The sequence below is a fragment of the Medicago sativa genome, chromosome 1, assembly GCF_051527215.1.
Source record: "Medicago sativa cultivar Bolivia chromosome 1, Bolivia_mono, whole genome shotgun sequence".
NCBI lineage: Eukaryota > Viridiplantae > Streptophyta > Magnoliopsida > Fabales > Fabaceae > Medicago > Medicago sativa.
Genome location: NC_140749.1, coordinates 38,155,048 through 38,298,339, shown reverse-complemented (window position 1 = coordinate 38,298,339; position 143,292 = coordinate 38,155,048). Strand labels below are relative to the sequence as shown.

Here is a 143,292-nt window from a genome sequence, read left to right as displayed (position 1 = left end):
TAATTTATCTTTATGTTCTAGTATAACTAATCAGGTACCTGATGTAACAGCCCGATTTTCGCTATATTTATTTTATTTGTTTATTATGTGTGTTCATATGTGCTTGTATGTGATTAATTGTCTCTGTGTGTATTTTGGTCGGGATTAGTGGATTTTGGTGTTAGAAGGGTATTTTAGTCATTTTATAAGCAAGGGTAAATTAGTAATTTCACGCTGAAGATTATTTTTGTGTTTTGGTGGCAATAATTATTTTTACCAAGTTACTAGTAAGACGGAGTAATTAATTAATTAAGGACCGGTAATTTTTTTTTTTTTATAGGCCAAGAGCAAAATGACATCAAAAAGAACAGTGTCCAACTAAGTTGGAACCCTACTCTTATCTATTGTCGATTACTCATATATATTATTAAAAAAAGGAAAAAATATAATAAAACTGCAGCGACATAAAACCTGACTCAGTCAACAACTCTAAAGGGCAAAACCAAAAAACAAATAAAAAGTAAAAAAATACACAAAGTGGATCCAACCCTAAACAGATATAACAATTAAGCACTTGTAACACCCAAATTGAAAGTGTCTAGAATATTCAATAAGTGCGTTCAAACTGATATTGGATACATTAATTATATAATGCAGAAATGACATCAGTCGAGAGTTCAGATACAAAAGACATTCAGAGTCTTATGTTACATTATTTTACACAAGATAGCCGAACGAAACTTGATTACAAAGTTCATTACAAAACATCCTATAATATAACATATGCATCAATTAGTCAAACACCAAATTGGTTCCACGAAAGCACGATCAATCCAAAGCTTTCTCCTTACCTTTGCCATGAGGAACCTGTGAACCTCAACAAAGAAGGAAAGGGATGAGACATAATGTCTCAGTGAGTTCTACCTAATCCTAGGCTATAGGTAACCTCAGGGAAGACCTACGGTTACCTCGTGTCTACAATACAACTTGACGGTTGATTATATGTGTGTGGACATATTTGCCTAGACGGTAGTGCATACTAGAACCGTCGTAGGACCATCATATTATCATAGGTTTAGCTTACATCTTACGTGTCATGGCGATCAAGGGAACCTAAGACCGCTATACCGAGATACGCCATTCGCATCTAGGCCTAAACTTAACATATTCATGAGACGATCCTAAACCGGACGAATAGGAAAACCTAAGTTCATCGTCGGTATAATTTCATAACATAATCATATTCATATCGCATCATACGGAGTCATATTCATTTATCATGTTAGAGGTTAGCGTTGAACAACAACATTATCTAAATTCATTTTACGGAAAGCCCCGGGTGGAGTATTCCCGAGCACAATCCCATACTTAACCTATAAAGACCTATCTAAGGTTCTATCGGACTCCCTCAACATCGTGCGGGCCCCCCTTTCGAAGCTTATCCCGTTTCCCCTAGCGGGAAAACCCCTCGAGATCCCAACCTAATGTGGATCACGAGAGACACGACACCTACGTTTTTCTTATACATTTTTAGTGAATAGATTAAATTAATCGCTTCACGTCTTATCATACATAAGTTCATACTTAACATTCTAGTTCTCGGCAAACTAGGCCGAGGCTCTATGTTCATTCCCTTGCTTAATTCATCTCTACCCCATCATTTTTCAAATAAATCTCTCATAAGCCATTCTTGCAAATTAAGCTAAGATTGCCATGATTTTCATTTCATGAATCATTTGATGTTATGTGGATTGTCTAGATGTTGTTTTGAGGTTACAAAGTTATAAAACAATGAAAGAAAGGCTTCGGACTGCACCACCGGCCCTAGAATGAGCCAACAAGCCAAAAGCTTGCTGGCTAAGTCAGACAGTTTCGCTATTGGTGAGATTTTCTGGGTAATGTTCTGTGAATTTTGCTATTAGCGAAATATTTCGCTAATAGCGAGTTTCTTCGGGTCTGTGGTGCAGAATTTGCAATTTTTGACCCAAAACTCGTCCAAATTGATCCTGCAATGTACCAAAACATCCAACAACATATAGAAACAATAATAAATATATTCCATGGCAAATTTAGCATTTAATCAACAAGAATTGACATTAGGGTACTAGGGACAAAACATTTAAACTTAACCTAAAATTCTTTACTTCCACACTAAGATAGCTCAAACCAAAGGAGGGTTAACTATCTAAGAACTCACCTTGCACAACTAAAGTGAAACTCAGGTATTCTAAGCCCTACACCAAAACTCTAGATAGTAGAATCAAGTTGGAGAAGTTTGCTTCAAGTATTCTATGTTGTTTCCATCAAAAGCTTATCATTCCTTACATAATTGCTTGCTTGAAGAAGAAAACACTAAGTGAAGATGAATTTGGGAGAGATGGGGATCGATTTTTCTAGAGAGGGAAGAGAGCAAAAGTTTTCCAAAAAAATCTAGAGAGAGAAAGCTTGAAAACAAATGAATATTTTGGGACTTAAAGTCCTTAAATACTCCTCATGCTCAATTTCCCTTAATCTTAAACGCACACATTTTATCGTTAACAGGTATTACGTCGCGACATGAAAAAGTGGGATATTACACTCTACCCCCCTTAAAAAAAATTCGTCCTCGAAATTTAGAATGTACCTGAAAACAAATGTGGGTACTGGTTCATCATTTCCGATTCAAGTTCCCACGTAGCTTCACCATCTTGCGAACCTTTCCATACTACCTTCACTATGGAAATTTCTTTGCTCCTGAGGGATTTGACATCACGGTCCACTATCCTCTCTGATTCCAGCTGAAATGTTAAATCTGATTTCAACTCTATAGAGTCTAGTTCAATTGGCTGGAAAGGATCCGGAATATACTTCTTCAATTGAGATACATGGAACATATCGTGTAAACCTAACATGGCTGGTGGTAAAGCTAACTGGTAAGCCACTGGACCGATACGCTTGAGTATTAAAAATGGTCCCACATACCCGGGACATAATTTCTTGGTTCGGAAGACACCTCGCAAACCCAATTTAGGAGTAACCTTTAGGAACACATGATCACCTTCGCTAAACTCCAAAGGTCTCCGTCTCTTGTCCGCATAACTCTTCTGACGACTCTGAGCTGTTCTTATCTTTTCCTAAATTGATTTAATTTTCAGAGTTGTTTCTTGAATGATTTCTGGCCCAATAATGCTCTTCTCTCCAATTTTGGCCCAACATAAGGGAGTTCTACACTTCCTACCATACAATGCTTCATAAGATGCCATACCTATACTCGAGTGATAACTATTGTTGTAGGAAAATTCTATCAAAGGCAAATGATTCTTCCAACTCCCACCATCTTCGAGAATACAAGCACGCAACATATCTAAGGTTTGAATAGTTCTTTCTGACTGACCATCAGTTTGTGGATGATGAGATGTGGTCAACTTCAAACGAGTCCCTAAAGCTCTTTGAAAAGCCTTCCAAAAGTGTGAAGTGAAAATTGGATCTCTATCCGACACTATACTCACTGGAACATCGTGTAGCTTAACTATCTCCGAGATGAACAATTCTGCATATTGCGATGTTTTGTGGGTATATTTAACCGGCAAGAAATGAGCTGACTTGGTTAATCTATCCACGATCACCCAAATTGAGTCATGTCCTTTCTGAGTACGGGGTAAACCTCCCACAAAGTCCATAGATATTTGCTCCCACTTCCACTTTTGAATCTCTAACGGTTGAAGCAAAGCTGATGGTCTCTGATGTTCAATCTTGATTTGTTGGCATACAATGCACCTCGCTACAAACTCTGCAATATCTGATTTCATACCAGGCCACCAATACTCTCTCTTTAATGGGATATTGTGAATTTAAATTGGTAAGATCGCAAATGAAACTGAATGCACATCACATCTTAAAATAAATGCTCTTTATGTGCTGCATCAGTATATATTATGAAATTGCATTAACTAAAAGGTGATGCTAACATTTATATATAAAAAAAAGTTGATGCTAACATGTGTCATTAGGGTACATGATAAGGTTTCCATATAAAATAAGTATGTATTGGGAAAAATTAAATTATACTCTTTTGTGAATTAATTTGGTACAATTTTCAATATACAATTTTTATCTTTGATACTCTAACATGTGTCCTGAAAACACGTTAGCATTTTCCTTAGTTAAAAAATATTTTTAATGAAGATATACTTGATCAAGCATGGTTTAGGTACAAGTTTTGATGGAATTTTTTTTTTTTCTGTCAAGTTTTGATGGATTTGTTAAGTCAAGAAAACTTTGTTAATTTCCTTGGTCATTCTTAAGCATCTATCAAGCAAGTTGGATTTAGATAATTTTTATTGACTACTTAACAATTTTTTTAAAGAGAATACTTATATTTCTAATTTCCTTGGTAAACTATTCCTCTAATATGATCCATTGAGCAATTTCAATTTAATTAATTTGTTTTGATGACTTAACAAATGTTTTAAAGAGAAGACTTTTTTTTGTTATTTTCCTTGGTCACATGCAAACGTATACACAATTAATCTCTCCAATTAATTGTTAGCTTTCCAATTAATTATTTTGGGTTCACATAACCGTTAGGCAAGACAGTACCACATAACATCTATATAAAGAGAGTCCTTCTCGACTCAAACACATAACAAAAAACATTTCAATATCCCTTACATTGAATAAAATAAAATAAAACCTATAACAAAAATGTCAAGCCAAGTCATTGATACTGCATTTCGTTCATCTAAGCTCTATGAATGTTACGTGTTCAAGAAGAAAAGGTTTGAGGTTGTGAATTATGCTCTGGGAGCCAAGAAGGATCATGTTGTTAAAAAGCCGATGGTGGTTTTCCATTTCTTGATGAAACACCATTTGAAAAGGTAGTAGATTGTGCCTTTGAGACAGAAGGCACCGAAGCGATCATTTTCTCTGGCAATAAATGTGCCAAAATAGATTTCGCTCCGGATTCTGATACCGCTTTACTCAATGGCCCTGTTCCAATCACTACCATGTTCCATTGTCTCAAGGGAACGTTTTTAGAAAATGGAATAGACGCTGCAATTAAGTGGACCAGACATAATGTTTTCTTATTCAAAGGAAATGAGTATGTTCGTATGGACTATCACAGTAAGACTGTTGTGACTCATTACACCATTCGTTCTGGTTTTAAAAGTTTGCTCGGTACGGTCTTTGAAAATGGAATTGATGCAGCAGCATTTGCTTCTCATGTTGCGAATCAAGCTTACGTTTTCAAAGGAGAATACTATGCACGTATTGATATTTCCAACGAAGGCGACTGTATTGTCAATGGTAGAGTAAAGCTGGTCCATGATGAATGGCCTGCTCTTCAGAGCCTATTAAACTTCTAGATCTAATCATATGTCACTTCTAGAAAATATAATTAATGAACAAGATTAATGATTGAAAAGAATGAAATTTCTCTCTAATTTATCTGTCATTAAATTTAGTGACAGAATTAGACGGAAATTTTGTATTTTCTTTCTAAATTTTACTTCATTAATTTAATTTTTATTCTAGAAGTGCTTACATTGGCTCTATATGTTCATGCTCATCACGCATACATGTGGAAACTCATGTATTGTTGTTTACTTTCTGCTCCTCAATGTAATAAGTGTGGTATGCTTCTAGCCTCACATCGTGTGATTTTTTTTTCCTTCTTGTATTGTTGAAGTTAATTACTTTCAACACGTCAATGTAAGATGTGTGTGTTTGTTTGCTTTCTTTTCTTATAATGTGATGTAATAAATATATGACTCTATCTGCTTTTTAATTTTTAATTTTTTTTTAAACATCAAAATATTATTAAAAAACCGAAAACACCTGAAACAAAACAAGCCACCCAACACACCCAAGGAAACAGAACTACAAACCAGCCCCAAACACAGTACAGAAAAATAAAAACAGGTTCAGCACTTGTCAAACACCCGCACATGACAGAAACAACAGAGGCAAATTGTAATACCCCGATCATTTATGTGGTGATATAATACATGTTAACGTTTAAATGCGCGCGTCGAAGATTAGGGGCAATTTTGTAATTCGAACGCGAGGAGTATTGAAGGGATTGTGACCCCAAAATACTCATTTCTCTTGCAACTTTCTCTCTCTAGGTTTTTGTTACAAACTTTGCTCTCTTCCCTCTCTAGAAAATCGATATTCATCCTCCCCTAACCATCATCAATAAGTGATTTCTTTTCAAGCAAGCAAGCAAACATGTAAGGAATGATGAGCTAGTGAAGGAAACAACTAGTATTCTTGGATGCAAGCTTTCTCCTTTTGATCTTTTCAGCTTTAGGGTTTTGGTTAGAGCTTAGGAATACTTGTGTAACACTTCTTTGGTACAAGGTGAGTTCCTAGTTAGTTAACCTTCCTATGATTTGAGTTTTCTTAGTGAGGAAGTTATGGTTTGTGCCAAATCATGTTAATTTTATTTTTGGTACCCAAAGATAATTCTTGATGATTACTTGTTAAGTTTGTCATGGAATATGTTTAGTATTGTTTTTATATGATGCTGGATGTTTTTGTGCATTGCAGGAACCATTAGAATGTGTTTTGGGTCAAAAATTGCAAAATTTGTACCACAGGCCCGAAGAAACTCGCTATTAGCTTCGCTAATAGCGAATTTCTTCAGGCAGCTGCCCAGAAATTTTCGCCATTAGCGCAGCTCTCTGGATGGGCCAGCATGCTTTTGGCATGTTGGTCCATTCTGAGGTCGGTGGTGCATTCCGAAGTCTTTCTTTCTTCGTTTTATAACTTTATAACCCTAAAACAACATCTAGGCAATGCACATAACATCAAACGATTCTCGAATTAAAAATCATGGCAAACTTAGTATAATTATCAAGAATGAAACATGTGAATTTTGCTCGAATCTTGATGGGTTAGAGATGAGATAGGCATGGGAGGAAACATAGAGCCTCCACATAGCTTGTCGAGAATAAAACATCACTTTAGAATATAGTTATGATGAATTGTGATGCGATTAGTTAAATCTTTTCACTATATGATAGTATAATAAAGATGTAGTTGTCGTGCTGCTTGTGTTTCACACTAGAGTGAACTCAAGGGGTTTTCATTAGGGAAACAAGATAGACTTCGCATGAGGGACCCGTACGACATAGAGGGAGTATCGTTGTTACCTTAGATAGGTTTTCATCGGTTAGATAGGGATTGTGCTCGGGTTTATTCCACCCTGGGGCTTTCCGTAAAAATTGATTTCAGATAATGCATTGTTCAACGCTAACCCTAATTTAATGAATATGTTTATGTATGTTAGGATGATAGACTTGAGAAACTATGTAGTTTACCGATGATGGGTTAGGTTTTTTCCTGTTCGATCGGTATAGAGACGTGTCATGATTGTTAGCTTTGCCCTCGATGCATTAGAGTATCTTGGTATAGCGATCTTAGTTTCCCCTTGATCTCCTTGACATGTAAGATAATAGTTAAGCCTTTTACGTACGATGATCCTATGATGGTTCTAGCATGCACTACCGTCTAGGTAAACTTATCCACATACGTATAATCAACCGTCAGGTTGTAAACTAGACACGTGATAACCGTAGGAGTCCCCAAGGTTCTCACTAGCATAGGGTTAGATAGAACTCCCTGAGACATTATGTCTCATCCCTCTCCTTATTTGTTCAGGTTCACAGGTCTCTCGTGTAAAAGGTAAAGAAAAAAACTTTGGATTGATCGCGTTGCTTGGATCCAACTTGGTGTTAGATTAGCTGATGCATATGTTATATTATGAGATGTCTTGTTATGTACTTGTGTAACTAGACTTGTATGGCAAACTTTGGTGTGTAATAATGTAACATATGACTTTGGAGGTCGTTGTATCTAAACTCTCGACTTGATGTCGTTTCTGTATTGTATAATTAATGTATCCAGTTATCAGTTTTAGCGCACATTTGAATATTCTAGACACTTTCAAATTGGGCGTTACAATTTGGTATCAGAGCAGGTCGTTTCAGATCGTGCCTTGGGTCATTAAGAATAAAATCCACGTAGTTGTTCTTTTTGAGTTTAGGATGTTATCCTCATTGTTATATTTGGTTGAAATTGATCACTTTGACTTAAATATGACAGTTAGAGCGAGAATGTCCGGAGCACGAAGCGGACGAGGCCGGTCAAGAGGTAATCAGAATGTTGAGGACAATGTTAACCCGGATGCTAATATGTGGGCGCAAATGATGCAACAGAATCAACAAATGATGCAATTGATGCAACAACAGATTCAGCAGAATGCTCAGTCCCAACAACAGTGGGCTGCAACTATGCAACAAGGAATTCATCAATAGCATCCACCACCTCCAGTTGTTGGAAATTTAGCTTACCGAGAGTATAATCAGAATCATCCTCCAGAATTTGATGGATATGGTGAACCACAAGATGCCAAGAGGTGGATTAAGCATATGGAAAAGATTTTTCATAAGGCTGATAGTTCTGAAGAAGAGAAGGTGATTTTTGCAACAAATCAATTTCGTGGTCCGGTAGAAGATTGGTGGGAGACTGCTCGACGCCGCATGGTAACTAGTGGCATGGAGATTAATTGGAATAATTTCAAACAAGTGATGTTAGAGAAGTATCTCTCAGTGACGTACAAAGTTCTTAAGGAGCAGGAATTCCTTCATTTGAAGCAGGGCAGTATGTCGGTGACAGGTTTCACCCGAAAGTTTGAAGAATTGTCTCATTACTCTACTCACAATGAGTATGCAGGTAATGAGATGTGGAAGATGAATCAGTATAAGCACGCTTTGAGGGGTGAACTTTATGTTGTGGTTAGTCAGCAAAGGTTGACCAACTTTGATGAGATGGTGCATAATAGTCTGGAAGCTAAAAGAGGTTTTGATAAAGCTGTTAAAAAAGGTACCACGACTTTTGATAGAAGGAGATGTAACTTTACTGATATATATCATGAAAAGTTGAAGTCGAAGGGGTCTCCCCAGAGAGGAAATCAATCAAGCTCATTCAAATCTTATTCGACTTGCAAGAAATGCGGAAAGGCTCATATGGGAGAATGCAAACTGGGTGACAACTCTTGTTATGGTTGTGGTCAAACAGGACATTATATGTCAAATTGTCCAAACCGAGGAGACAAAGGCAAAGGTGAAAGTACCACAATGCGCAAAGGCAGGGTCTACTCACTAGATGGAAAGAAGGCTCAGGCTGATGAGTACTTGATTGGCGGTATGTGCTATCTTGGTCAAAATCCTATTAGAGTTTTATTCGATTGTGGTGCATCATGTTCTTTCATTTCTTTTCAATGTGTTGAAGCTCTTCAACTAGCTGTCTCATTAATAAATCCTCCTATGTTAGTGACTACAGCCACCGAAGGAGGAATTGTGGCGAATTATGTTTGTGAGAACTGTCTTATCACCGTATCTAGTAAGACATATTATATAGATTTAGTAGGTCACCCCATGAAGCAACTTGATGTTATATTAGGCATGGATTGGCTTTCAGCGAATCATGTGTATATAGGTTGTGCAGAGAAGAGTATTTATATGCCTACCAGTAATACGGTTGAAGGAGTGGCCCTATCAGAACTACGTAAGCATAATTACCAGATGGTTCAATTTATTTGTGCTCAAGATAAGGGTTTTTATGTTATGCTCACTGTGACTCCAGAGTCAGATTTAAGCCCTAGTGATATTCCAATAGTCAGTGAGTATCTGGATGTCTTTCCGGCCGACATTACAAGTTTACCTCCGGAAAGAGAGATTGAGTTTTCAATTGATTTGATTCCTGGAGCGGAGCCAGTGTCTGTAGCACCTTACAGAATGTCACCATTAGAACTCAAAGAATTGAAATCTCAACTTGAAGAACTTATCCAGAAGCATTTTATTAGACCCAGTGTGTCTCCTTGGGGTGCACCGGTATTGTTAGTAAAGAAGAAAGATGGCAGCATGAGATTGTGTATTGATTATCGTCAACTTAATAAGGTGACTATTAAGAACAAGTATCCCTTTCCGAGAATTGATGACTTACTGGATCAACTTAAAGGAGCGTCAGTGTTCTCAAAAATTGATCTCAGGTCAGGTTATCATCAGATTCGGATCAAATCTTCAGATGTGTCTAAGACGGCGTTCAGAACGCGTTACAGACACTGTGAATTCTTGGTTATGCCATTCGGTGTGACTAATGCCCCAGCAGTTTTCATGGACTATATGAATCGGATTTTCCAGCCGTATCTGGATCAATTTGTCATTATCTTCATTGATGATATATTGGCTTATTCCAAGAACCTTCAGGAACATGCTCAACATTTGAGGATAGTGTTGGATATTCTTCGAGAGAAGCAATTGTATGCAAAGTTCAGTAAGTGTGAGTTTTGGTTGACAGAAGTCAAGTTTCTGGGTCATGTTATTTCTCAAGGAGGAGTGGCAGTCGACCAATCAAAAGTATAAGATGTTGAGAATTGGACTAGACCGAAGAATGTTTCAGAAGTTCGAAGCTTTTTGGGATTAGCTGGTTACTACCGCCGATTTATTATGAAGTTTTCCCAGATCGCTTTACCTTTAACTCGACTCACAAGAAAAGAGGTACCATTTGTGTGGGATGAAGAATGTGAGAAGAGTTTCAGGACTTTGAAGAAGAAGTTAACTCAAGCACCAGTCTTAACTATTCCAGATCCGGAGAAGAAATATATTGTGTTTTGTGATGCATCATCTAAAGGACTCGGTGGAGTACTTATATAAGAAAACAATGTGATAGCTTACCCATCTAGACATCTCAAGACGCATGAAGAAAACTACCCCACTCATGACTTAGAGTTGGCAGTCATAGTGTTTGTTTTGAAGATATGGAGGCATCACTTGTATGGAGCTCAGTTTGAATTATTCAGTGATCACAAAAGTCTGAAATATTTGTTTGATCAAAGGGATTTAAATAAGAAGCAGAGGCGTTGGATGGAGTATCTAAAGGATTTTGACTTTGATTTGAAATATCATCCAGGAAAGGCCAATGTTGTAGCAGATGCTTTGAGTCGCAAGGCTTTAGCTCAAGCTGAAGTTATGATGCATACTTGTAAGTTGTATGAGAAGGTTCGAGACCTTAACCTTAAAGCATCAGAAAATGACGATGGTATTTGGCTACACAAATTAGAAGTCTCTTGTGATTTACGGTCAAGAATTGTCCAAGCACAGGAGTTAGATGATGAATTACGGAAGAGAATTGGTCATCCAGAATTTTCTATGGCTACGGATGGAGCTATTTTGTTTGAAGGGAGAATATGTGTACCAAATGATCAAGAGCTTAGAAGATTGATTTTAGAAGAAGCACACAAGAGTAGTTTCTCAATTCATCCTGGTGCCACCAAGATGTATCAAGATTTGAAGAAAGATTATTGGTGGCCTGGCATGAAAAAAGAGATTGCAGAGTTTGTGGCAAGGTGCATAGTATGCCAACAAATCAAGATTGAACACCAGAGACCAGCGGGTTTGCTACAACCGTTGGAGATTCCACAATGGAAGTGGGAGCAAATATCTATGGATTTTGTGGGAGGCTTGCCCCGTACTCAGAAAGGACATGATTCAATTTGGGTGATCGTGGATAGATTAACCAAGTCAGCTCATTTCCTACCGGTTAGGTCTACCTACAAAGCATCAAAATATGCAGAATTGTTTATCTCAGAGATTGTTAAGCTACATGGCGTTCCGGTAAGCATCGTGTCGGATAGAGATCCAATTTTCACTTCACATTATTGGAAGGATTTTCAAAGAGCTTTAGAGACTCGTTTAAAACTGAGTACGTCTCATCATCCACAAACGGATGGTCAGTTAGAGAGGACTATTCAGACTTTAGAAGATATGTTACGTGCTTGTATTTTGGAAGACGGTGGAAGTTGGAATCATCATTTGCCATTGATAGAATTTTCCTACAACAATAGCTATCACTCGAGCATAGGTATGGCGCCTTATGAAGCATTGTATGGTAGGAAGTGTAGAACTCCTTTGTGTTGGGCCGAGGTTGGAGATAAGAGCATCCTTGGACCAGAAATCATACAAGAAACAACTCTGAAAATTAAGTCAATTCAGGAAAATATGAGAACAGCTAAGAGTCGTCAAAAGAGTTATGCAGACAAGCGGCGGAGACCTTTGGAATTTAGGGAACGTGATCATGTGTTCCTAAAGGTTACCCCTAAACTGGGTTTGCAAGGTGTCTTCAGAACTAAGAAGTTGTGTCCAAGGTATGTGGGAGCATTTTTGATACTTAAATGTAGTGGCTTATCAGTTAGCTTTGCCTCCAGCTATGTCGGGTTTACACGATTTGTTTCATGTGTCCCAATTGAAGAAGTATATTCCGGATCCTTTCCAACCAGTTGAACTAGATTCTCTCAGAAGCAAGGAAATTCCCATAGTGAAGGTAGTATGGAAAGGTTCGCCGGATGGTGATGCTACGTGGGAACTTGAATCGGAGATGTTGAACTAGTATCCGCATTTGTTTTCAGGTAAATTCTAAATTTCGTCGACGAATTTTTTTTAAGGGGGTAGAGTGTAATACCCCGATGATTTATGTGGTGATATAATACATGTTAAGGTTTAAATGCGAGCGTCGAAGATTATGGGCAATTTTGTAATTCGAACGCGAGGAGTATTTAAGGGATTGTGACCCCAAAATACTCATTTCTCTTGCAACTTTCTCTCTCTAGGTTTTTGTTACAAACTTTTCTCTCTTCACTCTCTAGAAAATCGATATTCATCCTCCCCTAACCATCATCAATAAGTGATTTCTTTTCAAGCAAGCAAGCAAACATGTAAGGAATGATGAGCTAGTGAAGGAAACAACTTAGTATTCTTGGATGCAAGATTTCTCCTTTTGATCTTTTCATCTTTAGGGTTTTGGTTAGAGCTTAGGAATACTTGTGTAACACTTCTTTGGTACAAGGTGAGTTCCTAGTTAGTTAACCTTCCTATGATTTGAGTTTTCTTAGTGAAGAAGTTATGGTTTGTGCCAAATCTTGTTAATTTTATTTTTCGTACCCTAAGCTAATTCTTGATGATTACTTGTTAAGTTTGTCATGGAATATGTTTTGTATTGTTTTTATATGATGCTGGATGTTTTTGTGCATTGCAGGAACCATTAGAATGTGTTTTGGGTCAAAAATTTGCAAAATTTGTACCACAGGCCTGAAGAAACTCGCTATTAGCTCAATTTTCGCTAATAGCGAATTTCTTCGGGCAGCTGCCCATAAATTTTCGCCATTAGCACATATCTCTCGATGGGCCAGCATGCTTTTGGCCTGTTGGTCCATTCTGAGGTCGGTGGTGCATTCCAAAGTCTTTCTTTCTTCGTTTTATGACTTTATATCCCTAAAACAACATCTAGGCAATGCACATAACATCAAACGATTCTCGAATTAAAAATCATGGCAAACATAGTATAATTATCAAGAATGAAACATGTGAATTTTGCTCGAATCTTGATGGGTTAGAGATGAGATAGGTGTTTTATCTTGGTTTTTCGGGTGTCAAACATTGATTATGTTTGGACCTTTTAAACCGGTGATATCTTATTTTTTCTTGGGAAGGGAAAAAAGTAAGCAAAACCCTTGAGAATCGAGGTCCGGGAGTTGTTTTCGCTACGGGAAGGTGTTAGGCACCCATAACGACTATAGTATCCTATAGGAACCGTCTTTAATTTCTACGCGCGCACTTTATTTTTAAATGCTATTTTGAAAGAAAATATTAAGCCTAAGACTTACTAAATGAAGAATTTGGAGGGAGAAGAATGTTTTTGGATTTTTATTTTAGTTGAATTGAAGGAATTTTGTTCCTTGCCTACGTACCCGTTTAAGGGATCAAATCCACCGTAGTTCTCTTCCAAAAATGTTTTTGTTTTTGTTGGTTGATTTTAAGTTTGAAAATGAATTTTGAAGAATGGAGATTGAGAGGCCTCAAGGGCATTGAGATTTGAGAAAGAGTGGGGTTTGATTAGTCCTTTTGCAAAAGAAGTCAAGTATGATTATTTTTTCATTGAGATTTGATTAAGAAAATAAAAAAGGAAAATTACAATGGGATTTTGATCCCAAGGTTTATTTAGAAAATGGTTTGAGTGATGTTGTCCACATTTTTTGGAAAATTGATTTTTTTTCTAAGTATAAAGCCTAAACATTCATCTAAACATACAATCCTAAACATACATCTAAACATGCATATTCTAACTATATATCTAAAGTGGTGTGTGTGCATGTGTCGGTGCTTGTGTCGGTGTACATTATTAGAGTCCATTGTCCTTATTACATCATTGGCCTAGATACATTCTATGGTCTTGCAAGAATTTAAATTGCATGAAAGTAAAGTACAACAACTCCTAAGCTTTACATACTAATTTTTGCATGAAATTGAAACTTAAAGTGCAAGAAATAAGATGGAGAAGAAGATGAAGTGTGGAATGCTTATGAATGAATGAAACATGAAACGAAAGTGGTTAGTAGCACAAGATATAAAGCAAGTCAAAGCTATCATAACAAAAGTAAGAAAATTTACATAAAAAAAACAAGCAAAAACAATGTGAAATAGGCCTAAAAAATTCATCACCAATGCAAGGCTTGAATATGACCTATAATCCTCATGTTTCAAAGGGTTCCCAAAGAATTTCAATTCAGTTTTCACAAAGAGGATTAAAGGAATATACACTACCAAGCATTTACGACAAAAATTAGGCCAATTTCACATTATTTATTCACAAACAACACTTGGAATACAAGGCATTAACGAAATATTCACAAACAGCACCAATTTCATGGATTCAAAGCCACAATCTTCATAAAATTCATATAGTAAGGTTCCATATCAAATACTCAAGATTAAGGGCCAAGATCGTGCAAGGTTCTTTCTAGTTCTTCACAAAGTATCACACATAAGCAAGAAAATTCCTACACTATTTTTTATCAATTTTAAAATTGTAAAAACACTGCAAAAATACCACAAATGTACTTAGAAACGTATAGAAAAAAAATTAGGACATTATCATGAAATTTGAGCAACATAGGGGTATACCTGGCAAGAAGCAAGGTGCAAATAGCGAAAACACATCAAGAATGCAGCAAGGGGCAAGAACCAGGCCCAGGCCCAAACTTAGAAAACATGAAGCCCTGCAATACTCTTCTTCCTCATCATACCAGGAGCACGCTTCCTAGCTTCAGCAAGGGTAATCACAAACTCAATAGCCAAATGCCTAGTCCCTTCCTCTAAAGATTCGGCCTCCGTAATCTGAAGCATTGCACCAACAACATCAACAATCTGCCTCCTCAAAAACCTAGGCTCAGTCCCCGCAAGCTCAATAAGCAACTCAAGCGCCTCTTGAGCAGTCGCCTCTTGACCAATATACGTTATCTGGTAAAATACTGGAAGCGAGTTCAGAGATTGTATCACAAAGCTTCTTCGAAATCGATTTAGCATTTTCGGATTGAATCGACGAAAGCAGAAGCGATTTGAGAGAAGCTTGAGTGTTGGACGAAAGACGAGGCCAGAGGAATGAATCATCACGCGTAAATTGCTTCCGAAGAAGAATAGCGGACATAGCACGAGCTTCTTGATGAGGTGAAGAATGAAGAAGATGACCTAGCTTCAAAACGAGTGCGTCTGGATCGGTTTGTTTGCAGAGGTTGAAGAGAGCTTCGGCTTGAGAACGTTCTTCGTCGGTGGAAGACATCAAGTGTGAGATCAGAGTCTCAAACGGTGGTGGATCGGCGCCGAGAATCGCCGCGAGTTGGGATCGTTGTAACTGAGTTGACTCGGGATCCATGATGATGATGGTGATTGTGGTTTGCGGTTGAGCTTGTGCTGTTTCTGTTGCCGGCGATTTACAGCTCCGATTCCGTTTACTTCTCTTCAATGAGTCTTGCAATTCGTATTGGCTTGAACCAGTCCTCTCTTTCAGCGACACAATTGAACCAGAGTCTCGTGGTTTGGAAACTTTCTCAGGTGTGGATTCCTTTGCTTCGTCTTCTTCTCTTCTTCAGCAGCCTTTGGTTTGGAGTGATCTTTCTCCGAAGCTTGGAGATTCGGCAGCGATGATTTTGGCTCGATAATTGGTTCCACTGCAACGATTGGTTCTTTAACAGACTTGAATAATGGATGAAAACTGAAAAGTAATTGATGTTTGAGAAAGAGTTTGTTAGAAGAGTAGGAATTGGAATTTTCGTGCTATTCGGCGAAAATTGGTGGAATTGGTGAATTTTTTATGGTGGAAAAAGGTGGTTAAGGTGGTTTTGGGTGGTTAGAGGTGGCGGTTGAAGGTGGTTATGGAGGTTGTTGAAGCTTTTGGCTATGGTGGAAGTTAGTTAGAGGAGAGAGAAAGTTGTTAGAAGAGAGGGAAAATTGAGAGAGAATAAATATGAATTTTGATGATTTTTGTGGAGTTTTTTGTGAAAAATGGTTAATTGTTTAACCTTGACCATGGCTTTGACCTATTTATAGATGATGTGGTAAGCCTTGGACCAATTGGAGTGGGACATGTGGCACTAGATTTGTAACAAACTCTTAAGGACCAATAGCATTTAGACACATGGCACTTGGACTCTAACAAACTTAAAAAGGGATTAAAATGCAAATAACAAAAGTACAAGGACCAAAATCAAAATTAAAACTAAAATTGAATTGAAAAAGTAAATTGAAAATTAACGTAAAGCGAGACGATTAAAACAACAAAGCAGATTAAAATGAATCAGCAATTTTATGTGAAATGACCAAAATGCCCCTAGGGACTAAAATGACTCGAAACGACTCAAATGCAATTTTTAAAACGATTTCTTAACAAGGGATTAAAGCAAGAGTTCATACAAGTGAATTAAAAGACTCAGAGACAATTTTTAGAATTTAAACAGGGTTTTGACACATGAAAAGACTAAAATGCCCCTAGGGGCAAAACTGACTCAAAATGACTTTAAATGCAATTTTTGAAATGGATTCTGACATAGAATTGAAATGAAGACTTATTCAAACTATTTGAAAGGACTCAAACAAATTTTTAAAGATTGAAAGAGATTTCATCATGGGAAATGACTAAAATGCCCCTAGGGGCTAAACTGACTAAAAAATGACTCAACTGATATTTTTGAAATGAATTTTGACATGAGATTGAAACAAGGACCTATACAAACCAATTTAAAAGACTCAAACAATTTTCAAGGATTAAAATGAGTTGAATGCAGGAAATGACCAAAATACCCTTCTATGTGAATTTTGCAAATAACATTGAAATAAAATGCAGAGAAAGATGCAATTGATCAGAGACAGTTCAAATGACGTATAATGCAAGAAAAGAAGAATTGAATAAGTATTTTTAGGTCCAAAATTAGGGTATGACAGCTGCCCCTATTTAAGTTTCTTTGTCCGGAGAGTCAAGAGATGAAGTCTTTGAATTGACGGGACGAAGATACTTAAATATTAACATTTGCACTGCTTTTGGACATAAAAATACGTTTTCAGATTTTCAAAAACATGAATGCCATGCAATACTTTGATTATGAATGCAAGACAAACAACTGGAGTCCATGGAACATGTCATGTCACTGGGGATTCGGGTGGACATTGACAGGGTGGACAGACCAGGGGATAGAAAATAAGGTACAAGTTGTTCTTTGGATCGAACTAGCCACTTGACCAAGGAATGCAAAACAAGAGATAGGTACAAGCTGTTCTTGGGATCGAACTTGGCACTTGACCCAGGAATACAAAACGAGAGATAGGTGCAAGCTGTTCTTGGGATCGAACTTGGCACTTGACCGGAAACATAGACATACAGGCAGATACAAGCTGTTCTTTGGATCGAACTTGACACTTAATTGAAGATACAAACAGATAGGCAGACACAAACTGTTCTTTGGATCGAACTGGCTGTTTGGCTGGAGATATAGACAAAAGGGTTGATACAAACTGTTCTTTGGATCGAACTTGCCGTTGGATTATCACCACATCATGTCGGTAGGTGCAAACTGTTCTTTTAGATCAAACTTGCCGTTTGACTGATAACAAAGCATAAGCTGGGTACAAACTGTTCTTTGGATTGAACTTGTCGTTTGTCCGGAAGCATAGGTATATAAGCAGGTACAAGCTGTTCTTTTTGATCGAACTAGCCACTTGACCAGTAACAAGATATGTTGGAAGTCTGGTTTAACAAGATACCAATTGAGAGTAAATTGTCATTGACTTGGTTTGAAGATAAACATGACCATTTTTGTTGGCCCAAAAGCAAATTGAGAGTGAATTGACATTGATTTGAATTGAATTGACAGTTGACATTGAAAGAGACATTGAGATTGATTAGAAACATAGACATAGACATTGGATTGGGTATTTGAAATTGACATTGAGATTGAATTGGAATTGAATTGAAAATTGAAATTGACATTGACATTGAATTGAAATTGAGATTGGATTGAAAATTGGAGATTGAGATTGAAATTGAAATTGAGATTGCTTCGAATTTGAAAATTGAAATTGAAATTGGAAATTGCTTCGAATTGACACTTGAAATTGAGATTGCTTCGAATTTGACACTTGAAATTGAGATTGCTTCGAATTTGACAATTGAAATTGAAATTGAGATTGCTTCGAATTGAGATTGAATTGAATTGAAATTGAGATTGCTTCGAATTGAGATTGGATTGATTTAAAATTGAGATTGCTTCGAATTGAGATTGGATTGAATTGAAATTGAGATTGATTTGAAATTGAAATTGGAGAGTTGAGATTGCATCGAACTTGACAGTTGAAATTGAGTTGATTTTGACATTTGAGATTGAAATTGTGATTGAAATTGAGTTTGACAGTTGAAATTGAAATGGAGATTGGAGATTGAAATTGGAAGTGGGTTGAATTTTGACACTTTGAAATTGAATTGAACTGACCTTAAGATGGAAGATTTGAGTTGAGTTGAAAGTGGAGATTGAAAGTTGAAACTAGAAATGCAACATGTATGTATGATTATTGAATGTATGAGCACATAAAATGCATGATTATGCATGTATGAATGTTTGAAGTGCATGATTGGTTTATAACTTGACAAGAATGTTTCACAAAGATAGACAAAACATTGGAAGATTGGGCGCGTAGTGGCTCGTGCTGCAACATATTCACAGGAGAAAACCTCTTTGGAGAGACCGTCGTTGAGAGACGTATCGAAACCATGGCTGAGGGCAATAAAACTTGTAAAGAAGGGACCCTTGGAAGGTTCTTGGATACAGGTCGCCGTTGCTAGGCGTGTCAGTGCTGGGTAAACATTGGATGTTCGCATATGTGGTCAATGCTTTTCAATATTTTATTTTTTCATTCTTTCATTTTCAGACCCCATTTTTGCCTGAACCGCCCTTTCGGGTTTTCGATTCACCGGGGAATAAATTCTTTTCATTGCCCCATTTTTGCCTGAATTGCCTTCATAGGTTGTCAATCAGCGGGGTGCTCATTTTTGCCTAAGTCGCCCTTTCGGGTTTTCAACTTAGCGAGCTTTTCACTTTCATTTTTTTTCAATTTTTCTTTTTCATTCTGTTTTTTCATTCTTGCCATTGACCACAGATCATCCTAGGGAGTAACCTGCTTGTAACATGTATTGAAATAGACATTGACACTCATTTATTCATGCATGTTTCATTGAAATGTACCCTATTGCTCAGGTTTGCTTTCAAAATAGACAGGAGAAGATGTTTTAATTTTCAAAAATGTTTGTTTCAGATATTGACATTATCAAATAGAAAGAAAATGTTTTGTATATGGCTTTTGAAAGTAGAAATAAAAATAGAGTTTCAACCAATAGCACAGGCTCAAATTGATGTAGAAGAGTGAGAGTCAGCCAAAGGCATGACTTCACGGATTTACAAAGCTTGGAAAATGGTAATTTTATTGGTTGGTGATACATTGAACACGATGACCGCTACATTTCATAGAAATTTTGAATTCACAAATACAGAAGCCTCTGATGAAGATGATCATTGACAGTTGCAGGTGCCCCAAGGGGTGATGGTGATTTTCCAGATATAGTTACTTGTCTTTTATTGTCAACCTCATTTTTGCATGAACCGCCCTTTCGGGTTTTCGGCCCATCGAGGCGCTCATTCTTGCCTGAGTTGCGTACGATCTCAGCGAGCTCTTTCATATTCATTTTTTTTTTGTGTCCCTAACTTTTGCCTGGATCGCCCTTTCGGGTTTTCGATCCACCGGGAAGCGCATTTTTGCCTAGGCCGCCCTTTCGGGTTTTCGACCTACCACGCTGTTCTTTTCTTTTTAGACAAAGTATTTCTTGACTATATCGGCATTGACAGGATTTGGGAGTTCAACACCATCCATGTGTGTAAGAATCAAAGCACCACCAGAGAAAGCCTTCTTGACAACATAAGGATCTTCATAGTTAGGTGTCCACTTGCCCCTTGGGTCGAGTTGCTGGCTTATCCTTCTTTTCAATACAAGTTCACCTTCCTTGAATTCTCGAGGTCGGACTTTCTTGTCAAAAGCATTCTTCATTCGCACTTGGTATAACTGTCCATGAGTCATGGCATCCATACGTTTCTCTTCAATCAAGTTCAATTGATCATACCGACTTTGACACCATTCAGCCTCAGTTAACTTTGCTTCCATGATTACTCGAAGAGATGGAATCTCCAGTTCCAGCGGGAGAACTGCTTCCATGCCATACACAAGAGAGAAAGGAGTTGCCCCGGTTGAACTGCGCATTGTAGTACGGTAACCATGCAAGGCAAAAGGTAGCATTTCATGCCAGTCTTTGTAAGTAGTGACCATCTTCTGAACAATCTTCTTGATGTTCTTGTTAGCGGCCTCAACTGCACCATTCATCTGAGGTCTATAAGGAGAAGAGTTGTGATGTTCGATTTTGAATTCTTCACATAAAGCTTGCATCATACTATTGTTCAGATTGGAACCATTGTCAGTGATGATCTTGTTGGGAACACCATATCAACAGATGATGTTATTCTTGATAAATTTGACAACCACTTGCTTGGTCACATTAGCATAGGAAGCAGCTTCAACCCACTTGGTGAAATAGTCAATTGCCACTAGGATGAAACGATGTCCATTGGAAGCTTTTGGTTCAATTCTTCCGATCATGTCAATGCCCCACATAGAGAAAGGCCATGGGGAAGATATAACATTGAGAGCGTGTGGAGGCACATGAATCTTGTCAGCATAAATTTGACATTTGTGGCATCTCTTAGCATGTTTGTGGCAATCACGTTCCATAGTTATCCAGTAATAGCCGGCTCTTAACAATTTTCTTGACATGGTGTGACCCGAAGCATGGGTCCCAAAAGTACCATCATGTACGTCATGCATCAATTTCTCGGCTTCTAGTTTATCAACACATCTTAACAAGACCATGTCATAGTTCCTCTTGTATAGGATTTCTCCGTCCAGAAGGAATTTGGTAGCCCATCGTCTCAAAGTCTTTTTATCCCTGTTGGAAGCACCAGGTGGATATTCATGATTCTGCAAGAATTGTTTGATGTTGTAATACCAAGGCTTTTTATCATTCACATCTTCATCAGCTTGATCTGGCATATTTTCAATGGTAAACACATGAGCGGGTCTATCAAGACGCTGCACTTTGATTACGGGCACATCATTCCAGTGATTGACACGAAACATAGAAGATAAAGTAGCGAGAGCATCAGCCATCTGATTTTCATCCCGGGGGATATGGTGCAGCTCAACCTTGGTAAAGTATGTCAACAGACGTCTTGCATAGTCACGGCACTACTAGAAAAATTGGGAATAGAGACGGGCAAAATCCGTCTCTAAAACGAGAGAAATCTGTCTCTAAACATGTCTGAGACGGAATCAGAGACGGAATCAGGTCTGTCGTTGTTTTTGCGGTCTCTAAAGCCTTTAGAGACGGAATTTAGAATTCCGTCTCTATCAGAGACGGAAACAATCCGTCTCCATTATATAAAATCCGTCGCTAACATCTGAATCAAAGAAGCTGAAAATCCGTCGCAGTTAGAGACGGAAACCACAGTCTTAATCTAATATAATTCCGTCTCTAAACTCTGTCAAAAAAATTTAACATTCCGTCTCTATTCATTAAATTTCCGTCTCTACGGAGACAGATTGCAATTCCGTCTCTAAAAACCTTTTTTTTTATATATAAAATCCACCTTGATATTCTAAATATTTAGTACTAAAATAATGTTTATAATATTCATTATGTTGATCTAACTCTCAAGAATGTCACAATTATATTTTGATAAACATCAAATTTGCAAAAAATGACATGAAAGTCTTGATCCTAAACACTCATACAACATAACATCACCACTTGATATCAAAATATAAAGTTGTCCAACAAACCATCACTATCTAACAAAAAATAAACATACAAAAGTAATCAAACTAATATTCATCCACCTCGTTGTTACCATAACAGCAACTTTAAACGCCAAAGGCTGTATAAAACTTATTCAACTCCAACTGTTTAATAGTTTTATTCTCTCCTACAAACTTTTGTGCAACCCTCGTCAATAGATCAGCACCATTCCATCTCAAACTGTTATCGTCATATGTCATATAGAACTCTTCCAAGCATTCCTTTATGAACAGACTGCATGGAACAAAGAATGAATTTCATATAATGTTCAATACTAACAAATCAAATTAATTGCATTTTCCCCATCACTCTTATCATTCAATATGGTTGCAAAAAGGCACTCTTATCTGTATATGCTTTCACTTTTCCAACTACTAAATCAACCAATTCAGTACCATTAACAATTAGCATGTAAAAGCTTTAATTACTAGATCAGGGTCGTGCTCCTTAGCTCAAAACTTTTCCAGATATTGTAAAGTCTTCATAATGAAAAAGAAAACATTATATCTCCCTACTCTACAATTGTTCATACAAGTTCATTAATTACATTTTTAAAGTTGCACACAAGATAAATTAAATTTTTAAAATTGCACACAAGATAAAAAGAACCTAGATTCAAAGTACAACTTATGCCTTCAAAATGTAAGGTACACATTTGCAGCAATTTTAGAGGTTGCTACAACGTATTTGCATGCCCTTTTCTGAACCTAAGTTTGAAGAGTCATATTAGTATGAAATAAGAAATAATTCTAGATGAAGCAGTCTTTGACAACTAATAGAGAACAAGGCTAATAGTGGATTATGAAAACTGCATCAGCTTTCACATTTACTGCATCAGCTTTCACATTTACAAATGTGATCAGATCTGATCTGCATATTACATATATGCAGCAAATATTAATCAACAGTTTCGGTTGAACAACCCTAGTCTCAAGGCTAGTCTCTAGGTTACTATTATTTAAGACATGAAAACACATTTTAATACAATCAGAACATACAAATGCTAACCGTAAAGTAGAGCAATAATAAGCAGAAACAAATAAAAAAATGAAAAGTTGAATATTATCGAGGTTCAAATGCTTCGGAGCGAACAAACTTATAATTGGGACAAATTTAAATTCTAATTCTAACTCTAATAAGAATTGACTGATATGGGATTTCACAATTGTTACCTAACTCCATAGTTGGCTGCACCTAGATATATGAGTTCCACATCATTCTCCATAATGTCAATAAGTTGAGAACTGAACACATCAACACGTAAAGCATACAAATGGTGTGCGATTGAAGTCCGGTACTCCATAAGTTTCTGATTGAGTGGATTTATTTGCTCGTAATCTGAAAAGGAAAACATGTATATAATCACGTCTTCATCCAAAGCTTTGCACAAATCAATTACTGGATCAATTACTCCCCAGGGCCCACTTTCAAAAATGTCAAACATTTTTGAAAAATCATACGAAGGAACTCCTTCAACATGCTTTTTGACTTCACAGCAATTGATATCACTATCATGTACCATGAGGCTAGAAATGAATAGAACATGACCAACAAAAATATATGGAGTTGTGCATGTGATATTGGTGTGATTGCCATACGTTGAATTTCAACATTATAGCACCTTTTACCAATGACAAAGCTCAATGTCATGGACAATAGTAAACCTTCCGTAACAGCAACAACACAAATTATATAAGAGAAAGAAATTAATCCCACAACTTCCATAGAAACATAATGAAAAAGATCATTCATGTAGCTCAAAAACTGAATCTGATATGGTCCATGTGCCAAAGGTATATATTTCATATACAAGAGAAGCTCAACAAGTGCAGCTAAGTGAACTCTATTGATTAACAAGCTTTCCAGCACCATCACGACATCGACTACAATCTCTAATTGAATCAGCCTCCGACAATTACCATAAACTAATCCAATGTACAAAACACAAGTAACCATATTAGTGTGATGCACTGCATATTCCGACCTTGTTAATGCCAATTCTGTGAGAGCTTCATGTACCATTTCCTTACTCAGACTCATATTCCGACCCTGATAATAAGGCTCATAATTCTCTTCGTCGGTTGCTTACCAATTAACACTTCTACCAAAACCACACCACAACAATCCAGAGAACTTATACAACCACATTGTGAACCAATATATCCAAAGGGATTAACAACTAAGAAGGAAAAGAGGCTGACATTACCATTCTCTAAGGAGAGCATAATTTGATTTGGAAAATAAATTTGAAGTCTGGCAGAAGTTATATTCATGTATTGAAGGTGAACAATGTTCCAAGTGAAGGTGATTTTTAGAGGCCTTTCTACAAACAGTTGGTAGGTGTGAGATGTACTTGTTCTAAAATGAAAGAATTCACCACCAATAATTAAGGGAATTACAATAGGACAAGCAGAGAATGAAAGAAGAAACTCATGTGGAATAACGTTTGCATCTATGGCTGAATTTGTCCCTGACATGCTAATACCTTGAAGTGCGTTTGGATTATCAAATTGAGATGGAGTTCTAGTTAATACCTCATGATCAAGTTGGAAAGAGTCCCAAGTGTTGCTTTCACTGATCAGTGGCGGTGAGTCCAGTGGTGCTGGATAAACCGAGTGGTGTAACCACGGTGGTGAGAGCGGCGGCGGCGGAACAAGAACTAAATCCGGTGGAATGGATAGATGAATCGGAGGCTTGAAAACCCTAACAAACATTGTCAGTAAGTTTCGATCAATAAAGCACAAACTATAATTAAAAAAAAAAACTGAAATTCTACCTTGGTAAAAATCTCCATTGAAATCGATAATGCTCTTCCACCTTTGCATCAAACAAAAAATAAAAATTGCATAATTAAGTAAAATTTATCGATTAAGTAACAACTAAACGAAATTAAGAACAAATAATCAAAATTAAAAATAAACAAATGGGAACCTAGATTTTCACGATGAGAAAAGGAGAAGAAGGAGTTTTGTTGACGGGAAGAAACGTCAGTAACGCGAAAACACTCTTGACTCATAGTAAGAAATAAACACATCAGCAGTTGATTCAAAGAGTGAATTCGGAGCAATATTGTGAGACGGCGATGTTGTCGACTCTGTTGGGAACGTCAAACTGACAGAATGTTGCTCGATTGGTTCCAAGTTCAGGAGAAATAAATTTGGGGATTTAGGTTTTCATAGATAGATAGATGAAAGAGAAAGTTGTTGAGTTGAATAGATAAACAACACGTTTTTACTAACATATATTATCACATCTGTTTTATTATCTAATAAACTTTTTTGTTTTTTTAGCAATAAACTTATTTTTTTTATCAAAAAATAAACAATAAACTTATTCTGTTTAAAAGGTTTTTTTCACTATTTTTTTTAAGTTTTATATATTATTTTCTTTTTTTTTTTTTCTGAAAGTACATAATTTTTTCTCCTTCAAAACAAGAAAGTACATAATTTTTTTTTTTTTTACAATATCTAATAAATACTTAAAATTTTTCTATATGCAAAAACTTAATTTATTTACTATAAAATTAAAACTACTATGAATTTTAATTTACTTTTTTTACCAAGAATTTTAATTTACTTAAAAATAATAATATTAATTCTTAAAATAATTTAATATCTTACAAAATAAATGACAAAATTCCCGCCCTCATTTTTCACAAAATTTTGAACTAAAATATAAATTTTGACCCAAATATGGGACGGAAATGACAATTTCGTCCCAATTTTGAGACAGAAACAACAATCAGTCTCAGATTTGAGATAGAATTTCAATTCCTTCCAAAACAATTCAGATATATTTAATAAAATATTTGTGTCATAATAGCGCCGCAAATTCCGTCCCAATTTATTATTTTGGGACGGAAAATAATTCCGTCACGAAATTCCGTCTCAGTTTGATGTTTTCTTGTAGTGAAAAGGGAGAAGAGAGAACATTAATGTAAAAGAGTGGTGGAAGTGAAGTGTTTTTTTGGTTACAGAAGTGAAGTGTGAATAGGAGATAATCTTTGTTACTATTATTTTTATTCTTATTATTATATTATAAATATATTATATTATTATTATTATTATTATTATTATTATTATTATTATTATTATTATTATTATTATATTACTAAAGAAAAAGAGCAAACCAAAATCGCGGGCTCCTTTAAAAGAAGTGGGCGGCAATGAAATAGTTGGGAAAAAACGAAAAGTTTTATTAGAGACGGAATATAGAGACGGAAATAGTCAGAGACGGATAATTTCCGTCTCTAAGAAAAGTTTGACTATTTTAGTTTTATTAGAGACGGAATACAGAGACGGAAATAGTCAGAGACGGATAATTTCCGTCTCTAAGAAAAGTTTGACTATCTTAATAACTACTTGACCATTTGGAGACGGACACAGAGACGGAATACAGTAGCCTCAGAGACGGAAAAATTTTGAGACTGAAATTTCCGTCTCTAAAACCGTCACAGATACATAAATTATAATTTCTGTCTCTGAATGTTTTTTTCCGTCTACAATTCCGTCTCTATTAGAGACAAACATAATTCCGTCTCTAAATTCCGTCGGTATTTCAACTTTTTTTAGTAGTGCGGTATGGGATCAGCTTCTCATGATGAGTCTCCCATTCACCCTTTATCTGGTTAATAACAAGTGCAGAATCTCCATAGATGTCAAGGTGCTTAATTCTCAGATCGAGGGCTTCTTCAATGCCCAAGATACATGCTTCATATTCAGATATATTGTTTGTGCATTCGAAAGTTATTCGAGCGGTGAAAGGAATGTGATGCCCCTGCGGAGTTACAATGATGGCCCCAATTCCTTTACCATAAGCATTAACAGCACCATCAAACACCAATCCCCATTTGCTATTGGGATCCGGCCCTTCATTGATCAGTGGTTCTTCACAGTCTTTTGCTTTCAAATACATAATCTCTTCATCAGGGAAATCAAACTTAATTGGCTGGTAATCATCAAGAGGTTGACAAGCAAGATGCTCAGCAAGGACACTTCCTTTGATTGCTTTCTGAGCTTTGTACACAATATCATATTCAGACAACAACATTTGCCAACGTGCGATCTTTCCAGTAACAACAGGCTTTTCAAAGATGTACTTGATTGGATCCATTCGGGATATCAACCAAGTTGTATGATTCACCATATAATGACGCAGACGTTTGGCAGCCCAGGCTAAAGCACAACAAGTCTTTTCAAGCATCGTATACCGAGTCTCACAGTCGGTGAACTTTTTGCTCAGATAGTAGATAGCATGCTCTTTTTTACCAGTTTCGTCTTGTTGACCGAGAACACAACCCACTGAATCATCTAACACTGACAGATACATAATCAAAGGCCTTCCTTCCACTGGCGGGACAAGGATAGGTGGTTCCAACAGGTATTCTTTAATGCTATCAAAAGCTTCCTGACATTCATCATTCCATACAACAGGCTGATTCTTTCTGAGCAATTTGAAAATTGGTCCACAAGTAGTAGTCATGTGAGATATGAATCTTGAAATATAATTCAGACGTCCGAGGAAACCTCTGACTTGCTTCTCAGTTTGGGGGGCCGGCATCTCTCTGATGGCTCGGACTTTGTCGGGATCAACTTCAATGCCTCTTTGACCAACAATGAAGCCTAGCAACTTTCCAGATCTTACACCAAATGTACACTTGTTAGGATTCAACCGCAGCTTGTACTTTCTCAGTCTTTCAAACATCTTTTTCAAATACACAACATGCTGCTCTTCATCACTTGACTTCACAATCATATCATCAACATATACTTCAATCTCTTTGTGAATCATATCATGAAACAGAGTTGTCATACCCCTTTGATAGGTAGCACCAGCGTTTATCAAGCCAAACGGCATCACTTTATAGCAGAACGTTCCCCACGGAGTGATGAAGGACGTCTTTTCTCTATCTTCAGGAGACATTCGTATCTGATTATAACCAGAGAAACCATCCATAAAGGAGAACACTTTGGATTGAGCAGTACTGTCAACAAGCACATCAATATGAGGCAATGGGAAATTATCTTTTGGACTGGCTTTGTTCAGATCTCTGTAATCAACACACATTCGAACTTTCCCATCTTTCTTTGGTACTGGTACGATGTTGGCAATCCACTCAGGGTATTCAGCTGTCATGAGGAAACCCGCATCAATTTGCTTCTGCACTTCAGCCTTGATCTTAAGAGCCATGTCTGGACGAGACCTTCTCAATTTCTGTTTGACAGGAGGACATTCAGGCCTTGTCGGTATCCGATGTTCCACAATCTTGGGATCTAGACCCGGCATATCTTCATAGGACCATGCAAAGACATCTGGATAATCATGGAGAAGCTGAGTGATCTTCTTTTTCACTTCTGGCTCAAGTGCTGCACCAATCTTGACCTCTCGCTTGTTCTCTTCAGTACCCAGGTTGATAAGCTCAATTTCTTCCTGGTGAGGCTGAATGGCTCTTCTTTCTTGTTCGAGCAGTCGAGTGATCTCATACGGTATCTCTTCATCATCTTCATCCTCATCTTCAGCTTCATATACAGGGAATTCAAAATTTGGAGGAACCATAGGGTCACTGTGTTCAACGGGTTTATTATGGTTCAATCTGCATAATATGATTGGGATGATTTTTAGAAAAATGTTTTTATGCAGATTTTTGAAATTAATAAGAAAATACAGATGTTTTGGTTTTTTCTGGCATTACCATTATTTCCAAGAAAAAGGCACTAAAAAGTAAAAAAAAACAAAGAGTCGCGAGAAAGACGACAACTTTTATTGATAACGGCAATGCCGAAACAACATGCCCTTACAATGATATCACTTTCGCCTTGGGCAGAGCGAAAGGATTGTTATTTTGAAAACAAAGAAAACATGAGCAACAAGACACATTACATGGAAGCATGCATGACTAAAGGAACATCAATGGCCTCCCAATTTCTCACAGTGCCTCCTGGTACAACAAATGTAGGCACGTGACTACTTCCAGCAGCATCTTCGGCAATAGCATTGATGAACCCAGCACTGTAGAAAGTTCCTGTTGAAACACCCGATGTTGGGGAGAATCCAAGGCCTCCTTTGCGCTTGTTTTCCAAAATCTGAATTACTTTGCCCCAGCCAGCAGCTTGCCCTGCTTGAACAGCCTTCTGGGCGTCTTTCAGGGAAGCCATGCTAGTACCAGCCCTCCGGGGTTCTGCACCCTCAACGGTCAATCCTTGAAACGACGTCCCTTCAGCGGACCCTGCTTCAACACAAGAGAAAGATGATACTTGGCTAACCAGAAATGCCTCTTCACCATGTACAATGACAATCTTACCGTTCCTCATGAACTTGAGCTTCTGATGCAAAGTAGAAGTGACTGCCCCAGCGTCATGAATCCACGGCCTTCCGAGGAGACAGCTGTACGAAGCATTGATGTCCATGACTTGGAAAGTGATTTGAAATGTTTCAGGACCAATGGTAATTGGCAAGTCTACTTCCCCAAGAACATCCTTGCGGGATCCATCAAAAGCTTTAACCAGATAGCTGCTACCCCTCAGAGAAATTCCATGATGACTCAATTGCCTTAGTGTGGACTCAGGCATTACATTCAACGATGATCCAGTGTCCACCAACACGTTGGATATCATATCAGACTTGTAGTGCACCGAGATATGCAGAGCCAAGTTGTGGTGTTTCCCTGCTTCGGGGAGTTCATCGTCATTAAACCCCAAGTTGTTGCAGGCAGTAATATTACTCACTATCCCATCAAACTGATCCACAGAGACTTCGTGATCAACATGAGCTTGCTCAAGTATCTTCATCAACACCTTCCTGTGAGCCTCTGAGCTCATGAGCAGAGACAGGATGGATATCTTTGACGGGGTTTGCAGCAGTTGGTCAACAATCTCATAATCACTCCTTTTGATAAGCCTCAGAATTTCGTCCAGATTAGACTCGTCAATGGGCTGGCCCGAGGGGCTGGCATTCTCTTCCTCAAAGTTAGCCATGTTTCTTCTCTTGTGAAATCTTGTTTGATGAACTCTATCTGGTTGGTAAACTTTGTGAGCACGAGCCACTTTTCAGACTGCGGCGGACAAAACCAGGAGACAATGAGCACGGGAAGCCATTTGTGACCGATGAATGATGCATATGATGCATGATATGCAAATGCGAAAAGACTCTTTTTTGTCAGAGGACTTTGTCAAAGTGGTTGTGAACATCACGGAGAAACACGGTTTTATTTGAAAATCTTGAGTAAAACTAAAAGTTTAGTTGAGATGGTATCACTTGGTGTTCATATCCGTGATGTTCAAAAGATGACTTGTCTAAGTCCTCCGATAAATGCATGGGAAAAAAAAGTTTATGCATGTATGCATGAATGCATGATTATGTTCAAGTTCGGAGAAAACATGGTGGGTTGAAGTTCAAAGTCGAGGAGTCATGGGTGGACACGGTGTCCGGTGAATCTAAGGCTTTAGGATATAGTAACCGGGTTCTAAAAAGGTTCCCAAGTTGCAACCTCTCCGACGTATATCATGGTGTCACGAGACAACACTCGCTCCATGATTATTCGTGGAAGGTCTAACTTGAGTGTAGTATCGCGTGACGACTAAAACTCGAGACAACACTCGGTTTAGCCTCCGCACTACGTCCAAGAAAATGGCCATGGATGGGTTTGGTTATCTACGGTTCATAGCGTCATAGAACAATTAGAAGTGAAGTGCCTAAACGCGACAACACGCGTCGACAACATCACCCCCAAAATGCCTTAGCTATGTGGGATTGATCGCATAATCCAAAACACGAGGCAACCCCCGGAATGAATTGTCGATTATATCCCTCCTAAATCCTAAGTTCACTCAGCCCGGGTGCAGGACTTTTGATATTCTCACCCCACACGTTTGCAAGAAATTAAACATTTATTCACATAGGAAAGCAAGTAAAAGAAACAAGTAAAAAGAGCGCAAGCGTGGAAATAAAGACTAGGCGTAACTCTCGAATCTCCCCAGTGAAGTCGCCAGCTGTTTTATCTTGGTTTTTCGGGTGTCAAACATTGATTACGTTTGGACCTTTTAAACCGGTGATATCTTATTTTTTCTTGGGAAGGGAAAAAAGTAAGCAAAACCCTTGAGAATCGAGGTCCGGGAGTTGTTTTCGCTACGGGAAGGTGTTAGGCACCCATAACGACTATAGTATCCTATAGGAACCGTCTTTAATTTCTACGCGCGCGCTTTATTTTTAAATGCTATTTTGAAAGAAAATATTAAGCCTAAGACTTACTAAATGAAGAATTTGGAGGGAGAAGAATGTTTTTGGATTTTTATTTTAGTTGAATTGAAGGAATTTTGTTCCTTGCCTACGTACCCGTTTAAGGGATCAAATCCACCGTAGTTCTCTTCCAAAAATGTTTTTGTTTTTGTTGGTTGATTTTAAGTTTGAAAATGAATTTTGAAGAATGGAGATTGAGAGGCCTCAAGGGCATTGAGATTTGAGAAAGAGTGGGGTTTGATTAGTCCTTTTGCAAAAGAAGTCAAGTATGATTATTTTTTTATTGAGATTTGATTAAGAAAATAAAAAAGGAAAATTACAATGGGATTTTGATCCCAAGGTTTATTTAGAAAATGGTTTGAGTGATGTTGTCCACATTTTTTGGAAAATTGATTTTTTTTCTAAGTATAAAGCCTAAACATTCATCTAAACATACAATCCTAAACATACATCTAAACATGCATATTCTAACTATATATCTAAAGTGGTGTGTGTGCATGTGTCGGTGCTTGTGTCGGTGTACATTATTAGAGTCCATTGTCCTTATTACATCATTGGCCTAGATACATTCTATGGTCTTGCAAGAATTTAAATTGCATGAAAGTAAAGTACAACAACTCCTAAGCTTTACATACTAATTTTTGCATGAAATTGAAACTTAAAGTGCAAGAAATAAGATGGAGAAGAAGATGAAGTGTGGAATGCTTATGAATGAATGAAACATGAAACGAAAGTGGTTAGTAGCACAAGATATAAAGCAAGTCAAAGCTATCATAACAAAAGTAAGAAAATTTACATAAAAAAAACAAGCAAAAACAATGTGAAATAGGCCTAAAAAATTCATCACCAATGCAAGGCTTGAATATGACCTATAATCCTCATGTTTCAAAGGGTTCCCAAAGAATTTCAATTCAGTTTTCACAAAGAGGATTAAAGGAATATACACTACCAAGCATTTACGACAAAAATTAGGCCAATTTCACATTATTTATTCACAAACAACACTTGGAATACAAGGCATTAACGAAATATTCACAAACAGCACCAATTTCATGGATTCAAAGCCAAAATCTTCATAAAATTCATATAGTAAGGTTCCATATCAAATACTCAAGATTAAGGGCCAAGATCGTGCAAGGTTCTTTCTAGTTCTTCACAAAGTATCACACATAAGCAAGAAAATTCCTACACTATTTTTTATCAATTTTAAAATTGTAAAAACACTGCAAAAATACCACAAATGTACTTAGAAACGTATAGAAAAAAATTAGGACATTATCATGAAATTTGAGCAACATAGGGGTATACCTGGCAAGAAGCAAGGTGCAAATAGCGAAAACACATCAAGAATGCAGCAAGGGGCAAGAACCAGGCCCAGGCCCAAACTTAGAAAACATGAAGCCCTGCAATACTCTTCTTCCTCATCATACCAGGAGCACGCTTCCTAGCTTCAGCAAGGGTAATCACAAACTCAATAGCCAAATGCCTAGTCCCTTCCTCTAAAGATTCGGCCTCCGCAATCTGAAGCATTGCACCAACAACATCAACAATCTGCCTCCTCAAAAACCTAGGCTCAGTCCCCGCAAGCTCAATAAGCAACTCAAGCGCCTCTTGAGCAGTCGCCTCTTGACCAATATACGTTATCTGGTAAAATACTGGAAGCGAGTTCAGAGATTGTATCACAAAGCTTCTTCGAAATCGATTTAGCATTTTCGGATTGAATCGACGAAAGCAGAAGCGATTTGAGAGAAGCTTGAGTGTTGGACGAAAGACGAGGCCAGAGGAATGAATCATCACGCGTAAATTGCTTCCGAAGAAGAATAGCGGACATAGCACGAGCTTCTTGATGAGGTGAAGAATGAAGAAGATGACCTAGCTTCAAAATGAGTGCGTCTGGATCGGTTTGTTTGCAGAGGTTGAAGAGAGCTTCGGCTTGAGAACGTTCTTCGTCGGTGGAAGACATCAAGTGTGAGATCAGAGTCTCAAACGGTGGTGGATCGGCGCCGAGAATCGCCGCGAGTTGGGATCGTTGTAACTGAGTTGACTCGGGATCCATGATGATGATGGTGATTGTGGTTTGCGGTTGAGCTTGTGCTGTTTCTGTTGCCGGCGATTTACAGCTCCGATTCCGTTTACTTCTCTTCAATGAGTCTTGCAATTCGTATTGGCTTGAACCAGTCCTCTCTTTCAGCGACACAATTGAACCAGAGTCTCGTGGTTTGGAAACTTTCTCAGGTGTGGATTCCTTTGCTTCGTCTTCTTCTCTTCTTCAGCAGCCTTTGGTTTGGAGTGATCTTTCTCCGAAGCTTGGAGATTCGGCAGCGATGATTTTGGCTCGATAACTGGTTCCACTGCAACGATTGGTTCTTTAACAGACTTGAATAATGGATGAAAACTGAAAAGTAATTGATGTTTGAGAAAGAGTTTGTTAGAAGAGTAGGAATTGGAATTTTCGTGCTATTCGGCGAAAATTGGTGGAATTGGTGAATTTTTTATGGTGGGAAAAGGTGGTTAAGGTGGTTTTGGGTGGTTAGAGGTGGCGGTTGAAGGTGGTTATGGTGGAGGTGTGGTGGTTATGGAGGTTGTTGAAGCTTTTGGCTATGGTGGAAGTTAGTTAGAGGAGAGAGAAAGTTGTTAGAAGAGAGGGAAAATTGAGAGAGAATAAATATGAATTTTGATGATTTTTGTGGAGTTTTTTGTGAAAAATGGTTAATTGTTTAACCTTGACCATGGCTTTGACCTATTTATAGATGATGTGGTAAGCCTTGGACCAATTGGAGTGGGACATGTGGCACTAGATTTGTAACAAACTCTTAAGGACCAATAGCATTTAGACACATGGCACTTGGACTCTAACAAACTTAAAAAGGGATTAAAATGCAAATAACAAAAGTACAAGGACCAAAATCAAAATTAAAACTAAAATTGAATTGAAACAGTAAATTGAAAATTAACGTAAAGCGAGACGATTAAAACAACAAAGCAGATTAAAATGAATCGGCAATTTTATGTGAAATGACCAAAATGCCCCTAGGGACTAAAATGACTCGAAACGACTCAAATGCAATTTTTAAAACGATTTCTTAACAAGGGATTAAAGCAAGAGTTCATACAAGTGAATTAAAAGACTCAGAGACAATTTTTAGAATTTAAACATGGTTTTGACACATGAAAAGACTAAAATGCCCCTAGGGGCAAAACTGACTCAAAATGACTTTAAATGCAATTTTTGAAATGGATTCTGACATAGAATTGAAATGAAGACTTATTCAAACTATTTGAAAGGACTCAAACAAATTTTTAAAGATTGAAAGAGATTTCATCATGGGAAATGACTAAAATGCCCCTAGGGGCTAAACTGACTAAAAAATGACTCAACTGATATTTTTGAAATGAATTTTGACATGAGATTGAAACAAGGACCTATACAAACCAATTTAAAAGACTCAAACAATTTTCAAGGATTAAAATGAGTTGAATGCAGGAAATGACTAAAATACCCTTCTATGTGAATTTTGCAAATAACATTGAAATAAAATGCAGAGAAAGATGCAATTGATCAGAGACAGTTCAAATGACTTATAATGCAAGAAAAGAAGAATTGAATACGTATTTTTAGGTCCAAAATTAGGGTATGACAATAGGCATGGGAGGAAACATAGAGCCTCGACATAGCTTGTCGAGAATAAAACATCACTTTAGAATATAGTTATGATGAATTGTGATGCGATTAGTTAAATCTTTTCACTATGACAGTATAATAAAGATGTAGTTGTCGTGCTGCTTGTGTTTCACACTAGAGTGAACTCAAGGGGTTTTCATTAGGGAAACGAGATAAACTTCGCATGAGGGACCCGTACGACATAGAGGGAGTATCGTTGTTACCTTAGATAGGTTTTCATCGGTTAGATAGGGATTGTGCTCGGGTTTACTCCACCCCGGGGCTTTCCGTAAAAATTGATTTCAGATAATGCATTGTTCAACGCTAACCCTAATTTAATGAATACGTTTATGTATGTTAGGATGATAGACTTGAGAAACTATGTAGTTTACCAACGATGGGTTAGGTTTTTTCCTGTTCGATCGGTATAGAGACGTGTCATGATTGTTAGCTTTGTCCTCGATGCATTAGAGTATCTTGGTATAGCGATCTTAGTTTCCCCTTGATTGCCTTGACACGTAAGATGATAGTGAAGCCTTTTACGTACGATGATCCTATGACGGTTCTAGCATGCACTACCATCTAGGTAAACTTATCCACACACGTATAATCAACTGTCAGGTTGTAAACTAGACACGTGATAACCATAGGAGTCCCCAAGGTTGTCACTAGTCTAGGGTTAGATAGAACTCACAGAGACATTATGTCTCATCCCTCTCCTTATTTGTTCAGGTTCACAGGTCTCTCGCGTAAAAGGTAAAGAAAAAACTTTGGATTGATCCTGTTGCTTGGATCCAACTTGGTGTTAGATTAGCTGATGCATATGTTATATTATGAGATGTCTTGTTATGTACTTGTGTAACTAGACTTGTATGGCAAACTTTGGTGTGTAATAATGTAACATATGACTTTGGAGGTCGTTGTATCTAAACTCTCGACTTGATGTCATTTCTGTATTGTATAATTAATGTATCCAGTTATCAGTTTTAGCGCACATTTGAATATTCTAGACACTTTCAAATTGGGCGTTACAATTTGGTATCAGAGCAGGTCGTTTCAGATCGTGCCTTGGGTCATTAAGAATAAAATCCACGTAGTTGTTCTTTTTGAGTTTAGGATGTTATCCTCATTGTTATATTTGGTTGAAATTGATCACTTTGACTTAAATATGACATTTATAGCGAGAATGTCCAGAGCACGAAGCGGACGAGGCCGGTCAAGAGGTAATCAGAATGTTGAGGACAATGTTAACCCGGATGCTAATATGTGGGCGCAAATGATGCAACAGAATCAATAGATGATGCAATTGATGCAACAGCAGATTCAGCAGAATGCTCAGTTCCAACAACAGTAGGCTGCAACTATGCAACAAGGAATTCAGCAATAGCATCCACCACCTCCAGTTGTTGGAAATTTAGGTTACCGAGAGTAGAATCAGAATCATCCTCCAGAATTTGATGGATATGGTGAACCACTAGATGCCAAGAGGTGGATTAAGCATATGGAAAAGATTTTTCGTATGGCTGATAGTTCTGAAGAAGAGAAGGTGATTTTTGCAACAAATCAATTTTGTGGTCCGGCAGAAGATTGGTGGGAGACTGTTCGACGCCGCATGGTAACTAGTGGCATGGAGATTAATTGGAATAATTTCAAACAAGTGATGTTAGAGAAGTATCTCTCAGTGACGTACAAAGTTCTTAAGGAGCAGGAATTCCTTCATTTGAAGCAAGGCAGTATGTCGGTGACAGATTTCACCCGAAAGTTTGAAGAATTGTCTCATTACTCTACTCACAATGAGTATGCAGGTAATGAGATATGGAAGACGAATCAGTATAAGCATGCTTTGAGGGGTGAACTTTATGTTGTGGTTAGTCAGCAAAGGTTGACCAACTTTGATGAGATGGTGCATAATAGTCTGGAAGCTAAAAGAGGTTTTGATAAAGCTGTTAAAGAAGGTACCACGACTTTTGATAGAAGGAGATGTAACTTTACTGATATATATCATGAAAAGTTGAAGTCGAAGGGGTCTCCCCAGAGAGGAAAGCAATCAAGCTCATTCAAATCTTATTCGACTTGCAAGAAATGCGGAAAGGCTCATATGGGAGAATGCAAACTGGGTGACAACTCTTGTTATGCTTGTGGTCAAACAGGACATTATATGTCAAATTGTCCAAACCGAGGAGACAAAGGCAAAGGTGCAAGTACCACAATGAGCAAAGGCAGGGTCTACTCACTAGATGGAAAGAAGGCTCAGGCTAATGAGTACTTGATTGGCGGTATGTGCTATCTTGGTCAAAATCCTATTAGAGTTTTATTCGATTGTGGTGCATCATGTTCTTTCATTTCTTTTCAATGTGTTGAAGCTCTTCAACTAGCTGTCTCATTACTAAATCCTCCTATGTTAGTGACTACGGCCACCGAAGGAGGAATTGTGGCGAATTATGTTTGTTATCACCGTATCTAGTAAGACATATTATATAGATTTAGTATGTCACCCCATGAAGCAACTTGATGTTATATTAGGCATGGATTGGCTTTCAGCGAATCATGTGTATATAGCTTGTGCAGAGAAGAGTATTTATATGCCTACCAGTAATACGGTTGAAGGAGTGGCCCTATCAGAACTACGTAAGCATAATTACCAGATGGTTCAATTTATTTGTGCTGAAGATAAGGGTTTTTATGTTATGCTCACTGTGACTCCAGAGTCAGATTTAAGCCCCAGTGATATTCCAATAGTCAGTGAGTACCTGGATGTCTTTCCGGCCGACATTACAAGTTTACCTCCGGAAAGAGAGATTGAGTTTTCAATTGATTTGATTCCTGGAGCGGAGCCAGTGTCTGTAACACCTTACAGAATGTCACCATTAGAACTCAAAGAATTGAAATCTCAACTTGAAGAACTTATCCAGAAGCATTTTATTAGACCCAGTGTTTCTCCTTGGGGTGCACCGGTATTGTTAGTAAAGAAGAACGATGGCAGCATGAGATTGTGTATTGATTATCTTCAACTTAATAAGGTGACTATTAAGAACAAGTATCCATTTTCGAGAATTGATGACTTACTGGATCAACTTAAAGGAGCGTCAGTGTTCTCAAAAATTGATCTCAGGTCAGGTTATCATCAGATTCGGATCAAATCTTCAGATGTGTCTAAGACGGCGTTCAGAACGCGTTACGGACACTATGAATTCTTGGTTATGCCATTCGGTGTGACTAATGCCCCAGCAGTTTTCATGGACTATATGAATCGGATTTTCCAGCCGTATCTGGATCAATTTGTCATTATCTTCATTGATGATATATTGGCTTATTCCAAGAACCTTCAGGAACATGCTCAACATTTGAGGATAGTGTTGGATATTCTTCGAGAGAAGCAATTGTATGCAAAGTTCAGTAAGTGTGAGTTTTGGTTGACAGAAGTCAAGTTTCTGGGTCATGTTATTTCTCAAGGAGGAGTGGCAGTCGACCAATCAAAAGTATAAGATGTTGAGAATTGGACTAGACCGAAGAATGTTTCAGAAGTTCGAAGCTTTTTGGGATTAGCTGGTTACTACCGCCGATTTATTATGAATTTTTCCCAGATCGTTTTACCATTAACTCGACTCACAAGAAAAGAGGTACCATTTGTGTGGGATGAAGAATGTGAGAAGAGTTTCAGGACTTTGAAGAAGAAGTTAACTCAAGCACTAGTCTTAACTATTCCAGATCCGGAGAAGAAATATATTGTGTTTTATGATGCATCATCTAAAGGACTCGGTGGAGTACTTATATAAGAAACAATGTGATAGCTTATGCATCTAGACATCTCAAGACGCATGAAGAAAACTACCCCACTCATGACTTAGAGTTGGCGGCCATAGTTTTTGTTTTGAAGATATGGAGGCATCACTTGTATGGAGCTCAGTTTGAATTATTCAGTGATCACAAAAGTCTGAAATATTTGTTTGATCAAAGGGATTTAAATAAGAGGCATAGGCGTTGGATGGAGTATCTAAAGGATTTTGACTTTGATTTGAAATATCATCCAGGAAAGGCCAATGTTGTTGCAGATACTTTGAGTCGCAAGGCTTTAGCTCAAGCTGAAGTTATGATGCATACTTGTAAGTTGTATGAGAAGGTTCGAGACCTTAACCTTAAAGCATCAGAAAATGACGATGGTATTTGGCTACACAAATTAGAAGTCTCTTGTGATTTATGGTCAAGAATTGTCCAAGCACAGGAGTTAGATGATGAATTACGGAAGAGAATTGGTCATCCAGAATTTTCTATGGCTACGGATGGAGCTATTTTGTTTGAAGGGAGAATATGTGTACCAAATGATCAAGAGCTTAGAAGATTGATTTTAGAAGAAGCACACAAGAGTAGTTTCTCAATTCATCCTGGTGCCACCAAGATGTATCAAGATTTGAAGAAAGATTATTGGTGGCCTGGCATGAAAAAAGAGATTGCAGAGTTTGTGGCAAGGTGCATAGTATGCCAACAAATCAAGATTGAACACCAGAGACCAGCGGGTTTGCTACAACCGTTGGAGATTCCACAATGGAAGTGGGAGCAAATATCTATGGATTTTGTGGGAGGCTTGCCCCATACTCAGAAAGGACATGATTCAATTTGGGTGATCGTGGATAGATTAACCAAGTCAGCTCATTTCCTACCGGTTAGGTCTACCTACAAAGCATCAAAATATGCAGAATTGTTTATCTCAGAGATTGTTAAGCTACATGGCGTTCCGGTAAGCATCGTGTCGGATAGAGATCCAATTTTCACTTCACATTATTGGAAGGATTTTCAAAGAGCTTTAGAGACTCGTTTAAAACTGAGTACGTCTCATCATCCACAAACGGATGGTCAGTTAGAGAGGACTATTCAGACTTTAGAAGATATGTTACGTGCTTGTATTTTGGAAGACGGTGGAAGTTGGAATCATCATTTGCCATTGATAGAATTTTCCTACAACAATAGCTATCACTCGAGCATAGGTATGGCACCTTATGAAGCATTGTATGGTAGGAAGAGTAGAACTCCTTTGTGTTGGGCCGAGGTTGGAGATAAGAGCATTCTTGGACCAGAAATCATACAAGAAACAACTCTGAAAATTAAGTCAATTCAGGAAAATATGAGAACAGCTAAGAGTCGTCAAAAGAGTTATGCAGACAAGCGGCGGAGACCTTTGGAATTTAGGGAAGGTGATCATGTGTTCCTAAAGGTTACCCCTAAACTGGGTTTGCGAGGTGTCTTCAGAACTAAGAAGTTGTGTCCAAGGTATGTGGGACCATTTTTGATACGTAAATGTATCGGACTAGTGGCTTATCAGTTAGCTTTGCCTCCAGCTATGTCGGGTTTACACGATGTGTTTCATGTGTCCCAATTGAAGAAGTATATTCCGGATCCTTTCCAACCAGTTGAACTAGATTCTCTCAGAAGCAAGGAAATTCCCATAGTGAAGGTAGTATGGAAAGGTTCGCCGGATGGTGATGCTACGTGGGAACTTGAATCGGAGATGTTGAACCAGTATCCGCATTTGTTTTCAGGTAAATTCTAAATTTCGTCGACGAATTTTTTTTAAGGGGGTAGAGTGTAATACCCCGATGATTTATGTGGTGATATAAGACATGTTAAGGTTTAAATGCGCGCGTCGAAGATTATGGGCAATTTTGTAATTCGAACGCGAGGAGTATTTAAGGGATTGTGACCCCAAAATACTCATTTCTCTTGCAACTTTCTCTCTCTAGGTTTTTGTTACAAACTTTGCTCTCTTCCCTCTCTTGAAAATCGATATTCATCCTCCCCTAACCATCATCAATAAGTGATTTCTTTTCAAGCAAGCAAGCAAGCATGTAAGGAATGATGAGCTAGTGAAGGAAACAACTTAGTATTCATGGATGCAAGATTTCTCCTTTTGATCTTTTCATCTTTAGGGTTTTGGTTAGAGCTTAGGAATACTTGTGTAACACTTCTTTGGTACAAGGTGAGTTCCTAGTTAGTTAACCTTCCTATGATTTGAGTTTTCTTAGTGAGGAAGTTATGGTTTGTGCCAAATCTTGTTAATTTTATTTTTCGTACCCTAAGCTAATTCTTGATGATTACTTGTTAAGTTTGTCATGGAATATGTTTAGTATTGTTTTTATATGATGCTGGATGTTTTGGTGCATTGCAGGAACCATTAGAATGTGTTTTGGGTCAAAAATTTGCAAAATTTGTACCACAGGCCTGAAGAAACTCGCTATTAGCTCAATTTTCGCTAATAGCGAATTTCTTCGGGCAGCTGCCCATAAATTTTCGCCATTAGCACATATCTCTCGATGGGCCAGCATGCTTTTGGCCTGTTGGTCCATTCTGAGGTCGGTGGTGCATTCCGAAGTCTTTCTTTCTTCGTTTTATAACTTTATATCCCTAAAACAACATCTAGGCAATGCACATAACATCAAACGATTCTCGAATTAAAAATCATGGCAAACATAGTATAATTATCAAGAATGAAACATGTGAATTTTGCTCGAATCTTGATGGGTTAGAGATGAGATAGGCATGGGAGGAAACATAGAGCCTCGACATAGCTTGTCGAGAATAAAACATCACTTTAGAATATAGTTATGATGAATTGTGATGCGATTAGTTAAATCTTTTCACTATGACAGTATAATAAAGATGTAGTTGTCGTGCTGCTTGTGTTTCACACTAGAGTGAACTCAAGGGGTTTTCATTAGGGAAACGAGATAAACTTCGCATGAGGGACCCGTATGACATAGAGGGAGTATCGTTGTTACCTTAGATAGGTTTTCATCGGTTAGATAGGGATTGTGCTCGGGTTTACTCCACCCCGGGGCTTTCCGTAAAAATTGATTTCAGATAATGCATTGTTCAACGCTAACCCTAATTTAATGAATACGCTAACCCAAATCTTTTCATGACCCATTTGATTACACATAGTGCACTTAGATTTGGTCTTCTCCAACGATGTTGGCAAAGTGGATAAGATATTCTTCGAATTTCATTCTTTTCTTTTGCATTCGTTGATGTTGAGCCTACTCCAATTTTACCAAAATCGTTTTTGAATTTTCCCACATTTTGCTGGTTGGCTGCTAAAGCTCCTTCGGTTCTTGCGTCCTCTATCATCAGTCTTCTATGTGCTTGCGCCTTCAATGCGTTAATCAATTCTGACAAAGATATTTTTGAGAAAACCTTGGTATTCTCCGAGGCAATTATGGTTGCTTCATTTCTTGAGTCACTGAATTCCGATCCCACAAGTCTTAGATCGTTTCAAATATTGAAAAGTTTGTCAGAGTAATCTCTAATCATCTCGGAATCCTTCACTCTTTGAAGTTCAAATTCCCAAATCGAGTGACATGCATGCCTTTAATTCTTTCATCTCCTTCATATTCTTTCTTAAGATAATCCCATATCTTCTTTGTTTGATTTCAAGGACACGATTCTTGTGAAAATTGTGGTTGAGACAATAACAAACAAGCAGGTCTTTGCCTTTGCTTTCTTTGTCTTTTTTTCCTTTTGCGCTTTTATTTGTGCCATTGTGAGATTGTTTGGAAGTACATGAATTTCATAATCTTCTTCCGTTACTTCCCACATATCCAAAGCTTTCAAATATGCCTCCATACGCTACGCACTGGCCAAAGTTCGTAGTTGCTTCCATTGAACACTGCCGTAGCGATTCCGGAGAAACTTGCTTCAGTTTCCATGACGTTAAAATTACACACAGGTCCGTCGTAGAATTATCATACAATGCATGAAATATAGGTCTGATCTGTTTCGTAAAACAATAACATATATACCCTTGGTTCACGAAGCAACACAACAAATTAAAAAACTAAACAACATTTGATAAAATAAAATAACCAACACCTAATATATAATGAGTCCACATCAACGGTCCTAAGCATGATAGTTAACAATTATAGCCAAGAAAAATCAGCATTGAAAATTTGTGGACCATGTGTTCCAAAAACGTTGATAGAATCCTAGATTAAATTCATCTGGTTCATGATATTTATCAGCTTTCATGTAGAAACCAACATCTTTGAATGCAAATGGCGCATCCAGAAATAAGTTGCGCCAATTATCATTTGTCATAGCTCGATCTAGTTTCCCTTCTACTATCAGATTCGTACCATGACTTTTTGAACCAAGTACATGTTGTTTCGGATGACCGGAAAATGATTAACCTGCAAAACAATAATATGTGAAGTAAAACCTAAGGCGTGACTATGTCACTGGACTAAGGAATTATCCACGAGATTGAGCAACTCCCCCAGAATACAACAAGTTCTTCTCGGCGATAATCATACTAGGCTATCAGGACACGAGAATTAAACAGACACTAGGTAACTCAGACACTTCGTAAACATTGAAAGAAAGTATGTAAACAAGATTTTCTTGTGAATATGAGTTGTTACTAACTTTGTAGAAGGTTTTGAAGGTAAAAATCTCAAAACTAAAACTGCTATAATATAAGCTGAGTAAGGTGTCGCATAACCATTTCCCAAAATTATGCAACGTATATTTTATATTAATACTAATATTAATGTGCGAGAATTATAAGGAATAAAGATGCTCATAAAAAGGAACACGTTCAAATAAGTATCTATATATATATATATATATATATATATATATATATATATATATATATATATATATATATATATATATATATATATATATATATATATTCTAAACTACACTTTATTTATGTGTCACCTCATCAAAACTTCTCTCTTTTCTAACCAATCTTTCATACTAATGCCATGTGGCTTTCTCTCTTTTCTTTTAACCACTCTTTCATAGAGAGCTTTTATAAAAAAAAAATCTCCTCATTATTGATGGAACCAAACCGCAAGTGCACGGTATATCGAAGTAATAGTAGTAAGAAGAGTATCGTTCCACTAGGGAGTTGTTCAACTTAATTAACTTAAAAAGAATGATTAGAGGAGAAGGAAGTTTGTAAAAAGGAGGTTTGATTGCTGAAGGTAAATAACAATAATAATAAAGAGCCTTGGGATTATTGGTTTGTCATAATAACAAATCTTCCACTAGACAAGACTTTAACTTCTAATTCTATGGTTTACACCATAATTTCCTAAGACCGGTTTCCCTTTAGCCCCTCACCTTTCCGATGAAAGTCCGGTGAGAGTTTACTTCTAGTAACCAAGCCTATTTAGCTGACTTGATTACTAGAAGATGCTTATAAGGATTGAAACTACTTGTGTCTCAATAATTACAAGGACTATTTCGCTGCCTTTGCAATTATTGTCTAGATTCACTTGTTCCAACATCAAAGCTCCGCTCTCGCTTTATGAATTGATGTTTGGGATGATGGATTAACAATTATCAAATCCTCCACTTTCGCTTCTACAGTTTGATAATTGTTAATTCATGTTAAAACGGTGAATCTAAATTAGAAATTACGGTTACATAGAATTAGGGTTTAAAGCTTGGTTCGTTAGGATTATGTCATTAGACTCTCCCAACAATCTCAAGACAAAGAAGTCTACTCACTCATGTTCATCGTAGACATGGTGGAAGAAGAAAGAAAACAATAAATTGCGAGAAAGAAATAAAAGAAAGGAACTTTATTGAAATAATAATGCTGAAAAATTCTAAGCAAAGGTGAATGTTTATGGTGGAGAGCTACTCTATTTATAGCTTTACAATTGACTTAAAAACTAAGCAACTATAAGGGTAAATCAGTAAAGCTGCAACAGGGTAACTTGGGGTTGAAGAAAAGCAGCAAAAGTGGCTCTGGAGGGTGGCACGGCCGTGCCACATGTTGGCACTGGCCGTGCCAAGCTTCTGACTTGGTAGAGACATATTTTTGTCTCGTATCTTCGTATTTTTGTACTGTATTTGCTCCAGTCCTCTTTCTTTTGCTCCAAGACACCTTCCACCATATATTCGTTCCTAAAATAAAATAAAAAGCAATTTAAAGTAAAATATTCAAAAAGGAAATAAATATGCAATAAAATAAAATCAAATCTTTATAAAACTAAACTAAATAAAGCAATAAAATAGACTAATTAATGACTCATCAAACTTCCCCACACTTGAATCTTTGCTTGTCGTCAAGTAAAAGGCAATGGACATAGCAGCAACTAAAAGATTAAATCATGGCATCACAATTAAAAACACATGTCTCAAAAGAAAGGTTTTGTTTCAAGTACACTAATCACAATTTCAAACATTCCCCGTGAACCTATTCAACCCAACATCAAGTCTCAAGTGAGTGTGTGTGTGCAGTCCAACCTTTTTCTTGCTCCTGTATAAGACAGATATTATGAGGAACAGGTTCTATCCTTAATGCTCAAGTAACCGAGAAAAGTCCTTTCTTCATTCCATATAAGAGTGATGAGAATTTAAGTTAAAATTAAATTAAATTAACAATTAAGCACAAAGGGGCTGCAGATGCTTAGGGGCTATCTATCCTCATAGGAAGTCTTTTTTGGATGTAATTGTCCTTTCCCCCTAGATTCAAAATCACCCTAAGCAGTGCTGCAAAATTTTATCATCTCCGCGTAGGAAGTCTTTTTGGATGTAATTGTCCTTTCCCCCTAGCATTGATGAATTTATTTTCCTCATTTGAGGGATTTGGAACTTAAGTTCAAATTAGGGAGTCACCACCACAATTAGGAAGTTAGCGATTGTCCTTTCCCCCACATGTTGGTGCCATTCTCCCGCCCCAATTAACTTTAACAAATTAAGAAGAATATAACATTGAAGCACAATTGATTAATTTCCCACACAAACATATACTACTTTTACTCTAAAGACTTTAAAGGGTCTAAGTTAACACTAAAGATAGAACGTGCTCCTTAAAATACATATTCATACACTTGCTCAAATATTGCAACCGGGTGCTTTTCTCATTGGAGAATTTTCACAATAAAACAAGATATGGGTATAGAAAGAACAAAACAAACACAAGAAACTAATTTCATGTACAAGAAACAACCTTTAAAGAAGAGACAAAACAAAAAATTGTATGCCATAATTTACATTGAAAACAAGCTACTAGTCATGCCTTTTACTTTAAAAACGAAACAAAAGAATAAAGTTCAAGGGAATTTGGAACACTACGACTCTAGACACTTTATTAGCCCCCCCCCCCCCCCCCACCCCCCACACTTAGGAGAAGCATTGTCCTCAATGATTCAAAGAAAAAGAAATTAAAAGAGAAGAAGAAGAAGGAGTAGAAGAAGAAGAGTAGGAGAAAGAGAGAAGAGAGAAGGGAAGAGAGAAGAGAGAAGGGAAGAGAGGAAGAGGAAAGCTCACAATGTCTATTGAGGTCCATAAGGAGGACCTTGGAGTTGTAGGTGTTGCATCATCCGGCGGAGCATCTCATTGTTTTCTTGTGTTAAGCGGTTGCCCCTTTGAACATCGTTCCTTGGTCCGGAGATTTCAACACCTTGCCTTTGTTGCTCGGTGCTCATCCTTTCAACTTCATTGTGAATCCATGCCCATCTTTGATCTTCATTTAGCTCTCCGGTTTCATGGTCATGGTGTTCCTCTTGGTGCAAGTTTGCGCCTTCTCCTTCATCATGGTGCTCATGTACCTGTTCATTATCAACATACAACAAATTTCCCTCCACCTCGGTATTAGTCCGAGATGGGTTAGGAAGCAAAAATAGAATGGGTACATTGAGTTTAAGGGCATATTGCATGGGTGGACGATGTGTCATGAATTTCATAGAGATTAGTGTCTCTATGTTAAGCCTATTGTTGCCCTCAATTTGATTTATCCCCTCCTCCTCACTTACTCCAAACTTCCTAGCAATGAATGTGATAACCCCCCCGACCACTATGTCAGCTACAAGATTAGGCTTAGTTCCTATTGAGGCAAGGTAGTCAAGCATGTAAAAGCAAGTATTCACGGGATTATTATGAAGCATAGCCCAAAGCATAAAGAGTCCATCTGTCCTACATGTTCCTACTTCCTTCCTACCCCAAATGGTACAAGCCATTACCCTTTGAAGGTACCTAAGGACCGGGTTGTGAATGTTACTAGCCTTGTTGGAACGTGAAACATATTGATTTAAACTGGTGATGCGTTTTCAAAAGCTAGCAGGGTCATAGTCTTCCGGCTTTAGAGCTTGATTCCAAGAGTCATGTATGAACCCCGCATTTGCGAAGCCTATTTCATTGAAAAAGTTTTCAAGGGACATCTCGTAATCAATATTCAAAAACTGGAAGGAGACTCTATGATCGGGGTCATCTAAATTCAACTTATCTTTCTTGAATTGAATAGAACTTAAAAACTCATAAGTAAAATTTTCATATCCCCTCATAGGTCTAAGCATCTCACCCCATCCTAATCTATTCAGCAATTCAAAAGCATTGTCCCTAATCTCTAAGACATTTATAGTATGAGAATCAGGGTACCTACAAGGATGCAAAGGTTTAGTGATAAGAACTTTATACCTTTCTTTTTGGTTGCTATCCTTGAAGGTGATGCCATGATTCTTAGCCGTTGCTCTTTTCTTTTGTGGAGGTCCTCCGGAAGAGCTTGCTGGCTCCTTGCCACTTCTCCTTGAAGCAATTGAACCTTGACCTTGGGTTGACCTTGAGTTTTGGGTGAAGGTTAGGGTTGGGAATAGTTTTAGTAGAAAGGGATGGTTTTGGGGTGGGGTTGATGTTTAAGTGAGGTTTATAGGTTTAGGTGTGGAGATTGGTTAAGAATTTGTGGTGTTTGGGTTAGGTTTTGAATGAATAGGATTTTGGTGAATGGTGGGTTTTGGTGGTTGAAAATTGTTTTTGATTGGTGGTTTGTGTTTGGAATGAAGTTTAGAATTGATTTGGTGAAGAATTGGATTGATTTGGTGGAGTTTTGATGAAGATATGAAGGTTGGAGGTTTGAAGGTTATGGAGGTTTTAGAGAGAAGTTTGAAGGTAGAGAGATGTTGGTGTGTGAGAATGAAGGAGGAGAAAGAAAAAAATTTGAGGTTATAGGCATGTAGGGATCGGGAACGGCCGTGCCACCTATTGGCACGGGCCGTGCCAACTTACTGGAGTTTTGGCGTGGTTTTGGTTGAATCATCTGGCACGGCCGTGCCAACCTTAGCACGGGCCGTGCCAACCTTCTGGACATAGGGGCTTCAAAATTTTCAACTTTTCTTGAATCACACTCGGACAATTACCTACAAAACACCTAAAACAACGGAAAACAAACAAAACGAAAGCAATTAAATGCGTGGGTTGCCTCCCACGAAGCGCTCTTTTAGTGTCATTAGCTTGACGGTTAGGAAGGGTCCTTAGAATGGATCAAAGATATCATATTGTGTAGATGACGTTATAAAACGTTCTTTCACAACATGATCTTTAAGCATGCAACAAGAGTAAAGAGCGGGACCTTTCATAACGTTTTCCAACTCAAAGCCGACCATTGTATCACTCACTTGAAAGACAATCCTACCAAGTTTAACATCTATAAGAGCTCCCGCAGTGGCGAGGAAAGGTCTACCTAGGATTATAGGGATGTCTTCGTCCTCTTCAATGTCAATGACTATAAAATCAGTTGGGATGTATATCCCTTCTATCTTAACAGGTATGTCCTCAACAAATCCTATTGGTTTCATGGTAGAACGATCAGATAACTTCAACTCTATCTCGGTAGGTTTCAACTCTCCTATTCCCATCCGCTTAAAGAGGGACAAAGGTAACAAACTAACGCTAGCTCCTAAGTCACACAAGGCATTGTCAACTGTCTCACTCCCAATCATACAAGGTATAACAAAACTACCTGGATCTCTAAGCTTAGGGGGTGTCTTTTGGATGATTGCACTAGTGTCCTTAGCCAAAACTATTGTCTCACTATGTTCTATAGCCCTTTTCTTTGAAAAAATTTCTTTTAAAAACTTGGCATATAGAGGCATCCTAGACAAAGCTTCCGCAAAGGGGATTTTAATGCAAATTCTTTTAAGAATGTTGACAAACTTATTGAATTGACCCTCTAATTTAAGCTTAGCAATATTTAACGGGGAAGGAGCTTGGGTCTTATCAAGCGGTTTCTCACTCTCTATCACAGTTTTCTCACCTAAAAGCTTGACATTTTCTTTCTCGATGTTGTGAACCTTAGTAATAGTATCTCCTAACTTACTACCCTCAAAAGATATGACATTAACATGAGCTTTAGGGTTGGCTTCGGTTTGACCAGGAAAGACTCCCGGTGCTTGAGAAAGAGTGGACACTTGTTGGGCTATTTGGGAGATTTGTGTTTCAAGCATTTTAGAATGAGTAGAGATAAAATCAACTTTGGTATTGAGCTTGGAAAGAGAATCATTCAGAAATCCGGTTTGGTTTTTAAGTTCTTGAAGTTGTTTATTTTGGTTGGCAATAGAATTTTCTAATAAAATTTCCAAATTGGATTTCTGACCGAATCTCTGGTTGTTTGGAAAACCAGGTGGTGCTACTTGTCCATAGGGATTTTGATTTTTGTAAAAATTTTGATTTTGACTCATCCCTTGGTTGTATTGAGCATAATTTATTTGCTCAACACCATTAATAGCACTACCTAGTTGGCAATCAACACCTACATGACCAGTTATACCACAGATTTCACAAGAAGAAGGAGTAGAAGCAGAATTGATGGCACTAACGTTGAATTTTTAAAATTTCTCTGTTAATGCATCAATTTTAGAAGCAAGGTGGTCATAGTTAGAGACTTCATACATACCTGCCTCCTTTTGGAGGTTGAAGAACTAGTGATGGCTCTCTCGTCGGTCCATTTGTAATGATTCTGAGCCATGTCTTCGATCAAGGTGTATGCCTCCGTGTAGTTCTTGTTCATTAGAGTTCCTCCTGCAGCTGCATCAACAGACATCTTAGTGGTATAAGATAAGCCATTATAAAAGGTGTGGACTATGAGCCAACTCTCTAGACCATGGTGGGGACAAAGTCTAAGCATTTCTTTGAAACGCTCCCACGCATCGTAGAGAGATTCCCCATCATTTTTATTGAACCGAGTAATTTGGTCCCTAAGTTTAGCAGTTTTGGATGGGGGAAAGAATCGGGCAAGGAATGCTTGCCTCATTTGATCCCATGAAGTAATGGAACCGACTTCGAGGGAATGGAACCAAGCGCTAGCTCTATCCCTTAAGGAAAAGGGAAAGAGATGAAGTCTTACGGCCTCTTGGTTCTCCTTCATGGTTCCACTAATTCGTAGGAAAACGGAGATGTGAAGATTGGGATCCTCGGTGGGGGATCCCGAAAATTGGTTTTGCTGCACCAAGTTAAGTAGGGCATGCTTAATTTCAAAATTGTCATCCTCAACCGTTGGGTACACAATAATAGCTTGTGGCTCAGCCGTAGACAGCGTTGCATACTCTTTGAGAGTGCGATTAGCCATGGCAGTATTATTTTGTGCCGCTCTCCTCCTTCTATGTAAGAATCTTTCGATCTCGGGTATGAATACCGCTTGATTTCTAGTTCTTCGCATAAAAGGTTGAGAACCCAAGAAGTTAACTATAACAGAAAAATAAAAAGTTAAAAATAAAATAAAAAGGAGAAGAGAGAAATCTAATCACTAAAGAAAAGTTAATTAAATTAATTAACTCCCCGGCAACGGCGCCAAAAACTTGATAGAACCAAACCGCAAGTGCACGGTCTATCGAAGTAATAGTAATAAGAAGAGTATCGTTCCGCTAGGGAGTTGTTCAACTTAATTAACTTAAAAAGAATGATTAGAGGAGAAGAAAGTTTGTAAAAAGGAGGTTTGATTGCTGAAGGTAAATAACAATAATAATAAAGAGCCTTGGGATTATTGGTTTGTCATAATAACAAATCTTCCACTAGACAAGACTTTAACTTCTAATTCTATGGTTTACACCGTAATTTCCTAAGACCGGTTTCCCTTTAGCCCCTCACCTTTCCGATGAAAGTCCGGTGAGAGTTTACTTCTAGTAACCAAGCCTATTTCGGTGACTTGATTACTAGAAGATGCTTATAAGGATTGAAACTACTTGTGTCTCAATAATTACAAGGACTATTTCGCTGCCTTTGCAATTATTGTCTAGATTCACTTGTTCCAACATCAAAGCTCCGCTCTCGCTTTATGAATTTATGTTTGGGATGATGGATTAACAATTATCAAACCCTCCACTTTCGCTTCTACAGTTTGATAATTGTTAATTCATGTTAAAATGGTGAATCTAAATTAGAAATTACGGTTACAGAGAATCAGGGTTTAAAGCTTGGTTCGTTAGGATTATGTCATTAGACTCTCCCAACAATCCCAAGACAAAGAAGTCTACTCACTCATGTTCATCGTAGACATGGGGGAAGAAGAGAGAAAACAATAAATTGCGAGAAAGAAATAAAAGAAAGGAACTTTATTGAAATAATAATGCTGAAAAATTCTAAGCAAAGGTGAATGTTTATGGTGGAGAGCTACTCTATTTATAGCTTTACAATTGACTTAAAAACTAAGCAACTATAAGGATAAATCAGTAAAGCTGCAACAGGGTAACTTTGGCTTGAAGAAAAGCAGCAAAAGTGGCTCTGGAGGGTGGCACGGCCATGCCACATGTTGGCACGGCCATTGCTATTTATCTAGAGAGTTTTTATCAAGAAATGATCATGAAAAGGTCTCAACCAATTAAATTTGTTATTTGTCGGAAATCAAGGGAGATAATGGTGTGTAACTAAGGAAAGATGTTAGTCAATACTCTGTCTTGAAATTTTCTTGTTTGTCACTATATCTATTATTTCCCAATTTTAAAACCGTCTCAATTTTATATTTACTCAGATCAAATGAGATTGACATTGATGCAACACTACCTAGGCCGGCCAATTTATTACATTATTAATGCAATATTTACTTTTTTTTGACAAGTAATGCAATATTTACCTATTATCGGTTACATTCTTTTTACTTTATTAGGCTATTAGTTCAATATTTTATTATAATTTATCAGTTACATTTTTGTGTATAAACACAGTTACATTTTTTATTGGTTGCTGTTCAGTTCACTTTTTTCATATAAAAAATTATATATTCACCATTTGTTACGGATGAACTCATTCACCAATTTTTCCGTATTTTCCCTCACCATATCCTACCATTGGGAGAAATATTTTTCAAACATCTTCCACATCTCCGTTTTTTTTGTGACATTTATAATCTCCAGCCTAAGTTTCTCGCTGCAAAAGTGGGGTAAATTTTTTTGTGAAATTTTACAAAATTTTAACTCCACTCAAGTTACTCTTAGATAGGTCAAATATTTGAACACTACTTTTTTTAATCGATATCAAATTTCTTAGTTTACTTCTCTAACTTTCTTTGTATTTTATTTTATTCCATAAAGAAGATTTACAAAAAAATTCATGTGAAGACCATTGTATGTGATTTTGCACATAAAGTGCTAAATGTTTGATGTACAAATTTTGGGTTTTTTTTCAACATTTTCTCAAAGCAGCTATCAATCGGTTTTAGTGTATTTAATGTGACATAAATATTTTTACACATGTAACTGCCAAAATCCATGAAAACAACAAATATGCAACTGCTAATTCTAATAGCAGATTGTGATTTGTGACTCCTTCCACTGTAATTCTTTCATTTCTTTCGACTACCTCTGTTTATTTTTTCTTCCTTCCATCTACTTGCAGCATTCTATCTTCTCTATCTCTATCTCTATATACATGTATTCTAAAGTGCACTTGGATGATATATGATCTCACCAAAACTCCCTCATTCTAACTAATCTTTTTTTTTAAGCAAAGATAGCTTAGCATTGAGCTAAAGCTATCGAAAATGTATTAGCAAAAGAAAAAGGAAATAAGAACACAAAAGGAAAAGAGGGGGGCCAGACCAAACCACTTTTAGAAGTTAACAAACCTAAAACATGGCAAACCTAGCCTGTTTTGATAATAAAAATTCCTAATACAAGGAGGGACCTCGAGCCAGATAGTAAGATTATGGAGGGTGAGGCCAAGATTAGCCAGGGCATCAGCACACCCATTCCCTTCCCTAAATACATGTGTAACCAAAAAGTTCATGTTTTTGATGATATGCATACAGTTATGCCAGCGGTTTCTAACCTTCCAAGGGATCAGGGAGTGATTTTTAAAGGCATTAACCACCAATGATGAGTCAGATTCAATCCAAAGAGAAGTCCATTGATGATGAGCAGCAATTTCTATTGCTCTCATGGCTCCAGAGAGCTCAGCTTCAAAAGCATTCACATTACCTGTGTTTTCTGCAAAGCAAAGAAGAAACTTTGAGTCTTTATCTCTGAAGATGTCGCCACAAGCAGAAGAGGTATTGGTTGAAGAGCCATCCGTATTGCATTTTATCCAAAAAAGAATGGGGTGATGCTAAAGAACTTCAATAACCTTAGGGGCCTTTGGAGGATGTATACACACATTAAACTTCTTGAGAATGATGAAATCAGATATTGAGGATGAAGCAACAGTGTTAGATAGGTTGCTAGAGAGAGACATTCGAAATAATGGTGGAGATGGTGGATCTCCAATGAATTTTTGTATCTCTGAATCTCTGCTGATTCCTAGAAAACCATATGACATTGAGGATGTTGATTAGCGCTGCAGTGATAGTGAGTTTGCATTGAGGATTCCAGTTTCTATGAGAAAGGTTCCAGATGTCTTCTTTGTTTTGAAAGTGCAGATTGAGATTCAAGACTGTTGCAAACCAGTTCCAGATATTAACAGCAAAAGGGCATTGAAAAAATAAATGAAAAGAGGTTTCAAAGGTTTCCATGCATAAGGAACACATAGAGGGAAGGGCGCAACCTCTTAGGGAGAGATTCTCGTCGGTTGGGAGTTTTCCATGCATTAGCCTCCATGCAAGCAGTGACTTAGAAGGTGGGATGTCTTTTGACCATATTGTTTTGGTCCAATTAAGCTTAGGCAGATGCCATCTCTTAAAATCATAGGCTTCTTTGAGGGTTAGGATTCCAGTAGAGTTATGCATCCAAACTAGACTATCAGATTTAGTTTGCACAGGGAGAGTAACTTGATGCACAAGATTACTCAAAGTTGGAAAGTGATGAGTCAGGTTTGCTGGAAAATTCCATTGAGCATTTAAGATGTCACCATTAAGAGTTTTAGGATAATTTGCAATCACATCTATAGTAGCATTCAGGGTATCAAAAAGAGGGTCATCACACCGCTTATCAAACCAAAAATCTATTTGTTGACCATCTCCAACAAGCCATGATGAATTTTCTTTGACAATAGGGTATTCCGCTTTGATACTGCTCCAAATGGAGGAATAAATGTGATGATTGATGCAATTTGTACCTCTTAAAACTCTACTCTTTAGAATGATTGCCCACTGCTCCTTTGAGTGAAGAAGATCCCAGCAGATTTTGAGATTGGTAGCCTCATTTAGACCAACAAGAGATCTAATGTTAAGACCTCCTTCTTCATAAGTAGCACAAATTTTCTTCCAAGCAACAGTTACTAATTTCCTTTTTGCGATATCACCACTCCAAATGAAGTTTTTAATCCATTTCTCAATTTCTCTAATCAAGCTGACTGGCCAAGAATAAATGGACATAGTATGAAGAAGCATTGATTGCACAACTGATTTAACCATTGAACTCTTCCAGCGATAGATAAAAGGGCAGCCTTCCAGGAAGCAAGTTTAAGTTTGATTTTATCAGGAATAGATTGAAAATGGATTTTTTTTGGCCTACCTTTAAAGATTGGGGCTCCCAGGTATGTAAATGGTAGAGAGCCTACAGAAAACCCTAGCAAATTAGCAATATTGTGCAGCCTTTGATTGTTGATACCACCAGAATGTATGGATGATTTCCTGAGATTCTTGGTTTGACCAGAATCCTTCTGTGCTTCAAGACCAGACATCTTTCCTTTACAATACACCATGATATCATCTGCGTGAAAACAGTGAGATGGCACCTTTACAGATCTGGATGTTGTGATCAATTCAAGCTTTCCATATGGAACTAGTTTAGAAATGCCCCTACTTAGAACTTCTTCTGCAATACAAAAGAGAAGAGGAGAAAGTGGGTCTCCCTGCCTTACTCCTCTTTTACATTTGAAGTAACCTTCTTGTTTACCATTAATGCAAACTGAGACACTAGCTGAATGAAGAATTGATTTTATCCAATTGCAAAAGGTATGATTAAAGCCAAAACAAGACAAAACTTTGAGCAGAAAATCCCAATTAATTGTGTCAAATGCTTTGGAGACATCAATTTTCAAAGCAAGATTCCCTCCAAAGCTTTTTTTGTCTAGAACATTTATGACTTCAGAAGCTAAAGCAATGCAGTCTTTGATGTTCCTACCTTTAATGAATCCCCTTTGTTCCTCAGAAATGATAGTAGGAAGAATATTTGCAAGCCTATCAGCAATAACTTTGGAAATTATTGTGAATTTAAAATTTGTTAGGGCTATTGGTCTAAACTGATCCACAATGTCAGCATTAGGGTTTTTTTGGAATAAGAATGAGGGAATTTGCATTATAGTTTGGAAGCAATCAACTAGTTTGAAAGAATTGAATGACAGCATCAATAACATCTTGTTTAACAATCTCCCAGTAGGTATGGAAAAAGCATGCTCCAAAACCATCAGGACCTGGTGAACCTTCACCATTTAGACTGAAAACTGCAGCCTTGATCTCTTCCCCAGATGGCATCATAGTTAAAAAATTGTTGGTTTGATCATCAATCAATGAGGGGATAACTTCTTCCACAAGCAAAGAGTCCTGCAAAACAAAGTTAGTAGAAAACAAATTTCTATAATAATCAACAACATGGTTAGCAATATTATGTGGTTCAGTGATGATCTCCTCTCCATTTCTGAGAGAAGAGATGACTTTTGTTTTGTTCTTTATTTTTGTGACTTTGTGGAAAAAACTAGTGTTTCTATCACCATTCACATGCCAGTTCAATTTAGCTTTCTCCTTCCAAAAGATTTCTTGTTGTTAAGGGCTATGTCAAGGTTAGTTTGTGCTTTCTTCTCTTCATTCATCAACTCATCAGAATGACCAAGAGTGTTGATTCTATTTTGAATATCATCCAGTTTTGATTCTGCAACTTCCACATAAGCATGGATGTTTCCAAACACTTCTTTGTTCCGCTGCTTGAGTTTTCCTTTTAATATCTTTAACTTAGAGCTGAGAATAAACATTGGGCAACCACCGATATTAGTATTCCAACTATCAGAAATGATTTGTTTACAATCTGTATGTAAGGTCCACATCTTGAGGAACTTGAAGGAAGAAGCAAAACTTGTAGAATCAGTTTTGAAATCCAGGAGCAAAGGATAATGGTCTGAACTTGTTTTGGTTAGGGTAGAGCAGGATATGGAAGAGCAGAGATCAATCATGTGTTGATTAACTATTGTTCTATCTAATCTCCTTTTAACATGCCTTCTACCTGACCTTTTGTTATCCCAGGTAAAGGAAACACCTCTAGTAGGCAGATGTATTAGGTCAAAAGCGTTAGTCCAATTGATGAAATCATGGGTAGGTGGTCTGGCTGGGTTCAGGGTACCATTATGTTCGTGAGCACCCATAATGGCGTTGAAATCACCAATGAAGGTCCAAGGGACATTGTGGGAAGCATGAAGCATATTTAACTTATTCCAGAGATCCTTCCTCTTTAGGTTCCTAATAGAAGCATAGATAGCAGAGAAGAATAAAAGCTTACTATTAACTGGGAGGCTAAAGGTTACTTGTTGGTCATCTCTATCAATAATACTGGGGTTAAGGTCAAAAGTGCAAAGGCACCAAAGATTGGGCTTAAGGTTTCCTCTATCATTGAAAGAGAATAACTTAAAGCCTAATCTTCGAAACCATGGTGGTGGAAAATCTCCAAAATCCATCCAGGGTTCAGCAATAAATAACAAATCAGGTTTGTGAAGTAAAAGAAGTCTTTGTAAGGCTAACCTTGTGGGGGTGTTAGCTATACCCCTTAAGTTCCAGTAAAGGAGCTTCATCTAAAAGGTGGGGGGTTGGTAGCCTTAGCTCCTGTACTGTAGGTGCTCTTGATAGGAAGTTTCGTCTTACCAATTTTATTTTTTGCCCTGACAACCAACTGGAAACCATCACTGTTAGCAGTAGCATCTTCTTGTGGAAACTCAGTTTCTAGATGTTGTAGAAGTCTGTGTTTAGCTGCCTCATCTTCTTGCATGTTTGCCCAAGACTGTCTGAGAAATTCTCTATTTTGACATTCTGCACCTTCAGGAGGGTTCTCCATGTTAATCTGTTCCACTTGTTCAACTTCCTCCTCTTCCATATTATCTTTATTAGTGATATCATTATCTTCATTCCTTAGTCTTTGTTGTGTTGCATCCACAAATTATGAACCTTGTGAACTGTCATCTCCATCCCTTTGCTCTCTCTGCCTTTGTAACTCCTGATTGACATCATTCTCCAGTTGAAAATCTTCATCTCTCATATTCTGAAGGATTTGATCTTGCTCAACATCTTTACCCGACAATACATCAAAAGGGTTTATCTGTTCCAGCTCCAAGTTTCTTTTAGCTCCACTGGTTCCTGCTTCTCTTGTTGTCAAATTGTTCCCAGTTTTCATTAAAGCTTCATTTCTAGGATCTTCAACAATAATAGGGTTCGTAACTTCAATCCCCTGTTTTGTAACATTTGTTTTCCTGTTCCATATCTCTTTTCTTGGCACAACATTATTTGTTTTTGGAGCTTCTTCTCCTTGTTTGGTTCCAGCAACTTTCAAAAACTTACAATTATCAACATGATGACTAACTTTCAAGCAGTGGTTACAAAAATCCGGGATATTCTCATAATCCAGTTCAACAAAAAAAGCATAATCTTTCCTCTCTACCATCACCTTGTACCTTAAAGTATGTGTAACACCCATATCGACTAAAACTCTTGCAAACTGGCCAAAGGTTCTCTCTATCACAGGTTTTGCGGATGCAGAGTCTGTGCATATTGGAGTGCCTGCACTGCTGGCTATGGCGAATAAGATCCAGGGCCTCCAATATTCTTGAGGGAGTCCATAGATCCTCACCCAGACTTGTGCAGAAGTATTATTTTGCAAACTAGGGCAAAAATCTTTTGTCCAAGTGAACAGTTTCATAATACCAGGATTTAAGTTCCAAGAGGGTAAAGATCTAACACGTTTAACGTCTTCAAGACAAGAAAAGGTGAGTTCATAAAAACCTTTACCTAATGAGGAAATACCCCGTCTGCTTAGATATTTCCACAGGGTTGACAATTTGGTTCGCAAGGCAACATCAGTGAGAGGAGTGGAACCCTTTGGCCAGATCACTCTTGCATGTAAATTATACTTGCATGCCTCCAATCCTACAACATATTCTTCCTCAGGAATGGAAATAGAGAAGTTATCTCCTTTAAGTATCGGTTGGGGTAGCTGGGAATTGGGAATATCACACAGGTTGGAAACTGCTTGGGCAAATGTTTTGACTTGTTTTTGGTGCATGTTAGGCAGTTTAGGGTTGTTGTTATCTAATGATTCATTGTTTTGGACAAGGGTCGTAGAAGCAACGGTGGGGGAAGTGGTGGTTTTGTTGGCGGTGCTTTTGTTAAGGTTAGGGTTAGAGTTTTTTGCGTTTGATTTTGGTTGATCTGGTATAGGTGTATCATCAATAAGACATTTCCAGTTTACTATGGTTGGTTTCATGTTGATTGGAGATGGAAACGGGGTGGCGGTGGGATTACCTTAGGTTGAAGAAAGCTTGATGAAGGTGGAAAGTGAACAGTGTTTCATCGCACTAGCTAATCTAAGGTGCATTATCCAACTTATAAATATATAATTCTTATTTTAATACTATATTAAACCATGTGCTAAATATTTTTAGTATATAGAAGATATTGTTTTGAGTTATCATCGCATTCTCCAAGCACCTATTGAATGATACTCTTCAATTTTTATTATATAAAATTTTTCACTTCTGACCCTACTTTTTTCATCTTTCATTATCATTTGATTTAATTATTTAGGTTTTAACTTATTTGGCGTGTCTTCTATATATTTCGTACTTATTTTTTTAAAATAATTACATTATTATTTGAATCAAATTAATAATCGTTTAAATTGTGGCTTCGAATAGTTGATGATGATAGAGATAAAATTTCTATTTTCCCCATTTTTTAACATAAAATTATACAACATTTATCGTCAAATGAATATGATATAAATTCGTTGCTATTTGCTATAATATATATATTGAACTACTCATCATTTTATTTTTTACTTTTTCTTGATGAAACACATCACTTTTTAATTACAAAAGTTTTATAATAAAAGTTAGCCTTAAAATTAAATGAAGTTTTCGTCCTTATTTCAAAAATCAATCTTTTTTCCCTTAAATAAAATTTTTCAGAATTTCAATCCCTCATCTTATTTTGTTTTTGGGTCCTACTAACCGGTGTCCCTGGGGCACTGGTTAAGCATACCATAAAAGAGAATTATTACCATAAAAGGAAATTGTTTTTGACTTTATTATTAATTAATTACACAATTTCAATGCATTAACTGCTATATAATTTCCTTTTTTATATCCTTAATCAGTGCCCCGGGGCACTGGTTAGCATTTCCCTTTGTTTTTTTATGATGCGGTTTATTCATTTATGACGTGACATCATTTATTAGACATATTTTTGCTATTATGAATATCAATGTAACCTACTAAAACCTTCATTTTTAACTTATTTCTTAAGCATTTTTTTTAACAAACCAAAATAGAATATGTTAACCAAACAAATAGTTAATTACAATGATAGAAATCAAGAATATAAACGGTTAATTACAAGACCAAAACAAACAACTGAAAAAACCAACATAGATTATAAGCTAAGGGACTAAGACGAGTACATAATCGAATTAAGCCAACAAAGATGAAGATCAAAGTTAAGTCTTGGAAACAATTTTAATTACAACTTATTAGTCTTAATAAATAGAAACATATCGTTTTATTATGGGAATGAATGTATTAGTCATAATTTATTTTTATTTATGTTAGCATTTTATTGCAATAAAAACAACTTACTACAAGAACATTTGAATTCTTTGCATTTCCTAGGATTGATTAATTAATCATGATGGTTGGTTTTGGGGAAGCTAGAACAATAAGTAGATGTCTATTTTGATCAACTTCATGTCTAATAAGATCTGAAGCAAATTTATGGCAATAGTTAAAAAAATCAATTTAATGAAGCAATATCCATTAAAAAATAGGCTTAAATGTTCAATTAGTCCCTTAACTTGATTTCAAGTATCGGTTTGGTCCCATAAGTAATAAAAGGTTTGTTTAAGTCCCTTAACTTTGTTTAAAGTAACGGTTTGGTCCCTTCTGTTAATTTAATTCGAAAAAACGTTAAATTTTGGTCCCTTAACTTATTTAATTAGTATTAGTTTGGTTCCTTAACTTATTTAATTAGTATTAGTTTGGTCCCTAAACTTAACGTTTTTTTGAATTGAATTAACAAAAGGGACCAAACCGATACTTTAAATAAAGTTAAGGTAACTAAACGGACCTTTTATTACTTATGAGACCAAACCGATACTTGAAATCAAGTTAAGGGACCAATTAGCATTTAAGCCTAAAAAATAATAGGAGCAATATGTAAATAGTTTTGGAAAAATATTGTTTAAGAACAATAAATCAAAAGTTATGTTTACCTTACGATCAAATAACTAATTACATCTATTTATCTTTTGTGTTTAAGCGTTCTTAGCAAAATAAATAAGATTTTTTAGGTTAAGAAACTTATATGGGGGGATTTAACACGTGGGAGAGATGAAGAACAAAGATTGTGCACACTTCTATGAGTTTGATACTGTATTTGGCGTTTGTCAAAATACAAGATAAATTGATGCAATTTTTAATAAATTAACGACCAAGAAAAAAATGACTTAATTTTTAAAACACATTCGATCACAAAACTATATATGATTATGCTTGAAAAAAAATATTATGTTTTCCATTTTTACAAAAATTATATGTACATACATATTTTAATTTTTTTTGAAAGAATGTATATATATTTTAACGAAACCCGTTCTATACCTAGTATAAGTATAAAACAATATTTGCTAGAATCAAGGGCACACTACTAAAAAACCAAAAATTAGTGAGGGAAATTTAGAGAGGGAAAACGTGAAATCCCTCTCTAATTCCATCACTAAATTTTGCGACTAAGGAATTTGTGAGGTATTTTATTTTTTCCGTCACTAATTTCCCTCCCTAATTTTGCTTTTTCTAGTAGTGGCATATGAAAAATGAGTTAGCAAAACCTGTATACAAGTCAAATTTCATTTAGCAACTTTTCATTAAGGCATTAAAATAAAATATTTTACCAAAATTAAATTAAATCTTCCAATTAAAAAGGCCAAAGAAAAGATACAACAGTACACGGGTATCCCTCCAGCTGAATAGCAATTAAGCCCTCGGCCATAGTTGCCTTAGGGAAACCATTGATCAACTAATTGAGGCGACCAACTCTTCCTTTCTTCTCGTAAAATGAGAGAATTTCGTTGAAATTCCCTATAATATAACAAGAAAATTGAGAAGTTTTTGAATGTTGTCTCAACAAATTCCATGGATTTCTTCTCTCGCTCCCGTCAAGAAAGTCATAACCCATCAACCGCTGAGTACCCCGACTAGTATCAACTACTTCAACATCTATATGATTCAGATAAAATAAAATTTATTGTGCAAGAAAAGGAGCTAAAAGTAAAGATGGTCCGAACGAGGATATAGAAACTTTAAAAGAGCCTTCTGACATAATCAATATTTCAGTTCCAGAAGAACCTAATCAGATATCTGAAATACATGAAAATCAAGATATCTCAATAAATTATGTCACCAATGGAATACAATGGAACCGACATGAAGTCAACGTTGACGATATTTTCGCATATAATATAGCGCTAAATGTAATAAATGATAACGAGGATCAAGAACCAAGGTCTATTAAAGAATGTAGACAAAGCGAAAATTGGCCAAAATGAAAAGATGCAATTGAAGCATAATTAAATTCTCTTAATAAGAGAAAAAGTATTTGGACCTGTTGTCCGAACACCTAAAGATGTGAAACCAGTTGGATATAAATGGGTGTTTGTCCGAAAACACAATGAGAATGGTGAAGTTGCAAGATACAAAGCAAGACTTGTTGCTCAAGGGTTTTCCCAAAGACCCGGAATTGATTTTGATGAGACATACTCACCTGTAGTTGATGCAACTACTTTTAGATACTTAATTAGCCTTATAGCTCATGAAGGGCTCAATTTGCACATGATGGATGTTGTTACAGCCTACTTGTATGGCTCACTTGATAGTGACATCTACATGAAGATCCCTGAAGGATTTAACTTGCCTGATGCTAATTATACGCATCCAGATATAGCCTTTTCTGTCAACCTATTATCAAGATACAGTTCTTCACCAACACAAAGATATTGGAAAGGGGTCAAGCAAGTATTTTGTTATCTTTGAGGTACAATGGATATGAGTTTGTTTTATCCTAAAGTACCCAAACTAGAATTAATTGGTTATGCCGATGCAGGTTATTTGTCAGATCCTCATCATGGTAGATCACAAACAGGTTATTTGTTTACAAGTGGAGATACAACAATTTCATGGAGATCTGTGAAACAGACAATAACAGCAACATCATCAAATCATGCGGAACTTTTAGCATTACATGAGGCAAGTAGAGAATGTGTTTGGTTAAGATCCATGATTAAGCACATCCAAAAGAATTGTGGTTTATCCTCCGGAAGAATGGATGCAACAATAATTTATGAAGATAATACAACATGCATCGCTCAGTTGAAAGAAGGATACATTAAAGGAGACCGAACAAAACATATTTCTCCAAAATTCTTTTTAACTCATGATCTTCAAAAGAATGGCGAGGTCAACATTCAACAAATTCGTTCGTGTGATAATCTTGCAGATGTTTTTACAAAGTCACTCCCAAGTAATGTATTTGAGAAACTTGTATCAAGAACTGGTCTTCGCCGTCTAAGAGATATTTGTCTTCATAAGGGGGAGAAATAAATGTATTCTGCACTCTTTTTCCCTTCACCATGGTTTTATCCCAATTGGGTTTTCCGGGTAAACGGGGCAGTTCACACTCAAAAGGATATTGTACTCTTTTTCTTTCACTAGAATTTTTTCCCACTGGGTTTTTATTTTAGTAAGATTTTAATGAGGCATATCTTCGGTGGACATCCAAGGGGGAGTGTTATAAATATACTAGACTCTAACCCGTACGATGTATGGGTTTTGTAGAGTTTCTTATATAAGCATCAAAGAGACTATATTATTAATTTTAGAGTTACATTCAAAGTAATAGAAACAATGAAATTAAGTGATGTTTGAGAGTGATCGACATGCAAAATCTCAAAAAAGAAAATTATAACATTAGTTTGCATCAACAAAAATGAACATGGAATAAAAGTCATAAATTAAATTATGTGAAATTAATCAAACATGAAAATATACACAATAAAAATGAGTGTTAGTGGCTTAAAAAAAGGCATTTAAGATTACATATCCATTTTAGAAGCAACTATATTTCAATAAAAATGTTGGTGGTCTAGTGGTAAAAGCTCTAAGGTGTTGTTATGGGTAGTTGGTTCAATTCCTTGCAAAACAATTTTTAAAAAATATATTTAGACCCGCCAAAAAGGGCGGGATTAGGGTTAATTAAGGTTGATTGGAGAATATCTAACATTTATATATATATATATATATATATATATATATATATATATATATTAAGATATTCGTTCCCTTATAAAAATGAAAAAGATTCGTTAGGATTTTTATAGAATTTTTCAAGCATGTGATAGTTTTTTTTTTTTTTTAAGGAATGTGATAGTTTTTTGTTTCTTTTGTTTTTAGGGAGGTATGTGATAGTTTTATTTTCACGGGATATACCACGTAATAATTTGATTTATTTTTAATTTAGAAAAATATTGATTTACATTATGTCAACGTGTGGAAAGACAGGCATTCACATAGCCGTCTTTTCGTTTTTTTATTACGCTAACACATATAGATTATGAACGATATTTTATATAAAAAAAGTTTATATAGATTAAAATTATAAGCATAAATATTTATGAATTTCAAATGTAACAAACAAAATTGTTTAAGGTATAGTTTGAATAACAAAAGTCAGCCTAAATGTGCAAGATCCAATGGCTCAGAAAAGTGGAGGGAAAAATGGGGGGAAAATATTAAGGCAACAATAGCTTGAAGGGTTAAGCTTTAGTAATTAAGATATTTGCTTCATAAAAAAAAAGGCAAGAGGATAGGAATAAAATTGGTGCGATGCTAGATGGAATTTGTTATGTTAAATAATTGCAAACCTAAATGTGTAGAAAATATTTGATTCAAAAAAAAAAAGGAGGATATGAATGAAATTTGTTAGGTTAAAAAATAAGGATTCGGCTGGCCAAAATTATAGCAAACTTGATAACAAAATTCGGCTGACATTAATTAAGTAAGATGATCAATGGCTAAAATTGAATGGCGCCTAAATGTGCAAGATCCAATGGCTCAGAAAAGTGGAGGGAAAAATGGGGGGAAAATATTAAGGCAACAATAGCTTGAAGGGTTAAGCTTTAGTAATTAAGATAGTTGCTTCATAAAAAAAAAAAGGCAAGAGGATAGGAATAAAATTGGTGCGATGCTAGATGGAATTTGTTATGTTAAATAATTGCAAACCTAAATGTGTAGAAAATATTTGATTCAAAAAAAAAAGGAGGATATGAATGAAATTTGTTAGGTTAAGAAATAAGGATTCGGCTGGCCAAAATTATAGCAAACTTGATAACAAAATCTGGCTGACATTAATTAAGTAAGATGATCAATGGCTAAAATTGAATGTCGCCTAAATGTGCAAGATCCTATGGCTCAGAAAAGTGGAGGGAAAAATGGGGGGAAAATATTAGGGTTAGAAATAGCTATAGGGGTTAAGCTTTATTATGTTAAATAATTGCAAACCTAAATGTGTAGAAAATATTTGATTAAAAAAAAAAGGAGGATATGAATGAAATTTGTTAGGTTAAAAAATAAGGATTCGGCTGGCCAAAATTATAGCAAACTTGATAACAAAATTCGGCTGACATTAATTAAGTAAGATGATCAATGACTAAAATTGAATGGCGCCTAAATGTGCAAGATCCAATGGCTCAGAAAAGTGGAGGGAAAAATGGGGGGAAAATATTAGGGTTAGAAATAGCTATAGGGGTTAAACTTTATTATATAAGATTATAGTGGATGTCCACCCACTATACTTACCATGCTCTTCTGTTTTCCCTATAAATAGGGTACTTTGTAATAGAAACATACACAAGAGAAAATACAACTTCTCTCACTTTTCTCTCTTTCTCTTCATTAATCTATATTTTTATAACAGACAAGTTATTTTTTTTAGAAAATCGATTTTAGAATTATTATGACTAATTTATATTTGGATGTTGATGTTGAATTGTTGGTATGTTTTGTAATTTAGTTGGGAGGTCCAAACTTTGAAATGAAGAGTGGACGAAAGGATAGCAAGGAAAGCTATGTAAAGGTGGTGGAAGAATTCATTCCAAATCATAATTTAACTATATGCCTGGGTTTGGTTTGGTGCCAATGTTTCGGTTTGGAGTGGCAGTTTTGGTCGGCTGTGTTAATTATTCAGCAGGAGTGGGCCTTTCTTTTGTTCTATTTAGGTGGTTTACCTTCTGTTAATTGTTGGAGCTGGCTTTGTGGTAGCAGATGGTCTGTTTGATTTTTGGCGTGGCACCTTCTAGTGCGCAGCAGTGTTGTCCTTTAGATTGCTGTTTTTTGAGGTCTTGGAAATTGGAGTGGTGAGGCAGGAGTATTCATTTGAAGTGGATAGCTGCAAGTATGTATATTACGGGAATGGATCTTCTCCCGTGGAAATCTCTTCTATTTTCTGTAGTGTACAATCTGCACCATTAAATATATTCTCCCTCTTATTTTCAACATTTATTAATATTTAATATTCTCACATGCATTCATTTTTAATGGACATGATTTCATTGGACTCTCATGTGACTGGAGAGAATCCAAACCCGTATATTATCGGCCTCATTATCTTTGGCCTTTTCGGTTGTGGGATTTTGTAGGCGTTCCGTCTATATGCGGCGCCGGTATTTGTAGTTCTTTGTTTTTCTCCGCGAATTTTTTGCTTCTTGCATTATCTCGACGTGAATAATATTTGCCGTTTCAAAAAAAAAAATTAATTCAGGAAAAATTAATGCTAATTTTTCTTTTAAACGAAAAGATAACTATCTCATTTCATTAATAAGAACATCTTGAATACAATCAGGTAATACAGTGAAATAGTGGATACTAGCATAAAATGTGGCCGCCCTAGCAAGTCTATGAGCAACCTCATTTACTTGTCTTCTAATAAACTCTACCCTGGAGTTTGTGAAAAAGGATGAGAAGGTAGTCCTGCATTCTCTGATGATAGCTCCTAAATCAGATACATCATTTCTAGTGCTAAGGAAACTATCTACTACCCTTTTAGAGTCGAGCTCGAAAATAACATTATTTAAATTCTGCTCTTTTGCCCATCTGATAGCATATAAAAGACCAATAGCTTCTCCCTCAGACACATCTAAGAGCGTCGTTGACCAACTGGTTCTGGCTTTCACCAACCTCCCGCGATCATCCCTGATACATATCCCTATACCAACCCGATTGCTTTCTTTGAAGAAAGCAGCATCTACATTGCATTTGAAATGACCTTCATCTGGCTTTCTCCAAACTGTGTCGTCAATACGCTGTTGCTGTACATCCGCTCTATTACGGCTAACTTGCGCGTTTTGCCAACCCGTTAGAAGATTAAGGCCTCTGTCACGAACTGCGGCAGTAGTCATGACTTCATTCCTCCAGATACAATCATTTCTCTGTTTCCAAATAGACCACATAACACAAGCCCAAATGACTCGTTGACTCGAATCTAGCTCCTGCAGGATTTGAAACATGGTGACCCCAAAGCTGAGATTTAATTGAGCCATTTGCTGAACTTTGCTCCACAATCCTAATTGCTGCCTACACTACATACTCTTTGTGCAATAAAAAAAATAGATGCATACTATCTTCATCCTCATTCTCGCATAAAGCACAAGTTTTTGTGCAATTTACCCCTCTGTCTTGAAGTCGGACTCTTGTTGGAAGAGCATTTCTGCACGATCTCCATAGAAAAGTTTTCACCTTAGGAGGCACCTTAAGGTTCCAAAGGAGTACCCAATTTCCATCACACCGATGAGTACTCAAATCCACATGTTGACTGAGACTGATGCGATATCCACTTCTAACGGAATAGATACCATTTGTCTCTGACTTCCAAACTCTTCTATCGTGCTAATTAGGTTCAAATATTGGAGTATTAAGGATGCTATTAGTATCTTCGTTGCTAACAAGGTTCCTCAATAAACCAACATTCCAAAACCGAGTCTGAGATATGAATAGATCTGAAACAGTAAGCTCTTTGAATTCTTCTGGCAGACTTTCTGGCTTCTGCAAAACACCACCATCCACTAGCCATCGTTGGTCCCATACATAAATATCAGGACCTGAACCAATGCTCCATTTTTATCCTTCGCTAACAACTCTTTTAGCCCCCCAAATGCTGCGCCAAACGTAGCTTGGATTGTGACCAATCTTTGAGTCGAAGAAATCACATTTGTTAAAATATTTTGCTTTGAACAATCTGGTGACAATGTTGTGTGGTTCTGTCATGAATTTCCAAGCTTGCTTTCCAAGCATAGCCTCATTAAAAGCGCAGAGATTTTTAAAACCAAGACCCCCTTCCTTTTTGTGAATGTTAAGTCTTTCCCATGACATCCAGTTGATTCATTTGGTGTTCCTTTTGTTGTGACCCCACCAGAATGAATTAAGCATTTTCTCTATATCAACAATAATGGATTTAGGGATAGCAAAGATACTCATAATGTACGAAGGTATTGACTGCAAGGCCGATTTGATTAGTGTTTCTCGACCAGTTTGTGACAAGCATTTGCTGCTCCAAGAGTTAATCTTCTTCCACACTCTTTCCTTCACAAATTTGAAAGTAGAAGTGTGACTTCTTCCGACCATAGAAGGGACACCAAGGTATTTTCCTGTTCCAATAACCTGTTGAACTCCTAAGATTTGAGAGATAGAGTCTTTGACTGCATCATCTACATTCCTGCTATAAAAAACTTCGGACTTCTGAAAATTTATAGACTGAACAGAAGCACTTTCATACATTTCTAATATATTTTTCATACCCTGAGCTTGACCACTTCTAGCTTTAAAGAAAAGGAAACAGTCATCCGCGAACAGGATGTGATATGATCGGTGCATTCTTACAAATCTTTGCTCCACTTATGGTACCGCTTCCTTCCGCTTGACGAATAAGTGATGACAGCCCTTCAGCACAAATGATGAACAGGTACGGTGATAACGGGTCTCCTTGCCTGTGTCCACGACCTGGAACAATTGGACCAATTTTCTCACCGTTTAATATAACAGAGCAGTCAACCGACTCTACGCATATCATAATCCACTCTGACCATTTCGAACAGAAACCCATCTTCCCCATTATGCTCCTCAGATAATCCCAATCGATTCTATCATAAGCCTTGCTGATATCTAGTTTCAAAGCCAGTCCCCTTCATTTCCTCTAGTCTTGCATTGCATATAGTGAACTATCTCAATAACAGCTAAAGCATTATCCAAAATCGACCTTCATGGCACAAATGCAGAGTGATTCTCAGATATACATTTTGAGAGCACTACCTTTAACCTGTTAGCAAGAACCTTTGCCACTATCTTGTAAAGCACATTACACAAAGCAATCGGTCTCCAATCTTTCATAGATGACTGGGTATCTCCTTTTGGAATAAGAGTGATGTTGGTAGAGTTTAAGCACGGAGGGAAAGAACCATTATCTAGCCAAAAACATGCAGCCTCAAAAATATCTGTACCACAACTGCTCCAAAAGCTTTTAAAGAAACCCGGATTGAAGGCATCCGGTCCTGGACACTTATCATTTCCCATAGAGAAAGAAACCTCTCTAAACTCATCAACAGAAAACGGTCGAGTGAGAAGATCATTATCTTGTGCCGAAATAGACTGTGGAACCGCATTAATAACTCTGACCCGATCTCCATCCTTGCGTTGAAACAACTCAAGAAAATAATCCTTAGCTATAGCTTTCATACCGTCTATAGAGGTGCACTTAACCCCATTTGCATCCTCGAGATGGGTAATTTTGTTAACTGCTCGCCGAGAGGTTGCTGAAGCATGGAAAAATTTGGTATTAAGATCTCCTTCTCGGTACCAGTGTGTCTTCGCCCGTTGTTTCCAGAACACATCATCTTTAACAAGCAAAGTGTCGAGTCTTCGTCTCAGAGTATTAAAATAATTGATGTTTGAGGAGCACACCTGAGTTCGAACTCTTTCAAGTTTCTTCCTGCACTTTTCAATTTCTTTCCTTATTGGTTGACAATTATCCTTACCCCTCCCATTTCTGTATCACATAAGGACCAAATTCAGGTTCAATTAACCAAGCATTTTCAAAACGGAACTGCCTGTTGCGATTGGTCATAGGCGCTTTAGGCATGGTTTCTAGCAGCAGCGGGTAGTGATCCGACGATATAGTAGTAAGACATTCTAACCTACCTGCTGGGAAGAAATCAAACCACTTATCAGTAGCGAGAGCCCTATCCAAATTTTCCTCCACTACCCTTACTGTGCCCAAACTTTTGAACCACGTGAACTCATAGCCTTCCATATGGATATCAATCAAACCTGCATCAGAAACAGCTTCACCAAAACCATTGATTAACCAAGTAGGTCTATCTGTTCTTCCTTTCTTTTCTGAAACATGGAGGATGTCGTTGAAATCTCCTATAACACACCACGGCAGCGATGATAAACTTGCTAAATTTCTTAGGAAATTCCAAGAAGCTTTGCGCCTACCTCCCTCTGGAAAGCCGTAGAAACCAGTTAATCTCCACATTCCTTTCTGATTATCTTTAACTTCTAACTCTATGAAATAATTTTAACTTCTAACGTTAAGTTGTTCACTTTATGCAATAATACAATTTTCAATGTAAAATAATTTTTAAGTTGCTAACTTCTAACGTTAACGTTAAGTTGGTAACTTTTAACTTCTTATGAAATAATTTTAACTATATGCAATAATACAATTTTCAATGTAAAATAATTGTTTGTTTATAATTTAACATTAAGTTGGTCACTTTGATTCAATCAGGAGCACACTCGGTTGGAAGAGTACATTGCATGAATTTGGTCCATATAGACTATACCCCACAGTCGATCCAACGTTAGACCCTACGCATGCTGCCTACCTAAAACGTAGATGCCCAACACCAAATCCAGATCCAAAAGCAGTCGAATACGTGAGGAATGATCTAAAAACACCAATGATAATTGACAACAACTACTACAAGAACATTTTGCAGCATAAGGGTCTTCTCAAAGTGGATGAAGAATTAGCCACTGACCCAAGAACATCACCTTACGTAAAAAAGATGGCAGCTGATAATGGATACTTGTTTACACTGATTTTTGGTAAACAATCGCTGGTTTAAAAATAGTTACTTGCAAGATCAAGCAGTAAATCTTAGGAGCATATTTGTGCTTTGTTATTTCCAGGAAATTATAATGTTCTTAAAGGATTAAGTAAACAAGAAAGATAAAAGCAATTGAACTCAACCCAGTTGAATCCAATCGAATTTTGTTAAGTAAAAAACAAGTAAATTGTTCAAAAAGAACAAGTAAAAGGTAAAGACATTTAAGAAAAAGAACTTAAATTGCATTGATTGAATGTAAATTGGTACACAGGTTCATACATTGCAACTTGTGACTCGTTTCTCGCTTCCATACGGATAATTTGAGTGTAAGTTTTGTATGATTGAATTGTGACCACTTTTCCTTAGGAAAAACTACTATTTATACAAATAGAAATAACTACCTAAATTCGAATTCAAACTTATAACTATAGAAAAACTAACAAGTCTTATCCATCCAGTTTGAATTTCGAACGCGCCTTTAGAAATGACCGTTGCATGTCCTTATCCGAAGCGATAACCGTTCCTCGATAGGTTTCGACCGTCGAACTGAAGCACATGCTCCCAGCAAGTCCAACTTCGATTAAGACCTGAGAACAATCTTTATTTCTTTGATGACAAGATCAACTCTCCTTGATTGCATTTAATGATAGCCTTCAAAAATATAGGCTAACAGTACTTCAATGAACAATTCTCAAGGGCCGTTCAATTGTTATCGGAGAATAATCCTCTTACCGGAGATCAAGGTGAAATTAGAAATGATTGTCGTTACGTTAATGCCAATTAGATAGCATATAATCAGCTAGTTTGTATTTTGTGTATTTCCTTCAAAAGAAAAATTAATTCCATGGGGATTAAATTTACTAGTACATTCGCAGTTACTTCATCATGACAAAACCTTCAAAAGATTTGTGAGTGTAGTGTGAAGTTGTAACTATCTTATGTCTTTTTTAGTAGTAAAAGTTGATCCGTTTGATAAGGATTCTAGTCATATTGTTCACTTGCATCATCCGTTTAAAGTTATATGTTGATATATTTAACGTGTAATATACTACAATTCGAGGAATAATTATATGTCAATAAAAATCGAATAATCGGATTAAATATGTATACCACACTCAATTATTTGGATTAGGTAGAATGCTTTTTAGAAAAGTAATCAACACACCCAATTAAAATGCATGATCAAGATATTGTGCAAGAAATACAAGCTTTCAATTCACTTATTTATATTTTTATACTTTTTTTAAACCGATATCTGGTCCAAGGACTAATTCAGGGGATCAATCTAATTGTCCACTAGTGAAAGGTGACAAAGTAAGGCTTTGCGTAGATTAGCCCACATAATCTAGTGTCAAGGGGATTCGAACCTGAGACTTTAATTTCTTATGTTAGAATTTCACAAAGACATGCCCCTTGCAAAACAATGATAATCCGACTAACATTCTATCAAATTAGTAAACAACTGCATCAATCAACTGAACCAATTCGATACGGTCTTTGATACGAGCAACCCCCTGCCAATCTGGCAGGAGTTAGCCCCTTGCAAATTTGATAGAGTTTTACCCCATCGCAAAGGATTTGTGAATACCTCCTTTGTGAGTCCATCCACTTTTGGAAAAACCCCTCGCAAAATTAAGTTTCATATGGTTTTGTTGCATTTCTCAGGGGGTTCAGCGGTCCTGTGAAATACCTATTTTTCTCTTGTAGTGCCAAAAAAAAAAAAACAAAGATGTGGAGCAAACATCACTAAGAAACGAATAGTCCAAGAAACAATATTCAACCTAGAACAAATATAGCAACATATGTGTATAACAAATCCACAATCATGACCAAAGAACAAAGATAAGAGAGCAGAGGAACAAACACACTAATATTGTTTACCAACTTTGACTCAATTTGACCTACGTTTTGAATAAGTTTTTACAACTTTCCAATCCAGTATGAATACGTCTTTAGAAGAAATTTAAATAACTTACAAGAAATTATCATCCAGGGTTTTCCAAGAGAAAACCCGAATTTCTACCATTTTTTCAAGTTTATCAATCTACAAGATGATTCTAAGAGAAAAAAAAGAGAGAAAATTTAAATTCTTCCTTTAATGAGATCTCATTATCCAATATATTTAGAAAACGTTTTTCAACCTAAGAATTTCAGTCAAAAGCACTCAACCCATAATCTTTAATCCTCAATATTCCTCTCAAATAGACAATAAAAGATTCATTTTATAAGTTATGAATCTGCAAAATCCACTCCATGATGAGCCTTGGCGTCTTGAACTCGGCCCTTAGCCTTGCGCGCTACCTTTAACGCCCCGCAAGCCAGATTGAAACAACCCAAACCTGGTTGAGATTCCTACAATCCTCATTTGGAAATTTTAAGGCACACATAACAAAAATAATAAAGGTAAAATTAAAAAGGAAATAAAAGGATAAGCTCAAAAGTTTACTTGAATTACAAACTCAAAAAATAAAACTTGTACAAAAAATGTTATAGCTTTTTTTAGGAGAAACATGTTTTCGTTTTTGGAAGAGGAGAAAAATGTTATATGCTTAAAAAACGCTATGATGTTCTAATTATGTCAGAAAAAATCTTTCAAAAATCTGAAAGTTCAAGTATAGCTAGACAAATTTAAATTTAACGAAGACAAAGTTGTGTGTTAAAAAATTTACATATGAAAACTTGTCATTTTTCTTTTGTGAGAAATTCAATTTTTATAGTTTAGAAATGTTGAATGCACAATTTTTTATTTTTTTGAATATCTACTTAACAGGTATTTTAAGAACACTTCCTAAAAAAGGACTTTAAGAATACTTGTTAAAATTCTCCTAAATATAATCACATGGTGTTAACACGAAAATTTCTAGTTACACCCCATATATTTTTGTTTACACTCAAATTTACTTAAAATTTGAAGTTAATACCAAAACTATCCTTTTCATATAAAATTTCTCATAATTCTTTTTACATTGTCGCACTCTAAACTTTAACCCTTCTCACCCATAAACAATCATGGATGTGCAATCCATCTCAATGAAAGATTAAAGATTCTATCATTACATCTTCCACTTGAAGGAACAAAATGTGTTTAACAATAAACCTTAGAGAGTTTTGATGATAACAAGGTATTAAAAAATTGTCAATTGGACTAGCTAATATTTGTTCAAGTGTAAAGGACCATAGTTAAAAATTTACATCATACAAAGGTTCTGAATGAGCAAATAAAGAGCAAAGGAATCAACAAGATTGAAGCTTAGAAGCTCATGAAGGCAAAGTGCTCCTGAAGACTAGAAGCTCCTGAAGACTAGTGCTCCTGAAGACTAGAGGTCCTGAAGTGCCACGTCATCAGAAGCTGCCTTATCAGAAGCAATTTTCACCAGAAGCTGAAGATCAACTGAATTTGCGGAATTCAAGGATTCAAGAGTTGTTTCATGGATTAAAACTCGTCTAAAGATGGCAGAAGACTAGTGGAACTTTGCAACAGTCATTTCAAAAGTATTTGAAGGCATTCACTTGCAAAAGGAACAAGAGCGTTGACATTGTACTATGTACGAACTGTACAACCACCTTCTCCACTACTCTGTTATGTGTCTTCACTACAAGACAAGATAACAGCTCTGAATATACAACCAAGCCTGCAGAAATGTTCCCTCTCAACTGGAATGGATTTGAAATTGATCCTTCATAGGACAATCACTTAATCAGGCAAAGAATCATTGGTGAAAGATCAAGCTTCAACAATGGCTCTTTTTGGATGTGCTGGCACTTACAACGTTCATTTCACACCTCTATAAATAGAAGTGAATACTTGAAGAATAAGCAAGACTCTACAATAATTTGAAAGCGTCAAAACTCTGTTGAAATCATTCTACATCCAAAAGTTCACTTAGAATTTCTGTTTCTCAAGTTCATATCTTAGAAATTCTAAAGTCTTAAGAGTCTGTATCTGATTTGTATTGTGAGCACCTCTGATTGTATATCAAGTGTTCAACCTCAAACATTTTTCTTTGTAATCTTGTTTGATTAGAAGTCTCTTGCAGTTGTGCTTGAGCATAGAAGTCTCTTGATTGTGTTCTTGAGCATAGGAAGACTCTTGCAAAGTGTGCTTGAGAAAAGAAAGTCTCTTGTTGTGTGCTTGAGCAATTGTAATCAGATATTACATTTTAGTGAACTCTCCTTGGAAGTGCAAGGGGGACTGGACTACTTCCGGATTGTGGAAGGAACCAGTATAATTGTTTTGTGTCTTTCTTCTTCTTCTCTCTCTCTCTCTCTCTCTGTTTTTATCCGCTGCATTTAGATCCTGAATATCACTTCAGAAGCTGTCTCACTTTGCTTCTGATCAATGTGCTTCAGTTTAGGAGAAACGAAGAAAAATCTAACACAATTTAACCCCCCCCCCCCCCCCCCCCCCTTCTTGTGTTTTTCTCACCTTCACCACTCATACTCTCCTGCATATAAGTATATGTATTTCTTCTATTTTTCAATGATTTTGGGTTTCTATTTTGTCTTTGTTCCATATCTTTTGTCTTTTATGGCGAAGTAGTTTTTCTATGGTGTGTGCGTTAATTAGCTTTGAATATTAATCCCAGGTAAACGCAATTTAAATTTATGTACTGTTAAAACTTAAAATAAGGTTAATGCAAATTAAGTTTAGGTATGACACCTAAAACTTAATTTAAGCATGTACAACCTGTTAACCTCTGGCTAACGAAAATTAAGTTTAATTATGTACACTTAAAACTTAGTTTAGGTATGTACAGATGTTAACTGAAGGTTAACGCAATTTGAATTTTAGAATGGCTACATCACTTAAAATAAGTTAACACAAACTAAATTTAAATATGTACATGTAAACTCAGTTTACTTATTTACAAACTACTACATTTACCATTTATTTTTATGTACGTGCCTTTTTACTCAAACTGAACATATCTCATATAATCAACAAAGCACGTGCAAATTAGGGGTTACCAATTGTGAATGCAAAATATATCAAGAATCGAATTTGAAGGTTATCTTTTAAATTGGATAAAAGTTGCAAACAAAATGAAGAGAAAGTTGTACGATTGAGCTTTGGAAGATGAAGAAGAGTGAGTTTCGGTGAAGAGAAGAGAAAATGTGATTGTATTCTAGCTTTGAGAAGAAGGGCCACGCAGATTAGATTTTAGAAGAGATGAAAGGGTTTTAGTATAATGGAAATCTTAATATATAATCCAAGAGTCCACAATGCATGCTTATTTTGCCCTAACCCTAGATTCCTAAGCGTGAGATCCTTAACCCTAATCCATTTAATTCTTCTTTTTCGGTTACAGTCTTTTGGTGGATAATTGTGATTGAAATGCACACAACCTTCATTATCATTGTTCAAAAACGGTTGAGAAAATGATTGAAATGCACACAGTCTTTTGGTTTTCTGCATTCTGCAATGAATTCATTGCCGTTACAAAGTTGGTTTTCTACAATTTGAGGAGTTTTGCTCTCCTTTATAAACAGCATATCAGGATTTGTCTTTCCATCATTGCACAGGCATGGCTTACCACCATAACAACGTGGCGATGCTCACTTACATCATGTTGATTGGTATGTATGCTCAAACTTTTCTTCAAAATATGATGTTTTCCCTATACAGTTTCCTTTTTGTTTGCGGTTTGAAGTTTGATATTTGGTGTGTCGTTTTTTGCAGCACCACTTGATCCCAATCCAGTGACGGAAGTCGATATGATGATCAACGAGCTACGCCTTAAGTATAGGACATATATGGTTGAAGTTGACGTTGAATATGTGTGTGGTTTTGTTTTGGTCTGTTTTGCTTCCATCTGTTTTTCTTTTTTCAAACCCTGACAACGTTGTTTGTTTCCATAGGGTGCTATTCTATTGCCGATGACGTTTTCCCATGATTTTGGAGACCTACTCCAACAATATGCTACTCTGGTGGATCCAAAACGCAATCAGTTTGAAGTGCTGGTTGAAAGGAATAACCAAGGGATTTATTTAACAAAGGGTTGGCACGCTATCCGTGATTTCTACAAAGTGCAGTTTGGTGCATGGGTTACAATTGTGTTTATGGGAAATGGAAGGTTTGATATTAGAATCAAGAACAGGTTTGGTAAGAGAATTCGTTGCCCAACCTTTGATCCACCGATGAATTTTAGGGTTGCGCGCAATGTTGTTCCAGCCACCCTTGACTGGTTTGTTCCAAGGCCATTCATGCATGATGAGATGAACTTCCAGCTTACTTATGAGAAGAAGCTTGCTGTTGCTGATGTTGAAAGTGGATTTTTGGTACACGTTAACTATCATCGTGTTAAACCAATTACACATATTTGTCGTTTGTTTTTTGAATAAGGCTGGAACTTTTTTTTTGTTTTTTCAGGAACTTGCTGAGATTGGTTTTGCTTAAATGGCTTTGGATAGAGAGACTTCGATGATAGATATGGTGGACAAAAATGGCAACATATGGAACTGCACCCTCAATTTTTCAATGGATCCTGCTCCAAACTTCAAGATTGGAGGAGGTTGGGAGCTTATGGTCAAGGCTAGAAGGTTCCCAGAGGGTGCACGTGTGGTGATTGGTGCTCCTGCAATTGGCATGAATTTAACCCTCTACTTATGTGTGATTCGTCGTTGAGTTTAAGTTACCAGTTTGATCTAAGGCATTTTGTACTGAGCTTTGATGTAATTTTCAATTGTGGTGTTTCTGTTTTCATGAATAAGATAATGCAATCCTTATATGGATGAGTTTTTTGCATTTCACCAAGAGTTTTTGTTATCTTCTTTTCTGTTTTGTTTGTGTCAATAAAGCTATGAATTAATATACCTCTTATGAGTATTGTGAGAACAATTTAGTGATCTTTTGACTGCTTAATTTATTTGTTAACAAAGCTGCATTCCTGCATTACAAAACAAAGGTTGTGTTACTAAAATTCACCCATAACATAGGCACTTTCGTTTATAATGCATTTTGTGAGAAAGCTTTATATAACATTTTAAAGTTTAAACAGTATATTAATTGGCATACATATAATAAAAGCTGGTAGTGTTAACCTTATGGATTCATGAATTCATGGAACATAGACTATTACTAACAAGGCCTGTGAATTTTAATAATCGATATCTAGGAAGAATTTGACACATTACTGCTATAGAGTGTACACCAAAAAAAACATTGCTACTGTAAAGTATATAGTTATTTAGCAAATGAAAATAAAAAAAAAGGATCGGTTGGTATGTGGAAATTGTCTTCTATTAAAAAATGTTGGTTTTTGATTAAAAAAGTTATTTCTTCTATGTGATATAAAAGTGGATTTTGAAAGTTTAATAATAGTGGATTTTAGTTGGTGAAAGTTTGTTTTTGGTGTTTTACAAAAAAATTCGTATAAACAAAGAGATTGTGCATGGATGATGGATAGGGCTGGGACCATTTGCCCTAGCATTATATATTGCCTTCTGTTAAAGAATGTTGGTTTTTAATTAAAAAAATTATTTCTTCCATATGATATAAAAGTGGATTATATTTTGAAAGTTTAATAAAAGTTGGTTTTTGTTCATGAAAGTTTATTTTTGGTGTTTAACAAATAAATTAATTTTAATATTAAAAGTTGGGTAATTATTCATATATTGGTTTCAAAAAAGGAAAAAACTCCTTATTATATGTATTGATTGAAAACCGTTATTTTGTGTGAGTTGGAATATGATTGATTGAAAAGATATCAATGGACTTGGCAGTTATTTTGATGGAATATCAATTGCTATAACTATTGTTAATTCTAATTATTGGGACTCTTTACTCTCAATTTTGATGGAATATCAATGGGAGACTTTTCACTCTCTATCATTGATGCCAAAGCTGCGCCCAGAACTAAAAAAAAAACTGATATTGCAAAATTTATTATTGATGCCAAAGCTGCGCCCAAAACTGAAAAAAAACTGATATTGCAAGTGACTTTTTGGTTGTGTAGTGTATTTTAATGAGATACCACAAATTCTGATGTATATATAGACCATGGATCATCACTTTATTATTCACTAAACATTGAAATCAAAGTTCTAGGTGAAACTCTTCCTTCGTGTGCTTGCTACTAACATGGCTCCACTCATCACTCCTGTTGCTGCCATTTTTGCTGGAAAGATCAACATCAAACTTCGAGTTCGTGTCGTCCATGTTTGGACCGTGTCTGAGTTCAACAACCCAAATGAGGATAACTCTATTCACATGCTATTGCTTGATGACAAGGTTGGTTTTTTGGAATTGTATAATGTTGTTTTATATTTTGAAAATTATATTTGGCTCAGGTTGTGTTATATTTCACCTTTGTTTAATTTAAAAAAACAGCTTGGAAAGATACAAGCATCTGCTAAAAAACATTTGGTGCCAAAGATAAGGTCAAACGTGAAAGAGGGATCTGCATATGACATTGAGAATGTTTTGGTGACTAAAAACGATCCTAAGTATCAGGTTACCCAACATAAGTTTAAGCTACACCTTATAGACAGGACAAGGTTCTTCAAAATTGATGCAAGTACCATTCCTTTAAATCATTTCGATTTTATGCCTTTCAATGAAATATTGGAAGCAGAGAGGGAGGAAAAAACTGTTGGTGAGTGTCTAGACTTGAAGTAATATATTGAGCATAATGTTATTTTCATTTGTGTTTGCATATTGTTTTTTATATCGTAAGCATTTTACCGTAAATCCATTATGTGCAGATGTGATTGGACAAGTCGTTGAGAGAGATGAATTGAAAGAGAAGGATGTCAATGGCCGTAGGAGTAAGCTATTGGATCTTACCTTGCAGGATTCTGAGTATGTGGTTTAAAAAATTCTCTAAGTTTTATGTTATCAAATTTTGTTCGTTTATATTAACCAAGTGATATGTGTGTTTCAGAAGTAGGAGAGTTCATTGCACTCTATGGGCTGACTATGCTGAGAGAATGAATTCATTCCTGGCAGCTCATGATCCATCATCTCCTGTCGTGGTTTTGATCCAACAATGCAAGCTAAAAAAATACCAAGGGGTCATGGGCGTTTCCAATGCTTTTTTTGGAACTAAACTACTGCTGGATGGTGACTTGCCAGAAGCTATTGAATTCAAATCTAAGTAATATAATTTCAATTTGTCGAATTTTGTTTTTTTTCAGTCTTTGAAGTTATTAATGGGCTTTATTCTTCTAACTGATTTCTGCCCTTGGTTGCTAAGCAGAATTGATGGTGGAGATGTGCAAGTGTCCCAATGTATAAGTCAGAATACTACTTCAACGATTGTCCCTTTGGTTGATGATATGCTTCAGACAAAAAGAATGACAATTGAGGACTTAATAGAGGCAACTGAGGTATGGTATGTGATACTGTATGAATTGAAGTTAGATTTGTTAAATGCACCGTTTTATCTTTTTTTGTTGTTTCAGCAATGCCAAGGGATTGTTCTTGCTACAATTTGTGGGATCGAATCAGAATACAGTTGGTATTACCAGGCATGTACAAAGTGTGCAAGGAGAGTGAGGACTGTTGCAGGTCGTTTGTATTGTGGAAAGTGTAACACTGGAAGGAACGCAGTGCCAAGGTAATTGAAATCACAAAAAAACCAATTGTGTATAAATATGATTATTTGTTCGTGCTCAATTGTTTGTAATGTTGTTTGTCAATTAATTTATCAAATGTTGTATATTCTGAAATAGGTTCAAATTGCATGTTCAAGTCATGGATAACACTGGATCAACAAGCTTTATACTATTTGACCGTAACGTTTCAAAGTATGTGAACAGAACTGTACAAGACATGATTGATGTTCAGATAAGTTTGCTTACTGTCTTGCAAACTTGCATAAAACCGTTATAGCCATGGTTATGATAGAATTCCTCATTTATGTGCATTTTCTATTTCAAACGAGTTATATTAATTATTTGTGTTATGTCAATCAGCCCAACAATTCATCTGATTATCCGTCAGATCTTGACTCCTTTATTGGCAAGCTAATGCTGTTCAAAGTAGAGGTCAGTGATGGCAATCTACTTCACAATTGGCGCAATTATGCTGTCAAGAGAACAACTGCTGAGGAGGATGTGATCAATCAATTTGTTGTTTCCCATAATATAGAGGTATATTAATCAACAGCATCCCCCGTTATTTATTTGTGTGTTGAATGATTTCTTTCTTATAGTTTTTGTTTGCATCTTTAGCTTCCTGATAATGAAGATGTAGCAAATGAGACGGCATTGAACGCCGATGAGGTGTGAAATATATTCTTTCCATAGAGTTTATTTGATATTCCATGCGACACGATATTGATATCATTTTTAATTACAGAATCTAGAGAACGTTTGTGTTGGTTCATCCAATACTGTGATTAACCTTATGGATGCTATGGATGGTGTGGCTGATAACAATGGCAAGGAGAAAGGAGTTGATACTACGCCTTGCAGCAAAGTGTCTGGAAAGAGTTCTGCTTGAACAGTTGTTTTGGATTTGACCGAGTCTGCTGATGATGGAGATGTCTCTGCTACTAAGCCTGTCAAGCTCAAATCTGTTGTGTCTGGGAAAAGGTCTGCTGGAACGAGTTTGTTGGATTCGACCCCGTCTGCTGATGCTGGAGATGTCTCTGCTACAAAGTCTGTCAAGCTCAATTCTGTTAAGACTGAGCCAAAGAACTGAAATTTAGAGGATAAAAAATAAGTCAATTCTATGTTAATTTCTGTTTCTGTTTTTATGTGTGTTTAAGTTCAAAACTTTGGTTATTATTGAGCATGTAGCTCAGTGTTTGTTGTAGTCCTTTTTTAGAATTGGTGAATGAAATAATTTGATCCTAATGTGCTCAGAATTCCTATCAGAATTGTACTTTAATTTCAAATATTATTTTGAAAGTAACAAGTAACTTTATATTAGTAAATATTGAGAACTTGCACAACTAACTATATATGTGTAAGGCCTTAATTGAATGTTTTTTTACATAAAAAGAAAAATGTAATTGAAACTAATGCAGAAGTCATTGTGATTGACTTTAGGTTCATAGGTGTTAGTCAAGTTTGCAACATTTTGTTATGGGTTGTTCTGCTGAATGTTGTTGTCAGCAGAAGCTTTCTGTTCTGATTCTAGAGAACGCTTCAGGCGTTTAGCTGCCTCGCCTACTGGAAGAGAGTCTTCATTATCGTTTCCACGTCGTATCTGTTCATCTCATAGTTTGTCACTGCATTTGCGCCTTGGAACTTTATGGCCGCAGTGTCGTAGGCCTCTGCAGCTTCCTCTTCAGTTGCTGTTATCATGTGATCACTATTTATTCTTCATCTCTTTCAATTCTTTTGCATTATTGGAAACCTAAGATATAGGAAAATAACAAAATATATAAGGTAAGCCAGTTGCTGTTATCATGTCAATTTTTATTTAACCGCAGTCACCGCAAAGATCAATATTTTTTCAAAATGGATTTTCTACAATCAACTTTATTTTGCAGCTGGATATAGGCCTTTTGATCAAAGAAATAAATTTTAATTCTTAATCTAAAAATCTACAACTGATGGCTATATAGTAAAGTTGCATGTAGAAAATTTTCAAGTTCTCTTATTAAGATACCAAGTTCACATTGCCACCGTTTCTTTCACACGAACCACATTATTTCTGTAACAATTATATGGTATATGTTATGCATGCTTAAATATCTTTTTTGACAGATCACACATGCTTAAAATATGAATTAAAGTTTATTCTTAATTCAATGGAATCTCTTCTTTTATAGCATATACCATATGATTTCTTTGTACATTGGAAACTAAACAAAGAAATGACTCTTACAGGGAAATTGGTAGTAGCAGTGGGATATCCACCTACAAACTGTGCCATGGCAATTTGCAATGTTACAAAAACCATACCTATAAAACTATATAAACAAATAAGAAGAATATCAAATGTTTCAAGTGAATAAATAGTATAAAGACAAGTTGCAAGTAACTTGAGCAAAATGATATTAGTCACATAATGAGGGGTATAATCATCCACTATTTTAAAATTGATTGCACACTACTCACACTTTTGCTATCACAGTGTGGCTGTTCATATTTTCGTGGAGCATTAAATGTGAGCAAGAGAAGAGATTGTTGTTACATAAAATTGTGTATAAATGTTACCTATGTTTACAGTTCTGCCTAACCAATTACCATGATTTAGTGCTCATTAATAAGTTTGCCAATAGTACAGTCATGTCCATTTCTTCATGAATTCATAGAACATAGTAAACTTTTCCTATAATCGCCAAACAGAACCAGACCGAGCATGTCATCAAGTAGGAAGCGTAAAGTTCATGAAGGAAACGAAACATCGATTAATATAAACAATGGTAGGCATCTGGCGTGTTAACCTTTTCTTCAATTTATTATGATGACCTTGATGATCAATTCTGTCTCATATTTCAGATGATGGTAGAGGTAAACGCCTCAACAAATCTCCCGGTTCATGTCTCACTAAGATCTCGCCTGTTGGCCAAGGTAAATATCTTTTGCAAAATTGAATTCGCTCATCTTTCTTGGATGTTTTACTCATTTCATATTTGTGGTGTATAATCCAAAATGTTTGAAGAAAAATAATACTTTATGCGAGAAAATTAAGCTGTTTGACAGTAATGAATGTTATATGATTGATTTATATTTATTTAATATTTCAGGTCATCCCACGGACACTAAAATTACTGCATTTGGCTCTCAAACAAGTTGTAGAGTGCAGGACATTACAATGCATTGCAGCGAGAATGGTGAAAGCGAAGAGGTCCCATGTAATATTGATGGTTAGTGTGTTTAGAAATTTTCAATGAGATGAATTAAAACCTTATCTGCCCGGCTGAATGTTTTTATTGCTGATATATGAATTTATTCTAAATATCATATTATAACGATAATCTTACTGACCTTGAGGGAGAACACGCAGAGCATACTATAGTTGGCTCTCAGACAAGCTGTAAAATACAAGACATAACAATGCACTGTAACGAGAATGGTGAAAGCAACGAAATTCCAGATAATTCTGATGGTTGGTACAATTGTTTCTATAATTATCTCTTTTGTCACTTAATGTATTGGTAATGCATGAGTTACCCGGCTGAATGTTTTTATTGCTGATATATGAATTTATTCTAAATATCAGATAATCTTATTGACCTTGAGCAAGAACACGCAGAGCATACTATAGTTGGCTCTCAGACAAGCTGTAAAATACAAGACATAACAATGCATTGTAACGAGAATGGTGAAAGCAACGAAGTTCCAGATAATTCTGATGGTTGGTACAATTGTCTCTATAATTATCTCTTTTGTCTCTTAATGTATTGGTAATGCACGGATTATCTCATTAGTGTATTTTTATGGAACAGCATTCCAAGACGCGGTAATTGAAGTGGAAGATGAAGAAGATCTTGAGTTGAAGGGTAGTTTTTTGCCTCTATTATCAATTTTATGCATCCCTTAATAATAACCTTATATCTTAGTTTAGTAACTATTATTATTTATAATCAAAATGCAGAATATCTAGACATTGGCCAGCCAAATATAAAATGTCCCAGTTGCAAAGCATTGATGTGGTAAGACGAAAGGGTTTGTAAATCACGGCACACTTCAAATCCTGAATTTTCAATGTGTTGTATGCAAGGGAGGATAGAAATTGCACCATTCAAGCGACCACCTAAAGCATTATATGATTTGTATCACAAGAAAGACATGAAAAGCAACTTCTTTCTTGAAAACATTCGATCTTTCAACAGTATGCTTTCATTTACATCTATGGGTGGAAACATAGACAAGACAAATAATAATGGCAACGCTCCACCAATATATGTCTTAAACGGAGAAAATTACCATCGAATAGGGAGTTTACTCCCAACACCTGGTAACAGCCCCAAATTTGCACAACTCTATATATATGACACAGATAACGAGTTGAAGAATCGGATGGCTGCTGTTGGGTAATATCTTTGTGTGATAGTAATTATTTCAATTTATAATATGTCTTTCTATTGTTCTCTGAAGTCAAGTGTTCACCAATAATTTTGAAATCTTATTGTTATAATTTGTCTTATTCTTATTTAGGATGGATGATGATAAGCATTCGCTAAAGTCTGCCATTGTGGAAGAATTAAGGAACATGTTAGATAGCAGCAATTCATTTGCCAAATCTTATAGACTGGCTCGAGACAAATTGCTGCAAAATGATGCCCCTGAAATTAAATTGCGCATTTTAGGGAAAAGAGGTTATGATGGGCGCAGATACAACATGCCGACTGCATCCGAAGTTGCGGCATTGATTGTTGGTGATTATGATTCAGCCGATTTCGACAGAGATATTGTAGTCGAAGAACAATCTGGTCTCCTAAAACGTGTATCTGTGTTTGAAACATCATACTAGCCTTTGTAATATCCGTTGATATTTTCTAGGGGAGAAGATGGCTTCCGAAGGGACATAAAATTTAGTGATACTCATACCAAGTCAGCTATAAAGCGGCCTTTTGTTTCTATGAAAGAATGGTTTGCTTATAAAATACAGCAAAGAGATCTGTCGTTTTCGCACCTGGTTTTCTGTAGGCGGCTTTTCCAACAGTTTTTGGTTGATGCATACAGTATGATAGAGTCTTGGCGATTGAAATGGTATAGAGATCACCAAAAGGAGGTTAGGGCTGATATGTATAAGGGTTTATATGAAGCAGTACTCAGGGGAGACACAAATCCGACCACTGCAGGTAAAAGAATTGTTCTCCCATCAAAGTTTGTAGGAGGAGCACGCTACATGATACAGAACTATCAAGATGCCATGGCAATTTGTGCATGGGTGGGATATCCTGATCTTTTCATTACATTTACGTGCAATCACAAATGGCCGGAGTTAGTGGATTTTTTGAAAAAACACGGGTTAAGGTCCGAAGATAGACCAGATTTGGTCAGTCGGATATTCAAGATAAAGCTGAACATGTTGATAAAGGATATTAAAAAAGGCAAAAATTTTGGGAAAGTTAAAGCAGGTATTTATTATTCTTTTTTTTTTTTTTGCATCTTATCATTATTGGTGGCTCTTTTTTATTGTTGTATTTTTAGTGTCTGATTTTGGATTGTTTTCCATCATGCAAATATATGCAGTAATCTATACCATTGAGTTTCAAAAAAGGGGTCTTCCACATGCTCATATACTGGTCTTTCTACAACCAGAATTTCGGTGTTCTCATCCCAACATGATTGACAAAATTATATGTGCAGAGATACCAGATAAAGACCGTGAGCCTCAACTTTATAATATTGTGTCTTCTCTTATGATCCATGGTCCATGCGGACCACAAAATGATGGTTCACCATGTATGCTCAACCGCAAATGCACGAAATACTTTCCCAAGAAGTTTGTGGACCAAACAGTAATTGATCCAGAGGGCTACCCAGTTTATAGAAGAAGAGGCAATGGTGTGTTTGTTAAGAAAGGTGAGGCATTCGCTGATAATAGATATGTCGTGCCGTACAACCGACATCTACTACTAAAGTACAATGCACATATCAACGTCGAATGGTGTAATCAATCAAGGTCCATTAAATATCTATTCAAATATGCCAATAAAGGACACGATCGTGTTACTGCAACTCTTCATAACGTTGACGATCAGACATACGATGAAATCAAAATGTACTATGATTGTAGGTATCTTTCAGCATGCGAAGCTGTTTGGAGAATCTTTTCATTTGATATTAACTACAGGGAACCATCTGTTGAACGATCAAGTTTCCATTTAGATGGTGAGGAGCCTATCACATTTGAAGATCATGAAGACCTTGCAGATGTCATCCAAAAACCGCATATTCGTGATACCAAATTCGCTGCATGGATGGAGGCAAATAGATTATATCCTCAAGCAAAAGATCTTACTTATTCAGAATTCCCTCTAAAATTTGTGTGGAAAGCAGATGATCACAGATGGTCTCCAAGAAAACAAGGTGTACCAATCGGCAGAATCCACTTTGTCCCCCCAGGTTCTGGTGAAAAATTCTATTTGAGAACCTTACTCAACTATGTCAAGGGCCCTACATCGTACGACGATATTAAAACCGTGGGAGGTATAAAATACAACAGCTTTAAAGAAGCTTGCTTCGCTTTGGGATTGTTGGAGGATGATAAGGAGTTTATAGATGCAATTAACCAAGCATCTATGTGGGGAACCGCCAGCTACATGCGTAGATTATTTGTTGCTTTACTGGTAACCAGTCAGTTCTCTAGACCTGAAATTGTTTGGGAGAAGACTTGGCGGAATTTAAGTGACGATGTTTTAAGCACACAAAGACGACTGCATCGTGTTCAAGGTAAGATATATTAACCTTTAAAAAATTTTATTATGTCATGTACTTTATTTGTTGTGTAAAAAAGTTGAATAAGGTTTATGTGCTTTTCCATCCGTTCAAAGTAAAATCCTCTTATTCAATCCAGCTGCACGTTTTTAGTTCTAAAAGGATATGAGGCATTTGTTGCATCCATGAAATGTTTTTAATTTTTATTACATCTTTTTCCATTTGCTGGCAAAATGTAAGGATCTGATTAACTAAACAGACATAGCAAATTGGTTATACAATGGTACTAAGGTGTGAATTTGGACAATGTCAGATTATCATGAATTTCATTGCATGCTTTGCAACACACGCAGTCAATTGTGTCCCTTTTAATTTTATTCCATAATGTTTAGTTTTGCATGTTTGTATAAGTTAAGATAATGTCTCTTACCTTAAATATGTTGCATTTTCCATGCAGATTTAATATTGGATGACCATCAGTTGCAAAGCTATGCTCTCGCAGAGGTTGAGAAATTGTTACAAGGGCATGGTCAAAGTATGAAAGATGATTATCCAATGATGCCGCAACCAGACGCTTCAATGATCAAACGAGTGCGCAATATGTTGATGTATGATGAGTTGAAGTATGACAAAAATATATTAAAAAAAGAACACAAGTCATTAATGTCAACAATGACACAGGAACAAAGGAGTGTATATCACAAAATCATTTCCAGGGTAGATGCAAAAAAGCCTGGTTTATTCTTTGTGTATGGTTATGGTGGAACTGGAAAAACTTTTATATGGAGAGCTTTGTCATCTGCACTGCGTTCTAGAGGAGATATTGTATTGACCACGACATCAAGTGGAATCGCAGCACTGCTCATACCTGGGGGAAGGACTGCTCATTCAAGGTTCAGTTTACCAATTATGGTTGATGAGTGCTCTACTTGCGGCATTTTTCCAAAAACAAATTTAGCCGAGCTTATCATCAACGCAAAGCTTATCATTTGGGATGAAGCACCTATGATGCATAAACATTTGTTCGAAGCACTTGATAGAAGTCTAAGAGATTTGATGCGACATCATAACAACGACATGATGGACATTCCATTCGGTGGAAAAGTGGTTGTACTTGGAGGTGATTTCAGACAAATTTTACCTGTTGTACCCAAAGCAAATAGGCAAGAAGTTGTTAATTCTAGCGTTAATTCATCGGCCATCTGGCGTCATTGTGAAGTGCTAACGTTGACAACAAACATGAGGCTTTTGCATGGCTGTTTAAGTGAGGAGGTTGAGGAAAGAAAACAATTCAGCGACTGGGTTTTAGGAATTGGTGATGGGAACATTGGTGAAGTTATGGATGATGATATTAGGGTGCAAATTCCAGATGATATACTTATTCATAGCATAGGTAACCATATTGCTACTATTGTGGATGCTATATATCCATCTCTGGCTATGAATATGCATGACCCTTCTTTTTTCCAAGAAAGAGCCATATTGACACCAAAAAATGTCACTGTTGAGGAAATTAATGATTATATGCTGTCTTTGATCCCTGGTGAAGAAAAGATTTATCTTAGTTGTGATTCACCATTGACTAGGCCATCTATGGCTAGCAGGCCTGATGATATTCACACACCAGAATTCTTGAACACAATTAACGCATCTGGTCTTCCAAATCACAAAATAAAGTTAAAGGTTGGAGTCCCTGTTATGTTATTGCAAAACTTGGACATTAGTGCAGGCCTTTGCAACGGAACAAGGTTGATAATTACAAAAATGGGTAGATATATTCTTGAGGGAAAGGTAATAACAGGGAGCAATGTTGGAGAAAAGGTGTATATCCTCAGGTTATCTCTTTCACCATCTGACACGAGAATTCCGTTTAAATTCAATAGAAGACAGTTTCCCATTCGTGTATGCTTTGCAATGACTATTAATAAAAGTCAAAGCCAGTCTCTCAAACAAGTTGGAGTATATCTTTCACAACCTGTGTTCTCTCATGGTCAACTTTATGTTGCTATTTCGCGTGTGACTTCTAGGAGTGGGCTGAAAATACTTCTAACAGACGACGATGGGGCTTGCATCAATAATACTTTAAATGTCGTTTACAAAGAAGTTTTTCGCAATCTATCGTGAATTGGATTTTGTTGTGTCCCAATTGTATTAACTCACTTATAAACTTTATGTTTCAAGGTTTGATACTTACTATTAAAATTTGCTTCTAGAATTTACACATAGGTAACTTTTAGGGTACACAAATTGTTAAACTTGTGTACCCATACACAAACACTCCTTTAACGTTCAATTTATCATTTGAAAATTTAATGGTTAAGATGTAATGATGGCATTGGCAACCTCACTCATAGGAATACTCCTCTTTGGTCTATAAAATTGTTGGCGGTGTATTTTTAGGATCCATTTGTTTTTTTTTTCATTTGTTTATCAAATAAAAAACATATTTAAATATAAATAATATCTATACTATATATAAAGAAAACTACCCCTTTCAGCACACTTTTGGGTTGGAATTTTCTTTCCAAAAATACCCTTAATTTTAAATACAAATAGCCAATTATAAAATAAAATGTGGATTAATAATCAATGTCATTAATCGTCACCGTTAACTTTCTTTTACCACCGTTAACAACAAATCAAACTCATAAAAAGTTTAAAAATTATGTTTGCATTATTTATGTCTCTTCTCATGGATTCAAATCGATCCAGAATTCATCATAGTACCCTCTGATCACATCTCATCACCTCTAAAAAATTAGAAAGTTCCAAGGCTCACGAACTTGATTAATACTTCTGAAGCACCATTGAATGAAATATCTTTAAGGTCCACTTCATGAATTGAATATCTTTCTATGTTATCCTTCGAGCAATTTACTTTCCGCCAACATTACAATTCAAGCTTTTTTTTTTTACTTTTTTTTGTTAGAAGAATGAATAATTAGAATTTGAGAAAATCAAAGTTGAACAATAATCACTTATGAAAAAAATAATCCAAAGTTTATGTTTTTTGGTGCTTTATTTCTCACGAGTCTATGAGTTTTTTAATTTTTTTTTTAAACAAAAATAATAGCCGATGAGGATTGGACTATAAATCCTCTATAAAAAAATTAGTAACAAACGTGAGCAAAAAATATTGTTAAAGATTTAACTTTAAATCCTCTAAAAAAGATTAGTAACAAACGTGAGCAAAAAATGATGTTAAAGATTAGACTTTAAATCCTCTAATAAAAGATTAGTAACAAACGTGAGCAAAAAAAAGATTAGTAACAAACTAAGCAAAAAATAATGTTAAAAATTGCATTTTAAATCCTCTGATAAAAATATTAGTAACAAACATGAGCAAAATATTATGATTCAAAATCTTTTAGAAAAAGATTTGTTAGCACTATATTAAATGGACTATAAATCCTCTAAAAAAAAAAGATTAGTAACAAACGTGAGCAAAAAATATTGTTAAAGATTGGACTTTAAATCCTCTAAAAAAATATTAGTAACAAACATGAGCAAAAAATAATGTTAAATATTAGACTTTAAATCCTCTAAAAAAATATTAGTAACAAACATGAGCAAAAAATAATGTTAAATATTAGACTTTAAATCCTCTAATAAAAGATTAGTAACAAACGTAAGCAAAAAAAAAAAAAAGATTAGTAACAAACATGAGAAAAAAATAATGTTAAAAATTGGACTTTAAATCCTCTGATAAAAGTATTAGTAATAAACGTGAGCAAAATATTATGATTCAAAAAATGTTTTAGAAAAAGATTTGTTAGCACTATATTAAAAATATTAATAAGTAGGGTTCTCACAGTTCATAGTTCGTTCCCGCATTGTTTAGTTTTTCTCAACCTCTCTCCGCCCTCTGCATCAGAATTCAGAATTAACCTGTAAGTTTTTTTTTCTTTCATGTTACAACTAATCAAAGTTGATTAATTTTATGGATTATTTGACTTTGCTGGTTTATAAGTGATTATGATTCAAATTATTTACGATTAATTTTAAAAATTATTTGACTTTGCTGGTTTATAATTGCTTATACAAACTATGATAGTGTGTTTTTTTTTTTTTTATCTATAAGCACACTTTTGGGTTGGACTTTTCTTTCCAAAAATACCCTTAATTTTAAATACAAAGAGCCAATTATAAAATAATACGTGGATTAGTAATCCATGTCACTAATCGTCACCATTAACCCTCTTTTACCTCTGTTAACCAAAGATCAAACTCACAAAAAAACTAGCACAAAACAACAACTCATGTTACTTTTTTATCAGTCGCTTTTATGTTGTACATCTATGTTGTTCCCCTCAATACAACCGACAAAGATTGTCAAGTATTTTCATATCCCTTCCGCAAAAAACAGTATTCCATATTATTTTATTGATATAAATTACTCATCCTTAGTCTTTGATCAATTGTAACAAACGTGAGTAAAAAATAATGGAAAAAATTGGACTTTAAATCCTCTAAAAAAAAAGATTAGTAACAAACATGAGCAAAAAATAATGTTAAAATATTAGAATTTAAATCCTCTAAAAAAAATTAGTAACAAACGTGAGCAAAAAATATTGTTAAACATTGGACTTTAAATTCTCTAAAAAAAGATTAGTAATAGATGTGAGTAAAAAATATTGTTGAAGATTGAACTGTAATTTCTCTAAAAAAAATATTAGTAACAAACGTGAGCAAAAAATAATGTTAAAGATTGGACTTTAAATCCTCTAAAAAAAGATTAGTAACAATCGTGAGAAAAAAATAATGTTAAAGATTGAACTTTAAATACTCTAAAAAAAATATTAGTAACAAACGTGAGAAAAAAATAATATTAAAGATTGAATTTTAAATCCTCTGAGAAAAAAAATATTAGTAACAAACGTGAGCAAAATATTATGTTAAAGATTGGACTTTAAATCCTCTAAAAAAATATTAGTAACAAATGTGAGCAAAAATTAATGTTAAAGAGCAGACTATTCCCAATGTCGGAATCTATCTTCCACGACATGTTTTCAATTATGGTCAATTATATGTAGCTTTATCGAGAGGAGTTTCTCAAAATTCCACAAAAGTTCTCATTAATGAAGGGAAAATAGAAGGAGAAGATGGAGACTTTACGAAAAATGTAGTTTTTAAAGATATTCTTTTATCGCAATCATAACAATGTTTCTTTTACAGAAAATGTCATTTATACATTTATGTTATGATGTTACTAATTACTATTAGAATAAACAATAAAAGATCTTTATTTTTTTATATGCAGTCAAACTAAAATATGTTGAGTTCATAAATAATTGTTATATAACTTCACAATATTTTGTTTATAAATTAATATATCAATAATTTCCATTAATATTTAAAAATTTAAAAAATTTAATCAAAATTATACAAACAAATATAATAAAATAATCACATGCGTTAGCGCAGTAGAAAGAGCGGACAGACGGGCACGATAGTGCCCGTCTTTCCGCTAGTAAAAATAAAATATATACCCAAGAGTTTACATGATATGATAACAACTCTCTAGCAATTTAATCAAATGTCTTGACTTTTAATCGAGTCTTAAAAATGCAGCAGGGGTAGTATTAAATCTCTTGAGGATAATTGATTTTTTTTTAAAGAACAATAAAATAGTATTTTTTTTTGGTTAAGAAAGAACAATCAAATATATAAATATAAATAACGGTTCTTTTTGTGAGTATTTTCTTTTTACTTTTTTTTTAATTTTTAATATTTTTTTCTCAACCTTTATTGGACATTGTGTGTACAAATAAACCTACGATCTCTCAGATTCAATTTTGTATGATTTTTCTATCACTTTTCTCATATTCAACTTTGCTAATCTAGTTTCTTTTAATGAATGTAAGAAATTTTTATTAAATGATTAACAACAGGTCAAGAAAAGAGTAAAAAGGAAGAAAAAAAAGACAATATACATTTAAAATTATTCGTTACGTTCACGCTCTTAATGATAAAAATGGCCAAATTAGTTGACGAGAAAAGATAGGCCAAATTATTAGTATATATGTTTTTTTAAAAGAAAGGTTTACATTACAATATAATAATTTTATTAATAAATAAATGCATTCCATTCCCAAAAATATATTTTCTTCAAGACTCATTTTAGAAACACTTTTTGTACATGTAGACCATCACTACATCCAAACCATTCAATTTTCAATTGATACATCAAAGGTTAAATGTATGTTTGTGTATGGGTACACAAATTTAACAATTTGTGCACCCTAAAAGTCACCTTACACATATGCAATTTTTATGACCCGTGCGGCAGCACGGGTGCAAGGACTAGTATATTTTATTTTAAAGGTACTTTAGTCATTTTAAGTCATTTTAGGGTGGAGCTAGGTTTTGTTGGGGTGTAACTAAAAATTTTAGGGTGGAGCTAGGCATTTGCCAAAATTTTATTTAAACAAAAGATTAATTTGATGGTTTCCTAGAGAATTATTTTTCGATCATGTGGGATAAGCATTGACGATACACCACGTCAAGTGTTGGAATATTCTAGACCATTCCCGAAACATAATTCCTTGCTTAACCTCCACGCTTCAATGTTCTCGATTCTTCTTTCAACCCCTTATAAATCAATAACCTCTCCTATCTCATTCATCAATCATCAATCTTCTCAAATCTCAATTCATCAAAAGTCAAAACCAATCACTCTCTTCTTCTTCTTTTCTCATCATCATGCAGATTTTCGTGAAAACCTTGACCGGCAAAACAATAACCCTAGAGGTAGAATCCTCCGACACAATCGACAACGTCAAAGCCAAAATTCAAGACAAAGAAGGAATTCCACCTGACCAACAACGTCTCATCTTCGCCGGCAAACAACTAGAAGACGGTAGAACTCTTGCGGATTATAATATCCAAAAAGAGTCCACGCTTCACCTTGTTCTCCGTCTCCGCGGTGGCATGCAAATCTTTGTCAAAACTCTGACGGGAAAAACAATAACCCTAGAAGTTGAATCTTCTGACACAATCGACAACGTGAAGGCGAAGATTCAAGACAAGGAAGGCATTCCACCAGATCAACAGAGATTGATCTTTGCAGGGAAGCAACTGGAAGATGGTAGAACTCTTGCAGATTATAATATCCAGAAAGAGAGTACGCTTCATTTGGTTCTGAGGTTGCGTGGTGGGATGCAGATATTTGTAAAGACTTTGACGGGGAAGACGATTACACTGGAGGTGGAGAGTTCTGATACTATCGATAATGTGAAGGCGAAGATTCAGGATAAGGAGGGAATTCCACCGGATCAGCAGCGATTGATCTTTGCTGGGAAACAGCTTGAGGATGGGCGGACTCTTGCTGATTATAATATTCAGAAAGAGTCTACGCTTCATCTTGTTCTTAGGCTCCGTGGTGGTGCCGATGTTTAGATTTAGATCCATAAGTTTCTAATTTCTGTGTTGTTTTTTTGGTTTTGTTATGCTGCAATGATTAAAAGTTGATTAATAAAAGTTTCAATTTGATATTATCGTTTGGATTTGTGATATTGTCTTTGATTTATGCGAATTTTGTCCATTTTGTGATCAACTATTTGAGTTTTATTTATAATAAAATTGTGAAGCCATGAAAATATATTGTGAATGTTCATGCCTGGTTCCTATGCTTTCATGGAACTGCGTTTGATGATACATTAGCTAATGTAATTCTGTTAAGAAATTTTTCCAAATCAATCATAAAACCTAACAGGTTATGCAGTAATAACATGAGAAAACCCATAAACTTGTCATTTATGGTTCTCTTTTAAGATGAAAAGAAAAGATGAGTAAAAATATGGAAAGGTGTAACCAACAATGTGAAGATGCCGATTTCTACAAAGCTTGATTGCAGTATTTTCCCAATTTTTTTTTTCTTTTTCAAAACATTGAAAGCTTGGTGCTAGCTATCAATGATAGCTTGGTGTTATAGCTAACATGCTATCAAGCACGACACTTGACACGTCGACACCCCTATAATAATTTGAGAAAATCAAATCTCAGCTGCATAATCTACAAATATATGTAGAAATTGCCTTAGTATTCCTTAGAATTTTCAGTTATGGTATTATTAAGTTTTTATGAGACATTAGTGAGTTATTAAGTTTTTATGAGACATTAGTGAGTTGTTTTTCAGTTATGTTTTGTTTTAAAGACAATAATTTTAGGGAGTTTCTTTTTGTTTTAAGTTATGTTTCAACTCTATTTATAGAGCGCTAACGTGTTTGTAATGGTGTGCTTGATGTTATAAACAATATTTCTGTCTTCCAATGTATCATATCCATAATACTTTTTCTCTCATATCCTTTTAAAACCAACAAATTGGTATGAGAGCTTATTTTCTTAAGGGATCTGTGAATTGAGTACATAAAAAAACCACCAAAAAAATGGAAACAGAAAGAAACTTCTCCCTTGCTCCACCCATTTTTTATGGTGAAAACTATCATGCTTGGGCTATTAAGATGTCAACATATCTTGAAGCCTTAGACCTTTGGGAAGCTGTAGAAGAAGAATATGTTGTGGAGCCATTATCGGAAAATCCAACGGTGGCTCAAATGAAGATTCACAAAGAAAAGAAGACAAGGAAGGCCAAAGCTAAAGCATGTCTATTCCATGCAGTGTCAAACACAATATTTACAAGAATCATGAACTTGAAATCGGCAAAAGACATTTGGGAGTACATCAAAAAAGAATATGAGGGAAATGAAAGAACCAAAAACATGTAGATACTCAACTTGATTCGGGAGTTCGAGATGCTAAAAATGAAGGAGGCAGAAACCCTAAAAGAGTACTCATATAAAGTGTTGGCGTTGTTAACATGGTGAGATTACTTGGTAATGATTTTTCTGATGAAGGAATTGAGCAAAAAATTTTGGTTTCTGTGCCTGAGAGATATGAATCAAAAATTTCTTCATTAGAAGAAACAAAAGATTTGTCGAGCATTTCCTTGGTAGAATTGGTGAATGCATTGTAGGCACAAGAACAAAGGCGAATGATGAGAGGAGAAGCGTCCATAAAAGGTGCTTTGTACGTGAAAGCAAAAAATCCAGGAGGAAGCAACAACAACAGGCAAAATGATGATATTTTTCCACCATGTGCACACTGTAAAAAGACAAACCATCCTCAAATAAGATGTTGGTGGAGGCCTGATGTCAAGTGCAGAAAATGTGGAAACATGGGACATGTAGAGAGTATGCAGGTCAAAATCAGATTAGGCAAAGATATCCATGGAGCAGCAAGAAGAAGATCTACTTTTTGTTGCAAAATGCTTTGCTACAAGCAATAGTTCATGTGACTCGTGGTTAATTGACAGCGGCTGCACAAATCATATGACCAATGATCATAAGCTCTTTAAAGAGCTTGACAAAACCGTTGTTTCCAAAGTAAAAATTGGAAATGGTGATTTCATCTCAGTCAAGGGGAAAGGGACGATTGCTATTGAAAGTTTATCTGGTATGAAATATATTTCTGATGTTTTATTTGTGCCTGACATTGATCAAAATCTTCTTAGTGTCCCACAACTTGTTGAAAAGGGTTTCAAAGTCAAATTTGAAGACAATGTGTGTTTGATCAAAGATGTTAAAGGCAAAGATGTATTTAAGATTCAAATGAGAGATAAAAGTTATGCTCTAAATCAACCAATAAAGAAGGCGCTGCCAAAAACTTATGAATATTCTGATAAAGACATAGAAGATGTTCCAATTGGAAGAAACAATGAGATCTTGGTGAAAGAGTTCAAAGTTGATGATCAAGGGGTTGATGTGTTAACAAAGGCTTTACCGAAAGTAAGATTTGGAATATTAAAAGACAAGCCGGGACTTTGAAGCAACAAAGGCAAGGAGGAGATTTGTAGAAATTGCCTTAGTATTCCTTAGAATTTTCAGTTATGATATTATTAAGTTTTTATGAGACATTAGTGAGTTGTTTTTCAGTTATGTTTTGTTTTAAAGACAATAATTTTAGGGAGTTTCTTTTTGTTTTAAGCTATGTTTCAACTCTATTTATAGAGAACTAAAGTGTTTGTAATGGTGTGCTTGATGTTATAAACAATATTTCTGTCTTCCAATATATCATATCCATAATACTTTTTCTCTCATATCCCTTTAAAACCAACAATATAATGCAAACATTTTGTTGATGCTGTTCATATTGGTTTAGGATTGCTTCTGCTATGTATAATGTTGGCAGGGAACACTTCTTGCAATTTGCAAATATGAGTTGATCAGCAGGATTCTTCTTAAAGAAAGGTTTTAGGTAGAAAGGTTTTAGGGAACACTTCGGCTATGTCATTAATTTGTTTTGCTTACTAAAAAAAAGTTGTTGGCTCAAGTTCTATAATTTGCATATTGTTTCTGTCATTCAATGGGGTGTTAAATTGTTCCAGTGGGAGGAAGACCATTTGCAGAATCTTAAATATGTTTTGCAAATTTGTTCAGAGAGTAGACACGTCGGGCTTTTATTCAGTCATGTTAAAGGTCTCCTCTTTTCTTTAGAAATTGTTACAAAAATATGTACAAGGGATAACCATATTAAGATGGGGGTTATTAGTCACGACTTGCAATTCTCATATGAAACTGCGAGGTTAATTAGTAGCATCAGCTTCATACACAAACCAATACATCAACTAGTGAATCAGCTCACCCAAACAGCGAACATCATCGTTAGTACAAGCTTGTAAATTTTTCTGTTATTTAATTTAGACATCGTAAGACACAAATATGGAGATATGCGCGGTTATCTAGAATCAAAATAGGCACAATCAAGATACATTAACAAAATTTATTCTATATATGCATCGTAGATGCACAATGTTTTTAAAGAGACATTCACAATGCTAGTTGATCATCAGTAATTAATATATGATGATCACGATTTAACCAAAAACCACATGTGATTTTAATAAGTAGACACAATTACATACCTTTCTTTCATCTATATCATATTGGTAAATTGGCAAATGAAGGAACTTTAGTTTGATCTTGTTGAAAATCGTAGTCTGTGACGACAATGTGGCAGTGCCTCTGTTGCCGATGAACAAGCTGTGGTTGACGAAGAGTATGGATAGTTGGGGAGAGAGAGTGGTGTATGAGAGTTATGTACATTTTGTTGGTAGGTTTCAGAATCCTACCAAATACTCGACCAAACTTCGACAAAACGATGATGTGCTATTTAAAAAGATAACTATTTGGTTTTGGATATTTTGCCTTTTTGCAAGGGAACATGATGTGAGACTCTTAATTGACTTTCTTCTTAATCAATTTTCATTACTTTTGAGCTTTTATTCAGTTGGAGTTGGCTATTGAAAAGGTAAGTATAATGTGTGTATTTTTATTTATTTATTTTTTTGATAAAAAAAGTTTAGGTTAGTTGGGCTCTGTGAGCTCACCAGGATTAGAGCAGACCTCAAGGCTCAAAGAGCACATGTATTTAGAGATCATCCACCAAAGATGTCCTCCCATTAACGGAAGTTGAACCTACGACCTTGCACCTTACTACTGAGCCAACGTTCATCGACTAATGTGTGCTCTATATAGTGTCTATTTGGTTTTTTTATCTTCTCAAACAAGTGCTCAGATTTAACGACGGTGATCTCAATTGTTTGTTTTTGTAACCTCGCAAGTTTTCAGCTTCACATTACATGGGAAAGTTATAGCAATAGTTCTTCTCATTACACTCTTAAATCTTTCCAGGATGATCAGAATGTGTAAATTCCTAAGTGGACCAAGACTACATTCACAATAAAATAAACCAGTTTCATTTGATGCAGCTTGATAACAAAGTTCTAAAATTTGCACCTAATACAAAAGTTGAGTTCTTCCTTCTGATCTCACTGATTAATCTTAGGCTTAATATACAAAATATACCTTCTTTTCTTTTCTTTTCTTTCCTTTTCTTTCCGGACTATACAATCATTGGTCTACAGGTATATGCATTCCTCATGATTCGCTTCTGTCTAAATACATGTGGTCAAATGAAGATCCTACTCGTCAAACTTTGGTGAATATTAGTTGATAAAAGAACTGAGATTGATAACCTATGTGATATACTAGTGCAAGGTCTGGTTTGAGGAGCAGCTGGTGAACATCGTTAAGTTTTGCTGAAATTACAAAAATAATTGGCTTTACATTGTTTGTCCTTAGAATTATCTCAAGCTTATTTCAGGTGGGTGGCGTTTCTGTTAACATCCTTTAGTTTGCAGTCATCAGAGGAATATAACATGAAGCTTCTCCATCCATTAAAAAATATGCAACTGAGTACATATGAAATTAGAAGAAACAAATTACAAAGTGGAAGTATATAGCACTTCAAAATTTGAATCAAAAGACATCATTATGAGGCAGATTTGTTGAATGGAAACAACATCAAAATGTTTGAAATAATACAAATGTTTACTTGGTCATAAAATCTGAACCACACATTTCTATATATTATTGGTAAATTTAAAACTGTGTGTCTCACAAAAAGCATTGACGGCATTCCCGCTACATAATCAACATTCAGTTGTACAGTTGAAGATGAAGAGCAGAGAGAAGAGAGGCAAAAGCTGGCATCTGCGGGTGGACAAGTAATCTTTAGCAGCGAAATACAGGAGGGACAAGTGTATAAAATGACATAGAAATACATTTCAAAATTGCTCTCACATGAAGAAGCTCAGTCTTCAACTTCAGCTTTAATTTCTTTCAGCAAATCTTCCTTGTAATCCTCAAATGTTCCAGGGAAATTTCTTACATTGCCATCTTCAACAACCCATATTTGACTCCGTTCTTCATCCTCACACGCACGTGAAATCAATCTAGAATCATGACTAACAAGAACAACTCCACCAGTGAATTCATCCAGCGCATCAGCCAATGCATCAATACTTTGCATATCCAGATGATTTGTAGGTTCATCTAACAATAAAATGTGAGGTTTTGACATGGATATCGACGTGAATACCACCCGAGCTTTCTGCCCTTCTGATAGTTTGACAATGGGGGTAAGATGGTTATGACTAGGTAGCTCAAATTTACCAAGTTTTGCACGGACAGCCTCTTGCTTACTAAGTCCCTCCTGGTCTGGATGCAGACGAAGAAGGTACTGAACAGGTGTTTCATCCATTGTTAGTGGGTCCACAAAGTGTTGGGAATATCTCCCTATCCTCAATTTCCGACTTCTTCGAACTTCACCTTCACTTGGAACCAAATCACCATCTAGAAGATTTAGAAGTGTAGATTTTCCAGCACCATTAGGCCCAACAATGGCAACACGAGTCCCCATATCAATGCCAACATCAACATCTGAGAGTCTGAAATCCTCCCGGTTTGGGTAGCTAAAGCTCACTTTAATAAGCTGCAGAAGTGGTGGTGTGAGCTCTGTAGGTTCAGGAAAATGGAACTCCACGCTGTAGTCTCTCCGCTTGTTTCCAGTCCTTTTAGCTGCTTTCAATTGCTTTCAAATCATGCTAGTGAGTAATCTTAGAGCATACCGTATTGAGGAAATCTCTATCGTGTGATACAACCACCAAAGTTTTCTTCCAGCGACAAAAGTACTCTTCTAACCAGAGAACAGCCCTCAGGTCAAGATGATTAGTGGGTTCATCGAGCAATAATAGGGTGGGCTGCACAAAAAGTGCTCGAGATAAGAAAATTCTCATCCTCCAACCCCCACTAAAGGATTTTGTAGGACGACCCTGCATATCCTTTGTAAAACCCAGACCAGCTAAAATCTTCGATGCTTGAGATTCAACAGCATCAGACCCCATCAGTTGTAATTGTTCATACAGTTCCGCTAGCTTTTCTCCCGCATCGTCTTCCACATTAGTATCATCTTTATCCACATCTTCACCAGAAGCTGCATTTTGTAGATCAGCAACTTCTTGACGAACTTTAACTAGTTCAACATTAGCTGAAACAACGGCTTCAAGCGCTGTTTTATCATCACCAACTACCTCCTGCTCAACCAGAAGGACATCAATATTCTTAGGTACTGGTATCTTCTTCCAAGCAAGAAGCTTCAAAAGTGTTGACTTGCCCACTCCATTCGGCCCAACCAAACCATACTGTTTTCCATGAGATATCTTCACTGATGCATTCTTTAGAAGTTCTTTGCCACGAGCAGACACAGAAAAGTTTTCTAACGTTATATCTTTGACATTAGCATCAGCACCATCGTCTCCATCAAGAACTGAAGCCCGACTTCCGATGACAACAGTGAAAGCATCATGATCATCTCTAAGAGCTTCTTTCTTTGCCTGTTCCGCCAAATGGGCAGCTAAAATATCTTTCTTTTCACGCTTTTTCAACTTTTTTTCAGCAATAGACACCTCAAGTGGCTTAACATCAGCCCTATGTTTTTGCACTTGCTCCTCTTCCGATTCATCATCATCAGTGGGAGGAAGATCAATATTATCAGTGTATGCAGAAGCTTTCAGAGCAGGTTTTGACTTCGGCTTATTCGAAGAAGATACTTTTTTCGGCTTATCAACTTTTTCATCCATACTTGCTAACATGACAGAGACAGAAATTTTTTCCTTCTTAGAAACATCTTTACTACCTGGTTTAGCCTTTGTAGATGGTCCTGAATCTTCTGACTTTTTCTTACCCATTGTACAGAACTGAAACAAGTGAAAATCTTATTAATATCATTCATTCATTCTGATAAACCCACAACATTGTTTATGTCGGCATAAACATATAATAAATCAATCAGCATAAACATATAATAAAGTGATCATATAGAATAGTAACTGTGTATAATGTGAAGATTGTATTAATATTATTCATGCAACCACATAAAAATAGGAATTGTGCTTAAAGTTCAAAACTTTCAAATGATACATGAATGCACTTCGTTCAAACATAGGTTACAATATATTTGCTTCATATTTTATCAATCAAATAACCCTAATTCGCTAAGAAATAACACAATTTGTTAGATTATGTGGCTCTAATTCTCCATTTTTACAAGCCATTATGTTTGACTTACTTATGAGGTCGGTTACTCTTGGATTTGATGTGCCTGCTGTAACGCCCGTTTCGATTATTTAATTATTTTAATGAGTTTTAGAATATATTTATATGATTAGTGTGATTTATAAGATTTACGTGATTTATATGATTTTAGAGAAATTTATGAGACATTGTGACTTATTTTATTGTTTAATAAAATAAGATTCGAAAATAAAATAAATATGAAAAATTCTTACATGAACTCTTACCTAAGAGATCATTCTTACACCCAACCAATTAAAATCAAATATCTCATTAAAATAATAAAAATAATTAATATCATAATTTTTTCTCATTATTTTAAATATTTCTCTTTCCTTTTTCCACTTTCTTTAACCAACAAAAACCACCCACCACCATTTATGTTTCCATTTCCTTAATTAAAGTCACATTTTTTTAAAGTTAATAACATGTGTCATATTTTTATTGGTTGGGTGTAAGAATAATCTCTTCGGTAAGAGTTCATGCAAGAATATCTCAATAAATATTACGTTGTGGGGTTATTTTGTGTAGAAATATATTTGTTATTTGATGTAGAGATATATTTGTTATTTTGTGTAGAAATATATATGTTATTTGGTATAGAAATATATTTGTTATTTTGTGTGGAAATATATATGTTATCTGGTGTAGAAATATATTTGTTATTCAGTGAAGAGGTATTTGTTATTTGATGTTAAAATATTATATACATATATATTTTGATGAAATATGTTATTATGTGTTATTTGGTGTATTAATATTATGACTTAATTGCATGTTTGGTCCCTTATGTTTATTTTAGTTTTCAAGTTGGTCCCTTATGTTTTGAAAGTTTCAAGTTGGTCCCTTACGTTTTAAAAGTTTTCAAGTTGGTCCCTTACGTTTTGAAAGTTTCAAGTTGGTCCCTTATGTTTATTTTAGTTTTCAAGTTGGTCCCTTATGTTTATTTTAGTTTTCAAGTCGGTCCAAAACATAAGGGACCAACTTGAAAACTAAAATAAACATAAGGGACCAACTTGAAAACTAAAATAAACATAAGGGACCAACTTGAAAACTAAAATAAACATAAGGGACTAACTTGAAACCTTAAAAACGTAAGGGACCAACTTGAAAACTAAAATAAACGTATGGGACCAACTTGAAACTTTCAAAACATAAGGGACCAACTTGAAAACTAAAATAAACATAAGGGACCAAACATGCAATTAAGCCTAATATTATTAAGTGGGAGAGATATATATTTAATTTAGAAATAAATAAGATTATGAGGAAAAGAGTAATTTTGAGGTGTAAGAGAAATTTGATGAGGGGTTATAAATAAGAGAAGTTAGGTACGATCAGTTTTTGGAGAAAACAAGGTTTAGAGATAAGAGAAGAGAAGAGAAGACAAAGAGAAGAGAGAAGAGGCTGCATCGATAATTCTAAGGTAAGGGTGAGACTAACATTCAATCTTATTATGTGTATGATTCTAACGATTAGATTTAACGAGTTGTAGGAAGAGTTTTTGAGAGATCGAGAAGTAGGGTTTAAGTGAAAAATTGAGAATTAATGGTTGTTGTTGTTTGATTTTGATGATTAGAGAAATTAGGTTTCACTCAAAATTGATGAAATATAATGTTGTTGTTGATGAATTCATGGCTGCTTGTTGCTGTTATTGTTATGATATGTTTTTGTTAATGATTGATGCAATGGGTAATCATAATCATAGAACTTGAAGTGAATTTATGTTGTTCTTGAAGGTTTTCATGAAAAATGGGTCAAATGGTGATTTTTGTTGAAAGGGTGTTTTAGTTCAAGTTTTATATGGATTTGGGTGTCTTTTCATGTTTAGAAACGTTTAAACAAACTTTGGGACCAAATTTGGGCTTAGGGGATTCAAAATTGGGATTTTGGGATGAAAAATAGAGTTTTCCCGAGAGCTATCCCTGACAGCATTCTCTGTTTCATGTTTTTGCATCTTTTTCACACATTTCAGTTTTGAATTGGCTTTAGGTGTAAACACGAAAGTTGTAGGTATGGATGTTAGCTTTCTAATGTCGTTGGTTTGACTTCAAAAGATTTATAGAACTTGAGTTATGGTCAAATTAATGCACGTAGGTCACAGTGAATTTTTATGGACTTTCAGCACAACTTTTCCGAATTTAAAATGAAAACTGGTATTGATCGGTACAGAATTGGTCTTAGGCGTAAACATGAAAGTTTTAGATAATTTTGTTAGTTTTCCAGTGGCTTTGGTTTGACATGAATATGATTTTTAATTTTTGAGTTATGATGAAAATACTCCAAGGAGGTCTTAGCGAAATTGTACGGTGACAGCATTCTCTGTTTCATGTTTTTGCGTTTTGTTCATATGTTTCTGTTTTGAATTAATCTTTGTTGTAAACATGAAAGTTGTTGATAATTGTGATATCTTTCTAGTAGCCTTGGTTTGACATGAAAATATGGTGTACATGATGATTTATGTTCGTACAAAGATGCAGGATAAATTGTTGATACTTGAATACGATGATATATGATGAATTAATTGTGTGTTGTCATGTTGCTGTTAATATTATCAATGTGATATTTTTATATGAGTATTAATGTGAATTATATATGATGTTTTAAGATGCTAAGATGTTAAGATGTTAAGACGTTAAGATGATATGAAGTTGTTAAGTCGTCGAGTCGTTATGAAGTCGTCAAGTTGTTAAGATGTCATATATGTTCATGAAGTTTCTAAGACATAAGATGTTGAGTCTATGCATACTCATTTATAGATGAGGGCTCATGCCCTGGAGCTTTTGCTCAACCCACGACGATGAGGGCTTATACCCTAGGAGCTTTTGCTCAACCCAGACGATGAGGGCTTATGCCCTGGGAGCTTTTGCTCAACCCATGACGATGAGGGCTTATGCCCTAGGAGTATATTTATGCTCAACGACGATGAGGGCTTATGCCCTAGAATGGTACCACATGCATTTGCATTTCATGATGATTCGAGATGGTTTAAGACGTTAAGAGTTGCATAGTCGAGTTTAGATGCATTGTCGAGTCAAGATGTTAAGTTGTGATGTTTTAACGAAGTGACTATAGATGAATGATTATGAAGATGTTTATGATGAATAATTATGAAGTTGTTTATGATGAATGGTTATGAAGTTGTTTACGATGGTTGATTATGAAGTGGTTTATGATGATGATTTTATATTGATGCTATATGATTTATGATATGATGCTATATGATTTATGATATGATGTCTATGTCTATTAGATGATGATATGTGACGATGTTATGATTATTAATTCATGATATATGACGGTGTTATGTTTATTATTTGATGAAATGCGATGATTGTTTGCGATTAGTATTTGATGATATGTGATGATGCTTTTATGAATATATTTATGATGATATATGATGACGTTTATGTTTGTACTTATGATGCTATAAGATGATGTCTTATGATTATATTTATGAAGATATATGATGATGTTTATGATTGTATTTTTGATGATATATGATGAGTTTATGACTAATGTAGGAAGATTAATGATGCTAGTTAATATTATTGTTTTGTGAAATCTCACCCCTTCTGCTTGAAAATGTTGCTCTTCGTATGGGTAACTTGCAGGTAACCAAGATTAGTTGCGGTCGTGAATGGACTCCTCACAAGTGTGTGTGTCTTAGGTGCTCTGATACATAACGGGATGGGATTATGTCTTTACTTTCTGTTCCTTACGTATTAGTTTATGAATCTTTCAAGAATTGATGTTGAACTAAGTTTTATGAGATTTTATATTGAGGCCCTTGTGCCAAAGATTATTTAAGTTGTCAAACTATTCCACTGCAAAGTTTTAAATATTATGTTGTTGAACGTTTTGAAGGATAAATTATTATTTATTCCATTTATGATTTTTAAGAAATGTGACATTCGGTTTTATGATGAAAAACTCTGATTTTATTTATGAAAATTTTACGTTGGGAAAACGGGGTGTTACACCTGCAATCTTTGACCAAGAGAAATCATGCTTTTCTTGCAAGCTCCCACGTCATGCTTGCTGCATGTTCCACACCTCATGCTTAGTTGCTTACTTATCTAATAGCCTTCCAGCTCCTACTCTAGGTGGATGTTCCAGCTTTATTCCTTCACTCTTAAGTATGAGATTAAGGCCTATATATATGTAAGCAACACGAAAGGCTTGATACATAGAGATATCACATAACAATTAACACACTTTGTAACATACATTTGAGTGTGCTTTTTGGTGAGAATTCTTGTTCCATTTTAGAGAGTATTTTAGGAGATATTGAGAAAAAATATTGTCCTTTGTCCTCATTACTATAAGAGGACTTGTTGTACTCTTTTATTTTACATAGTGGAACTTTGTTCGTGATCGCCCGTGGTTTTTTACTTCTCATATTGAGGAGTTTTCCACATAAATCTTGTGTGTTATTTCTCTTGTTATTTTACTTACTTCTCTTTAATTCCCAATTGCATCAATCATGTGCTTCCGCATGGCACTGATATCCCTAACGTACAAGTGGTATCAGAGCTCTAAGTTGGGAGTTTCAAAATGTCTCCCAAATTTGACATTGAGAAGTTTGATGGCAAGATTAGCTTTTCTATTTGGCGAGTCCAGATGAGGGCCGTTCTTACTCAGACTGGATTAAAGAAAGCTTTAGATGGAAAGTCGAAGAAACCAGCTTCCAAGACTGATGATCAGTGGGACGAGTTGGATGAAAAGGCACTTTCATCAATCCAACTTTGCTTGTCAAAAGAGGTTCTCCATGAAGTGGTCAATGAAACAACTGCTGCGGGATTATGGCTGTAGTTAGAAACTCTATACATGACCAAGAACCTTGCAAACAAGCTTCGTCTCAAAGAACGTATTTATACCATTAGAATGGTTGAAGGTACTCCTATTCAATCTCATCTTGATGAATTTAACTCTATCATTTTGGATCTGGAAAATATTGATGTTAAAATTTATGATGAAGATAAAGTTGTTTTGTTGGTCGTCTCTTTACCTTCTACCTACAAACATTTCAAAGAAATCATGTTGTTTGGAAATAATGATACCTTATCCTTTGAAGATGTTAAATCTAATTTATTGTCCAAAGAAAAATTTGATCTTGAAGTTCATTCTGTGGACAAGGGTGAGGGCTTAAGTGTTAGAGGTAGAACTCAAGAAAAAGGGAGTACCAGTCATAAAAAATCCAGATCCAAATCCAGAGGACGCAAATCCAACAAAACCTGTCGCTATTGCAAGAAATCTGGCCACGAGATTTCTGATTGTTTTATCTTGAAGAAAAAACAAGAAAAAGGAAAATCTCCACAATCCCCTGAAGCTGCCAATATTGAAGCTGATTCTGGCGATGATATTACTTTATCTGTTGTCACCTCTAATAAGAGGAGTAAAACAGAATGGATTCTTGACACTGGATGTACTTTTCATATGTGTCCTTCTAAGGATTTATTTACCACTTTTGAACCTGTTGATTGTGGTGTTGTCTTGATGGGTAATGATGCCCAATGCAAGGTCGCAGGAATAGGTACAGTTCAGATCAAGACTAATGATGGTGTTGTCAGGACTTTGGCGAACGTCCGCTATATACCTGATTTGAAGCGGAATTTAATTTCTCTTGGCACTCTCGAGTCTCTCGGGTGCAAGTACTCAGCTGAAGGTGGAGTTTTAAAGGTATCGAAAGGTTCTCTTATTTTATTGAAAGCTAACCAAATTGGTAATTTATATGTCCTGCAAGGGACTGTTGTGACAGGTTCAGCAGCTGTATCATCTTCTATGCCTGAAAATGATGTCACAAAATTATGGCACAGGCGCCTGGGCCATATGAGTGAAAAAGGCATGCATCTTTTGAGCAAGCAAGGTCGTCTTGGTAAACAAGGCATCGGTAAGTTGGAGTTTGTAAACATTGTGTTTTTGGGAAACAGAAAAAGGTTAGTTTCTCTACTGCAACTCACCGTACCAAAGGTATTCTTGATTATATTCATTCTAACCTTTAGGGGCCTTCAAAAGTTGCTTTCTATGGAGGACGCCGATATATGATGACTATCATTGATGATTTTTCTCGTAAGATTTGGGTTTATTTTCTGCGGCATAAAAATGAGACTTTTCCCACATTGAAGAAGTAGAAAATTCTTGTTGAAACTCAAACAGGGAAAAATGTGAAGAAGCTCAGAACAGATAATGGATTAGAGTTCTGCAGTGGTGACTTTAATGAGTTCTGCATAAATCATGGTATTGCTAGACACAAAACCATTCCAAGGAATCCCCGGCAAAATGGTGTTGCAGAACGTATGAACAGGACTCTACTTGAGAGAGCTCGGTGTATGCTCTCAAATGCTGGGTTATGGCATCGACGTGACCTTTGGGCCGAGGCAACATCTACTGCATGTTACTTGGTCAACCGTTCTCCACATTCGGCACATGACTTCAAAGTTCCAGAAGAGATTTAGTCAGGTAATCCTGTTGATTATTCTAATTTAAGAATTTTTTGATGTCCTGCATATGCACATATCAATGATGGCAAATTAGCTCCAAGAGCTGTTGAGTGCATATTTCTTGGTTATGCATCTGAGTCTAAGGGGTATAGTTTGTGGTGCTCTAATCCAAAATCTCAAAAATTAATTCTTAGTAGAGATGTGACTTTTAATGAGGATGCATTATTATCTCCTGGAAAACAGTCTTTTGTGTCTTCTTTTCCTAGTACAGGTAATCTGCAGAGTACTAGCGAGAAGGTGGAGTTTGTATTAAAGCCTGCAACTCCTAATGTTGATGTCCCATCTTCATCTACAAATGAATCTAACATTGATGATCATGTTATTGATGATGACAGTGAAGATAGTACCACTTCTCCTATTCAGCAACAAGGAGATGATTACTCTATTGCCCTGGACAGAGTTAGAAGACAAATTAGAAAGCCAGCTAGATACACTGATAACGACAATTTAGTTGCTTATGCACTATCTATTGCACAAGAGGTAAATGATGGTGTTGAACCTGCCAACTATACTGAAGCTGTTTCTTGTGTTCAATCTTCTCAGTGGGTAGTGGCTATGAATGAAGAAATTGAGAGTCTTCATAAAAACGACACTTGGGCTTTGACAGAGCTTCCTAAAGGCAAACGACCATTAAAGTGTAAATGGATCTATAAGAAGAAAGACGGCATTCCTAGGGTTGAAAATCCAAGATGCAAAGCACGAGTAGTCGTTAAAGGCTTTAATCAAAAGGAAGGTATTGACTTTAATGAGATATTCTCACATGTTGTTCGTCATACTTCCATTTGTGTTTTACTTGCATTTGTTGCTCTGTTTGATTTGGAGTTGGAGCAACTTGATGTGAAGACAGCTTTCCTACATGGAGAGCTAGAAGAAGAAATTTACATGGATCAACCTGAGGGGTTTATTGTTCCTGGAAAGGAGCATCTTGTCTGTCGTTTGAAGAAATCCTTATATGGCCTTAAGCAAGCTCCGAGGCAGTGGTACAAAAGGTTTGACTCTTTCATGATTGGGCAAGGTTATTGCAGAAGTCAATATGATGACTGCATTTATTTTCAAAATTTTTAAAATGGATCTTTTGTATACTTGTTACTGTATGTTGATGATATGCTAATTGCACCATGTGACAAGTCTTTGATCCAGAAATTGAAAACGCAACTCAATAATGAGTTTGATATGAAAGAGTTAGGTGCAGCAAAGAAAATTCTTGGTATGGAGATTCACAGGGACCGTCAAGCTGGTAAAATGTTCTTATCTCAACAAAATTATATTGAGAGAGTGCTTGATAGGTTTAAAATGAATAATTGCAAACCTGTTTCTACTCTACTTGCTTCCAATTTCAAGTTATCTTCAGAACTTTGCCCAGACACAAAGCAAGAGATGGAGCATATGTCACATGTTCCTTATGCTAACGCAGTTGGCAGTCTTATGTATGCCATGGTATGTACTAGACCAGATCTAGCATATCCTGTTAGCGTGGTAAGCTGGTATATGCATAATCCCGGCAAAAGTCACTGGAGTGCTGTAAAATGGATTTTTCGGTATCTAAAAGGTACTTCTGATATTGGCTTGGTATTTAAGAGAAAAATGGCTACAACCAATGATGTTGTAGGTTATGTTGACTCAGATTATGGTGGTGATCTTGATCGAAGAAGATCTCATTCTGGTTACATTTTTACTCTCTGTAATAGTGCTATCAGCTGGAAAGCTACACTTCAATCTATTACTGCTTTATCTACAACTGAAGTAGAATATATTTCAGCAGCAGAGGGTGTTAAAGAGGCTGTTTGGCTTCGAGGTTTGGTCAATGAACTTGGTCTTACGCAGGGTGTTTTTACTGTGTTTTGTGACAGCCAGAGTGCTATTCATATGACCAAGAATAATCGTTATCACGACAAGACCAAACACATTGACGTAAAACGCCACTTTATCCGAGATATTGTTGTTGCTGGTGAAATTATAGGTGAAAAGATTCACACTTCTGAGAATACAACAAATATGCTTACCAAGCCACTTCCAAATACCAAGTTTCAGCATTGTCTGAACTTGGTTGGTCTCTACAATACTTAAGTGCCCTTCGGAGCTTTATTTGGCGATGAGCACTTGTCGAATTCGAACCAAGGTGGAGATTGTTAGATTATGTGGCTCTAATTCTCCACTTTTACAAGCCATTATGTTTGACTTACTTATGAGGTCGGTTACTCTTGGATTTGATGTGCCTGCAATCTTTGACCAAGAGAAATCATGTTTTTCTTCCAAGCTCCCACGTCATGCTTGCTGCATGTTCCACACCTCATGCTTAGTTTCTTACTTCTCTAATAGCCTTCCAGCTCCTACTCTAGGTGGATGTTCCAGCTTTGATTCCTTCACTCTTAAGTATGAGATTAAGGCCTATATATATGTAAGCAACACGAAAGGCTTGATACATAGAGATATCACATAACAATTAACACACTTTGTAACATACACTTGAGTGTGCTTTTTGGTGAGAATTCTTGTTCCATTTTAGAGAGTATTTTAGGAGATATTGAGAAAAAATATTGTCCTTTGTCCTCATTACTATAAGAGGACTTGTTGTACTCTTTTCTTTTACATAGTGGAACTTTGTTCGTGATCGCCCATGGTTTTTTACTTCTCATATTGAGGAGTTTTCACGTAAATCTTGTGTGTTATTTCTCTTGTTATTTTACTTACTTCTCTTTAATTCCCAATTGCATCAATCTTGTGCTTCCGCATTACGATGATATCCCTAACACAATTCAATTCACTCACATAAATTTAGTTAAATGATCAATAACATAAAATAAGCATTGTTCATAAAAATTGAAAATTTTCAAATATTACACGAATGTACTTCCTTCAAACAGAGTAAGGTAATTGTTACTAAGTTTTCTTACTGTGAAGAAAGAAAACACATCGGTGAAGCTACAGTTTCGACGCGGTGGTTGTCAATGACAGTACACGGTGGGGAGAAAAATGGTCGACGAAAAAATTACTAAAACTGATTAGACCAACTGAAAGACGTCGTCGACCACAGCGGCCGGAGCGCGCCGAAAAACTGGTGGCCGGCGGTGGTTACTAAGAGAGAATAAAGAGTTACAGTTCTGAATTTGCGTGCTTTCTTTCAATTTGGAGAGTTAACTAAACAAGTAAAAAATAAAAATATCAAACTATAATTTTGTTATGAAACTGAAGAAATAGGAAGAATAATAAAGTTAATAAAGTTGAGAGAAGTAGAGAATGAGAAAGAAAGTGAATAGAGATGATTCTATTATATTCTTGTAACGTACAATGACTTGGGGAACAATCACCAGTGACTTGGACTTGGGGAGCAAACACAATATAGCCCAATAAGCTAATAGTATAACTCAATAACCCAATTGTTATATGGACATCCACTTATAATATTCATAACACCCCCCTTGGATGTCCATCGAGGATATGTCTCATTAAAACCTTACTAGAGAAAAATCGAATGGGAAAAAATTCTAGTGAAAGAAAAAGAGTACAGCATCCTTTTGTGTCAAATATCTACCTCATTAAAAACCTTACCAGGAAAATCCAGTGGGATAAAACCATGGTTAAAGAAACACAATGCAGAACACATTTTTTTCTCCCCCTCATAAAGATAATTATATATGAGAAGAAGAAGTTTAAATAATCTTTTATACTAGTTAATCAAAATCTTTACTTGGCGGTGACTATGTAGAAAGATATGATTTATCTTCATACTTTTCTCCAAATTAGCAGCTTTTGAGATATCTTCATATTGAGTTGTTGAAAGATCTCCTTTTAAAATTAGAAAGCTGCAAGTTTCTTGTATGTGTATAATCATAATCCTTAATAAAGAACATTCTCCACTTCCTTGATGTGGTGTTAACATTTTCAATCGATTGGGTGATATTGTTCTTTCTCTAAGGTACAAATTGTATGTTTGACTTTGCTGCAATATCTGTATTTACTAATATTGACAAAAATAAAGTACCACGATTAGTGTCCTCACCTGACCAATTCAAGTTGTTCATAATTTTCCTGAAGACGTGATATTTACTCACATCAAGTGACATCACAATCATTCTAGTAAATAATCAATTAGATTTTTTCATATCAACATTTGTATAACAAATTTTAGAATCTTCTCAGGAGTTTTAATAATTATCATAAAATCGATTATAACAAATTCATTTCAATATCCATAAAATGGACAAATGATGTCACATCTTCAATAGTTTTGATTATGTGTCTTACGCAGATGAAATCCTTCAGGGAGTTTCATATAACCATCTCTATCAATTGAGCCATATACAAATAAATTGTAACACATCTTTAATATAATTTGAGTCTTTCATGTGCTACCGAACTTAATCAAGTATGAAAAAGTTCTTGAATTCACTTCAGGTGAATATGTCTCTAAACAATATACGTTTCTTAAAAATAAATGGTAGATATTTACCAATTCACTTTAGGTGAACATATCAAACTCTCTCTCTCTCTCTCTCTCTCTCTCTCTCTCTCTCTCTCTCTCTCTCTCTCTCTCTCTCTCTCTCTCTCTCTATATATATATATATATATATATATATATATATATATATATATATATATATATATATATATAGGGCTGTTAACTTGCACCCACCTAAAAACACTAAGGTGGAAGTTAACAAGCATTATTTATGCTATTTACAAAAATGTCCTTTTAATTAAAATAAAGTTTAATAGAGACAAAATGGTGTTTGAGTAAAGTACAAGTAGGTGCAGCTTGTTAACTTGCACCTTAGTGTTTTTAGGTGGGTGCAAGTTAACAGCCCCCACTGTTAACTTGCACCCACCTAAAAACACTAAGGTGCAAGTTAACAAGCTGCACCTACTAGTTATTTATCAAAACACCCATGTTTTTATATTCTAAACAAATATTATTTATGCTATTTAAAACATGTCCTTTTAATTAAAATAAAGTTTAATAGAGACAAAAGGGTGTTTTAGTAAAGTACAAGTAGGTGCAGCTTGTTAACTTGCACCTTAGTGGTTTTAGGTGGGTGCAAGTTAACAGCCCCCATATATATATATATATATATATATATATATATATATATATATATATATATATATTAAGTGTGCAGACTACAAGTCCAAACAAAGTTTGCTTCATGAAGCGAGTTTGATTTCACTAGAATTATCTCTCTTTCATTTGTAAATATTTTCATTATCAATAACTTTAATAGACTTTAACTCATGATCTTCATTATTACTTATCACACATAATACTATATTATTCAAAAACACGTCTACGTTGACTTCATTTCTGTTCCATCTGGTTCCATTGAGATCTTTCATTCATGACATAATTTATTGATATTTCATAAGTTTCAGGTCCCTGATCAGTTCTTCTGGAACTGGAAAAAAAATCAATTATGCCATAAAACTCTTTTTAGAATTTCTATATCCTTGTTTAGGTTATCATTCCTTTAAGCTCCTTTTCTTATTCAAGGCTTTTTATATTTGGAACTGATTGATCTATCATACTTCATTGAAACTCATTTGAAATATTAGATTATCCAACATGGAAATCAATTTCGCTTGGAGCATTAGCAGCTGATATTTGATTTGTTTACCTTTGCAAATGAGTTATATCGTGAGGATCAGGACAAGACAATAATATTTTCTTTCAAATAATTTATTTGAACTTCAGGTTCACGTTTGTAGCTGCTTATTATCTCCCGTCTAATATTGGGAAAACTAATTCATCAATTGATAATCAGCCTACTAGGCTGTAAATAAGTTGGTTCAATATAATTTATAATAGATGGAGATTCACATCAAATATGCTTTCCCAATATTCTTTCAAGAATTATCTTAGTGCAATATATTGGAGCAACTGTGATATACACAACACATACAAAAATTCACTTAGATGAGAAATATCATGTGGTTAACCTAAAATCAATGATAGATCAAGGGGAGGACTTCCATATAGTAATGTGTTGGCTTGATGCAAATCAATATCTCAACATACAAGATTATTGATTCCTAAAATAGAGTTTATAAGACATGATCTCATAACCAAAATAGAGTTTATAAAGTAAGGTCTGATAAGTATCAATCATACGATTAACTTTAGACGTCTAAAGAATGGATCTTTAAGTCCATTTTTATGAGCAGATGCTACCAGCTGTTCCATATCAATTTCAATTAACGAATGATACTTATCAAATGCTTTCTAAAAAGTTTAGAAAATAAACTCTTAGTCAAATTTGTTGACATGATAATCTCACAAACTTCTGGTTGTGAATATACATGTGATCATTTAGTTGATGCATCGATTCAAATCATATAATATTCAAGTGATTCACATGATCGGTGTATTAATTTAAATATCACCTTATATAAGTGAGATACTCATTCTTTTAAATTGTTAACTTTCTCAGGGAACTAGTAACGCACAATAGTTACTAGATTGAAGAATCTTCTGCCTCTTCAATGTATATCCATTTTTTTCAAGTAGTTTATGCATCATAATAGATCCATGATAAGCCAACCGGTCTTGCCAACAATAAATTTGATATAATTTGTGAACTTTTGGTTTACGATATTATGTGCTTCCATTGCACAAATAATATAATGTGTAAACTTCAGATTTACAATAATATGTGTTTCCATTACACTGATATAAGTGTAGTATAAATCAAAGATAAAAATAAAAAAATTTCACTACACTTGTTTTCTCGAGAGTATATCTCGTAATATAGAGATATTTAACATTTTTTCATTACACTTGTTTTTTCACCATTGGTACATAAGAATCTGAATTGTTGTTGGTCGTGGATTCACTACGTTAAATTGTTAATCATTATAACGTAGAATTGAGTAATTCATTTGAAAGAGGTTTTGTAGAAAATGGAACACTTAATACAAACAAAATATGGGCATGATAGAGAGAAAGGGACACATAAGAGAGAAATTTTTAAAGAGTGTCCATTGAAATTTCCAGAAATTTAATACAAATGATAATTTACAAAAAATAAAATTTCCAAAAATTTAATTAAAAAATAATGAAAACGATTGATGTATATCTACTAAGTGTTGATTATGTCTATCAAGAATCAAAAGGCAAGCCAACATCATTGTGATCCCCTTTTTCAACAAGTTGATATCAATTATTCGTAAAATAATAACTACCTTGAATATGAATTTTACAATTATTTTGTTATTAGCATCATACAAATAAATTGCACTTAATAATATTATAAAGAACTAGATTTGTTTACCAAAAATTAAATTAAATTAAATTAAAGAGAAAAATTAAAGCACACAAAAAGAGTTCACGGTTACTTAATGTGAGTAATTACGAGCCATTGATTAAAATGAAATGAAAGGCTAGGATTTGGTTTCAACGAATTCATTGATGTAATACCCCGATTTTTAATATTAGTTTATTAATATTATTATTAGATAACATTAGTATTATTGTTATTATTAATATTGGTTGTTAGATAGTATTAATTTAATTATTGAATTCATTGGTAGAATAGATTAGGAGAAAATGGATGGGTTGGTTAGGCCGTTAAAGAGCGGGAGAAAATAATGTTTAGGAAGAAAATATAGTTTTTAGAAAGAATAAGAAAGTAGATTGCGAACAGAGGTGAATTAGTAAAATTGGGTGGAAAAGAGATGTAGTTAGTGAGGTGAGTAGTGTTTTAATGATTTATAAGAAAGTAGATTGTGAACATAGGTGTATTAGTAAAATTGGATAGAAAAGAGATGTAGTTAGTGAGATGAGTAGTGTTTTAATTATTTAAGCAAAGGATGTGTGAATAGCAAGGCGGTGAAGTTACAACAAGAATAGTAACCAAAATAGAGGTGCGGATAGTAACCCTGTTAAAAAGATTAAGTGAGAAACAAACTCTTGCATGTTATAAATAGATGGGTGAGATTAGAGAATTAGGGTTACAACAAAAAAGAGAAAAAGATAGATGAGGCAAAAGAAGAAGAAAACTAGGGTTAAGAGGAAAGGCCAAGGAGAGATTCAACCGTAGGAATTCATCAATTTGCAAAACATCGAGGTAAGGGGGAGAATCTTTGCACTTTAGGGTATCTTAATCTATGATGGGAGGGTTCTCTTTAATTTTAATATGTTGTTGTTGTTATGATGAGATTGTGATGAGAGATTTATGATGAACGAATTAAAAGATGAAGTTGAAAGATGATAATAGAGGAAAACTTGTTTAGGTTTTTGAATTGATTTTTTTAGCCTTAAAAAGAGTGGATAATCCAGTAGGTTAACAAAGAATTAGTGTTTGAATGATAGTGTAATCATGGGGTGAAGAGTAGGGTCAAGTTTGGGGTGCATATGATAAAAAAAACAGACTCGAAAAGGGTTCCCCAAAGTGAAATCACAGCAGAACTGCGATTTTGATGTCACCATACATTTCTTATTGTCTCAGTTTGGCAAGTTTAAGTTCCGAATTGGGTTTAGGTGTCTTCATGAAAGTTGTAGATATGGTTGTTTGATATATTTTAATTTACTTAAATGTTTTGAAGTTTACTTGAATGTTTTGATGTTTGTTGAATGTGATGAGTGTGTTGAATGATTTTGTGTTCACAACTATATGTTCTGTTCTGTATATGATTATGTGTTCTGTATTTAAGGTATTGCAGATCCTAACTTTTGGTAACTCCCAAATCCCAACGACTGGAGGTTAGGATCCGAGAGAGATATATTTTAGTCTCTTTAAACCATTGTAAACTAACTCTTATATCGTTTGGCTCTCTCAATCAATCAACATTTATTAAAAACAAAAAAGCATCTGAAGTTTTGGTTAATCCATTTTTTTTTTGGTAGTGTTACAATGTAACAAGACAAAAAGAAAAAGAAAAAAAAAGAGGGAGAGTTGAAATTAAGTTTCAAACTTATCTTTCAGGATGAGAGATTCTATACGAGGCGGAGGGCAGTTCCAGTGAGCAGTGTACCTTGCATGTGATCCTTCCTTAGCCATAAAATCTGCACACATATTTTGTTCCCTAAGAACATTCACCAATGTTGCATTTCCATTTCCATGTAAAACATCTCTAATATGAATGATGTCAGTAGCATAGGTGTGCAAAGTATGATCACGACTAGCAATAATCAGGTCAACTGCTTCCAAACAATCACTCTCACAAATAATGTTGGCATATAGCCTTTTTTTATTACAAAAATCAATACCTATCTGGATAGCACGTAACTCAGCTAATAATGCATCACCTCCAGCTTCATAGTGAGAAAAACTAGCTATCCAATTTCCATCGTAGTTGCAAACAACACTACCAGCACCTAAACAACCAAAATCTTCTAGAACGCTATCATCAATATTGAGTTTGAATGTACCTTCCAGAGGGGGGATCCAATGAGCTAAGAGGCGCGATGAGTATGGTTCTAAACCAAGATTGAGATAGTAAGAAATGCATTCATCATGTAACAAAAAGGTCTTTCACACCACATCTTGAATATGCCAATGTTGATCTAAAAAATAATATTGTTTCTCCAACACCAAGCATACCATACCCCTGTAACAAAAAAAAAATAGAGGAAGTACCCTTTGTCATCTCATGAAGTGATGAGTCAATAATTAGTGTTTTTAATATAATATTTGAGTCTGTTTTATTTATATTTGAGTCTATTTTATTTAATATTATTTCCTTTTTAGAACTATTTTACTTCAATTGCAAGTTATTTAATTTAAGGAACAAATATTCTAAAGATTCAGACTTGGAGCAAAAGAAAGAGGATTTGGAGTTGATTCGTGCTTAAAATATGAAGATTGAGTACAAAAATATGTTTCCCCCAAATCAGAAGCTTGGCACGGCCCGTGCCACCAGCCACACGGTCGTGCCAACCCCCAGGATGCTCTTTTGCTGCTTTTGCTACATGGACAAGCTACCTATTAGTTTATTTCTGACCTAAAAGCCCATGGTTTCTTCTGGAACATTCTAGTGATGTATTTCTTAGGGCTTAAGTCGTTGTAAACTATAAATAGAGTAGCTACCTATCACAACAATTCATCTTTTGTTCTTGGAATTCAATAGTGACAATTGTTTTCTTTTAATAAAAGTTCTTTTTATTTTATGTTCTTCTCCTTCCTCTCTTCTATGTCTACGATGAACATGAGTGAGTAGACTCTTCTTGTCTTGGGATTGTTGGATAAGTCTAATGTCATAATCCTAATCAAACCAAGCCTCGAACCCTAATTTTATATAAATCTACTTTCTAATCTAATTTCACCATTTTTATAATGAATTGACAAATATCAAACTCATAAAGCGACAGCGGAGGGTTAGTATTTGTTAATTCATCATTACAAATATCAAGTGATGGATCGAAAGATGAATTTTTAATATTGGAACAAGTGAAATAAGACAAGGATTGCGAAACATAAGAATAGTCTAGAAAACGTGAGACAAATAAAGTTTCGTTCTTCAAGGATTCCAATAGCAATCAACCATGAGAATAGGTGTGATTGCTAGAGGAACACACTCACTGAGACCGAAAGGAGATGTGATAGGCTTAAGAGAAACTTGTCTTTAGAAAGTGGGTCCAATATAAAATTCTCGTTTAGGGTTTGTTTGTGAAGGACTTGTTATTTAGATGAACCAATAATCCCAAGGCGCTTTTTATTATTGTTATTTTTAATCTCTAAAAATCCAAACTTTACAACTGAACTTTCTTCTAATCATGAATAAAAGTCAATTGAATTGAACAACTCCCTGTTGGAACGATATTCTCTTTTTACTACTTCGATAAAGCGTGCACTTGCGGACTTATCTCATCAAGTTTTTGGCGCCGCTGCCGGGGAGTTAACTAATTTGATTAACTTTTTAGTAGTGGTTAGATTTTTCTTTTTCTTTTTACTTTTCTTTCTTCTTTCTTTCTTTCTGTTACCGTTAACTTCTTGGGTTCTTATTCTTTTATGCGTAGAAGCAAAAGTCTTGGTGAATCACGAGATCGAAAGGTTGTTACATAAAAGAAAAGAGAAGCACAAAATAATATCGTTATGGCTGAACGCACTCTTAAGGAGTATGCGACACCCTCAACTGATGAGCCACAGGCTATTATTGTGTACCCATCGGTCGAGGGTGACAATTTTTAAATTAAGTCTGCACTACTTAACTTGGTGCAGCAAAATTAGTTTTTTGGATCACCCACTGAGGATCCAAATCTGCATATTTCAACTTTCTTAAGACTCAGTGGTACCAAAAAAGAGAACCAAGAAGCCGTAAGACTGCACCTTTTTCCCTTTTCCTTAAGGGATAGAGCTAGCGCTTGGTTCCATTCTTTAGAAGTTGGTTCCATCACTTCATGGGATCAAATGAGGCGAGCATTCCTTTCCCGATTCTTTCCCCTTCTAAAACTGCTAATCTAAGAGACCAAATCACACGGTTCAATCAAAAAGATGGGGAATCTCTCTATGATTCATGGGAGCGTTTCAAGGAAATGCTTAGACTTTGTCCCCACCATGGTTTAGAGAAGTGGCTCATAGTCCACACTTTTTATAATGGCTTATCATATACCACAAAAATGACTGTTGATGCAGCTGCAGGTGGATCTTTAATGAACAAGAACTATACGGAAGCATATGCCTTGATTGAGGACATGGCCCAGAACCACTACCAGTGGACTAACGAAAGAGTCATTACTGCTTCTTCACCCTCTAAAAAAGATGCAGGTATGTACGAAGTATCTCCTATTGATTATCTAGTTGATAAGGTTGACGCACTCACTTAAAAATTTGATAAAATGAATATTAGTGCGGTCAAACCTACTTCTGTATCTCCTCCTTTTGAAATTTATGGTATTTTTGGTCATAGTGGTGTTGATTGCCAGCTAGGTAGTGCTGCTGAAACTGTTGAGCAAATGAATTACGCTCAATACAACCAAGGAATGAGGCAAAACCAAAACTTTTATAAAAACCCTCAAAATTCCTATGGACAAATGGCACCACCTAGCTATGGAAACAACTAGAGAGTCCCTCAGAAATCTAGTTTGGAAATCTTAATGGAAAACTATGTCATGAATCAAACTAAATAGCTTCAAGAGCTTAAAAACCAAACCGGAATTCTGAACGATTCTCTTTCCAAACTCAATACTAAGGTAGACTCTATTGCTACTCATACTAAAATGCTTGAAACTCAGATCTCCCAAGTGGCCCAACAGGTGGCTACTTCTTCTCAAACACCGGGAGTCTTTCCTTGTCAAACTGAAGCCAACCCCAAACCCATGTTAATGCTATTTCTTTTGGGGGTAGTAAAATAGAAGATACCATTGCTAAGGCTAAGAACATTGAGGGAGAGAATGTTAAGCTTCTAGGTGAGAGAGTCGTAATAGAGGATGAAAAATCGCTTGATAAACCAAAAGTTTCTTTCCCATTGACGCTTGCTAAGCCTAACTTGGAGGCACAATTTAATAAGTTTGTTGATATGCTTAAAAAGATTTGCATTAATATTCCATTTGCGGAGCTTTGTCTCAGATACCTCTATATGCTAAATTTTTAAAGGAAATTTTTTCAAAGAAAAGAACGATAGAGCATAATGAGACAATAGCTTTAACTAGGGAAAGAAGTACTGTCATTAAGAAGCTGCCTCCATAGCTTGGGGATCCAAGTAGTTTTTCTATTCCTTGTGTGATTAGGAGTGAGACCATTGATAAGGCCATGTGCGAATTAGGAGCTAGTATTAGCTTATTACCCTTGTCCCTCTTTAAGAGGATGGGTATAGGTGAGGTGAAACTTACCGAGGTGACCTTAAAGTTAGCTGATCGTACCAACATCCACCCCCGTTGGATTTACTGACGACATCCCCTTTAAGATAGGAGGGATAGTTCAAAAAGACAAAAATATCGGGGTTTTCAGCACCTGCAGGGTTGGCACGGTCGTGCCTCACTAACAGAGAGTCATGAATGGCCCGTGCCAACGGGCGCACGGTCGTGCTCAACTGACAACACAGATTTTCTGATTTTTTGATTTTCACCGATTCGCGCATAAAATCCAAACCGTTAATCCGTTTTCGATGTCGTTTTTGCCCACTTGATCCTAACACTTAGCTCTATCACATTCTACAAAGAAATTCAAGTTTCATCTATCCCAAAATCATTTTCCATAACCTCACATAATCATTTATTTTCAAAAACGCTTAAACATCGACTTTTCACACAAAACCCCATTTTTCTCCCAAACGACTTGCCACGAAATTTCCAGAACGCATCAGTGAACTCTACATCCTTGCAACGTGCCACGATTAGAGCAAACGTGGCACGATTCTTCAGATTTTTTCCTCTTTTTCTCAATTTCTTCCTTTGGGCTCTTGTTCCTGTTTTAATCTGATTTCACCATGAATTACAAGTAATTGACTATCTAAATGCTATAAAAATATCATAAAAAGACTCTAAGAATGTGGAATGACGGACTGTCATCACGACTCGACTAACATAACTTTATGTAAAAACAGAAATTCTATCAGGTCTAACTCATCCACTAACATCAAAATCTCAGTCAACAACTTCATATATCAAAAGTTCATTTTGGTCCTTCACATGTAAAACTTAACACAACTTCACAATTTCAAACCACAACTACAAAAATGGAATACCCATGGTATAATTCAGCAACAACAACATTTTAATTCAACAACAACTTCATTTAAACATGAATTCATCATCAATCAACAACAACAACATTTTATACCAATTTGAGCAAAAATCAACAAAAGTCCATATAACCAAAAATCAAACATGTAAATTCAACAACAACAACAACAACATGTTTAGCATCAATTTCACATACCCAAATTTAGCATCAAAATAAGACCACGAATATCATCATTTAAATCCACAAAAAGCACAACTCATAAAATAAGCACTTATAAAATTAAGTAGAAAAGGATATTTTAGCTTATGTTATGAATGTACACTATCCCCCTTACCTCAAATGAGCACAATCCTAGCCTTGGCTTCACTTTTGCTCCACCCTCTTGAATCTCTAACCTTTTCTCTTTCTCTCTCTACCTCCCTAAAAAGTTTGTGAAATGTGTAAATGAGTATATGTGACCTAATTTCTCTAAAGACTAGAGTTTATATAGGCTCTCAATAATTGGGTTCAACCCTCAATTGTCTTAATGAGCTCAAAGTTCACACTCACTAATTCAGAAGGTTTCTACTCACTTAACGAATAAAAATAATGAATAGTTACCGGCTCTTAATTAATTAATTACTATGTCTTACTAGTAACTTAGTAAAAATAATTTCTGTCATTAAAACGCTACAAATAATACGCACTGTGAAATTACTAATTTGCCCTTGCTCACAAAATGATCAAAGTACCCCTGAGTCCAAAATGACCAAAATACCCTTATATCGCCTAAATCCACTAATCCCAGCCAAAATACACACAGAGACAATTAATCACATACAAGCACAAATGAACACACATAATAAACAAATAAAATAAATCTAGCAAAAATCGGGCTGTTACAACTCTCCCCCCTAAAAAGAATTTTCGCCCTCAAAAATTAGCTGACGGTAACAACTTCGGATACGAAAACTTCAGTCTACTCTTCGATTCCCAGATAGCACTCTCACCAGTTGGTCCAACCTTAGTCACCTTCACCAAAACTATCTCTTTGCCTCGCAAACGCTTCACCTCCCGATCCTCAATCCTAACTCGCCAAGTCTCATCTGTCAAATTATCCCTTACTTCCAAATCATCCACTTGAATTACGTGAGACGCATCATACACATACTTCTGCAACTGAGGCACATGAAACACATCATGAAGATTCGACAACGACGGTGGTAACACAATCTGATACGCTACAACTCCAACCTTCTCAACAATCTCAAACGGTCCAACAAAACGAGGTGTCAGCTTCCGACACTTCAAAGCACGTCCAACACCGGTTACAGGATTCACTCTCAAAAACACATGATCACCAACCTGAAACTTAATGTCCTTCCTCCTCTTATCATGATAACTCTTCTGCCTACTTTGAGACGCTCACATCTTCTCTTGAATCATCTTAACTTTTTCTGTCGTCTCTTACACAACCTCTGGTCCTAATAAAACACTTTCACCTAACTCATACCAACATAATGGTGTCCTACACCTACGTCCATACAAAGCCTCAAACGGTGCCATTCCGATAATATAATGAAAATTGTTGTTGTAAGTAAACTTAATCAACGGTAAACATTTGACCCAACTGACACCTTGCTCCAAAAACACAAGCTTTCAGCAAATCTTCCAAACTCTGTATAGTCCTCTCCATGTGCCCATCAGTCTGGGGATGATAAGCAGAACTCAACCTTAACTTAGTTCCCAAAGCAGCTTGCAAACTCTCCCATAACTTAGAAGTAAACCTTGGATCCCGATCCGACACAATACTTGAAAGAATACCATGCAATCTGACAATCTGCTCAATGTAGATCTCAGCCAACATCGCCACAAACAAACTGGTCTTGATAGGAACAAAATGCACTACTTCGTTAACCATCGACTATCACCAAAATCAAATTAAAACCCATCACAGTCTTCGGCAACGCTCCGACAAAATCCATAGAGATACTATCCCACTTCCATTCCGACACAAACAATGGTTGCATCAAACTCGACAACTTCTGATGTTCAATCTTTGTCTTCTGACAAACCAAATAAGCATAGACAAACTCTGCGATATTATTCTTCATTCTGGGCCACCAAAACAACCTCTTCAAATCCTGATACATCCTCTTCGCTCCTGGATTAATACTCAGACTACACTTGTGACCTTCCTCCAAAATCCGCTTCTTAAGCTCAGGCACATCCGGAACACAAACTCGGTCACGAAGCATCAAGACACCATTCTCATCCAATCTGAAATCAACACCTTTGCCCTGATTAACCAACACCACTCGATCCACAAGTTCTAAATCTTCCTTCTCTCCATTCTTAATCTCCTCCAAAATATTACTCATCAGCTTCAACATTCCCAACTTCACACCATTCGGCGTCAACTCAGTCACCAAACTCAACTCCAACTCTTTAACCATCAAAGAAGACATATGCAAAGACTTCCTACTCAAAGCATCTACCACAACATTCGTGAAATTCTGGCATGTTAGACTTAAGATGTTCTATGAAAAGTTCCAACACCAGTCACAGAAGCAGATGTTGTAAGAGATGTTTAGAACATTAAGCTAACACACATGAACAATAAAAAGTAAAATAAATGGCAGGATAGTAAATGGCACACAGAAGTTGTTAACCCAGTTCGGTGCAACGTCACCTACTCTGGGGGCTACCAAGCCAAGAAGGAAATCCATTAGTGTAGTCCTTATTCTAAGTTATCAGTAAACTCTTCGTTTACAACTCTAGACCTAGGACCTACCCGTATTGACTTCAACTTAGGAACTCCTAGATCTGAGATCCTATCTCACTCCCTTACAAATGATCACAGCCTCTGTGATTCTCAGATTACAGACCTAATCAAATAAGAAGTTACCTTCAAAACAAACAACTTTACACTGTGCTTCACGGCTTTGGTGCAGTACACAAACTACCTACCTATTTGCTTCAAAGCTTTCGAGGAGTGAACAGAATACAATTCAAAACACAGTCCTAAACATGCATCAAGATGATACACTAAAGGCTCACAAACAAAGACTCAAAACCCTAGAAATGATCTAATCTTGTAATAATGGCTTCGATGATAAAAATGGTCTTGTATTCTTCTATATATACTGAAGCAATATGGGTCAGAACAACTTGTTGGGCTTCAGAACAAACGGTGATCAATCAGAACTAAATAAGGAAAGTCCTAATATGTAGGCACATCATTAGGAACATCTTCATACAATTCCATGCTTTCCTAAGTCGTTAGCACTCCTTCAGGAAATAATAAAAGTTCTGATTCTGAACATAAAAACACGCGGCTTGACCAACAAGAAATAAAGGCGTGGATTCCTTAAATATAAAACGCGTGCGTAAATTAAGGCACAAGTACATGGAGCACTGAGCCTTGTTAGAATGTTGGAACATCATCTCCAACATTACATTTGAATATTTGTTTTTGACAAAAGTGAAGCCAACATACAAATATCCAGCAATCTTCCCCTTTGGCAAATTTTTGGCTAAAATAAATTGAGGCCAGTCCAATCAAGGCTGAGAGATAACACACGCAACCTTTTCTTCAATCATCACAAACAATCAACCATGAAGAAAGGTACACACTCATATTACTAAGAGATACCATCAAATATAGATCTTTAGTCACATGATAATCTTCAAGACTATAAGAAGTATATCACACATCTCAGACTATGCTTCCAGTATTTTCACAGAAATCCATCACATGGGATTATGCAGATAAGAGAAGAGGTATCATAATAGAAAATCAGAGACTTGTAGCAGCGAAAATAGGAGGGAAAAATAAATTCCCATGAAAGACAGACAACCGTCACAACAGGCTACTCAAATAAATATAAGGGAAAAATAAATTCCCAAACAACATGAAGTAGCTATTCAGAATGTTCCAACATCCAACTGATAGGAAAAATAAACTTCCATAAAAACTAGCAAATGCAACACACCTCATAGAATCACTCCCCGTCAAAGATACAATCATAGAGTGAATACTAACACACACAGCCCCTGAATACATGCATACTAAACAGAAATCCTCAAACTGATAGATGTTCAAACTTCTAGTGCAACATAGAAACAAGCATGTATAAACACATCCATCTTAACAGGGAAGGCTTCAACATACACAAGCAGATAACCATCAGAGACAAACATAGATATCAGAATCAGATGTCTCAACATCATTAGGCATATTATCTGCTAACATACACAGGCATACAAACTAACATACACAGGCATACAAACTAATCCTGCTAACATATGAGCACACACCTCAGGAGTTCTTCACAGGACAAAATCAAAAACATAGTAATCATGGCAATCATGGCATAGATATTTACTCCCCCTTTTTAGCCACAAAATATCCCAAACTAAAATCTAAAAGAAACATAGATCTTCAAAATAACAGGAGAATTCTCAATCATAATAAAGAGTGCCAAGAGACAGAAAGTGCAAGGAAATATGCAGTTACAGACCATAGCACATAAAGTGTCTAAATTATCCAAGGCATAGCCCACAAACAAACCAAATCCAAAAAATACAATCAAAAGAAGAAGAAAAAAATAAAAGCAAGTCACTCTGCTGCCTCAGAGCTGCTACCAGATGCTTCTTCTTCACCCTTGTTTTCATCTTCGTCTTCATCCTTTCCTTCCAGAGCATGAAACATGAGTTCAAACTTAGCCTTCCTCTCATCTAGCATGACACAGGTGTCGTTAAGAGCATCCATTATATCTTGTTTAGTCATCACCTTAGCAGAGGGTACAAATTTGGATGTTCCAGCAATGTCAGGAACATGATTGTATCCAAAAAGCTTTTGATGAATGGTAAGAGGAGATTCCCTCTTCTTGGGAAGGTCAACTGAGGTGATGAGGTCAGGGTGTTGGTCTAGCACAATACTGCACAATAGGGTCGGAAAACCTATGGGGAATTTGACAGCATCATTTTTAGCATGCTTCACTGTTTGATAAAAAATGTACCTACCGTAGTCCATCTTGGTTTTAGTTCCTATGGTATAGATAAATTGGGTCAAACATGTTGCAATGTCAGATGAGTGCACCAATCCTATTGAGGATGGCATACTTCACACTAAGCTTACCAGAAGATATCTTCCCTTTCTTGGGCCAAGCTTTCACCTGATTGGCAGTAATCTCCTTGCATACTTGGTTGTCAGTGACTTCCAGCTCACCAGCACCTTCATCCACTCCTAAAAACATGTTGATAATGTTGGAAGAGAAGTTGACACACTCACCCCTGACATACACTTTCTGAAATTCTCTACTGAGAGGATTATCACAGTCATCTGGGATATTAATTAAAAACTCTTTCACCAGCTTCTCATAGCAATCACCAAGATTGCACACAGTCTTCATGAGTCCAGATTCTTTGATAAGCTTCATCACGGCTTTGATTTTCAAGGCCTCCTAACCCAGCTCTCTCTCCACAGCCAGTCTTCTATGGTAAATGTATTTCCACCTTTGAGCAAACTCAGGAAGGTGAAAAGAGACTTTTTCAATGGGCACGTTTTCAATTATCTGAACACTCTTTCTCCCAGCAAATTTCTTAACATCAGAGGGAATGATTTTTAGAACATTCTTCTCAGTATCATACTCAAACTCACTTGAAGAGACAACCTTCCTCTTCCTTGAACTACCAGCAGCAGTTTTCACCATCACTTTACTCCAACTTTTCTTAGGGCCAACACCAGCTGATTTTGTTCTACTTTTGGGGGTTTTAGTCACAGCAGTAGTTGTCTTCTTAGAGATTTTGCTTGCAGAAGGAATAGATTTTCCTTTGTTGCTTCTCAGTCTTTTGGCCACACTGTCACCAATGGTCTGAGCCAAAAGAACATCATCCAAGTCAAGTTCATTGACATCCACCACATCTTTTTCAATTTCTTTGTCACCAGTATCTTTTTCCTCTTCATCCCTTTCAGAGTCACCGTCTGATCCCCTACTCTCCTCAGCCTGAGAGTTTTCTATGGAATTTCCAGAATATACATCCTTCTCTGGGGCAGTCTCAAAACTAGAGTTTTTTTCTTCAGCCACAACATCAGCATCACCAGCAGGCTTATCAGGTTGGCCCAAGGATGTGCCAACATCCGGCCCAACATTGTCTTGCACATCAGTCTCTTTCGGATCACTTTCAGCAGAGTCATCACCTCTAGTCTCTTAATCAGAGTTATCCACATCCATATTTTCAGTACTTTCTATTGCATCGTTCAAGTCTTTTAACCCTAGTTTTCTACCAGACACAGGTTCATCAGAGATTAGGGTTAAGTCAGGATTACCTTTTTTGCAAACCGGTGTTGCAACATCTGATGCTATCTTGGAAGCATCTTCATCATCAGTATTTTTGGAAGCTTGAACGGTGGTGCCTTCCTCAACAACTTTAAAAGGGTTCTCATTTTCATATAGATCATGATGCGAAAATTGATCCAGAAGAGCTTGAAATCAGCACACGTGACAATCACCAAGGAGCTAGTGGCGTGGGGTCCTTTGCTAATCATCATCAAGGACTGAGTTTAATTACTTGGTTATTTTAACCATTTAATTATTTCTGGACTGTGCCGTCATTTTTAATCACCAAGTTAAGACAAATAAATCAGCCATTTAAATCCTATTCTGAGCAGTTACAAAGGAGCAAAATAAGGAGCATTAAAGACAAATTCAAGGCCTTAATTTCGCCCAGCCAGTCATTGGAACAGGAGTTACATAGCTGATGGAATAATGTCATTTTATTATTAGTATAATTGCCTTTTATGCTGTACTTTATTACTAGTTTTTATTATCTTTGCATTGTATTTCGGCTATATATGCCATGCTTGCTGAACATTGTAAAGACATATATAGAACAGTTCAAGCTTACCCAGAATTTGTGTCTACATTTTCGAAAGGTTATTAGCAAGTGACGTCTTGATAATAATCCGATTAGCTCAATTGGTGTTGAGTGCTAATCTCTTTGTTAAACTATTGGTGTAGTCTAACATTGCCTATCCTTTGCTGTTTCACTAAAATACGAAAACTATCCAAAAACACTTAGCAGAATTCAACTAATAAAGGTGGTACCTAGTATCTTCGTTATTGGTTGTTTGCTTCCGCTACCCTTACGAATTAAAGCACTCTAATTCGTATCATTTGTGGTATCAGAGCTTTGGCTCTGAATCCTTGTTACGTGACAATGGTGGATTACAACAGCGATGATTTCATGGACAGATTGCGTGAAGCCTTAAGGAGCGTCAATCTGGGAGAAGAACGATGGAGGACTAGAAGGAATGAACCACGCCCAAACGTGGATGAATTCAAAATCACCGAGCTGCCTGAATTCAATGGCAGTGCAGACCCGGAGGTTTATTTGGAATGGGAGCGCAAGATCGATAGAATGTTTGACTTCAAGGATCTTGACGATGAGAAGCGTTGTAAGTATGCTATTCTGAAACTTAGCAAAAGTGCATCGTTGTGGTATGAGGGCTTGAAGGCTCGAAGAATACGAGATAGGAAGGAGAAAATCAGTTCTTGGGAGTCCTTGAAAAGAAAGTTGCGCAAAAGGTATGTGCCATCGAACCACAGATTGAACTTGTATAAAAAGATTTCAGATTTAGTACAAGGTAAAATGAGTGTTACTGAGTACATTGATGAATTCGAAAACCTATGTTTAATGGGTGAGTTGGAGGAAAATGAAGAGCAAAGAATGAGTCGTTTTCTTCGTGGTCTGAATAAGAACATAGCATTTGCTGTTGAGCTATGTAATTATTCTGACTTCAACACTTTGAGCACCTTGTGTTTAAAAATTGAAAATCAAAATAAGAGCAGATATAATGCTGGTGGTTCAAGTGGTTGGTCCAAGGGAGGTGTGTCAGGTAGTGCAGCTGCAGCCCCTAGCACTAAACCAAATGTGACTCAACCAAAACAGGTTGAGCCTACTCCTAAACAATCTAGTGCTGCATCCAAAGAGACTAGCCTGTCGACGGTTAGGTGTTATAAGTGTCAAGGCTTTGGACACTTTGCTAGAGCTTGTCCTAATCAAAGAGTTGTGACCCTCAGAGAAGCGGTTAGCATGCGTGATGAGTTGATTAAGGAAGAGGAAGAATCTGGTGGCAATGTTGACATGGATGGACTTGAAATTGTCGAAGATGTCGACGATGAGATAGAAGAATATGGACCTCCCATCTATGATACTTTGGTGCTTAGAACTTTACAAGCTAAAACTGCACCCTTGGATGGGGATCAAAGGAATCAAATCTTCTACACTAAGTGTCAAGTGAAGGATAAATGGTGTAGTGTCATTGTGGATGGAGGTAGTTGTACCAATGCAGCTTCAACTGAAATGGTGTCTAAATTAGGATTACTTACAACAAAACATCCTAAACCTTATGCACTACATTGGTTGGACAATGGGAGTAGTATAAAAGTTACAAGACAGACTAGTGTGGGGTTAACCATGGGGTCTTATGTTGATGAGATCTTGTGTGATGTTGTGCCTATGGATGCGAGTCATATACTTCTGGGACGTCCTTGGCAATTTGATAGAGATGTGACGCATAGAGGAAGATCAAATGAGTATGAATTGAACTACAAGGGCAAGAAGATGGTGCTGAAACCTATGGCATCGAGTGAAGTTCATTCCATGACTACACAAAGAGGTAAAAAGCCTAGCCTCACTATGTTTGCTACTGAAAATGAAGTGAAAAATGCTATTGATAATGGTGAATTAGTTTACCTGTTGATTGCAAAGAATACTAAACAGGATGATATCGAAACCCCTCTTAAACAACAATTGGAGGCTGTTTTGGGTGAGTATGAAGATGTGTTTCCAATTGAATTACCAATTGGTTTGCCACCTATTTGTGGAATTGAGCATCAAATTGATCTAATTCCCGGAGCTCCATTACCAAACAAAGCTGCCTATAGGTGTAATCCGGAGGAGACAAAGGAGGTGCAACGGCAAATTGAAGAATTGATCAGCATGGGTTATGTGCGTGAATCAATGAGTCCTTGTGCTGTCCCAACGTTGCTGGTTCCTAAGAAGGATGGTTCCTGGAGAATGTGTATTGATAGTAGGGCAGTGAACAACATAACCATCAAATATCGCTTTCCCATTCCAAGGTTAGATGATATGCTTGATGAGTTACATGGGTCGGTTATATTCTCAAAAATCGATCTAAGGAGTGGGTATCACCAAATCAGAATGCGTGAAGGTGATGAATGGAAGACGGCGTTCAAGACCAAGCACGGTCTATATGAATGGCTGGTTATGCCGTTTGGACTCACGAATGCACCTAGCACCTTCATGAGGCTCATGAATGAAGTACTCAAGCCCTTTTTGGGTAGGTTTGTTGTTGTTTACCTTGACGATATCTTGGTGTATAGCAGGTCTAGTGAGGAGCATTTCACTCATTTAAAACAAATCTTTGAGACCCTAAGAGCACAAAAACTCTATGGGAAGAAGGAGAAGTGTGACTTCTTGGTTGAAAGTGTGGTGTTTCTTGGATACGTTGTGTCTAAAGATGGAGTATCGGTTGATCCAACAAAGGTGGATGCTATCAAAACATGGCCAAGTCCTACAACAGTTTCGGAGGTGAGATCTTTCCATGGTCTTGCATCATTTTATCGACGCTTTATCCAGAATTTTAGCACTATAACAAGCCCTATTACTGAATGTTTGAAGAAGGGTGCGTTTGTGTGGAATGAGCAAGCACAAAAGGCTTTTGAATTGATTAAGTTAAAGCTTTGTGAAGCTCCTATTTTAGCTTTGCCCGACTTCACTCAACCATTTGAGGTCGAATGTGATGCTAGTGGGGTTGGCATTGGAGCTGTTTTGATACAAAACAAAAGGCCTATAGCTTATTTCTCAGAGAAACTTGGGGGAGCTCGATTGAACTATTGCACCTATGACAAGGAGTTCTATGCCATTGTAAGAGCTCTTGATCATTGGAGTCATTATTTGCGTTCTAACCACTTTGTGTTGCATTCAGATCACGAGTCTCTAAAGTATATCAACGGACAACAAAAGTTGAGTCCAAGGCATGCTAAATGGGTTGAATTTCTTCAATCTTTTAATTTCTCTTCAAAATACAAAGATGGTAAGAGTAACGTGGTGGCTGATGCACTTTCAAGGAGGTATGCTTTGATTTCAATTCTCGAAACTCGTTTACTTGGTTTTGAGACTTTGAAAGACTATTATAAAGATGATGTAGACTTTGGTGAAATATACTCTAACTGTGAAAATGGAGCATTTGGAAAGTATATAATGCAGGGTGGATTTTTGTTCAAAGAGAATCGGCTTTGCATTCCAAGGCATGCAATTCGTGAGTTGCTAGTTCGTGAGGCTCATGGTGGGGGTTTGGCTGGTCACTTTGGCATTACAAAGACCCTGGAGATTTTAAAAGAACACTTTCATTGGCCAAAGATGTTAGGAGATGTGCAAAAGGTCATTAACAAGTGTGTTACTTGTCATATGGCGAAGAGTTCTTTCAAACCAGGGGCATATACTCCATTACCAACACCTAATGGTCCTTGGATGGACGTGAGCATGGATTTCATTGTGGCTTTGCCCCGCACACAGCGAGGTAAGGATGCAATTATGGTTGTTGTTGATAGGTTTTCAAAGATGGCACACTTTGTAGCTTGTCACAAAACAGATGATGCTAGTAACGTTGCTGATTTGTACTTTCGTGAGATTGTGCGCTTACATGGAGTTCCTAAAACTATTGTTTCCGATCGTGATTCAAAGTTTTTGAGTTATTTCTGGAATACATTATGGAGGAAATTGGGTACTAAGTTGCTGTTTAGTACTTCCCATCACCCTCAAACCGATGGGCAAACAGAGGTGACTAATAGAACTCTTGGTACCTTGCTGCGTGGCTTGGTTAATAAAACTCAAAAGGATTGGGACTTGAAGTTAGCTCATGCCGAATTTGCCTACAATCGATCCCCTACATATGCTACTAACCATTCTCCTTTTGAAGTTGTTTATGGTGTGAATCCTTACTTGCCATTGGATCTGGTGGCTATGCCAAAGGAGGAACTAGTTCATCCAGATGCAAAGGCCAAACTCAAATCAATGATGAAACTACATGAGCAAGTGCGAGAAAGAATCAAGGCTGTAAATGAAGTCTACAAGCAAAGGTCTAAGAATAATAAGCCTAAGTTGTTCAACGAAGGTGATCTTGTATGGGTCCATTTGAGAAAAGAGAGATTCCCAAGCAAAAGAAAGAATAAGCTCATGCCTAGAGCTGATGGTCCCTTCAAAGTTATATCAAAGATCAATGACAATGCATACAAGATTGATTTGCCCGGAGAATATGGAGTACATGCAACTTTCAATATTGGAGATCTCTCACCATATTTGGATGATGGTGGTATTCAAGAATTGAGGTCAATTCCTTTCAAAGGGGGAGGGGATGATGCGAAAATTGATCCAGAAGAGCTTGAAATCAGCACACGTGACAATCACCAAGGAGCTAGTGGCGTGGGGTCCTTTGCTAATCATCATCAAGGACTGAGTTTAATTACTTGGTTATTTTAACCATTTAATTATTTCTGGACTGTGCCGTCATTTTTAATCACCAAGTTAAGACAAATAAATCAGCCATTCAAATCCTATTCTGAGCAGTTACAAAGGAGCAAAATAAGGAGCATTAAAGACAAATTCAAGGCCTTAATTTCGCCCAGCCAGTCATTGGAACAGGAGTTACATAGCTGATGGAATAATGTCATTTTATTATTAGTATAATTGCCTTTTATGCTGTACTTTATTACTAGTTTTTATTATCTTTGCATTGTATTTCGGCTATATATGCCATGCTTGCTGAACATTGTAAAGACATATATAGAACAGTTCAAGCTTACCCAGAATTTGTGTCTACATTTTCGAAAGGTTATTAGCAAGTGACGTCTTGATAATAATCCGATTAGCTCAATTGGTGTTGAGTGCTAATCTCTTTGTTAAACTATTGGTGTAGTCTAACATTGCCTATCCTTTGCTGTTTCACTAAAATACGAAAACTATCCAAAAACACTTAGCAGAATTCAACTAATAAGGGTGGTACCTAGTATCTTCGTTATTGGTTGTTTACTTCCGCTACCCTTACGAATTAAAGCACTCTAATTCGTATCAGATCAGACATAGACATCGCCACTTTTGATTCACCTTTCTTTACAGTATTCTTCTTCCTTGATGTAGATTTAGAAGTGGTTTTCTTTTTAGGATTTATGGGAGGAACAAGAGTGAGGTGTTCAATCATCTTTGGAGCAGAGGAATCGGTTTTTTGTTGTTCAGTGGCGTTCTTTTCATCAGAAACATAGGTGTTGGTTTTGAACTTTGTAACAGATCGATTTTTCGCTAGATTTATTTTTAATTGTTTTATTATATGTTTATATGTGCTCTTATGTGATTAATTGCCTCTGTGTGTATTTTGGTTGAGATTTGTAGAATTCGTTGTTAGAAGGGTATTTTAGTCATTTTGGACTCAGGGGTATTTTGGTCATTTTGTGAATAGAGGGTAATTTAGTAATTTTGATGAGGATTATTTTAGTGTTTAGTGAGAGCCAGTATTATTTTACTAGAAGGGTGTAGTAAATTATTTTTAACCAGTAAGTGACCGTTATTATTACATTTTACCATTAAGTGAGTAGTAACATTTTGAATTAGATTAGTAATGGGTTAGGCCCATTAAGGCATTGTGAGTTGAGCCCAATTATGCAGAGCCTTTATAAACTCTAGTGTTTAGAGAAAATAGGGTTTACATAATCATTTCACAATTTTGAGAGAAGAGGTAGAGAGAGAAAGAGCAAGATAGAAGAAAGGGTTTGAAGAAGGAAAGCTAGAGAGAGCTAGAGGAAGGTAGAGCTTCAAGATTTGGAGCTTCAAATGTTGTTATTGTTATCTTGACATATGTTGTTGTTGAATTGATGAAATGGGTATCATTGAAATGATGAATTGTTGATGGGTTGTTGTTGTTGTTGTTGAAAGTTGTGGGAGTTTGGTGAAATGGTGAATTTTGTTTAGTTGATGTTTTAATCTCAAATTTGATGCATGTTTGAGTGTCCTATAATGTATATGACCTGTAAACATCTTTTGGATTAAGCTTTGGGGTTTGGAATGATCAAAATGGGATTTTGGGTGAAAAAGGGTTGGAACCCGTAATTGAATTTTTGACAGACTGAAGCAGGACGCTTAAGCGTGCTCACCACGCTTATGCGAGCAGCAAGCGTGCTGCCAGCGAGCTCCAAGCGAGCAAGCCCAGAAGTTTCTGGAACTTGCACACTTAAGCGAGCAGGCCACGCTTAAGCATGCTCCCTCCTGTACAGCAGGACCTGATTTTTCGTTTCATGCACTTGGGGACCAATCCGGGCTTTCTAAAATGTTTCTTTTGACTTGTTTAACCTCTGTTCATACACTTAAACCTATTGGAACATCGTGTGAATCCAATTGGACTTGATTTTGTGAATTCAACTTAACTTTTGAAAAATGGTCCAAGAACGTCGATTTTCCCGAAACTCGTTTTTCTCCGGAAAATGAAGTAGAGTTAAGGTGGTATACTGTTTATATGATTTCAAAAAATGGTTGTGATTGGTTTCATCGAGTCTTAACTTGTTTTGCTTTGAAAATGAGATTTTCTTGAAAAGTGATAAAGAGAGACGAACTTTATGATTCTCATGAATTCGTCGTGTTTAGCCGGTGAAACGTAATTGTATACTCTACTGCACTTATATGTAGCCTAGAGATATACTTAGTTGAGGCATTGAATCTTGTTTACTTGGTTTTGGTTCAATAGCTTCAATTATTTTGAAAATGGGATAACGATAGACGAACTTGGTCGAAAATGGTTCCTCTGAGCCGATTACTTTGTAAATCTTTCGTGAATGGTTTTATATGATTAATTGAGGATATGTGAATGATTGTTGAGGGTTGAATATGATGTTATCATAAAGTGTTGTATAATTCCACTTTACTTGATTTATGAAAGTATATGGAATTGTTGAGATATATTGTGTAGTTGATGTTGATGTATGTTGATCCATGATGATGACTCTTATTTGAATTGTGTTTTGTTGAATGTGTGGACATGAATACTTGATAATGCAATTGTTGATGAACTAGTCAATGTAATTGGAGGTGTACTTTTACATTGTCGTTGGTGGTTGTTATGTTGTGCATTATCGGGTCGTTATTGTATGTCGATGAATCATATCATATTGAGTCAAATGAAATGTAAATGGAGGTGTATTTTTACATAGTTGGTTGTAAGAGGAGGTTTACTCTTACATAGATGTGTGGTAGGCAACTAATGGTTGTTGTTATGGTACCACATGCATATATGTGTCGAGTATAGACGCATTGCATATTGAAATGAAATCTTGTGGTGGTATGTGACTGCTGTTCGTTGGTGATAAGTATGTTAATGAGTGCTTGCTTGCGATACTTGGATTGGTTGTATGAATGTATATATGGAAGTTAATTATTCATTCAAACTATTTGAGAATTGAATTGATTTCTTTATGTCAATTTATTATTTATTAATTATGATTAATGTAAAGCTTACCCCCAGTGGTTGTCTGTATGGATGGGTAGACGCTGTGCAGGATTAGTTGGCTTTCGGTGAGTCGCTTGATGCTTTGCTTGGATAACGGGTGCTAATCTCCGTTGTCGGTTGTTGAGTCTTAGTTTTAGGCTCTGATTAGGTGTCAGTTGTCTTTGGATTTATGTATTGTTTATGTTGAGGAGTTTTATCCATTGTCAGATTTCGGAGATTTCATTTATGATTTCATGTTGTTTTTATGACATGTAAATTCTGGTGATGTATGAATTATTTCCGCTGCGATTGTTGAGAATTTTATATGCATGTCTGTTGGATTTTGTTGAGATGTAGCGTCTATTTCTTGAATATTTTATATTTGCGCGTTTTATCGCTTTAATAGAAATAGGGCGTTACAAACTTCATGGTGTAATGATGTTGTTGACAATGTTTGGTGGAACGATAAAGTTTTTGATGACCAGTTGCAAAGAGAAGAAAGTGAACGGTTCTGAGAAGTTTGGAGAAAGAAGGAGTGTGGTAAGGGTTTAGAGGTATATGATTGCGGTTAGTTGGGTGAAGAGAGAAGTTTTGAAGAAAACTGCCTGAATTAGCGTGCACCAATAAGAAGTAAGATACGCATAAAGTCTTTGCACGCCTATCCCAAATTAATTGTTATAACTCCTTTCTCAGTGAAATGTCCAACCTGTCCTTTAACTTCTCACATTTCTTCAAATATAAAATTTCTGTACATTTACCAATTAAACTGACTTTTGTAGAAACACTATTTCCAACAGAATTTTTGATAGAGTGCAGCTGACCTATAATCTGATTATTTTTCAAAGTAGAACTATTCTCAGAGACCCTCCTCCTCTCAATTTTACTTCCAAGGTGAGGCAAGGCAAGACTCTCTTAATGTTCCAACATAGTATTCAACATTTCAGTTTGTGCTTCTGGTTCTGGAATCCATTTGTAACAATTATTTTTAGTTCTAATTCCTCTCATTAACACCTTACATTCTTCATCAGTTATCTTGCATCCAAATTTGTTGAAATTAGCTTCCATTCCTTGGTCACACAGCTGAGTTATACTGATCAAGTTTGTAAAAAGTCCTTCAACTAAGAAAACATTCTCAAGTTTGGCTAATCCATTACTGATCAAGTTTCCAATGCCCAGTATTTTTCCCTTGCCCCCATCACCAAATGTAACAAATCCTCTATCACAAGGTCTTATATTTTCAAGGTAACTAATTTTCCCAGTCATGTGCCTATAACAGCCACTGTCAAAATACCAGACTTCATTAGATAATGGTTTTTGAGAAGTGTGTCCCATTAGTCCAACATTGTTACTTTTAGGCAGCCACTCTTTCTTGACACTTCTTATCTCTGGTTCAGAAGGTTTGTGTTCAGATTGCTTGGGATAGTCATGCAATTTATAACAGAAAGACCTTATGTGTCCCTTTTTCTTGTAGTGGTGACAAATCTAGGGGCGAGCTGTCTTTTTTCCATTCTAATGTCTTTGAGAATGTTTCAATATTGTCTTGTTCGTAGAAACAAAATCTGTTCCTGAAGGATCAAGAACCTTGACATCTTTATCATGTTCTTCCTTTCTTATCATCCCATGATCTTCTAAGGCATAAGCAAACTTTCTGTTACGTTGTTTTTCATTTAGGGGTTTATAGTCAAATCCTACACCATTTGCCTTCCTTTTATCTTGACCTTCTGTCACATAATCCAGAAATGTGGAACCATTTGCCATCATTTTAACTTGCTTCTTAACCTTTTCAAGCTGTGAGTTTAGAGAAGTTACCTCATCATTGAGTTCTGAAATATTTGTTAGATGACTAATCATTTCTGTAAGTAGTTCACTGTTGATCTTCTTTTGTTCCACCAACATTTTGCATATTTCTGCATTTCTGACATACAGATCCTTATAATTAGTGGCTAGGTCATCATAAGCCAATTCTTCATCAGATGACTCAGTGTCAGAAAAGACTCTACCAGTAAAGGCAGACACCTTTTTAGTTAACTCACCTTCATTAAATCATTCTGAAATATATTCATCAGACCAAGTAGCAGTCAAACCTTTCTTTTGTTTTTTGAGAAAAGTAGCACACTCAGTTTTTATGTGACCATATCCTTCATATTCATGACACTGAACTTCCTTGGATTGGCTTCCCTTGTCATCTGTACTGACGCTCCTTCCATTATGTTGTTACTCCCTGATGTTGGATCCAATGTTCTTAGCATCTGGTCTGAATTTCCAATCAGTCTGTTTCACAATCTGGTTGAACAATCTTCCAATAAGTACAACTGCCTCAGCCAAGTTCTCATCATTATCCAGGTTTCCTTGAGCTTCTTCAATGTCAGCATCAGAAACAAAAGCGATATTTTTTTCTTTCTTTTCAACCTTATTGTTGAATATAACTTCATAATTTTGTAGTGATCCAATGAGCTCTTCTAACTTCATACTGGAAATGTCCTGAGCTTCTTCTATAGCAGTGACTTTGATGTAAGATTTTTACATGTCATATTACTATATACACGTGAGTATAATATAGGATCGTTTCCACAGGGAGTTGCTACAATCATAAGCGTGTTCACAATAGTTCACATTAAGGGTTTGGGTATAAGTTGTTTGTTTGTAAAACTATTTTTCTATTCGACAATAAAAGTAAAACGAGAAGAGATAGAACTATTTCGCTTGCGGTTAGAGAAATCAACCAAGCATAACAGCAGCAATCTCTCAATCGATTAACAGATTCTAGCTTTATAACTAATATTATCACAATCATTTCTACAATATCCTTCGTGTCCAAAGTGATATCGTTATTTCTAAAGTATCGTTTAAACATTCGTGTCCAAACATTTAAAAGATAACAAAGTCGATCGGATAACTTAATCGACGATTTCCCAACCGATTAAATGTCCGAAAGCATTAAGTTCTTGATTAAAGGTGATTATCAAAGATTAACAAACATGTCAAGAGTGATAACTTAAGATAGATTGTTATTCTAGTTCTAGATTCAAGAGTTTGTGTCCAAATCATCTTGAATCTCTTTGAAAGCATTAAAAGCAAGAATAACAACAATATTGAATCATTAAGCTAGAACCATATATTAAAACATCTAAAGATTACATAATAACTTGTTTGATTACCTCAATACTACAAGAGTAGATGATAGCTACACGTCTATGTAAACTATGCAAGGGATGAAGGAAAGATGAAGATTCCATGCCAAGATCCTTGATGTCTCAATGAATCTAGGGTTGAATCTACTCCTAAACCACTTGCTTTGTGTTTCTCTTTTAAGAAATAGCTCTAACCTCTCTCTTAAAATGCAGAAAATATCTTATAAAACAGTGAATGGCCTAAAGAGAGGTGAAAAATCTATTTAAATGGGCTGAGTTAACGAAATGTCGCTAATAGCGAAATATTCACTATTAGCGAATGCATGTCGGCTTAAGTGGTGGCCAATGGGGTTGTGCCACGTTGGTCCTTGTGCCCTGTTCTTCATGAGATTTCGCCCAAATCACGCTAATAGCGTAGTCCCCTGGAGCTCTTACGCTAATAGCGTAGATGTCGCTAATAGCGACTTTCTTCCAAACCATCTTTTGACTTCGCTCCAGATACGCTGATAGCGTAACTGTCTGGAGTAATTTCACTATTAGCGAAATATTCGCTAATAGCAAACATCTTCAAACTTGCTCCTGATCTCGCCCCAGTTACGCTGATAGCGTAACTCTCTGGAGAGATTTCGCTAATAGCGAAATTCACGCTAATAGCGACTTCTTGTGAACTTTGACAATTCTTGCTCCTTGTTTGTATTTTCCTGCACAAAAAGGGTAGAATAAGGCCCAAAAGCATAAATGACATATTTGCATAATATTGGAGTTTTCCATGGATAATCTTGCAAAACAAGTCACTAAAACGCCTAAACTAACACATGAAATATATCACTTTTGAGCACTTATCAAACTCTCCCCAACTTGGCTTTTTGTTTGTCCTCAAACAAATCATTCAAAAAGGAAACTTACAAGGCTTTGGACAAGGTTTTCAACACGGTGTCAACCAATTCAAAACAAAAAAAAATTCAGGTGGTGATTCAAATATGATTGCGCGGGCAAGCATGAAGTCCTCCGCTACTCTAAATGCAAACTATGAATGTGAAACAAGTCCTAAGCACAAATTATACATCATAGAATTCAAAACATAAACATAACTATCTATGAACCACACCTAACACACTTCTTTAAAAGTAGATGAAATACTATAGTAACAATAAGCGAGGGTAATGAACACACAGCCAACAATCATGCTAACATCCTGATTAAGTTAGGTGTCCATCCAAATATCGTCTCAAAAAGCACAGAAGCATGGATCAAAAGGTCTTTATAGGGTTATAACTTGGCCGGGCTAGAAAAGAAATGTCATATGTGGGGCAATTGATCAGAAAGCCTATCAAAGAGGAACATTCCTTGTATCAACAATTGAAATCCAAAACCTTCCCTACCAATCATTACAAACCCTTGGTGATAAACAATCTAACCAATAACCTTGACAACTTATTCTATTTTTGATTTTTTTATTTCTTTTTCTTCTTTTTCTTTTCTTTTCTTTTTCATATGTACAAACTTTTCTTTTCTTCAATGTTGTCAGGTTATTTTAACAAATCACCAAGATACTTGACATACAATGCCTCCTTTTCTCCCCAACTTGAATACAACAAAACTCTAATTGAATGTTCCCCTATCCTAAGGCAAGGGACAAAGTACAATAAAGTTAAGGGTTCAACAAAGTGACAATATCAAAGTCCTAAAGTGAGTCACACATGAATTGGATTTTTGAAAAATTTCAGGCAAATTCAATGAGCATTGTGCTTATGAATATTGACAGTTCATGTTTGAGGACTTGATTCATTTGGCTCAGATTGGGGTATCAGATACTCGCTCTTATCACAGGTCGGCTTTATGTGGTCAAGTAGGTTAACTCAATTTCAAAAAGTGTCTTGATCCTTTCCATGCTTTCATACAATTCAAAATAATTATCAGATTTAACATAACAAAAACAAGTTAGATGGTGATTATTGGTCTCCAGCATATATATACAAATTGAAGCTTCCTCACATTTAGGTTAAGTACTAAGTGATTCAAAAATAAACATGTTTATGTGAAAAATTAGATGATATATATTTTGTGCAAAGAACAAGTTTCAAATTCTTAGTAAAAACCTAGAATAACAGGAAACAAATACCTTTACTTTGCGCTTTCTCACAATTAATATCACTATCACTCACCTGATTGTTTGCTCAATATTCGGCTCTTTTGAGCTCAACTTTAATGTTCATGAGCAAATTTTTCTTTCAAAAGACACAAGCAAGATTAAAACAAAAGACATTCATCCAAAGCATTATTAGTTAAACCAACAAAAAGCTAAGTTATTAAACCATAACATAAAGTACCAAAGTAAAGCGTCGAGCACTAAAAACCACAGTGCTAGAAAAGTACAGAATACAACGGAATTAAAATAAGTTCCAACAGAAAATCAAAGACATAAGGAACAAAAGCACAAAAATAAAACATCACTAAAAACACGAGATACATCACTGATCATCTGCATCATCCATGTCCAGGTCCACATTACCACCAGCTTCAGCATCATCATCTGTGGCTTCATCATCTGCCACCCCCACATAAGGACCTGGCCTGCCCTCAGGCCAGTGAAGATAAGTCTGGTACATCTCAGGTGTCATGACCGGGTACTCAGCATTCCCCGGATGCATATGAGCATTGTAAAGATCCTGATGGATGCCCATGTTGCTCCTGTAGATGACCTCATTCTGATCCATTATGTAGGTGTTCTGGTCCCGCACATACTGATTGTGCATCTGCTGCTCCTGCATGAAAGTCTAAATACCTGAAAAGTCAAAACCACCCGCAGATGGGCCACCCTCATCATCAGAAAAGTGGTACTGGGCTGCCCTCTGCTCTCTCTTCACCAAGCCATAAATAAAAGTATCATCAATGGGGTGCTCAATGTCTTCATCAATGGGTCCAGGAATGGTCACCGCATTGGCTTTAAGCAAGCCCATAATAAGCCCAGGAAATATTAGAGCGGCTTTAGAACCTGTAGCACACTTTAGAGCTACCTGCTTCATCTCATTGGAGATGATCCTAGCAATATCTACCTGAACTCCATTCATGATGCACCATATGAGTGGGAGAACAACCTTTGGAGCATCAGAGATATGGGTTCTGGGTTTGGCATTGTGCACTAGAAACTGGAATACCACACTAGCTTTTGCATTCATGTCCGGGTAGAGTGCATGTCTGATTTCTCCTTTGGCATTCCTGATGAAATTCCTGCCCTTAAGCATAATATCCCGCTCAATCTGCTCAAACTTCCAATTACCTTTGGCATTTCTCTTACCATACGCACACAGGGTAGGTATGGTTGGATCAGGGGATGGTTCTAGTTCCAAGGCATTGCCCAGGAAGTCATTGATTGCGTCTCTATCAAAAGCAATTTCTTTCCCTCGCACAAAAGTGGTGAAAGAAAAGGTGTCAGCCAAGGTTGTGGGTGAGCTATCAGGTAAGGAGTTGCAGTAAAACTCCTTCACCAGGTCAGTG

General features: G+C 36.0%; 7 protein-coding genes, 2 non-coding genes and 4 pseudogenes across 15 annotated transcripts; 8 read left to right on the top strand and 5 right to left on the bottom strand.

Moving 5' to 3' along the window:
- The first annotated feature begins 4,662 nt into the window (after window positions 1-4,662).
- On the top strand, window positions 4,663-5,734 carry LOC146954811 (albumin-2-like; annotated as a pseudogene).
- A 16,427-nt stretch (window positions 5,735-22,161) lies between these two features.
- LOC146954810 (uncharacterized) lies at window positions 22,162-25,517 on the bottom strand. Of its 7 annotated transcripts, none has more exons than XR_015015163.1 (5): window positions 25,231-25,517; window positions 25,076-25,116; window positions 24,834-24,992; window positions 23,472-23,637; window positions 22,162-22,533 (listed from the first exon to the last, which is right to left on the bottom strand). XR_015015163.1 is itself a non-coding variant. In XM_085718614.1 (5 exons), exons 1-5 carry the CDS (start codon window positions 25,331-25,333, stop codon window positions 22,365-22,367), a joined length of 822 nt encoding a protein of 273 aa, XP_085574740.1. In that variant the 5' UTR covers window positions 25,334-25,517; the 3' UTR covers window positions 22,162-22,364. The 7 variants fall into 7 exon arrangements, 2 of the variants coding, with proteins under 2 accessions (XP_085574740.1, XP_085574747.1); XR_015015159.1 differs by having other exon boundaries at window positions 24,834-25,002; window positions 25,231-25,513; XM_085718614.1 differs by having other exon boundaries at window positions 23,472-23,493; window positions 24,506-24,992.
- Window positions 25,518-36,695: 11,178 nt separating this feature from the next.
- Window positions 36,696-37,658, top strand: LOC146954809 (uncharacterized). Its single transcript, XM_085746116.1, has one exon. It carries the CDS (start codon window positions 36,696-36,698, stop codon window positions 37,656-37,658), a length of 963 nt encoding a protein of 320 aa, XP_085602242.1.
- Window positions 37,659-50,076: 12,418 nt separating this feature from the next.
- Window positions 50,077-50,183, top strand: LOC146954808 (small nucleolar RNA R71). The gene has a single exon (XR_015025157.1). It is a non-coding gene; the product is annotated as a small nucleolar RNA R71 (small nucleolar RNA).
- A 5,478-nt stretch (window positions 50,184-55,661) lies between these two features.
- Window positions 55,662-57,124, bottom strand: LOC146954807 (uncharacterized). The gene is made up of 2 exons (XM_085746093.1): window positions 56,117-57,124; window positions 55,662-55,889 (listed from the first exon to the last, which is right to left on the bottom strand). Exons 1-2 carry the CDS (start codon window positions 57,122-57,124, stop codon window positions 55,662-55,664), a joined length of 1,236 nt encoding a protein of 411 aa, XP_085602219.1.
- Window positions 57,125-62,071: 4,947 nt separating this feature from the next.
- On the top strand, window positions 62,072-71,725 carry LOC146954806 (peroxidase 21-like; annotated as a pseudogene).
- Window positions 71,726-76,274: 4,549 nt separating this feature from the next.
- LOC146954805 (uncharacterized) lies at window positions 76,275-77,146 on the top strand. The gene is made up of 4 exons (XM_085746068.1): window positions 76,275-76,326; window positions 76,430-76,527; window positions 76,609-77,028; window positions 77,120-77,146. The coding sequence occupies exons 1-4, from the start codon at window positions 76,275-76,277 to the stop codon at window positions 77,144-77,146; spliced, it is 597 nt and encodes a 198-aa protein (XP_085602194.1).
- A 1,683-nt stretch (window positions 77,147-78,829) lies between these two features.
- On the top strand, window positions 78,830-79,848 carry LOC146954804 (replication protein A 70 kDa DNA-binding subunit A-like). Its single transcript, XM_085746058.1, has 4 exons — window positions 78,830-78,979; window positions 79,079-79,343; window positions 79,453-79,549; window positions 79,632-79,848. Exons 1-4 carry the CDS (start codon window positions 78,830-78,832, stop codon window positions 79,846-79,848), a joined length of 729 nt encoding a protein of 242 aa, XP_085602184.1.
- Window positions 79,849-83,005: 3,157 nt separating this feature from the next.
- Window positions 83,006-89,160, top strand: LOC146954803 (uncharacterized; annotated as a pseudogene).
- A 4,403-nt stretch (window positions 89,161-93,563) lies between these two features.
- On the top strand, window positions 93,564-94,532 carry LOC146954802 (polyubiquitin 11-like). Its single transcript, XM_085718607.1, has one exon. The coding sequence runs from the start codon at window positions 93,739-93,741 to the stop codon at window positions 94,432-94,434; it is 696 nt and encodes a 231-aa protein (XP_085574733.1). The 5' UTR covers window positions 93,564-93,738; the 3' UTR covers window positions 94,435-94,532.
- A 4,815-nt stretch (window positions 94,533-99,347) lies between these two features.
- LOC146954801 (ABC transporter F family member 4 pseudogene) lies at window positions 99,348-101,689 on the bottom strand (annotated as a pseudogene).
- Window positions 101,690-117,402: 15,713 nt separating this feature from the next.
- On the bottom strand, window positions 117,403-118,090 carry LOC146954800 (uncharacterized). Its single transcript, XM_085746031.1, has 2 exons — window positions 118,081-118,090; window positions 117,403-117,920 (listed from the first exon to the last, which is right to left on the bottom strand). Exons 1-2 carry the CDS (start codon window positions 118,088-118,090, stop codon window positions 117,403-117,405), a joined length of 528 nt encoding a protein of 175 aa, XP_085602157.1.
- A 1,807-nt stretch (window positions 118,091-119,897) lies between these two features.
- On the bottom strand, window positions 119,898-120,004 carry LOC146954799 (small nucleolar RNA R71). Its single transcript, XR_015025151.1, has one exon. It is a non-coding gene; the product is annotated as a small nucleolar RNA R71 (small nucleolar RNA).
- Window positions 120,005-143,292: the final 23,288 nt, after the last annotated feature.

Excerpts from the sequence above, each read along its gene's own strand:
- LOC146954809 (XM_085746116.1), top strand. The coding sequence starts at position 36,696 with ATGGAAAAGATTTTTCGTATGGCTGATAGTTCTGAAGAAGAGAAGGTG.
- LOC146954807 (XM_085746093.1), bottom strand. The coding sequence starts at position 57,124 with ATGAAGCTCCTTTACTGGAACTTAAGGGGTATAGCTAACACCCCCACA. Across the intron at positions 55,890-56,116 it reads CACAAACTAACCTTGACATA|GACTCTTTGCTTGTGGAAGA; the intron begins GCCCTTAACAAC and ends TTTGTTTTGCAG.
- LOC146954810 (XM_085718614.1), bottom strand. The coding sequence starts at position 25,333 with ATGTGTTTATTTCTTACTATGAGTCAAGAGTGTTTTCGCGTTACTGAC. Across the intron at positions 25,117-25,230 it reads TTCTCATCGTGAAAATCTAG|GTGGAAGAGCATTATCGATT; the intron begins GTTCCCATTTGT and ends TTTGATGCAAAG. Across the intron at positions 22,534-23,471 it reads GCAGCCAACTATGGAGTTAG|TCTGTTCATAAAGGAATGCT; the intron begins GTAACAATTGTG and ends TGTTCCATGCAG.
- LOC146954804 (XM_085746058.1), top strand. The coding sequence starts at position 78,830 with ATGGCTCCACTCATCACTCCTGTTGCTGCCATTTTTGCTGGAAAGATC. Across the intron at positions 78,980-79,078 it reads TGCTATTGCTTGATGACAAG|CTTGGAAAGATACAAGCATC; the intron begins GTTGGTTTTTTG and ends TTAAAAAAACAG. Across the intron at positions 79,344-79,452 it reads GAGGGAGGAAAAAACTGTTG|ATGTGATTGGACAAGTCGTT; the intron begins GTGAGTGTCTAG and ends CATTATGTGCAG.
- LOC146954805 (XM_085746068.1), top strand. The coding sequence starts at position 76,275 with ATGGCTTACCACCATAACAACGTGGCGATGCTCACTTACATCATGTTG. Across the intron at positions 76,327-76,429 it reads CACTTACATCATGTTGATTG|CACCACTTGATCCCAATCCA; the intron begins GTATGTATGCTC and ends CGTTTTTTGCAG. Across the intron at positions 77,029-77,119 it reads ATGTTGAAAGTGGATTTTTG|GAACTTGCTGAGATTGGTTT; the intron begins GTACACGTTAAC and ends TTGTTTTTTCAG.
- LOC146954802 (XM_085718607.1), top strand. The coding sequence starts at position 93,739 with ATGCAGATTTTCGTGAAAACCTTGACCGGCAAAACAATAACCCTAGAG.